Raw genomic sequence first — 144,179 nt, 5'->3', positions numbered from 1 at the left:
TTTACATAGTATCAGCTACAGTACACAGTATCAGCCTATTTCTTTTCCAAACTAACACAGTATCAGCCTAAGGACTAGCCTTCAACATGCCACAATTTCACCTAACGACTTCCTGTCTAAGTGGCTACTACCAGGGCGGAATCACTGCTGCCTTAGTATGATAGGGGTCAGTTTTTATAGAAAGACTGCTACTGCTTACTGACTGCTACTGCTTACCAAAACATAGATGAAAAAACAGTAAAATATTTTTGTGACAGAGTACTAGGCACAAACTGAATTTATTTATTCAAACATAAATACAGATACAGAACCCAGAGCCTCACTCTTGGGCAAACAGCTAGAAGCTGTTTTAGCTACTCATAACTGTTTTACAAACACTTACTTGTAATAGAAAGCACACTGTGTCCACAGACGGACTGCTACTGCTACTGAGATATGCTGATCTTAGAGATTTTCGAATATAGAACTGATGCCTTTCTTTTTTCGAATGCCTTCTAAGAGAAGCTAAAGCTCCTTATATAGGGAGCGGAACTCAAATTACAATTCAAAACAACAAAATATACAGAACGACTCCGTGATTTCCTGCTTTCCTTAGTGCTCCTGCTGGTGGAGGTCGGCCGAGGAAAAAGCAGATTCCTTTAGGTGAAATGTTTTTCACCTGCTTTTTGAAAAGCAAAAGTCACTTTTGGGAAAAATCCAAAAGGACTTTCGGTGTTTTCTACACCTGCTGCTTCACATGTTCTCGTCGGTTTCTGAATTGTGACCAAGGACAAACGAGTCGTTATCTGCCTGGGCCATCCTTACTGTTGTTGCATTGTCTTCGACATCTGTATCAACATACATCTTGTAGTGGTTGTCAGTTTCAAGTTTTTCCACCCATCGTAAGCATGCCAGTGTCGAATCTATCTCCTTTCTGGTAAGAGATAAGAATAAGTCACTGCTGACTACGTCAGGATGATCGTAAGCAGTGATGATAATTTTTCTCCTGCTGCCAGGAAGGTATTGTAGGTATCCTCAGAGATGATCTTTTTGATATATTCTAGAGTCATGGCCTTCATCCATGGAATGCTTGAGTTTGGTTGGCCATTGTACCCTACACAAGCTGGTTGAAGATATTTCCTTTGAATAATTCTTACATAATGATAAGGAGGAATATATTCAACTTCACCGTTTGCCTTCTGGATCCATTCTGGAGGGGTGGATCTGAACTTCAGTCGAAGCATACAGTCATTTTTTCTTACATTTTTGACTGTATTGACAATGATAGGCGGCAAACCTTTTAGATCATCATTTGTTTTAGTCCACAGATTATGGACAAAACCATTTTCAACAAGCCAGAGCTTGTGTTCTTGAGGATGTTCACTCTGAACATTAACCAGGTATCTTCCAACATAAGGACCTGAAACAATAAAGAGAGTTGGAGGAACTAGGTCTTCTGGATTATGTCTTCCTATCAGACTATGGAATTCATGCCAGTCTGATTCATTAAGTGCCATGACAGGAACTCTAGCACTTTCTGGACTTTCAAGGAAGAGAATTTTTTCTTTTCTTACAGCACTCTGCTGTATATGACTTTCTTCAAATTGTGGTCTGGCGTTCTCATATAGTTCTTCGGCTAGTGCAAAGAGTGCCGGGAACATTAGACCACTGCTTCTTTCTTGAAAAGCAAATAAGAGATTATCCAGGATTGCCTTCTGGTGATAAGCTAGTCTCCTGCCAGTTCTGAACACAGGAGTGTCGAAAGTTCTTAATTCATAATTAAAAACATTTATGACTCCAGTTGGAGTTGGTCTGCTTTTTGGCAAAGCAGCAGCCGTCAACGGTCTTGATGAGCCTTTACCGTCTGCCGTTTGAGACGGGCTAGCCAATCCTTTACCCTGGGATTGATCAGTTGAGGCTAGTCCTTTAGGACTTAGCAAAAACCTTTTAAGAATTTTTTCTTTGGTTTCCATAGGATCTTCTTGATGCTCATGTTCTTTCCCAGTCCTTCTGCTTCTGGGATTACGACCTTCGTCGTCTTCTCTTTGGCTAAACATTGCCATTTCCCTGGTCAATGCGTCTGGAAGATAATTCTTGTTTCCTGCAATTAATTCAACATTATAATCATATTGGTTAAGAAATAATTGCCAGTTTGCTAATCTTCCCCTATCAGCAGCTTTATCAAGTTTAAAATTTTTGAAATTCTTTACTCTGGCACAATCGGTGCGGACAGTAAAGGTTTTTCCAAGAAAAGCTGGTGAATTTAAAATCGTTTTCTTGACAGCCAAAATTTCTTTTTCCCCTGTGGGATAATTCAGTTCTGCAGGGCTGAACTTGCCACTACAAAATTTGCAGATCTTTTCCATGTTAGTTCCAGGCGCTCTTGCCAGAACAACACCGGACCAGTAATTATCGCTCGCATCTGTCTGGAGGATAATTTCATCATTCTCTTCTGGTTGTTGGAGAGGAGGGAGATTTTTGCAGAGATTTTTTATCTGCTTCACAATCTTTTCATCATCTTCTGTGAAGTTCCATTTTCTTTTGGAACTCGTCTTAGGAGATAACATTGCTGTTAACCCTGAGATTTTAGGGATGAAGTCTCTCCCATAATTTATGACACCAAGGAATCTCTCTAGACTCTTAGCATCAGGAATTCTATCTGGGAACTTCCAGATTTTCTCAAGGATATGAGGTTGGAGTTTTATGACCCCATTTTTGATGTTTATTCCTAGGAAATCAACTTCATCGAGGATAAAGAAGATTTTCTTTTCTCCTAAGATAATTCCATGCTGAACTATCAGCTTTACTACCTCATGGAGGTGTCTCATGTGTTCTTCTTTGTTTTTGGAGAAGACCAGAATGTCATCTATGTAGACGACACAGAACTCCGCCACATGCTTGAAGATGTTGTCCATCTTTCTTTGGAAGATTGAGGGAGCTTGCTTGAGACCGAAAGGCATCACCAGCCACTCGTAATGACCTTGTGGTGTTCCAAATGCAGTGAGAGGTACACTCTCGGGATGCATCTTGACTTGCCAGAAACCCGACTTTGCATCGAATTTCGAAAAGACTTTGGCTCCTCTGAGCTGGTTGATCAGTACTCTTACTTGAGCAATTTGATAACCATCTTTGACAGTCTTTTTGTTGACATCTCTGTAGTCAATCACCATTCTAGCTTTTCCTCGTAGAGTTTCTGCATGATTTCTCACGTAGAATGCTGGAGCATGATGAGGGCTAGTGGAAGGTTGAATCAATTTCTTGTTCAGGAGATCTTCAATATCTTTTCTGAATTCCTTTTGATCTTCTTCTTTGTAATGAGGAATGGCTTTGACATGGCAGATAGCATTCATGTCATGCAATTTCAATTCACAGACCACTGGGTCTTTTTCCCAAAACTTTTGAGGATTTGTATCCACATTCTGCTCGAGTAGTTTCTTGATTTTTTCAAGAGTGGGAGTTTGCTGAGACTCAAGCTTATTCTGAAAGTGCTTGAGGTTGTGTTCATGGATGAAACTAGCTTCTTCATCTTCACTAGCTTCTTCTTCTTCTTCTTCTGAGGATTCTTCAACAAGCAATTCTTCTTGTTGTTTGATTTGGAGTATGGGCTCGAATTTGGGTTTGTAGGGGGTAAGATCACCACTATTCGGTTGCGATCTCTGATAGTGAGTAGTAAAACCGGGACCTACCACACTGAATGCATGTGTGAGTCGGTCTGCCCAGAACACCCGTTCTCCTTTCCTGAAACCTATCGCTTCTTCATCCTGAATGAATCTCTGTTGGAGAATAAAATCATTTCCTATCAGGAAATCTGATCCTTGGCCTTCGGACTGCCAAACATTCTGGATGATAAATGTTCCTCCACCAATGGTGATATGAACATTTTTTGCTACTTTCTTCATGGTGAGATGGCTTCCATCAAGTGTAACACCAGTAGCAGACTTTTTCTTATCTTCTTTCCAGAGTTCATCTGGAATTGCAAATCTCTTTGCAACAGTAAAACCTGATCCATTATCTACAAAGGCATGTAGATGATATTTCCTGTGATCAGGGAACTTGAGCCCGATCTCTATGTAGTTGCTGTATCTACTTGTAGAGACGACTTTCGATTGGTGAGGCTCATTTTCTTGAGCTTGCTCTTTTGGAATGAATGGTTTACATTCTTCTGAAACATTTTCCTGCATGGGTGATTTATCTTCACTATCATCCCAGTTTGTAGGAATAATTATCTCTTTGATGTCTGGATCACCGAACCAGGACGGAGGATCATATCTGACTTTATAATCATACTTGCCAGAAGGTTGGCCAAGTAGATCCCATGTGTCAGTAGCTTCTTGTCTTTCTAAGAGATGAACAGTTTCTGGTGGTTTCACCAGTTCTACATTTTCTGGTATTTCAACCAGTTCAAGATCTTCATCGACTTTTTCTTCATCGACGATTTCTTCCTTTTTCGAGGAAGATGGTTCCATGGTTTCTTGGAAAAGAGTTTCAATTTCTTTTGCCTTTTGCTCGGCAAAATACTCTTCATATTCTTGCTTAACCAATTGGCTGACAAGACCATTCTTGGTTTTTCTTCTCGCTTCAGCTATGAAGCATTCTTTGTGATAAGTCTTCTTAGACTCTTCACAAAACATTGGGAGACCATTCTTTTCGTGACAAAAGCAGTAGTCACAAACGAATGTACCAGGGTTCACCTGATAAGAAGACATGAAGGATTCTGTCTTGCTTTCTTCCCAGTTTTTTATTCTCAAAACATTCAGTTGTCTAGATTCGAAGTACTCTACTTCAGAATCAATCTCAGACTCTTCTGATGAACTTTCTTCTTCTCCAGACCAGGCAGAGTAGACTGACCTGTCGTCATCTTCATCATCAGAATAGGCTATTTCGTAGCCTTTCATGTTTGCTACCTCTACTATTTGCTCATATTCTTCAAAGAGAGCCTTAGTAGATCTTTTACCTTTTTCCGGGCATTCATTTGCATAGTGTCCTTCAGCTTTACACAACCAACATCTGCAAGCTTTCTTGCTAGGCTGTTTATGCTGCTGATGAGTATTCTTCTTTTTGAAGAATTTCTTTTTAGGATCTTCATCTTGTTGCTTTTTGTAATTGGAACTTCTCTTGAATTTCCAATTCTTTTTCTGATTACTCTTTTTAAATTTTTTAGAGTAATATTTTTCTTTTTTCTTCTTTCTGTGGAATTTGGAGTCATGGCATCCCCAGTTTGTGGGCATATCTAATATTCCATAACAGAAATTTTCAACTCCTCTGAGTTGTTTCTTGGCCATCTTAGCTCTAAGATTGGCTTTGCACTGCTCTTTTAGTAATTGCCGGATTCTGTCGGCAATTCCTCCAACTGAAAATCTTTCAATTGGTTTTTCAGCTATGCTTTCTCTCACAGCTGTTCTCCATGGTTCAGGGAGTTTTCTGTGCAACAGATTAACTAGATCAGTATTCTCTAGTTCACCAATTGTACAGTAGTACTCTTGAAACTCATTCAAGTATTCTTCGAAATATCTCATGTCACAGATTTTGAGAGCATAGATATTCGATTTTGCCGTTTCTTTGGCTTTTTCACTCAGATTTGAAAGATCTCCACAGAACTGATCGTACAGTGGTACTGCAAAATCATACGGAGATTTTGAATTTTTGATTTCTTCCAGCCAGTCTCTTCCTCTGGCAGTTTCTTTGAAAGATAGGTAGTACTTTTTTGCTACTCCAGTGAGAGTAGTTTCATAGTACACCTGCAGATCTGGTGCTTCAAATTTGCCAAGGGTGAGTGCTGAAGCCATCATCAGGCTGTCTACCCATTGGTCAATAGTTTTTCTTTTGTCTAGACTCTTGTCTAGATTTAACCATATGCCATAGTTCGTGATAGGAACTCTAGGCAGATTGTCCTCTGGAACAAATCTTTGGGAATTTCTTTCTCCTTTTTTACCCGTGGGGGCTTTCTGAAATGGGAGTTTTATTTCTTTTTTTTCTCTGCTAATGAAAGTTCTGGAGCTTTCTCCTTCTTCCATCTCAATATCTTGATAAGGAAAGACTTTTCTTGTCTTTCTGAATTTGTATTCTTTCATTTCTTCGATTAGTTTTTCTAATCGTTCAGGATTTTCGCAATTCTCAGCTTCTTCATAAAGATCATAGAGCTTCTTAGTTCTGAACATATGGACTGGTCTGTTCAGATCAGCTTCTAATTCTTCTTCAGAAATTGGCTCTTCAATAGTAGGTTTTATACCACTGACACTAGCTTCTCTAGTGCTGTAGCTTCTTCTCAAAAGATTGGTCTTGTTTATCCTGAGATTCTCAGGACAGACATCACTTTTTCTGTGATTGTCAAAATTAAGACTAATTTCTCCAGTCTTTCTACTCTCGTAGATCTTTGCTTTTGCTCTTTCCGGCTGCTTTTTTGGACCGGATAATTTCCATTCGAGAGGAAAAGTTACTTCATTCCAAGTAACTTTGTGGATCTGTTGTGAATGGTTCTTCTGATTGGTGAGGAATCCAGTAGTAAGACCTGGGATATTTGTTATCCTTGTCTTAGGGGCTACTGTAGTACTCATCAATTTATAGTATATTCTATATACTATAGCAAGTTCTTGCATATCTTCTTTCATAGATATGCCATCTGTCTTGACCCTCAGTCGTAGACAATGAGCTGCATCTTTCAAGCTGGTGGTGAAGTTGGGGAAACAGTTGAAATACGCTACTTGATCACATAAGGATGCTTCGAGTGTTCCCAACAAACTAGCTTGGAAGTCTGTTAACCTATTGTCTTGTAGAACACATAGGACCGAACAGTTTATGCCTTCACGTGCAAGCAGATTTATGCCTACTTGGACTGCTCCAATATGCATAAATTGATATTTTTTTGCTTGAGCTCTAGCAACTTCTGAAGGAGTGATCAATAGAAGATCAGTCTCTCCTCCTGCTGTAGCTGGAGTTGTAATTTCTAGAAGTTTAAAATAATGGCTATCCATTAAATCAAACTTTCCCCTTTTGTAGATTTGTTTAAAATCTAACTTTGGGATTGAGGAATTTTTTACCTCTTGTTCGATTTCGTTGAATTCGAATTCTTCAGCATTTAGGAGCTGTACTCCCTTCTTTTTCCCAAAGATGCTTAACATCTTCATTTCTCTTTTTTCCGGGTTTTCATATCGGATACTAGTCTGACTAGTAGATGGTTCCAGAAAAATCATGTTTGGAACACGATTTGTGTCTGGTTTTTCTAATGGTTTGAATCCATTAGTTTTCTTTTTTACTGTAGGCCCTTTCTTGTCCTTCAGTATATTTTTCATAGATTCCAGCGTTTTTTGCTGTTCATTGATTTTTCTACTGACAACTGTCAGTTTTTCTTCTTCCGTTTTTGGAAGTTCTTTGATATAATCCAGTTTGTTTTCCAATCTTTCCAATTGGTGGATTATAGCAGGTACTTTTTCTAGATGAGTTTGACATCTGGATATTTCTAGTAACAACTTCTGATATTTCTCATCAGAAGATTTCAATAGAGAATTTATTTTCTCTAATAACAATTCTGACATTGTCCCCATTAAGGAGGGGTTCTCCTTTTGAGCTATTTTACAAGCTCTGATACCAGTTGGTTGCGGATCTAACCAATGCTCAAATAATCAAGAGGTTTTTGTTCCTCTTCCAGAACTTCTAAGAGATTATCTATCTCCTCTTCTATTCTATAGATTCTAGTCTGTAGTCTATAGATAATATCCCAGTAATTGGGAGAATCTCTACTAAGATTATCTCTATAGGTTTTTAATTTTCTCAATTTCTCTCTCTCCTTTTGCAATTCCTTAGTAGCAAGTCTATCAACAATCGAAATTATGAATGGTAAAAATAACCGTTTACCTTCGAGTATAGAGGATGGATTTATACCTGCAATATGGTTAAACAAACAAATTCAAAAGCATGGGCCCACTACGCTCCGTCAATTTTCTTTTTACTGAAAGGAAAGATAAAAATTTGAAGAGAAAGTGAAACTTGCTAAAGACAAAATGTCCTTAAGTGTTTAAAAACAAATGTAGTGGAGTTTTTTGTGTTTTAGAGTTTGGTCAAGGAGGTGGGTGTAGTTTCTCCTTTTTATTTTTAGTTTGGTCAAAACAATACCTCCACACCAAAATTTTCCGTCGACGGTCGAGGCAACTCCGGTGAGAGGAAATTTTGGGGCAAGGCAATGATTACATCAGTTTTCATTATCTCACATTGAATTACTATATAAATAAAATCGAAAAAACACTGTTTACACGCACGTGTTACTTTTTCATAATTTGAATTGAGATTTTAAATAGAGAATTTCAGAGAAAGTTTATTAAAAATCATGAAAATATTTCATAACTTTCCAATCAATGTTGGATTTGGTGACTGCTCATGCTCTAACAAACACGAACTGTATCAATTAGCTTTATTATGATTAATTTTGTGTATTTGTTGCCTCTGAAAATCACCTCGGCCTATACAGCCGAGGGATCAAGAAACAAATGTGCTTCTCGATGAATGGATGCGGAGCATGCCAGCACACGGCCAGAAGGCCAGGTGTACAACTGTAGGTGTAGTGGATATAGATCTGACTTATCAAGCAATTGTTAGCCGAGGAAGGAAAATTTATTCTCGGCTGCGATTCGATGCCTCTAGATTAAGGACTTGGTGGCTGAAGGTCGGGTGAGTTAGGTACGGTCGTGCGAGTATGAGTAAATATAAGATTAATAGCTACTATGAGACTATGAACAGTAAATAGCACGATCAAACAAGTAAAGCATAAAGACAATAAGGAGCAAATAAAAGATAATAACAACGAAACTAAAAACTGGAATGGCTGCAAATTATTAACTATTGTTTGAAAGAAAACAAAGAGAACAATTCAAAATCGATACTAGACTACAAGAAAGGTAAAGTAACTGAGATTCTAACTAGCAGAGCAAATAAACTAAGGAAACAGACGGAAATTCTACCTAAGCAAAAGATAAGACGAAATAAGAAAAGCTTGATGGCTTGAGTTTCTGGAGTTGTGTGTGTGTTGTCTTCTGTCGATGCTTCTATTTATATCGGCTGCTTTGTGACTTGAACTGATCTCTTGACTCTTTGAAGTTGAGTGGAATTCGACCTCCTCTTGGCTCAGTGACTCTATCTTGATTCGGCTTCAATACTTATCGTCGGCTGACTTGACGCTGGACTCTATCCGGATTGGCTTTGATGGACGTCATCAACGGCTGCAATTAATCTTGAAGTAGGCTATCTTGGATTGAACTCTCCTCATCGGCTGACATGAACTTCAAGTCGATTGAAATACTACTTGATCAAACTTCATCTTTATCGCTTATCGGCCTCTCTGACAATTGGCCATTATCTTTCTAAGTTGAGTTCGGATTGGAAACCAATTAGAGTATTGGCCAAGGGGCTTTTAGACAACAAACCAATGACTACAGGCCGGCCGATAACCAATGGCCTAACTTTCGAAACCCTCTATCGGCCTAGTTCTTATGTGACTTGTCTTGGACCAAAATGAATTGTCCAATTATTCATTGGCCAATATCTCTTTCTATTGGCCCCCAATTACCTTTTGAGCGGCTCATTGTAACTAGAAATCAATCTAATTATGCACATTCGCTATGTCTGAGTGGACATGCAAATGTGGGTACAAACATTCCCCCCCCCCCTCGGAAGTTTCTTAAGCATCGGCGAATGTCGCCGAGTGGTTGAGAAATTTGAGTCAACTTGGCCCCCTAATCGACTTCCGAAAACTCATGTAAATATGTCCCACATGACCTCCCTGATGCTAGACTGTATTTTCTTGGTCGAATGATATTTCGGAAAATCGACTAAATTGGCCTAAGCAAGTAGCTGAACAAAATGATATTCGAAGTGAGCGGTTTGTGAGTAAGCCAATAAACAAGTTTGAGTAGGACAACAAGTGAATATGCCTCATGGTGGCCAACAACTCAATGGATGCATGTAAGCCGATAAACATTAATCAAATCGGCCAACAGAAGAATGAAGAGGCAAAACGGCTAATGAAGGCCAACAAATAAAACATATCACTGGAAAGCCAATTTGTAGCTCACGTTGGCCAACACATGAAAACCTTAAGTTGGCCATTAAATGAGTGGCTAGTGGGAGCCAACACATGAAAAATTTCAAGGAAGCCAATAAAGCTATTTTAGGTAAGCCAACACATGAAAAAATCAACTTGGCCAACAATTTTCAAGTTGGCCAAAGTAAGGAGGAGTAAGCCATCAAGGGAATCAATTTTCAAGTTAGCCGAAGTGAGGAAGTGTAAGCCAACAAGCAATCTATTTTGAGTAAGCCAACACATGAAAAAGTTCAAGTTGGCCAATGATTTTCAAGTTGGCCAAAGTAAGGAGGAGTAAGCCAACACATGAAAAACCTTAGGTTGGCCAATGAACCCAAGTGAGGAAGAGTAAGCCAACAGGGGAGTTCACATTTTTAAGTTGGCCAAATGCATGAGGAAATTCAAGTCAGCCAACTTAAAAGAAAGGGAGCCAACCCAAAATGAAAGTTGGTAACCAACTCAATTTGAAAGTGGCAGCCAACTCAAAATGAAAGTTGGTAGCCAACACAAGAGAAAGTATGCCAACAAAAGAGAAAGTAGGCTAACAAAAGAGAGAGGGTCAGCCAAGCATGAAACAAAATTTCAAGTTGGCCAACAAAGAAAGAGTCAGACAGCCTAAAAAAAATTTGGACAGCCAACTCAAAAAAAATTGGGACAGCCAACTCAAAAAGTTTAGACAGCCAACTCAAAAAGTAAGCTGGTAGACCAAAAGGTAAAATGAAAGTTAGTCAATTAACATGAGGTCAACCAATTAAAAGAAAAGCTGGTCAATCAACTTGAAGAAAAGTTGGCCAACTCACATTGCAAGAAAACTTGGCCAGTTTACTACCCGTTGCCCTTTTTTTTTTCTTTTTTTTGGAACGGGGTTTGACTGGGCACAAACTTTATTCACCTCACTTTTCTTTTATTTATCCCCTCTCAGCTCCTCACGACCACATACGAAGCTCTTCTTCCCTATTTTTGGAAAACACATGAACAGAGCTTTATTATCGGGGTTCTTCAAGCGCACAACTCCCATCTTCAAATCCATCAAAATCCTTCACCAAATGAGTTGGGCATGGACTGAGTAGGAGGTAAAATGGACTATCATCATCACAAAAGGTACGATTTTGAATTTGGTACTTGACATTCAAACCCAGAAAACCCAGATCTGATGAATCTATTGAGTATCTTCTATGTAGATTTCGAATCGTGTATCGTGTAATCAACTCCTCCATTGTTCTAAAGTTGAAATCATGGCTGGGTATCTCCTAATTTGAGCAAATCCCATTCTATCAGGGCTATATAGTGACTGGGTAATCTTGAATTGCAGGTATAGCTCTTGCTTTTGAAATGAAGTTTCATATTTTGGAGCTAGCTAGTTGCGCAATTATTGCATTCTGCACTTGTGTTCTTAATTTCCCAGAAATCTAAAGTACATGCCATGAATTAATATGACTGCAATTAAGCATAAAGCACTCGATGGCCGATGCCTTTGAGCTACTCATAAAAGCTTGTCATGTGCATTTAATTGCTCTTCATCTCAGGTTTTTTTTTTGTGTGACCATTATCCGATTATATGTGCTGCAACTAGCTAGAGTTGCATGGTAGTCGTAATGATTCTCAAACAAGGTAGAGTTGCATGGGGGAGCTCGAATTAAACTCTGCATTTAATTGCTCTAGCTATTCAGGACTACCGTGCAATTAATGTGTACTGCAGTTCTTTCAAATTCCCAGCTTTAACTGGATGCAATTTAAACAAACATCAATGCTGACCTTGTCCTCCTAAGGGCCCGTAATTATCATTTACAAAAATGTTCACCTGGTCAGTTATTGACCAAGAAAATAATGCTCAACCACCCTTGGATGTAAATCCAATGGCAGAGAGAATTATTATTAAGTTTAGGTGTTTTGTTTTCCACCCTTGGATGTAAATCTAAGGGTTATTGAGTATAAATTCTTTGGTCAGCAGCTGACCAGGTGAACAGCTCATGATAATTATGAAGTTATTGAGTATAAATTCTTTGGTCATGCACAATTATCATGACTAGATGAAGTTGTTAATTCAATGCCAACCAGTGAACTTTTAACCCACTGTCCCAAGACTTAATTTAATGCAAGTATGGGTAGTCCATCAATTGATAATTATATGAATTGCTCTTTCTGTCAAGCTCTCAGATTTTGTTTCATGCCACTCTGCAAACAATCGCAGCTTTGAAGTTAATTATGAACCTATACATCTTGCACTTGTCTCAAGTTCCCAGATTTTTCCATTAATCAAAGATGACTTTTTTGACTGTTTTTAAAGACCCATAGTCAAAGAATGTAGTCAGACACAACTTCATAATTATCATGAGCCTATGAAGTATAATTAATGCCTATTTGTGAACATGGCATCTTTTAACTAACTCTGCTCAGACTTGCTTTAATGCAATTAGTCAAACACAAATTTTCTTTCTTTGATCCTCTTTTTAAAAAGAGAAGAAGAAGAAAAAAAAAACACAAATTTTCTTTATTTTTTAACATTGTATGCCCATGTGCAATTGCATCAGGATAATGTCAATAAGAAACAAACGTGTAGATCTCAAAGTAGGTAAATTGTAAACATGCTTATTTTCTTCATTCAAGTCGGCATCACGTTATGGTTTTTGTGCCGTTCATATTGCTTATAATCGTACATGGTCAGCTTTATTTTCCCCTACCAATTTATTGCTTGCTTCATGCTGCATTTGTACTTCTCGAATAAAATAAAATTTATCAACAATATCTTGGCTCATATGCATGCCTTTGCCCCCCTCCAAGTTTCATGGTTTTCGGCGAATCTCACCGAATAACCAGAAACTTGGTGTACACCAAGAAACATGATGCGCTATCATAATTCTCTCTATCTTGTAGGATTTGAAGGCCCAAGCAATGGCTTCGAAAGGGACCGAAGAAGACAATTATGAAGGCAAACAAAAAAGTATCACCAAACGCTCATTTGCATTTGCGGAAGCACTAAGTCAAGCCACTGAAAACAATGTCTCGGCCTTCATGAATAGAATAACACAACGAGTCCCGAATGAAGGTGGGGTACGTCAACTTGGCCCAAGTTTCCATAGTGATATACCGACTCGTTCTACCCACGGAATCTAGTTGGCCGTTTCACCAGGCCATTTTCCTGGTTTTGTTCCCCATGCTCCCCATGCTTTTCCTTCACTGAACTAGCTAGATCATCTACTTCATGCTAATGTTTGTACCCACATTTGCATGACCACTCGGACGTAGCTAATGTGCATAGTTATTGAATGATTTCTAGTTACAGTTTGCCACTCAACAAGTAATTGGGCCGATTGCCAGAAATGTTGGCCGATGAATGAGTGGACACGTCAGTTGGTCCAAGATGAGTCAGATGAAGCTAGGCCTTTGGTTATCGGCCGGCCCGTAGTCATTGGTTTATTGTCTAAAAGCCCATTGGCCAATACTCTAATTGGTTTCCAACCCGAACTCAACTTAGAAAGATAATGGCCGATTGTCAGAGAGGCTGATAAGCGATAAAGATGAAATTTGATCAAGTAGTATTTCAGTCGACTTGAAGTTCATGTCAGCCGATAAGGAGAGTTCAATCTAAGATAGCCTACTTCAAGATTAATTACAGCGGTTGATGACGACCATCAGAGCCAATCCAGATAGAGTCCAGCGTCAAGTTAGCCGACGATAAGTATTGAAGCCGAATCAAGATAGAGTCACTGAGCCAAGAGGAAGCTGAATTCCACTCAACTTCAAAGAGTCAAGAGATCAGTTCAAGTCACAAAGCAGCCGATATAAATAGAAGCATCGACAGAAGACAACACACACACAACTCCAGAAACTCAAGCCATCAAACTTTACTTATTTCGTCTTACCTTTTGCTTAGGTAGAATTTCCGTCTGTTTCCTTAGTTTATTTGCTCTGCTAGTTACAATCTCAGTTACTTTACCTTTTTTGTAGCCTAGTATCGATTTTGAATTGTTCTCTTTGTTTTCTTTCAAACAATAGTTAATAATTTGCAGCCATTCCAGTTTTTAGTTTCGTTGTTATTATCTTTTATTTGCTCCTTATTGTCTTTATGCATTATTTGTTTGATCGTGCTATTTACTGTTCGTAGTCGCATAGTAGCTATTAATCTTATATTTACTCATACTCTCACGACCGTACCTAACTCACCCGACCTTCAGCCACCAAGTCCTTAATCTAGAGGCATCGAATCGCAGCCGAGAATAAGTTTCTTCCTTGGCTAACAATTGCTTGATAAGTCAGATCTATATTCACTACACCTACAGTTGCACACCTGGCCTTCTGGCCCTGTGCTGGCACGCTCCGCATCCATTCATCGAGAAGGACATTTGTTCCTTGATCCCTCGGCTGTATAGGCCGAGGTGATTTTCAGAGGCAACATCTTTTGGCACGCCCAGTGGGACTCAAGATTACTATTTTCTTAGTAAGGTTGAATGCAAGGGAAGGAGGTTAGTCAACAAAAACAAGGCAACCCATACAGTGTAAACAGGGGAAAGAAGTGTCTTCGGTGTGGGGAGTCAGGACATAATTCAACTTTTTGTCCATCACGGCCGAAGCTCGATCTTACTCCAATCAGAATGTCACTTGAGTCAAGTGGGAATGGGACGTCAGACTCTTCGTCGGAAGAGCAATCAGCCGATGAACGTAGAGCACAAGAAGCAGCAAAGACTGCAGCAGCCGAACTAGCCGCAAGACAGGAGGCTACACAAGCCGCGGCAGCCGACGCCGCTGCAAGGCAAGAAGACATGAGACGAGCGGCCGCTGACGCAGCCTTGGCCAGGCAATCTACTGAAAGTTCGTCTAGAGGCTCGCCACTTAATGCTTTTCAGAGTGCCTCGAATAGTGCAACCACTCCCGGTGCTATCATCTATGCAGCATGAGATGGTAGAGTTAGAGATACTGTGGAAGCTGATTATTTAGGACCGGCCGGAGTGTCAGCCGAGTATATGTACAAAGCATTGAATGAGGTTTTTAAATTGCAGACGAATGAACTCGCTATCCGAGGAGAAATCAACAATAGAACGTTGGTAGATCACTTAGCTACTGCTTTGGGAGAGAATACTAACCGATCAATCGGAGGATTGCAAACGTCTCTTGAGCAACTGAACCAAACAATGGCGGCTATGGTGAATGGTCAGAACACTTTGCAAACCTTGCTGATAATTCATTCGTCAGTCAAAGAGAAAACAAGGTGCCTCCCTGATGGATTTGAAGTTGCCTCTGAATGAAGGTGCCTCACTTTACAATTGTCTCTTGATCCGTGTAGATCTCCAGTCCCTCGGATAATCAAGTTTGGACAACAAACTTCCCAAAGTGTGTTTAAGAGGATAAAGGAATTTGAAAACGCCGAAAGCGGACGACTTGAGGGAAATTTTGCTGATGGTTTCAATGGCCGACGACGATCAGGTTTTGACCAAGATTATTTTGCTAGAAATAGAGGTCGTAGACCTTATAGGACATATCGGCCACCAGTTACTCATGATAATAGGTGGTATGGCCGAGCGGCCAGAGATCAGCCATTTTCCCCTTTAACAAAAACTCAAAAGAGACGTATGCAAAGGGAAGTGGCGGCCGCAAGGCAGCAAGGGTCAGAAGGGCAGGAAGTCAGACGCTCAACTGAAGCAGATAACAAAGAAGCCCCTATAATAAGAGAGGACTTTCATAAGGATTCAGGAGAACCTATGGAACTTGAGACCATCGGTGACCAGTTTGAGAATGTTCTTAGCTTTCCAAAGCTACCTTATCTGCGGTTTACTGAAGGAGGGGTTAAGATCTTCAAACATCTCAACCCTCCATTTAAGTTGGCTGAATTAGAAACAATGAGAAAGTTTCACCAGAAACATTCAGCCCTTGCAATTTATGGGCTTCCAAGGAGTCAAGACTATATTCTCAATACAATAGTAGCAAATTATGATGCCGATCATGCTCTGATTCGGCAGGGTTTCCATAGCCGATTCATTACACCTGGTTTAAAAGCTTTGTATCAAGCACATCGCAAAGGAATCCAAAAGAAGGATATAGTCGCTCAAATTCCAGTTTCAAAAGCCGACTTTCATTTCCTTAGATGTTTTCATAGAAGTCACTCGGCTGAGGAAACCTATGGCATAACGCCAAAAGAGGTCCAGCTCGCAAGGGAACTTGATGATTATTTAGAAAAGAAAGACTTCGCAACTGAAGAGCAAGCGAAGGCCGATGCCAAAGATAAGGATATTGAACAACAGAAGGAAGTACAGAAGGCGGCTATGGATAAGACACCAAATGGAAAAGTCCCTACCATAAGAGTACTGAGAGGACAGGATCCGCCGTTCTCAAATCAAGATCTGGGGATGATGAAAAAAATATCATAGGATGTATTCAACATTGGCCACTTATGGCCTAACTGAGCAGGAAAGCGCGATGATGAAAATGTTGGAAAAGGATCTGTCTTCAGAGTCATACCTCATCACTGAAGATTCTAGCATCGGCTTAAAAATCAGTTATCAGGCAATGATGGAGAATTGTAAGCTGGAAGCCAATACTGATAACTTGCCTATTTCTGATGCTGACTTAACTTACCTCCGCACCTACCATAAACAACATCCAGCTGCTGAGATTTATGGATTCACGTCCGCCAAGAGCAAATTACTAGATAATTTGTCCAAATACCTGCGGACTCGTGCAATCGAGTGGCAAGCAGAGACAGAGAAGGCATCCACCAAGCTGACAACAGGGGCCATTGAAGAATTAAAGAAAGAGCAAGCCAGTCTCAATCAACAGTTGAAAGATGAGGAAATGGTAGAAGGTGCTGCCACGAACAATGGTAAGCAAGACGATTTTGGAGACGATGGTGATGAGGAAGTCGATTATGGGGAAGAAGAGGAACAAGGTGACTATGATAATGAAGCTGGAATCGACTACGACATAGGAGATAACATAGCTTTTGACATGGAAACCTTATCCCCGTTTTACAAGGGCGAGACCGCCTTTGGAAAAGGAAAAGGTAATACAATGGACATCAACATGGTTTATGTCATACCTTCAGAACTCAAAGCTCAACCAGGTCAGTCAAATGAACTGATCGGCGACTTTGTTGCCGATCAACAACCTCGATTTGAGATTGATGAAGCCGTTGCCCAGTTGAAGGATGAAGACGGCCGTGTGGTACTCACAAAACCAACGGCCAAAATGGCTCAACATTTGAAGCCCTAATACATCACGGCTTACATAGAGGGATATCCAATAACGAAAGTTTTGGTGGACAATGGTGCAGCGGTTAATGTATTACCTACAGCCGTTATGAAGAAATTACGCAGAACTGAATCCGATTTGCTACCTTCAGACATTACAGTGAGCAACTTCTCTGGCGGGAAGAGCAGGCCAAGAGGTATCCTCCCACTCGATGTCACAGTGGGGGAAAAGACAAACATGACAGCTTTCTTCGTGGTCGATTCATCTGCTCATTACAATGCGTTGCTTGGCCGTGATTGGATTCACCAGAACTTATGTGTACCTTCTTCCCTGCATCAAGTTTTGATCTTCTGGCATGGAGACAAAATTGAGGTCATTCCAGCAGACAATAATCCATTTCAAGCATCCACCAATGTAGTAGAAGCAAGGTTTTATGAGGACGATATTGGTTATTTCACTTTCAGTGGACGAGATAGCAAGGGCAGACCTTCCCAAGTTATGGCCCAGAAAATTGTCAACCTAGGGAGTGAGGATGTTTTGCAAGATGCAGAGCATCCAACCTTGGTTGACCTCTTCAAGGACAATATCAATGTCTAGAGACCCAAGGTCTCTAGAAAGAAAGGCCGCAGTCCTATCTATTTTAGGACGTTTGCTGGCCTATTGGGCCGACAGGACTACCAAGTCTAACTCGGCCATCAACTTGATGGAATATACTATAGAACAACAGGAAGAAGAACTGCAGTTGGAAGATATCGGCCGATGCAACCAAAAGATGGCCACTAGTTTATAATGTATATATATTTAGGCCATCAATTCTGGCCGATGCAATTAAGCCGAAAAGATTATTATTTTTATTAGATTTTTCCAGTCAGTTTGCGTGGCCATTATGCTCCACTTGTACATACTACTACAAGATATTGTCTATACATGACACAACAATGTTTATGATAATCTACCGGCAAGCAAATAATTAATTAGTTTTTCATCGGCCCATAAGTCTCAATTGTTTACAAAAACCGGCTAATGGCCGACAAAAGAGCCACATACATAAATCATCATTACACGGCTAAAGGGAGTTTTAAGAGAACCCAAGGTACAACTAGTGTCCTGAAGGTCACTCTCAAGTTGCATACACCTAGGCTCGGAATTTTTCAATTCGGCCTCTATTTTTTTTAGTTGTCCTTGGCTTTGGAAACACTACATACTGTTCTGCAGAAAATTCGGGACACTTGAACAAAACCTCAAAACACTCTTCTGCCAAATGCGAAAGTAAACCAAGGGGAGCCAATTGTTGTCCAAGAGTGGTATCTGCGGCCAATGCTAAACCCGGTTCTCTGAAAGCGGGAAAATAAGGTCGGTATCTCACTATGGAAACTTGGCCCAAGTTGATGTACCCCACCTTCATTCAGGACTCGTTGTGTTACTCTATTCATGAAGGCCGAAGCATTCTTTTCAGTGACTTGACTTAGAGCTTCGACGAATGCAAATGAGCGTCTGGTAATACTTTTTTTTGTTTGCCTTCATAATTGTCTTCTCCAGTCCCTTTCGCAGCCATTGCTTGGCCGACCCAATCCTACAAGATATAGAGCATCATTGGTTAACACATCATGTTTCTCGGTGTGCATCAAGTTTCTCGTTATTCGGTGCTATTCGCCGAAAACCAGGAAACTTGGGGGGCCAAAGGCATATTACATGCATATGAGCCAAGATATTGTCAAAAAAAAAAAAGGATCAAAGAAGAAAACTGGTAGTTGGCTGACCAACTTTCACTTTGAGTTGGCTGCCAACTTTCACTTTGTGTTGGTTGCCAACTTTCAGTTTTGTGTTGGCTGCCAACTTTCATTTTTGTGTTGGCTGCCAACTTTCACTTTGTGTTGGCTGCCAACTTTCATTTTTGTGTTGGCTGCCAACTTTCACTTTGAGTTGGCTGCCAACTTTCATTTTGTGTTGGCTGCCAACTTTCACTTTGAGTTGGCTCCCACTTTCACTTTGAGTTGGCTCCCACTTTCACTTTGAGTTGGCTGCCAACTTTCACTTTGTGTTGGCTGCCAACTTTCATTTTTGTGTTGGCTGCCAACTTTCATTTTGAGTTGGCTCCCTTTCTTTTAAGTTGGCTGACTTGAAATTCCTCATGCATTTGGCCAACTTAAAAATTTGAACTCCCTTGTTGGCTTACTCCTCCTTACTTTGGCCAACTTGGAAATTTTTGGCCAACTTGAAACTTTTCATGAGTTGGTTTATCCTAAATAGCTTTGTTGGCTTCCTTGAGATTTTTCATTGTTGGCTCCAACTAGCCACTCATTTAATGGCCAACTTAAGGTATTTCATGTGTTGGCCAACAAGAGCAACAAATTGGCTTTCTTGTGATATTTTTTTCATTTGTTGGCTTACTCTCCCTCAGTTTGGCCAACTTGAAAATTGACTCCCTTGATGGCTTGCTCTCTTTTGTTGGCCAACTTGGATTTTCTCACTTATTGGCTAACTTGAGCTTTAGTTATTTGTTGGCTTACTCAAAATAGATTCCTTGTTGGCTTACTCTCCCTCAAGTTGGCCAACTTGAAAATAGTCTCCCTTGATGGCTTACTCTCTTTTGTTGGCCAACTTGGATTTTCTCACTTATTGGCCAACTTGAACTTTTTCATGTGTTGGCTTACCCGAAATAGCTTTATATATTAGCCAATTTGAAAATTTCCATGTGTTGGCCAACCTGAGCTACAACTTGGCTTTCTTGTAATGTCTTCACTTGAGTTGGCCAATCCTTGGCATTTTTTCACGTGTTGGCTCTCTCATTTAATGGTCAACTCAAGTTTTATTATCGGCTAAACTCAAGTTATTTGTTGGCTTTCGTTAGCCAATTTGCCTATTCATTCTTCTGTTGGCCGATTTTAACATTAATATTCGTTGGCTTCCATGCGTTCGTTGATTCGTTGGCCACTATGAGGTATATTCATGTGTTGTCTTACTCAGCCTTGTTCATTGGCTTACTCATGAACAATTCACTTATTTCCTCGAACGTCGTTCGATCAAGTTGCCCAATTACTTACTAGAGCGTGAATATGGAAGCCAACTTATCAACGTATAAGTTTGGAATTCAACTATTCCATTTGGTTCGCTAATTTAATGAATGAAGGCTTCTCACTGAAGTTGTTTTCCCGAAACCTTGTTCGACCAAGAAAATATATTCTAGCCATCAGGGAGGTAAATGAGGAACACATTTACATGAGTTTTCAGAAGTTAATTAGGCGGGCAAGTTGACTCAAATTTCTCAACCACTCGGCGACATTCGCCGATGCTTAAGAAACTTGGGGGGGGGGCAATATTTGTACTCACATTTGCATGACCACTCGGACGTAGCTAATGTGGATAGTTATTGAATGATTTCTAGTTACAGTTTGCTGCTCAACAAGTAATTGGGCCGATTGCCAGAAATGTTGGCCGATGAATGAGTGGACAAGTCAGTTGGTCCAAGATGAGTCAGACGAAGCTAGGCCTTTGGTTATCGCCCGGCCCGTAGTCATTGGTTTATTGTCTAAAAGCCCATTGGCCAACACTCTAATTGGTTTCCAACCCGAACTCAACTTAGAAAGATAATGGCCGATTGTCAGAAAGGCCGATAAGCGATAAAGATGAAATTTGATCAAGTAGTATTTCAGTCGACTTGAAGTTCATGTCAGCCGATAAGGAGAGTTCAATCTAAGATAGCCTACTTCAAGATTAATTACAGCGGTTGATGACGACCATCAGAGCCAATCCAGATAGAGTCCAGCGTCAAGTTAGCCGACGATAAGTATTGAAGCTGAATCAAGATAGAGTCACTGAGCCAAGAGGAAGCGGAATTCCACTCAACTTCAAAGAGTCAAGAGATCACATCAAGTCGCAAAGCAGCCGATATAAATAGAAGCATCGACAAAAGACAACACACACAACTCCAGAAACTCAAGCCATCAAGCTTTTCTTATTTCGTCTTACCTTTTGCTTAGGTAGAATTTCCGTCTGTTTCCTTAGTTTATTTGCTCTGCTAGTTACAATCTCAGTTACTTTACCTTTCTTGTAGCCTAGTATCGATTTTGAATTGTTCTCTTTGTTTTCTTTCAAACAATAGTTAATAATTTGCAGCCATTCCAGTTTTTAGTTTCGTTGTTATTATCTTTTATTTGCTCCTTATTGTCTTTATGCTTTACTTGTTTGATCGTGCTATTTACTGTTCGTAGTCGCATAGTAGCTATTAATCTTATATTTAATCATACTCTGACGACCGTACCTAACTCACCCGACCTTCAGCCACCAAGTCCTTAATCTAGAGGCATCGAATCGCAGCCGAGAATAAGCTCATTCCTCGGCTAACAATTGCTTGATAAGTCAGATCTATATCCACTACACCTACAGTTGCACACCTGGCCTTCTGGCCGTGTGCTGGCACGCTCCGCATCCATTCAAAGAAGGACATTTGTTCCTTGATCCCTCGGCTGTATAGGCCGAGGTGATTTTCAGAGGCAACATCTTTTGGCACGCCCGATGGCTCTTTCTGTCAAAGTAATTTGAAACTTGATTATCCGAGGCACGTCCACCAACTATAAAAGATGTTTCCTCTGAAAATCACCTCGGCCTATACAGCCGAGGGATCAAGGAACAAATGTCCTTCTCGATGAATAGATGTGGAGCGTGCCAGCACACGGCCAGAAGGCCAGGTGTGCAACTGTAGGTGTAGTGGATATAGATCTGACTTATCAAGCAATTGTTAGCCGAGGAAGGAACTTATTCTCGGCTGCGATTCGATGCCTCTAGATTAAGGACTTGGTGGCTGAAGGTCGGGTGAGTTAGGTACGGTCGTGAGAGTATGAGTAAATATAAGATTAATAGCTACTATGCGACTACGAATAGTAAATAGCACGATCAAACAAGTAAAGCATAAAGACAATAAGGTGCAAATAAAAGATAATAACAACGAAACTAAAACCTGGAATGGCTGCAAATTATTATCTATTGTTTGAAAGAAAAACAAAGAGAACAATTCAAAATCGATATTAGGCTACAAGAAAGGTAAAGTAACTGAGATTGTAACTAGCAGAGCAAATAAACTAAGGAAACAGGCGGAAATTCTACCTAAGCAAAAGGTAAGACGAAATAAGAAAAGCTTGATGGCTTGAGTTTCTGGAGTTGTGTGTGTTGTCTTTTGTCGATGCTTCTATTTATATCGGCTGCTTTGCGACTTGATGTGATCTCTTGACTCTTTGAAGTTGAGTGGAATTCCGCTTCCTCTTGGCTCAGTGACTCTATCTTGATTCAGCTTCAATACTTATCGTCGGCTAACTTGACGCTGGACTCTATCTGGATTGGCTCTGATGGTCGTCATCAACCGCTGTAATTAATCTTGAAGTAGGCTATCTTAGATTGAACTCTCCTTATCGGCTGACATGAACTTCAAGTCGACTGAAATACTACTTGATCAAATTTCATCTTTATCGCTTATCGGCCTTTCTGACAATCGGCCATTATCTTTCTAAGTTGAGTTCGGGTTGGAAACCAATTAGAGTGTTGGCCAATGGGCTTTTAGACAATAAACCAATGACTACGGGCCGGGCGATAACCAAAGGCCTAGCTTCGTCTGACTCATCTTGGACCAACTGACTTGTCCACTCATTCATCGGCCAACATTTCTGGCAATCGGCCCAATTACTTGTTGAGCAGCAAACTGTAACTAGAAATCATTCAATAACTATCCACATTAGCTACGTCCGAGTGGTCATGCAAATGTGAGTACAAATATTGCCCCCCCCCCAAGTTTCTTAAGCATCGGCGAATGTCGCCGAGTGGTTGAGAAATTTGAGTCAACTTGCCCGCCTAATTAACTTCTGAAAACTCATGTAAATGTGTTCCTCATTTACCTCCCTGATGGCTAGAATATATTTTCTTGGTCGAACAAGGTTTCGGGAAAACAACTTCAGTGAGAAGCCTTCATTCATTAAATTAGCGAACCAAATGGAATAGTTGAATTCCAAACTTATACGTTGATAAGTTGGCTTCCATATTCACGCTCTAGTAAGTAATTGGGCAACTTGATCGAACGACGTTCGAGGAAATAAGTGAATTGTTCATGAGTAAGCCAATGAACAAGGCTGAGTAAGACAACACATGAATATACCTCATAGTGGCCAACGAATCAACGAACGCATGGAAGCCAACGAATATTAATGTTAAAATCGGCCAACAGAAGAATGAATAGGCAAATTGGCTAACGAAAGCCAACAAATAACTTGAGTTTAGCCGATAATAAAACTTGAGTTGACCATTAAATGAGAGAGCCAACACGTGAAAAAATGCCAAGGATTGGCCAACTCAAGTGAAGACATTACAAGAAAGCCAAGTTGTAGCTCAGGTTGGCCAACACATGGAAATTTTCAAATTGGCTAATATATAAAGCTATTTCGGGTAAGCCAACACATGAAAAAGTTCAAGTTGGCCAATAAGTGAGAAAATCCAAGTTGGCCAACAAAAGAGAGTAAGCCATCAAGGGAGACTATTTTCAAGTTGGCCAACTTGAGGGAGAGTAAGCCAACAAGGAATCTATTTTGAGTAAGCCAACAAATAACTAAAGCTCAAGTTAGCCAATAAGTGAGAAAATCCAAGTTGGCCAACAAAAGAGAGCAAGCCATCAAGGGAGTCAATTTTCAAGTTGGCCAAACTGAGGGAGAGTAAGCCAACAAATGAAAAAAATATCACAAGAAAGCCAATTTGTTGCTCTTGTTGGCCAACACATGAAATACCTTAAGTTGGCCATTAAATGAGTGGCTAGTTGGAGCCAACAATGAAAAATCTCAAGGAAGCCAACAAAGCTATTTAGGATAAACCAACTCATGAAAAGTTTCAAGTTGGCCAAAAATTTCCAAGTTGGCCAAAGTAAGGAGGAGTAAGCCAACAAGGGAGTTCAAATTTTTAAGTTGGCCAAATGCATGAGGAATTTCAAGTCAGCCAACTTAAAAGAAAGGGAGCCAACTCAAAATGAAAGTTGGCAGCCAACACAAAAATGAAAGTTGGCAGCCAACACAAAGTGAAAGTTGGCAGCCAACTCAAAGTGAAAGTGGGAGCCAACTCAAAGTGAAAGTGGGAGCCAACTCAAAGTGAAAGTTGGTAGCCAACTCAAAGTGAAAGTTGGCAGCCAACACAAAATGAAAGTTGGCAGCCAACTCAAAGTGAAAGTTGGTCAGCCAACTACCAGTTTTCCTCTTTGATCCTTTTTTTTTTTTGTTGACAATTGAAAGTTGGCAGCCAACTGTGAAAGTTGACAGCCAACACAAAGTGAAAGTTGGCAGCCAACACAAAGTGAAAGTTGGCAGCCAACACAAAGTGAAAGTTGGCAGCCAACTCAAAGTGAAAGTTGGCAGCCAACTCAAAGTGAAAGTTGGCAGCCAACTCAAAGTGAAAGTTGGCAGCCAACTCAAAGTGAAAGTTGGCAGCCAACTCAAAGTGAAAGTTGGTCAGCCAACTACTAGTTTTCCTCTTTGATCCTTTTTTTTTTTTGACAATATCTTGGCTCATATGCATGTAATATGCCTTTGCCCCCCCCCTCCCCCCCCAAGTTTCCTGGTTTTTGGCGAATAGCACCGAATAACGAGAAACTTGATGCACACCGAGAAACATGATGTGTTAACCAATGATGCTCTATATCTTGTAGGATTGGGTCGGCCAAGCAATGGCTGCGAAAGGGACTGGAGAAGACAATTATGAAGGCAAACAAAAAAAAGTATTACCAGACGCTCATTTGCATTCGTCGAAGCTCTAAGTCAAGTCACTGAAAAGAATGCTTCGGCCTTCATGAATAGAGTAACACAACGAGTCCGGAATGAAGGTGGGGTACGTCAACTTGGGCCAAGTTTCCATAGTGAGATACCGACCTTATTTTCCCGCTTTTAGACAACCAGGTTTAGCATTGGCCGCAGACACCACTCTTGGACAACAATTGGCTCCCCTTGGTTTACTTTCGCATTTGGCAGAAGAGTGTTTTGAGGTTTTGTTCAAGTGTCCAGAATTTTCTACAGAACAGTATGCAATGTTTCCAAAGCCAAGGACAACTAAAAAAAATAGAGGCCGAATTGAAAAATTCCGAGCCTAGGTGTATGCAACTTGAGAGTGACCTTCAGGACACTAGTTGTACCTTGGGTTCTCTTAAAACTCCCTTTAGCCGTGTAATGATGATTTATGTATGTGGCTCTTTTGTCGGCCATTGGCCGGTTTTTGTAAACAATTGAGACTTATGGGCCGATGAAAAACTAATTAATTATTTGCTTGCCGGTAGATTATCATAAACATTGTTGTGTCATGTATAGACAATATCTTGTAGTAGTATGTACAAGTGGAGCATAATGGCCACGCAAACCGACTGGAAAAATCTAATAAAAATAATAATCTTTTCGGCTTAATTGCATCGGCCAGAATCAAGATGGCCTAAATATATATACATTATAAACTAGTGGCCATCTTTTGGTTGCATCGGCCGATATCTTCCAACTGCAGTTCTTCTTCCTGTTGTTCTATAATATATTCCATCAAGTTGATGGCCGAGTTAGACTTGGTAGTCCTGTCGGCCCAATAGGCCAGCAAACGTCCTAAAATAGATAGGACTGCGGCCTTTCTTTCTAGAGACCTTGGGTCTCTAGACATTGATATTGTCCTTGAAGAGGTCAACCAGGGTTGGATGCTCTGCATCTTGCAAAACATCCTCACTCCCTAGGTTGACAATTTTCTGGGCCATAACTTGGGTAGGTCTGCCCTTGCTATCTCGTCCACTGAAAGTGAAATAACCAATATCGTCCTCATAAAACCTTGCTTCTACTACATTGGTGGATGCTTGAAATGGATTATTGTCTGCTGGAATGACCTCAATTTTGTCTCCATGCCAGAAGATCAAAACTTGATGCAGGGAAGAAGGTACACATAAGTTCTGGTGAATCCAATCGCGGCCAAGCAACGCATTGTAATGAGCAGATGAATCGACCACGAAGAAAGCTGTCATGTTTGTCTTTTCCCCCACTGTGACATCGAGTGGGAGGATACCTCTTGGCCTGCTCTTCCCGCCAGAGAAGTTGCTCACTATAATGTCTGAAGGTAGCAAATCGGATTCAGTTCTGCGTAATTTCTTCATAACGGCTGTAGGTAATACATTAACCGCTGCACCAGTGTCCACCAAAACTTTCGTTATTGGATATCCCTCTATGTAAGCCGTGATGTATTAGGGCTTCAAATGTTGAGCCATTTTGGCCGTTGGTTTTGTGAGTACCACACGGCCGTCTTCATCCTTCAGCTGGGCAACGGCTTCATCAATCTCAAATCGAGGTTGTTGATTGGCAACAAAGTCGCCAATCAGTTCATTTGACTGACCTGGTTGAGCTTTGAGTTCTGAAGGTATGACATAAACCATGTTGATGTCCATTGTATTACCTTCTCCTTTTCCAAAGGCGGCCTCGCCCTTGTAAAACGGGGATAAGGTTTCCATGTCAAAAGCTGTGTCATCTCCTATGTCGTAGTCGATTCCAGCTTCATTATCATAGTCACCTTGTTCCTCTTCTTCCCCATAATCGACTTCCTCATCACCATCGTCTCCAAAATCGTCTTGCTTACCATTGTTCGTGGCAGCACCTTCTACCATTTCCTCATCTTTCAACTGTTGATTGAGACTGGCTTGCTCTTTCTTTAATTCTTCAATGGCCCCTGTTGTCAGCTTGGTGGATGCCTTCTCTGTCTCTGCTTGCCACTCGATTGCACGAGTCCGCAGGTATTTGGACAAATTATCTAGTAATTTGCTCTTGGCGGACGTGAATCCATAAATCTCAGCAGCTGGATGTTGTTTATGGTAGGTGCGGAGGTAAGTTAAGTCAGCATCAGAAATAGGCAAGTTATCAGTATTGGCTTCCAGCTTACAATTCTCCATCATTGCCTGATAACTGATTTTTAAGCCGATGCTAGAATCTTCAGTGATGAGGTATGACTCTGAAGACAGATCCTTTTCCAACATTTTCATCATCGCGCTTTCCTGCTCAGTTAGGCCATAAGTGGCCAATGTTGAATACATCCTATGATATTTTTTTCATCATCCCCAGATCTTGATTTGAGAACGGCGGATCCTGTCCTCTCAGTACTCTTATGGTAGGGACTTTTCCATTTGGTGTCTTATCCATAGCCGCCTTCTGTACTTCCTTCTGTTGTTCAATATCCTTATCTTTGGCATCGGCCTTCGCTTGCTCTTCAGTTGCGAAGTCTTTCTTTTCTAAATAATCATCAAGTTCCCTTGCGAGCTGGACCTCTTCTGGCGTTATGCCATAGGTTTCCTCAGCCGAGTGACTTCTATGAAAATATCTAAGGAAATGAAAGTCGGCTTTTGAAACTGGAATTTGAGCGACTATATCCTTCTTTTAGATTCCTTTGCGATGTGCTTGATACAAATCTTTTAAACCAGGTGTAATGAATCGGCTATGGAAACCCTGCCGAATCAGAGCATGATCGGCATCATAATTTGCTACTATTGTATTGAGAATATAGTCTTGACTCCTTGGAAGCCCATAAATTGCAAGGGCTGAATGTTTCTGGTGAAACTTTCTCATTGTTTCTAATTCTGCCAACTTAAATGGAGGGTTGAGATGTTTGAAGATCTTAACCCCTCCTTCAGTAAACAGCAGATAAGGTAGCTTTGGAAAGCTAAGAACATTCTCAAACTGGTCACCGATGGTCTCAAGTTCCATAGGTTCTCCTGAATCCTTATGAAAGTCCTCTCTTATTATAGGGGCTTCTTTGTTATCTGCTTCAGTTGAGCGTCTGACTTCCTGCCCTTCTGACCCTTGCTGCCTTGCGGCCGCCACTTCCCTTTGCATACGTCTCTTTTGAGTTTTTGTTAAAGGGGAAAATGGCTGATCTCTGGCCGCTCGGCCATACCACCTATTATCATGAGTAACTGGTGGCCGATATGTCCTATAAGGTCTACGACCTCTATTTCTAGCAAAATAATCTTGGTCAAAACCTGATCGTCGTCGGCCATTGAAACCATCAGCAAAATTTCCCTCAAGTCGTCCGCTTTCGGCGTTTTCAGATTCCTTTATCCTCTTAAACACACTTTGGGAAGTTTGTTGTCCAAACTTGATTATCCAAGGGACTGGAGATCTACACGGATCAAGAGACAATTGTAAAGTGAGGCACCTTCATTCAGAGGCAACTTCAAATCCATCAGGGAGGCACCTTGTTTTCTCTTTGACTGACGAATGAATTATCAGCAAGGTTTGCAAAGTGTTCTGACCATTCACCATAGCCGCCATTGTTTGGTTCAGTTGCTCAAGAGACGTTTGCAATCCTCTGATTGATCGGTTAGTATTCTCTCCCAAAGCAGTAGCTAAGTGATCTACCAACGTTCTATTGTTGATTTCTCCTCGGATAGCGAGTTCATTCGTCTGCAATTTAAAAACCTCATTCAATGCTTTGTACATATACTCGGCTGACACTCCGGCCGGTCCTAAATAATCAGCTTCCACAGTATCTCTAACTCTACCATCTCGTGCTGCATAGATGATAGCACCGGGAGTGGTTGCACTATTCGAGGCACTCTGAAAAGCATTAAGTGGCGAGCCTCTAGACGAACTTTCAGTAGATTGCCTGGCCAAGGCTGCGTTAGCGGCCGCTCATCTCATGTCTTCTTGCCTTGCAGCGGCGTCGGCTGCCGCGGCTTGTGTAGCCTCCTGTCTTGCGGCTAGTTCGGCTGCTGCAGTCTTTGCTGCTTCTTGTGCTCTACGTTCATCGGCTGTTTGCTCTGCCGACGAAGAGTCTGACGTCCCATTCCCACTTGACTCAAGTGACATTCTGATTGGAGTAAGATCGAGCTTCGGCCGTGATGGACAAAAAGTTGAATTATGTCCTGACTCCCCACACCGAAGACACTTCTTTCCCCTGTTTACACTGTATGGGTTGCCTTGTTTTTGTTGACTAACCTCCTTCCCTTGCATTCAACCTTACTAAGAAAATAGTAATCTTGAGTCCCACTGGGCGTGCCAAAAGATGTTGCCTCTGAAAATCACCTCGGCCTATACAGCCGAGGGATCAAGGAACAAATGTCCTTCTCGATGAATGGATGCGGAGCGTGCCAGCACAGGGCCAGAAGGCCAGGTGTGCAACTGTAGGTGTAGTGAATATAGATCTGACTTATCAAGCAATTGTTAGCCAAGGAAGAAACTTATTCTCGGCTGCGATTCGATGCCTCTAGATTAAGGACTTGGTGGCTGAAGGTCGGGTGAGTTAGGTACGGTCGTGAGAGTATGAGTAAATATAAGATTAATAGCTACTATGCGACTACGAACAGTAAATAGCACGATCAAACAAGTAATGCATAAAGACAATAAGGAGCAAATAAAAGATAACAACGAAACTAAAAACTGGAATGGCTGCAAATTATTAACTATTGTTTGAAAGAAAACAAAGAGAACAATTCAAAATCGATACTAGGCTACAAAAAAGGTAAAGTAACTGAGATTGTAACTAGCAGAGCAAATAAACTAAGGAAACAGACGGAAATTCTACCTAAGCAAAAGGTAAGACGAAATAAGTAAAGTTTGATGGCTTGAGTTTCTGGAGTTGTGTGTGTGTTGTCTTCTGTCGATGCTTCTATTTATATCGGCTGCTTTGTGACTTGAACTGATCTCTTGACTCTTTGAAGTTGAGTGGAATTCGGCCTCCTCTTGGCTCAGTGACTCTATCTTGATTCGGCTTCAATACTTATCGTCGGCTGACTTGATGCTGGACTCTATCCGGATTGGTTTTGATGGACGTCATCAACGGCTGCAATTATTCTTGAAGTAGGCTATCTTGGATTGAACTCTCCTCATTGGCTGACATGAACTTCAAGTCGATTGAAATACTACTTGATCAAACTTCATCTTTATCGCTTATCGACCTCTCTGACAATTGGCCATTATCTTTCTAAGTTGAGTTCGGATTGGAAACCAATTAGAGTATTGGCCAAGGGGCTTTTAGACAACAAACCAATGACTACGGGCCGGCCGATAACCAATGGCCTAACTTTCGAAACCCTCTATCGGCCTAGTTCTTATGTGACTTGTCTAGGACCAAAATGAATTGTCCAATTATTCATTGGCCAATATCTCTATCTATTGGCCCCCAATTACCTTTTGAGCGGCTTATTGTAACTAGAAATCAATCTAATTATGCACATTAGCTATGTCTGAGTGGACATGCAAATGTGGGTACAAACAGTATCAATTAACATTAAGTACTATAGTTGACTTAGATTAGAATTGATTACTTTTCATTAATACCATATAAACCTCCTTGAGAGATGAATATAATCAACACATTATTCCCATATGCTTTCTGATAAGTTGAATTTTTGCAAATGATACAAAGCATCATTATGGTACTTTTATGTGCATATCATCACTTCAAGCATAAGTCACACAAGACAATGATCTCATAAATAATAAAACAACAGAGGTAGACATACACATACTATCAATCTTTAACTGCTTCCTGACTTGTGAATGAGTTCCACAATTAGAAGAAGTTCTTGTTCTTCAAACTTTCAACAGTATCCTTCAGAGACACTTCAAGCGGAGTATACTTTACACCCAAAGTTTGGGTTCTTTTCTTGGATACCTGGTTGGTTGGTGTGAAAGGCTTGTCATCTGCACATCTGTCAAAAATAGAGACTAGATTGTGAGTTCCAATATTCTGTATTGGGCAATTATGAAAATGTTTACATTATCCGACTGTACTAAGCATAACATTTACTTTTAGAAAGTACTGAAGACACAACAAGGTGAAAAGGAAGGATATAGAAAAGATCTATTTACAGATATTAACTTGACCAAATAAACTCCCTCCTCCTCTGTAAAAAAAATAATGTAGGTTTAAAACAGATATTGTCCAAATTTACGTTTATTAGGTACTCAATCATGCCAGAAGTAACATGCATTATGTATCCTCGTAAGCACATACTGACTATGCAAAAGGGAAAGTAATGAAATCTAGATGTACCGTTAATGACCAAGTAAACCTGCACTGTTCTTACAGCTACCTCTAAAACACATAGAGGTATGGCATGTGACAATTTGATTATATTAGCAACTTACTTATCTGGAAGATTGAGAGCAGGGGAGATCTCGTACAACATTTTCACAACCTCTGAACAGTGTTTTGCGCTTCCAACTAAACAATAACGTCCACTAGCTGATGGGTTTTCAAAGGCTAGAATATGTGCAATAGCAACATCTCTAACATCAACAAGTCTGTAAGTTCTGTTGGGAAACTTTTCGGTCCCTGCATCGTATCAATTAAACTATTATCAAGAAAAATAATTTTCTTGGCAGATTGTTTAAGACATCCATCAAGCTGAAGGGCAAACTAACTTTCACTTTTAAGTTTATAACACAAAGCTACCAGGCTACATAGGAATGACAATTTGGCAATATGACATATTGTGCGGAAGTAATTTTCAAACATTACATCCCTCAACCTGACTCCCCACCCCCTTTTCAGCAGAAATATCCGTATATAATCATGCAAATGATTATATTGTGAATGTGGAAGCAGCATTTCAATATAATAGTGAGATACCGACCTTATTTTCCCGCTTTTAGACAACCAGGTTTAGCATTGGCCGCAGACACCACTCTTGGACAACAATTGGCTCCCCTTGGTTTACTTTCGCATTTGGCAGAAGAGTGTTTTGAGGTTTTGTTCAAGTGTCCAGAATTTTCTACAGAACAGTATGCAATGTTTCCAAAGCCAAGGACAACTAAAAAAATAGAGGCCGAATTGAAAAATTCCGAGCCTAGGTGTATGCAACTTGAGAGTGACCTTCAGGACACTAGTTGTACCTTGGGTTCTCTTAAAACTCCCTTTAGCCGTGTAATGATGATTTATGTATGTGGCTCTTTTGTCGGCCATTGGCCGGTTTTTGTAAACAATTGAGACTTATGGGCCGATGAAAAACTAATTAATTATTTGCTTGCCGGTAGATTATCATAAACATTGTTGTGTCATGTATAGACAATATCTTGTAGTAGTATGTACAAGTGGAGCATAATGGCCACGCAAACCGACTGGAAAAATCTAATAAAAATAATAATCTTTTCGGCTTAATTGCATCGGCCAGAATCAAGATGGCCTAAATATATATACATTATAAACTAGTGGCCATCTTTTGGTTGCATCGGCCGATATCTTCCAACTGCAGTTCTTCTTCCTGTTGTTCTATAATATATTCCATCAAGTTGATGGCCGAGTTAGACTTGGTAGTCCTGTCGGCCCAATAGGCCAGCAAACGTCCTAAAATAGATAGGACTGCGGCCTTTCTTTCTAGAGACCTTGGGTCTCTAGACATTGATATTGTCCTTGAAGAGGTCAACCAGGGTTGGATGCTCTGCATCTTGCAAAACATCCTCACTCCCTAGGTTGACAATTTTCTGGGCCATAACTTGGGTAGGTCTGCCCTTGCTATCTCGTCCACTGAAAGTGAAATAACCAATATCGTCCTCATAAAACCTTGCTTCTACTACATTGGTGGATGCTTGAAATGGATTATTGTCTGCTGGAATGACCTCAATTTTGTCTCCATGCCAGAAGATCAAAACTTGATGCAGGGAAGAAGGTACACATAAGTTCTGGTGAATCCAATCGCGGCCAAGCAACGCATTGTAATGAGCAGATGAATCGACCACGAAGAAAGCTGTCATGTTTGTCTTTTCCCCCACTGTGACATCGAGTGGGAGGATACCTCTTGGCCTGCTCTTCCCGCCAGAGAAGTTGCTCACTATAATGTCTGAAGGTAGCAAATCGGATTCAGTTCTGCGTAATTTCTTCATAACGGCTGTAGGTAATACATTAACCGCTGCACCAGTGTCCACCAAAACTTTCGTTATTGGATATCCCTCTATGTAAGCCGTGATGTATTAGGGCTTCAAATGTTGAGCCATTTTGGCCGTTGGTTTTGTGAGTACCACACGGCCGTCTTCATCCTTCAGCTGGGCAACGGCTTCATCAATCTCAAATCGAGGTTGTTGATTGGCAACAAAGTCGCCAATCAGTTCATTTGACTGACCTGGTTGAGCTTTGAGTTCTGAAGGTATGACATAAACCATGTTGATGTCCATTGTATTACCTTCTCCTTTTCCAAAGGCGGCCTCGCCCTTGTAAAACGGGGATAAGGTTTCCATGTCAAAAGCTGTGTCATCTCCTATGTCGTAGTCGATTCCAGCTTCATTATCATAGTCACCTTGTTCCTCTTCTTCCCCATAATCGACTTCCTCATCACCATCGTCTCCAAAATCGTCTTGCTTACCATTGTTCGTGGCAGCACCTTCTACCATGTCCTCATCTTTCATCTGTTGATTGAGACTGGCTTGCTCTTTCTTTAATTCTTCAATGGCCCCTGTTGTCAGCTTGGTGGATGCCTTCTCTGTCTCTGCTTGCCACTCGATTGCACGAGTCCGCAGGTATTTGGACAAATTATCTAGTAATTTGCTCTTGGCGGACGTGAATCCATAAATCTCAGCAGCTGGATGTTGTTTATGGTAGGTGCGGAGGTAAGTTAAGTCAGCATCAGAAATAGGCAAGTTATCAGTATTGGCTTCCAGCTTACAATTCTCCATCATTGCCTGATAACTGATTTTTAAGCCGATGCTAGAATCTTCAGTGATGAGGTATGACTCTGAAGACAGATCCTTTTCCAACATTTTCATCATCGCGCTTTCCTGCTCAGTTAGGCCATAAGTGGCCAATGTTGAATACATCCTATGATATTTTTTTCATCATCCCCAGATCTTGATTTGAGAACGGCGGATCCTGTCCTCTCAGTACTCTTATGGTAGGGACTTTTCCATTTGGTGTCTTATCCATAGCCGCCTTCTGTACTTCCTTCTGTTGTTCAATATCCTTATCTTTGGCATCGGCCTTCGCTTGCTCTTCAGTTGCGAAGTCTTTCTTTTCTAAATAATCATCAAGTTCCCTTGCGAGCTGGACCTCTTCTGGCGTTATGCCATAGGTTTCCTCAGCCGAGTGACTTCTATGAAAATATCTAAGGAAATGAAAGTCGGCTTTTGAAACTGGAATTTGAGCGACTATATCCTTCTTTTGGATTCCTTTGCGATGTGCTTGATACAAATCTTTTAAACCAGGTGTAATGAATCGGCTATGGAAACCCTGCCGAATCAGAGCATGATCGGCATCATAATTTGCTACTATTGTATTGAGAATATAGTCTTGACTCCTTGGAAGCCCATAAATTGCAAGGGCTGAATGTTTCTGGTGAAACTTTCTCATTGTTTCTAATTCTGCCAACTTAAATGGAGGGTTGAGATGTTTGAAGATCTTAACCCCTCCTTCAGTAAACAGCAGATAAGGTAGCTTTGGAAAGCTAAGAACATTCTCAAACTGGTCACCGATGGTCTCAAGTTCCATAGGTTCTCCTGAATCCTTATGAAAGTCCTCTCTTATTATAGGGGCTTCTTTGTTATCTGCTTCAGTTGAGCGTCTGACTTCCTGCCCTTCTGACCCTTGCTGCCTTGCGGCCGCCACTTCCCTTTGCATACGTCTCTTTTGAGTTTTTGTTAAAGGGGAAAATGGCTGATCTCTGGCCGCTCGGCCATACCACCTATTATCATGAGTAACTGGTGGCCGATATGTCCTATAAGGTCTACGACCTCTATTTCTAGCAAAATAATCTTGGTCAAAACCTGATCGTCGTCGGCCATTGAAACCATCAGCAAAATTTCCCTCAAGTCGTCCGCTTTCGGCGTTTTCAGATTCCTTTATCCTCTTAAACACACTTTGGGAAGTTTGTTGTCCAAACTTGATTATCCAAGGGACTGGAGATCTACACGGATCAAGAGACAATTGTAAAGTGAGGCACCTTCATTCAGAGGCAACTTCAAATCCATCAGGGAGGCACCTTGTTTTCTCTTTGACTGACGAATGAATTATCAGCAAGGTTTGCAAAGTGTTCTGACCATTCACCATAGCCGCCATTGTTTGGTTCAGTTGCTCAAGAGACGTTTGCAATCCTCTGATTGATCGGTTAGTATTCTCTCCCAAAGCAGTAGCTAAGTGATCTACCAACGTTCTATTGTTGATTTCTCCTCGGATAGCGAGTTCATTCGTCTGCAATTTAAAAACCTCATTCAATGCTTTGTACATATACTCGGCTGACACTCCGGCCGGTCCTAAATAATCAGCTTCCACAGTATCTCTAACTCTACCATCTCGTGCTGCATAGATGATAGCACCGGGAGTGGTTGCACTATTCGAGGCACTCTGAAAAGCATTAAGTGGCGAGCCTCTAGACGAACTTTCAGTAGATTGCCTGGCCAAGGCTGCGTTAGCGGCCGCTCATCTCATGTCTTCTTGCCTTGCAGCGGCGTCGGCTGCCGCGGCTTGTGTAGCCTCCTGTCTTGCGGCTAGTTCGGCTGCTGCAGTCTTTGCTGCTTCTTGTGCTCTACGTTCATCGGCTGTTTGCTCTGCCGACGAAGAGTCTGACGTCCCATTCCCACTTGACTCAAGTGACATTCTGATTGGAGTAAGATCGAGCTTCGGCCGTGATGGACAAAAAGTTGAATTATGTCCTGACTCCCCACACCGAAGACACTTCTTTCCCCTGTTTACACTGTATGGGTTGCCTTGTTTTTGTTGACTAACCTCCTTCCCTTGCATTCAACCTTACTAAGAAAATAGTAATCTTGAGTCCCACTGGGCGTGCCAAAAGATGTTGCCTCTGAAAATCACCTCGGCCTATACAGCCGAGGGATCAAGGAACAAATGTCCTTCTCGATGAATGGATGCGGAGCGTGCCAGCACAGGGCCAGAAGGCCAGGTGTGCAACTGTAGGTGTAGTGAATATAGATCTGACTTATCAAGCAATTGTTAGCCAAGGAAGAAACTTATTCTCGGCTGCGATTCGATGCCTCTAGATTAAGGACTTGGTGGCTGAAGGTCGGGTGAGTTAGGTACGGTCGTGAGAGTATGAGTAAATATAAGATTAATAGCTACTATGCGACTACGAACAGTAAATAGCACGATCAAACAAGTAATGCATAAAGACAATAAGGAGCAAATAAAAGATAACAACGAAACTAAAAACTGGAATGGCTGCAAATTATTAACTATTGTTTGAAAGAAAACAAAGAGAACAATTCAAAATCGATACTAGGCTACAAAAAAGGTAAAGTAACTGAGATTGTAACTAGCAGAGCAAATAAACTAAGGAAACAGACGGAAATTCTACCTAAGCAAAAGGTAAGACGAAATAAGTAAAGTTTGATGGCTTGAGTTTCTGGAGTTGTGTGTGTGTTGTCTTCTGTCGATGCTTCTATTTATATCGGCTGCTTTGTGACTTGAACTGATCTCTTGACTCTTTGAAGTTGAGTGGAATTCGGCCTCCTCTTGGCTCAGTGACTCTATCTTGATTCGGCTTCAATACTTATCGTCGGCTGACTTGATGCTGGACTCTATCCGGATTGGTTTTGATGGACGTCATCAACGGCTGCAATTATTCTTGAAGTAGGCTATCTTGGATTGAACTCTCCTCATTGGCTGACATGAACTTCAAGTCGATTGAAATACTACTTGATCAAACTTCATCTTTATCGCTTATCGACCTCTCTGACAATTGGCCATTATCTTTCTAAGTTGAGTTCGGATTGGAAACCAATTAGAGTATTGGCCAAGGGGCTTTTAGACAACAAACCAATGACTACGGGCCGGCCGATAACCAATGGCCTAACTTTCGAAACCCTCTATCGGCCTAGTTCTTATGTGACTTGTCTAGGACCAAAATGAATTGTCCAATTATTCATTGGCCAATATCTCTATCTATTGGCCCCCAATTACCTTTTGAGCGGCTTATTGTAACTAGAAATCAATCTAATTATGCACATTAGCTATGTCTGAGTGGACATGCAAATGTGGGTACAAACAGTATCAATTAACATTAAGTACTATAGTTGACTTAGATTAGAATTGATTACTTTTCATTAATACCATATAAACCTCCTTGAGAGATGAATATAATCAACACATTATTCCCATATGCTTTCTGATAAGTTGAATTTTTGCAAATGATACAAAGCATCATTATGGTACTTTTATGTGCATATCATCACTTCAAGCATAAGTCACACAAGACAATGATCTCATAAATAATAAAACAACAGAGGTAGACATACACATACTATCAATCTTTAACTGCTTCCTGACTTGTGAATGAGTTCCACAATTAGAAGAAGTTCTTGTTCTTCAAACTTTCAACAGTATCCTTCAGAGACACTTCAAGCGGAGTATACTTTACACCCAAAGTTTGGGTTCTTTTCTTGGATACCTGGTTGGTTGGTGTGAAAGGCTTGTCATCTGCACATCTGTCAAAAATAGAGACTAGATTGTGAGTTCCAATATTCTGTATTGGGCAATTATGAAAATGTTTACATTATCCGACTGTACTAAGCATAACATTTACTTTTAGAAAGTACTGAAGACACAACAAGGTGAAAAGGAAGGATATAGAAAAGATCTATTTACAGATATTAACTTGACCAAATAAACTCCCTCCTCCTCTGTAAAAAAAATAATGTAGGTTTAAAACAGATATTGTCCAAATTTACGTTTATTAGGTACTCAATCATGCCAGAAGTAACATGCATTATGTATCCTCGTAAGCACATACTGACTATGCAAAAGGGAAAGTAATGAAATCTAGATGTACCGTTAATGACCAAGTAAACCTGCACTGTTCTTACAGCTACCTCTAAAACACATAGAGGTATGGCATGTGACAATTTGATTATATTAGCAACTTACTTATCTGGAAGATTGAGAGCAGGGGAGATCTCGTACAACATTTTCACAACCTCTGAACAGTGTTTTGCGCTTCCAACTAAACAATAACGTCCACTAGCTGATGGGTTTTCAAAGGCTAGAATATGTGCAATAGCAACATCTCTAACATCAACAAGTCTGTAAGTTCTGTTGGGAAACTTTTCGGTCCCTGCATCGTATCAATTAAACTATTATCAAGAAAAATAATTTTCTTGGCAGATTGTTTAAGACATCCATCAAGCTGAAGGGCAAACTAACTTTCACTTTTAAGTTTATAACACAAAGCTACCAGGCTACATAGGAATGACAATTTGGCAATATGACATATTGTGCGGAAGTAATTTTCAAACATTACATCCCTCAACCTGACTCCCCACCCCCTTTTCAGCAGAAATATCCGTATATAATCATGCAAATGATTATATTGTGAATGTGGAAGCAGCATTTCAATATAATAGTGAGATACCGACCTTATTTTCCCGCTTTTAGACAACCAGGTTTAGCATTGGCCGCAGACACCACTCTTGGACAACAATTGGCTCCCCTTGGTTTACTTTCGCATTTGGCAGAAGAGTGTTTTGAGGTTTTGTTCAAGTGTCCAGAATTTTCTACAGAACAGTATGCAATGTTTCCAAAGCCAAGGACAACTAAAAAAAATAGAGGCCGAATTGAAAAATTCCGAGCCTAGGTGTATGCAACTTGAGAGTGACCTTCAGGACACTAGTTGTACCTTGGGTTCTCTTAAAACTCCCTTTAGCCGTGTAATGATGATTTATGTATGTGGCTCTTTTGTCGGCCATTGGCCGGTTTTTGTAAACAATTGAGACTTATGGGCCGATGAAAAACTAATTAATTATTTGCTTGCCGGTAGATTATCATAAACATTGTTGTGTCATGTATAGACAATATCTTGTAGTAGTATGTACAAGTGGAGCATAATGGCCACGCAAACCGACTGGAAAAATCTAATAAAAATAATAATCTTTTCGGCTTAATTGCATCGGCCAGAATCAAGATGGCCTAAATATATATACATTATAAACTAGTGGCCATCTTTTGGTTGCATCGGCCGATATCTTCCAACTGCAGTTCTTCTTCCTGTTGTTCTATAATATATTCCATCAAGTTGATGGCCGAGTTAGACTTGGTAGTCCTGTCGGCCCAATAGGCCAGCAAACGTCCTAAAATAGATAGGACTGCGGCCTTTCTTTCTAGAGACCTTGGGTCTCTAGACATTGATATTGTCCTTGAAGAGGTCAACCAGGGTTGGATGCTCTGCATCTTGCAAAACATCCTCACTCCCTAGGTTGACAATTTTCTGGGCCATAACTTGGGTAGGTCTGCCCTTGCTATCTCGTCCACTGAAAGTGAAATAACCAATATCGTCCTCATAAAACCTTGCTTCTACTACATTGGTGGATGCTTGAAATGGATTATTGTCTGCTGGAATGACCTCAATTTTGTCTCCATGCCAGAAGATCAAAACTTGATGCAGGGAAGAAGGTACACATAAGTTCTGGTGAATCCAATCGCGGCCAAGCAACGCATTGTAATGAGCAGATGAATCGACCACGAAGAAAGCTGTCATGTTTGTCTTTTCCCCCACTGTGACATCGAGTGGGAGGATACCTCTTGGCCTGCTCTTCCCGCCAGAGAAGTTGCTCACTATAATGTCTGAAGGTAGCAAATCGGATTCAGTTCTGCGTAATTTCTTCATAACGGCTGTAGGTAATACATTAACCGCTGCACCAGTGTCCACCAAAACTTTCGTTATTGGATATCCCTCTATGTAAGCCGTGATGTATTAGGGCTTCAAATGTTGAGCCATTTTGGCCGTTGGTTTTGTGAGTACCACACGGCCGTCTTCATCCTTCAACTGGGCAACGGCTTCATCAATCTCAAATCGAGGTTGTTGATTGGCAACAAAGTCGCCAATCAGTTCATTTGACTGACCTGGTTGAGCTTTGAGTTCTGAAGGTATGACATAAACCATGTTGATGTCCATTGTATTACCTTCTCCTTTTCCAAAGGCGGCCTCGCCCTTGTAAAACGGGGATAAGGTTTCCATGTCAAAAGCTGTGTCATCTCCTATGTCGTAGTCGATTCCAGCTTCATTATCATAGTCACCTTGTTCCTCTTCTTCCCCATAATCGACTTCCTCATCACCATCGTCTCCAAAATCGTCTTGCTTACCATTGTTCGTGGCAGCACCTTCTACCATGTCCTCATCTTTCAACTGTTGATTGAGACTGGCTTGCTCTTTCTTTAATTCTTCAATGGCCCCTGTTGTCAGCTTGGTGGATGCCTTCTCTGTCTCTGCTTGCCACTCGATTGCACGAGTCCGCAGGTATTTGGACAAATTATCTAGTAATTTGCTCTTGGCGGACGTGAATCCATAAATCTCAGCAGCTGGATGTTGTTTATGGTAGGTGCGGAGGTAAGTTAAGTCAGCATCAGAAATAGGCAAGTTATCAGTATTGGCTTCCAGCTTACAATTCTCCATCATTGCCTGATAACTGATTTTTAAGCCGATGCTAGAATCTTCAGTGATGAGGTATGACTCTGAAGACAGATCCTTTTCCAACATTTTCATCATCGCGCTTTCCTGCTCAGTTAGGCCATAAGTGGCCAATGTTGAATACATCCTATGATATTTTTTTCATCATCCCCAGATCTTGATTTGAGAACGGCGGATCCTGTCCTCTCAGTACTCTTATGGTAGGGACTTTTCCATTTGGTGTCTTATCCATAGCCGCCTTCTGTACTTCCTTCTGTTGTTCAATATCCTTATCTTTGGCATCGGCCTTCGCTTGCTCTTCAGTTGCGAAGTCTTTCTTTTCTAAATAATCATCAAGTTCCCTTGCGAGCTGGACCTCTTCTGGCGTTATGCCATAGGTTTCCTCAGCCGAGTGACTTCTATGAAAATATCTAAGGAAATGAAAGTCGGCTTTTGAAACTGGAATTTGAGCGACTATATCCTTCTTTTGGATTCCTTTGCGATGTGCTTGATACAAATCTTTTAAACCAGGTGTAATGAATCGGCTATGGAAACCCTGCCGAATCAGAGCATGATCGGCATCATAATTTGCTACTATTGTATTGAGAATATAGTCTTGACTCCTTGGAAGCCCATAAATTGCAAGGGCTGAATGTTTCTGGTGAAACTTTCTCATTGTTTCTAATTCTGCCAACTTAAATGGAGGGTTGAGATGTTTGAAGATCTTAACCCCTCCTTCAGTAAACAGCAGATAAGGTAGCTTTGGAAAGCTAAGAACATTCTCAAACTGGTCACCGATGGTCTCAAGTTCCATAGGTTCTCCTGAATCCTTATGAAAGTCCTCTCTTATTATAGGGGCTTCTTTGTTATCTGCTTCAGTTGAGCGTCTGACTTCCTGCCCTTCTGACCCTTGCTGCCTTGCGGCCGCCACTTCCCTTTGCATACGTCTCTTTTGAGTTTTTGTTAAAGGGGAAAATGGCTGATCTCTGGCCGCTCGGCCATACCACCTATTATCATGAGTAACTGGTGGCCGATATGTCCTATAAGGTCTACGACCTCTATTTCTAGCAAAATAATCTTGGTCAAAACCTGATCGTCGTCGGCCATTGAAACCATCAGCAAAATTTCCCTCAAGTCGTCCGCTTTCGGCGTTTTCAGATTCCTTTATCCTCTTAAACACACTTTGGGAAGTTTGTTGTCCAAACTTGATTATCCAAGGGACTGGAGATCTACACGGATCAAGAGACAATTGTAAAGTGAGGCACCTTCATTCAGAGGCAACTTCAAATCCATCAGGGAGGCACCTTGTTTTCTCTTTGACTGACGAATGAATTATCAGCAAGGTTTGCAAAGTGTTCTGACCATTCACCATAGCCGCCATTGTTTGGTTCAGTTGCTCAAGAGACGTTTGCAATCCTCTGATTGATCGGTTAGTATTCTCTCCCAAAGCAGTAGCTAAGTGATCTACCAACGTTCTATTGTTGATTTCTCCTCGGATAGCGAGTTCATTCGTCTGCAATTTAAAAACCTCATTCAATGCTTTGTACATATACTCGGCTGACACTCCGGCCGGTCCTAAATAATCAGCTTCCACAGTATCTCTAACTCTACCATCTCGTGCTGTATAGATGATAGCACCGGGAGTGGTTGCACTATTCGAGGCACTCTGAAAAGCATTAAGTGGCGAGCCTCTAGACGAACTTTCAGTAGATTGCCTGGCCAAGGCTGCGTTAGCGGCCGCTCATCTCATGTCTTCTTGCCTTGCAGCGGCGTCGGCTGCCGCGGCTTGTGTAGCCTCCTGTCTTGCGGCTAGTTCGGCTGCTGCAGTCTTTGCTGCTTCTTGTGCTCTACGTTCATCGGCTGTTTGCTCTGCCGACGAAGAGTCTGACGTCCCATTCCCACTTGACTCAAGTGACATTCTGATTGGAGTAAGATCGAGCTTCGGCCGTGATGGACAAAAAGTTGAATTATGTCCTGACTCCCCACACCGAAGACACTTCTTTCCCCTGTTTACACTGTATGGGTTGCCTTGTTTTTGTTGACTAACCTCCTTCCCTTGCATTCAACCTTACTAAGAAAATAGTAATCTTGAGTCCCACTGGGCGTGCCAAAAGATGTTGCCTCTGAAAATCACCTCGGCCTATACAGCCGAGGGATCAAGGAACAAATGTCCTTCTCGATGAATGGATGCGGAGCGTGCCAGCACAGGGCCAGAAGGCCAGGTGTGCAACTGTAGGTGTAGTGAATATAGATCTGACTTATCAAGCAATTGTTAGCCAAGGAAGAAACTTATTCTCGGCTGCGATTCGATGCCTCTAGATTAAGGACTTGGTGGCTGAAGGTCGGGTGAGTTAGGTACGGTCGTGAGAGTATGAGTAAATATAAGATTAATAGCTACTATGCGACTACGAACAGTAAATAGCACGATCAAACAAGTAATGCATAAAGACAATAAGGAGCAAATAAAAGATAACAACGAAACTAAAAACTGGAATGGCTGCAAATTATTAACTATTGTTTGAAAGAAAACAAAGAGAACAATTCAAAATCGATACTAGGCTACAAAAAAGGTAAAGTAACTGAGATTGTAACTAGCAGAGCAAATAAACTAAGGAAACAGACGGAAATTCTACCTAAGCAAAAGGTAAGACGAAATAAGTAAAGTTTGATGGCTTGAGTTTCTGGAGTTGTGTGTGTGTTGTCTTCTGTCGATGCTTCTATTTATATCGGCTGCTTTGTGACTTGAACTGATCTCTTGACTCTTTGAAGTTGAGTGGAATTCGGCCTCCTCTTGGCTCAGTGACTCTATCTTGATTCGGCTTCAATACTTATCGTCGGCTGACTTGATGCTGGACTCTATCCGGATTGGTTTTGATGGACGTCATCAACGGCTGCAATTATTCTTGAAGTAGGCTATCTTGGATTGAACTCTCCTCATTGGCTGACATGAACTTCAAGTCGATTGAAATACTACTTGATCAAACTTCATCTTTATCGCTTATCGACCTCTCTGACAATTGGCCATTATCTTTCTAAGTTGAGTTCGGATTGGAAACCAATTAGAGTATTGGCCAAGGGGCTTTTAGACAACAAACCAATGACTACGGGCCGGCCGATAACCAATGGCCTAACTTTCGAAACCCTCTATCGGCCTAGTTCTTATGTGACTTGTCTAGGACCAAAATGAATTGTCCAATTATTCATTGGCCAATATCTCTATCTATTGGCCCCCAATTACCTTTTGAGCGGCTTATTGTAACTAGAAATCAATCTAATTATGCACATTAGCTATGTCTGAGTGGACATGCAAATGTGGGTACAAACAGTATCAATTAACATTAAGTACTATAGTTGACTTAGATTAGAATTGATTACTTTTCATTAATACCATATAAACCTCCTTGAGAGATGAATATAATCAACACATTATTCCCATATGCTTTCTGATAAGTTGAATTTTTGCAAATGATACAAAGCATCATTATGGTACTTTTATGTGCATATCATCACTTCAAGCATAAGTCACACAAGACAATGATCTCATAAATAATAAAACAACAGAGGTAGACATACACATACTATCAATCTTTAACTGCTTCCTGACTTGTGAATGAGTTCCACAATTAGAAGAAGTTCTTGTTCTTCAAACTTTCAACAGTATCCTTCAGAGACACTTCAAGCGGAGTATACTTTACACCCAAAGTTTGGGTTCTTTTCTTGGATACCTGGTTGGTTGGTGTGAAAGGCTTGTCATCTGCACATCTGTCAAAAATAGAGACTAGATTGTGAGTTCCAATATTCTGTATTGGGCAATTATGAAAATGTTTACATTATCCGACTGTACTAAGCATAACATTTACTTTTAGAAAGTACTGAAGACACAACAAGGTGAAAAGGAAGGATATAGAAAAGATCTATTTACAGATATTAACTTGACCAAATAAACTCCCTCCTCCTCTGTAAAAAAAATAATGTAGGTTTAAAACAGATATTGTCCAAATTTACGTTTATTAGGTACTCAATCATGCCAGAAGTAACATGCATTATGTATCCTCGTAAGCACATACTGACTATGCAAAAGGGAAAGTAATGAAATCTAGATGTACCGTTAATGACCAAGTAAACCTGCACTGTTCTTACAGCTACCTCTAAAACACATAGAGGTATGGCATGTGACAATTTGATTATATTAGCAACTTACTTATCTGGAAGATTGAGAGCAGGGGAGATCTCGTACAACATTTTCACAACCTCTGAACAGTGTTTTGCGCTTCCAACTAAACAATAACGTCCACTAGCTGATGGGTTTTCAAAGGCTAGAATATGTGCAATAGCAACATCTCTAACATCAACAAGTCTGTAAGTTCTGTTGGGAAACTTTTCGGTCCCTGCATCGTATCAATTAAACTATTATCAAGAAAAATAATTTTCTTGGCAGATTGTTTAAGACATCCATCAAGCTGAAGGGCAAACTAACTTTCACTTTTAAGTTTATAACACAAAGCTACCAGGCTACATAGGAATGACAATTTGGCAATATGACATATTGTGCGGAAGTAATTTTCAAACATTACATCCCTCAACCTGACTCCCCACCCCCTTTTCAGCAGAAATATCCGTATATAATCATGCAAATGATTATATTGTGAATGTGGAAGCAGCATTTCAATATAATAGTTATAAGCGCATAAGAATCGCAAATTGATGATAAAAAGATCATGTAAATGACACTAATGAAAACACTATTCAAGGATGTGCTCAAGAATAATCACTATTCAAGATGTATGCTCGGTCACTATAAAATGACTAGTAGTACTCAGATCAATTTTATGTGTATAGCGCCATGGAGGCAAGGGTTCAAATGCAAGGTCTGTTATACAAACTGCAGAAGTTCTAGCAGATCAACAGTTAATTAATTGTCGCCATGATAGATAAAATGATAAAAAAGAACATGTTTTCAGATCTAAGTAATGCAATATTTTCAATGAAGTACCATTTACGAGTTTCAGAACTAGTTCCTCACTCAAGTTCAGAGTTGTCTGTAAGAGAGGGCCGATCACCCATCCCGGATTTATTGTAATAATATCAATTCCTTTTTCTTTTGCAAACTTCCAAGCAGCTTCCTCAGCTAATGTCTTTGAAAGCATATACCAAAGCTGATGAAAACCAATCCCTTAGTAAATACAATGCACATAGTTTTTCTGGCTTGAAAGCAATGAGATGAGATCAAACTCGTATTAAGTTATAGCATGGTATGCTAGGCAACCACAAAAACCATTTACACACAAACCTTTGATTTTTCACAAAAAGCAGGATCTGAAAACCAAGATTCATCGACTATTACATCAGCAGCAAGAGGTTTTCCATTAAATCCAACTGCTGCCATAGAGGATGTTATAACCACCCTTCTGATAGACTGAACCTTCACACACGATCCGAGGACATTAAGCGTACCTTTCAAAGCGGGCTCAATTAATTCTGCCTGACAAAGATTAAGAGCTAGCAACATCATAGTGCATACTGATATAGATTTTGCAGGTAAAATCAAACCGCATCATTAAATGTTGGCAGAGTATCAAATAGAACTGAATTCCATGAACTGTTGGCTTAAGATGCGACAAAGAAAAATTGGTAAACGTTTTGAAGAATGTAAAGTAAGAGATGAACCTGCGGATTAGTTGATGAGACTGAGCGTAGGACAGGGGACGCCGTATGGAAAACACATTCACATCCATCAATTGCCGTATAAAAAGACCCTTCTTCTAACAAGTCTGCTTTGAACAAATGAAGCCTTTCCTTTGCTCCATCAAGTGTGAGTAGGTGTTCTGTTTTCTTTTGATCGTCTGGAGCATGCAAAAACAGAACTTACTTAATTAAGAGTGAAAACTAAAGCTCAGATATTTAATCTGAAGATTAGTGAAAGAACTGGCTAAATTGAGCAAGTTAAATGGATGAAAAGTTGAAAAACAAAACGGGAAGGAAGACAGAAAAGAGAAGTGATGGAACAAACCTGGGTCCCGAACCGTGGCTTTGACAGTATAACCTCGTTGCAATAAGAACTTCACCAGCCATGATGCTATGAAACCAGATGCTCCCGTCACACACACAACCTTGCTTTCTCCGCAGCTCATCCTTTTTTCTCTTGTTAGCTCTGCTAGGATGCAAGTAGGAGCTGAGTTTCTTTCTATTTTTGGTGAATGAAGAATACATAGAGGAAACAGGCTTCAAACAAAGCGAGGCAAACAACTTGGGGTTTTTTTTAATAAGGACAATGGAGACCACTCAACAACTCATGCAAATATAATTAAATGGTGCATTTCTTTTTGCATTGGCGGCTACCCTTTTGTGCAATCGGACAACTACGATGACAGTGCATACGACTGTTGCATTGTTTTGGGGACGTTAATGTTGAAAATGTCCACATGTCTTGATCTCTATTGAAGCAACAACATGTTTCATAAGAATTGAAGTCATGTAACATCTTCGATAACTGTAGGGTGTCCAACGAAATGGAATTCCATCAACAGAATCTCATTCTCTCTCACTATAAAGTGAAACACTGTAATGAACACATTATATTGTTATACACATCTTCGGAGTTTGGAGATTTTATGAGAACTTTATCCCCACCTTAGTATGGAAAATTTTGTTCCTGACGCAAGACTTGCTTGCTTTTTTTTTTTTTTAGTTTCTGTTTCTGAAACTATAAAATCTACACCAACCCTTGTAACACAATGCCACGACCGGTTTTAATTGTTAATTGATCTGTTCAGTGCTCCAGTGTACAACAGACATCTAATGCTAAGCACCGTTTAAATGACAATAAATCAGAAAGTTCACAAAAGTCGAATCTACAAATACCAACTTAATTCATCAAGGGAAACAAAAAAAAAAAACATAACAACTAAACTGGTAAATCGCTGCCTTGCTCTTCCTCTCAGAATGCCAGCTTGCAGAATGCTTAACCCCAATAGATATAAACTTCAACGATAAAGCTTCCCTGTCAACCGAGCCTGTGACTGATTCTTAAGTTCCCAAGTCTTGTTTATCTATTTAGGTGTCTTCCTGTCGATGCTTACTTGTATTCATATTGCAGCATCAAGAAGTTCAATGCTAAATTCACCGCATGACAATTTAAAGCCTTGTTGCCTGTACTTTTGTATATTGTCATTAGCCCATCCATAACTTCAAAACTCTATCCTTACCACCAGAAGCAACCTTTTCACCATCTGGACTCCAATCAACAGCATAAACCTGTCAAAAATAAAATCAGAATGTGCAAATAATTTAACAGATGCCAACTAAAGAGGTATTTTATGTTAAATGTATAGAGCTTCTCAAGTATGCAACAGCTAGTTTTACAAATGGGAGAATTGGTCAATTGGTTTAGTTTTACTGTACTTACAGATATGGCTATCAATTTTGTTTTTTGGAGTCTTCCTATTTTTGTAGCATCAGACACACCTAGAGGACTTGGAAACCTTTGAATTTACATAACTAGTCTAGTTCTCTGCATTTCTTATTGAAGTGTTGTAGAAGACTTGATGGATGACAACAACAAAAAACACTCATACCAAACTACAAGATGACAAACTAAATCAATAGGCATATCACCACATAAAGCAAACTATTCGACTGAGATGCAAGAATATCAACTGCTTGTAGGGTCAAAGGAAAACATACCTCATCTGCATGACCTGGAAGGTCTTGTTTTAATTTCATAGTCTTGATATCCCAAACCTGATCATTGAGTTGAGCAACAGGTCATGGATATATCCCCGTAAAATTTAACCACTAGCAAACAACAACATAGTATACCAACCAAGGTCCAAATTAAAAAAAGACAACAATGGTAAAGAACCTAAAATTTAGATGCTGAAAAGTTGGCATCACAAATGCTGAATAGATTCATTCTTGCAGAAGGCACTACTTTGTCATAGCTCAGAAATTACTATGCACGAGGTATTAAAGATTAAAAAAAAAAAATACCTTATCTCTCATATGAGACAACAATATTAACTGAATGCCATAAGAATGAGGTGCAAAGACCTAGCTTCACATATGAACTAAATATTACCCCAGTAGCAAGTTGAGATGATTTTTGACCATGGCATTATATGATTATTGAAATGTGAAGAAATCACATTCCAATTATAAAAAAAATTTAATGGATAATGATTGTTTTTATCCATTTATACCACGTTACTTGTCATGATGTTCTTCAAATGCAATGTGAAATTTTAAAAAATCTCTCTAATTTGTCAGTAACTAAGTCCTCAAAAAAAAAAAAAATGATTATCCGTAAATGTCATACCTTCAGAGTTGAATCTTTGCTAGCACTTAAAAGTAGCCTGCTGTCTGCGGCCCAGCTGTGGGGCAATTTACAATGTCATCATTAGCCATAAACATAAGCACATCCAGAAAACAAAAACAATGAAATAAAGTCAGACCTGATCTGGTAAACAGCACCAACATGGCCCCGGAGAACTCCAAAAAACTTCCCAGTAGTACCATTCCATATCCTGACAGACCTATCAAATGAGGCACTTGCTATCCATTGCCCATCAGGTGAAAAGTAGACATGGTTTACAAGCTGTTGGCAAGAAACAGGGGAGTTATAAAACCTTTAAATGTAAAAATTTGCAACTTTATCTACCAGTTTCAAGTATCATCTAATCGTAACTGTGAGTGCCCTAAGACAAAAACATAAGCAACCGCAGAGAACAAATTACATCAGCTTATGTATTCTTATCATGAATGAGTAGTCATAACGAGCAAGCTACCAATCAGGGCTCTAGATTAAAATTGACACTACAATGAAGATGCATAATGCATTGAAATATGCTGGGAATGACAGTCTTTAAATGTCAGCAACAGCGATGAGAAATGAAAGAAGAAATCTAATTTGTTCCTTGTTTTGAAAACATTCCTGTATTCTTAAAATCAACAAAAACAGGCAATAGTGTGAAAGCATATTACCTAACAAACTCTCGCAATTGTCATCAGAGCTTGAACTCCAAGAACATTATATTAGATGTTTGCATTTGTTAAAAAAATATTTAAAAAATAAAATAAAACTCTGAAATTGCTATCTTCAAAAGACCCATTTTTTTTCATATGCAATATTTTTCCGGTGAGCAGTTGTCTGTTGGTTATTACTTATTAGGGATAACCAACACCGTGGAGGTCACAAGTTCAACTCATTACTCATAAGCATGCGCATGCTGATACAGAAGAACATAAATAGGAAAACTAAAGCAATATTACACTCCAAATAAACAGTTCAACAACTAGGATCCTCAATTAAAAGCCAAATAGTGTTGCAAATATTTTTACCTGTTGATGACCTGTCATGCGAGCTTTGGGTTGTTTGCTGACAAAAGGCTCCCATAGAAACATAGTAAAGTCATCAGATCCAGAAACCAATCGTTCAGGAGCTTTACCTTTCATTTTGTTATACCTTTCCAAAGCTACCTATATGTCAGTAAATGAAAATATAATTAATTCCACGAATGGGGACATGAAGAAAAATATTCAAAAGCAATAACATCATACAATGAATAACAGGGGGAGGCAAAAAAATTACAAAAAAGAAAGTGATTTTATTTTTGATAGGAAACATGATATCCTTTGAACTAACGAAAATTGTATCTAAAGTATGGATTAAGTGATAAGACAAGAAAAGACTGAAGATCAAGTTCCAACCAAATCAAACACCAGCCAAGATAATCAGGTGATACATTAAATTAACAAGCCTAAACAAAATGTTATGCTCATGAATGTCAAGATAATCAGGAGATGACATCTGATGTTTGACTAGATTGAAAAGTGATTCTATTAGCTACGAGGAATAAAACTACAGGGGCTAACAGAAGTACCAAACCACGCTATAGATAGTTACCTTTTTCATTTCCTCAGGAGATGAATATTGCTTGCCAGTGTGATCATAAGCTCCAGTGCGAAGAACATATTCAGTACTCAATGCAAGAGAGTTAACCCAGTGCCCATGACCCTAAAACCATATAGCATAACAGATGCAAAGATGTAAATGAAGAATATAGAAAAAGAAGATACAAGGGCATCAAGAATTAAATGAATCCCCATTCCATCTATGTTTGAATAAGAAATAAGCATACAGATGACCATAACTGATGTGAAAAAACAAGAACAATTACAGTGTTATCCAGCATTAGGAAATCCCAGTATTAAAATGAAAGAATATAACCTGAAAACAATTGTTTACAAGAAATCCATTGAACAATTAACCAACCTAACTTTCCAGAAAAATTATATGAAATCTCTTAATAAAACCTATCAAATTGATTTATTATGAAAGCACAAAAAACAAAAAAACAAAAAACAAAGATGGGAGGAGGAGGAGGGGGGGAAGGGTTTTTAATGGAAACCCAGCCTCATTTGTTCCATAAGAAATGGAGTGACGCAACAGTGAAGTATTATTTGATGAGGCAGTAATTCCAATATCATTAAAGACAAGAAAACAAGGTGTGAAAGAAGAGGAAGACATTTTATTGATGAAAGAGCCACTATAATTCAGCTAAGCGGCACTTATCTATATCTAATACAACAAAAGAATTACAGCATGGAAAAACAATAATAAAAAGAGCAATATCTCATAAAACAACATAATTACTTGTCAAGAATTCATGTCCATAAGAAAAGGAACCGGTATGGAGAAAAACATCCAAAAGCCCAATCATCAGTCTGAGCTATCAAATGGGTATTGGAACAAAATACAGCAAGGCCCATTCACCAGCCCCAAGAACTCTTTGAGCAATAAATTATGAGGCAACTTAAATGTTCTATTATGAATAGTGATGACACATAAGATGCCAAGATCAAAAGAAGGAAAAAAAAATGATAATAAAGAAACACCCTCGTGATACACTGTTATGATTTGTCAAAATCAATTCATGGTTGAATGCTGAAGCCTTGAAGGTGTGGAGAGCCTAAATGAAGTGAATGTTAATTCCTACAATAAATTTGAAGGTAACAACTTTTCTACTAACCACAGAAAAAAAAAATACTAAGAATTTTGTTAACATGAGAATACACAAAACAACAACTCCAGAAGAAAACAAATGAGGTCCTCACAAGGCAAAATGATGTACTTAGTATCTGCAATTACAACTAGCAACAATGCGAAAAACAAGGAAGAATTGAACTCATCATGGCTTGCAGGATGTACTACTACCTTTAGCTCACGAATCAGCTTCCCCTGTGTAGTCTCCCAGACCTTAATTGTACAATCTTGGGAACTGCAACAGGCAAAGTGGAGAAATTAGTTACATGTCTACAGAAAATTTCAGCTTAATAATGTAACTTAAAATAGAGACACTACAGAATTCTAGGCCCAAGACACTTTTTGAGTGAGAAAACTCAGTCATCTTTAAAATGGACTCCTCCAATAATTTTTCTATTTTCTGGGCAGCAAGGCATAACTAGAAGGCTATTAACAAGATTTAAAACTATTCACACTTGGATGTCATTAGGCATCCAATTGATTAGCCTTGTAATTACCCATAGAGTTTCATTTTTGTATAGTTTACAGAACCATCTGAACAGACCACTGGTTTCATTAAAATGGCATGAAATAAGAAAAGAGTATACCCTGTATATATAAAACCATCTCCACCCCATTTTACACAAGTTATTGCAAGTGTGTGGCCACTAAGACATATAACACATTTCTTCAACGTGATGTCCCATATGCGTGCATCACCATCTTTCCCAGCACTTACAAAGCGTCTACATGGAGCACTAAGGTGGACTGGTTCCCAAGAGATTCCAGTAATCCATTTCTTGTGGCCCTAACACACATGAACAAACCAAGATTTCATCAAAAAGCTTGTCCAAGAACACATATACCCTGAATAAGACATCTAAGATTCTCACAGAAAAGGTTATTTTCAGGACCTTCTGCTTTCAAGCAGTTGTTTCTCACAAAGGCAATCGTTCACAACACTTGGACTAGAAGTTTTTATTCACAGTAACATCTATTTGTTCCGATCTTCAAACAATAAATTTCACTTATACAGACTTATAGATGTTTATTACTCAACCAAGAACCAAAAATTTAAAATATGTAGATGATCACTCGGTAAAGGATAGAGATTTTACAGTAAGTGGATTGCCTGCTGGTTTTCCTGTCTGTGGATCCCAACATTGAAGTTCTCCAGACTTGCTCCCACTAACAAGATACTTGCCATCAGCAGACCATGCAATACAAAGAACCCAATTCTTATGTCCTGAACAAAAGAAGGTATTCTGTTATGCAAATAACAATAAGGCAAGAAGTAAACGACATACGAAAATTGGATAAACAGAACAAGATGAAATCGATTTGTTCTCACACCATAACAAGCATAATGGAATAATGTGCAGTTACCATAAGAACCCACAAGCCTATGCGACGAACTCTTAGCATTTTAAAACAAGAAAAAAATAAAAATGACTGAAAATTCTAACTGTAAGTGAATTTTCTCTTCTGTTGTTCAAGCTACAACTGAATGTAATTTTCAAATGTTATACAAACAAGAAAAGTCACCAGGATCTCAGATTCCATACCTGAACACGTGTGCAAAGGTGTCTGAGTATTAAGGTCCCATAGTCGGACAGTGGTATCACCAGAACCACTCGCCAACTGTCGACCATCAGGACTAAAAGCAACTGAAAGTACAGCTTCTGAGTGACCTGCAGTAACAACAATAACATGAATTCAATGATCACGATACAAGTCCAAGCTGCATATCAGTAACAAAAATTGCCCAAATAAAATGATTGATTGGGTCCCTCATGAAGCTCTAAAACAATTGGTTCGTACTTCAGAAGACTTTATAAATAAATATATTGGATTATGAATTGCCCAATTTATCTTCCACACTAAAACTATTTGACCATGATCAATAAATAAGGCGCTATTTGGCAATAAATATGGCCTTCGTGGAACATGCATATGAGAGAGACACTCATACCAGCAATTGTGGCCGAGCAACGATTGACTGGACGAATTCGGAAAACAGCTTGTGGTTGATAAACGATTTTGAGTACCTTCTCCACAGAAACTGCCAAGGTTTATCACCAGAAAAGAGTAATAACTAAAATTAGCAGCCACTAAAATCTTTTGACAAATATTTTCAAACTATACAGAATCATGTCATCTGAAATGTTAACAAGTATTTCCATCGTTGATTTAACTAACTTTTATTCTTCTCCGCATATTCGCCAAGCGATTGATTAAGTTCCTTATCTGCTATATAGAAAGTATAAGGCACCTTATCCTCCTGAAGCAAAACAAAACACAGACATATTACTTATAAGAGCATGAAAAAAACATAACATAAATCATTGCTTTGCTACTATATTCATCGAAGTATTGAACTATCAGCAACACAGTTTAAGTTCACATTACATTGAGCTATACATGAACCATATATCAAATTGGGTAATTGAGTTTGAAAATTCTACAAATTAAAAACATGAACTTGAACTGGCATCATCAACAAAAATGTAAACTTTAAACTATGAAACTGTAAAGCTTGAAACTTTGATGAGAAAAACTTGTGGGATTACATTGTTGAGAAGCTGATTGACGATTTGTTGAAGTTGCTGGGTGCCAGTGTGTTGAGGAAGATACAAAGACTTTCCTAATGGGGCATCTTCTGGGTCCGTCAGAAGACACATCACGTTCTTCTCCGCTGCTTCGTCTTCCATGGCCATTGCTCTTAGTTTCAACAATTGGGAATCAATATCAAATTGGGGAAGAGGAGGAGGGTAGGGTTTATGGGGTCATCAAATTTTAGGGTTTATATATGTTACTGGGTTTTTTGGTGAATGGGTTTTTACAGGGTTTTACGTCTGGGTCGGAGCAGGACCCGTTCACCCGATGGAAAAACACGAGGTAACCCGATTTATGTAAACCCAATTACCGTTCTTTTCCTCTCTTTTTCCATTTATTTAAGAAAATTAAAAAATTATAATAATAACAATCTCTTTTGTAAATATCACCATATGAGGAATTGGACTTGTTTGTTCATGTCAGGAATTGATTCAGTAAATATATATTTAATTTTTCAACTCATATCATGTAGATACGGTTAAAATATCAAACTATCCACATACAGACTTTTCAACACATTTAAATAGTTACAATCTTTATCTCAGAGAGAAAATGAATCCTTACATAGCATCAACCATGATTAGAAAGATTTTTGGCATTAGCACTCTAAGTCATTAGTCTAGGACCTCCACCTCTTGGGTCTCAAATGGTTACAGTGTGATTGACTCGCCGTCTTAAATTAGGCCATAGCATATCATGACCTAACTATGAGAAAATATAGTAAAAAAGAATCAATAGGTTAGCTCCTAAGACCAAGAGTTCATCCCCTAAAGGCATATGCAGCAATAGGTCATTTCACAGGCAATCGAGCATAGGCTGTTTATTGGTCATCAAAGACAATAAGAGGAATGTAGTGGTAGTAGGGTTGTCACTCAGTCGGTTCGAATCGGTTATAGCTATTACCAACTTCAAAACCAAAGCTTTCGGTTTCAAAATTGAGCTACCAATTACCAACCAAAATTTTCGATTTTAATCATAACTACCAAATTCGGTATTTCGGATTTCGGTATTATCAACTTTAGAACAACTAATTCTTTGTAATTAAAATTAGAACAAACAAAACTAGATTCTTCAATTTTATAGTCGTAAACTATGTACTCATCTCCTAATTATAGCTTTCTTTTGTATATATGACATCAGGTTTGAGTCATTTTCAATAAAACTAGGTTATGTAGCCATCTTTGACTAGGTTACTTAAAATATATGTACTATTAATGTAGTATATGTAGTAATGTTCATACTATTATGAAATTTTTTATGTTTATTTCTTAATATACATGTATGTGTATTAAAAACCATAGTATATAAAGGTAATATTTAGATAATCGGTAGATTCGGTATTTACCAAAACTAAACCAACTTTTTCGGTAATTTTCGATTTCAATTTTATCGGTTTTGATTACCAAAAAGTAGGTTTGCCAAACTTAAAACATCGGTTGGTATTCGGTCAGTTTGGTAATCACCAAACCAAGTGGCAGCCCTAAGAGCAAGTTCACCCGTTAGGTCACCAGGTCACCCACTATTCACTACTTTTTAGTGTTAATTTCACCATCTAGGTCACGAGCACAGTGTATTTCGTGCCCTGGGTCACCCTGTACAGTGTTCTGGGTTACCATGGTGACCTGCACAGTGTATTTCGTGACCCAGAGAATGAAAATATATACTAAAAAGTAGTGAATAGTAGGTGACCCGGTGATCCAACAAGTGAATTTGCTCTATGTGGTACCCATAGGCTGGGCATAGGCCATGGACCCCATGTTGCCAGAGCAATTCTATAAGCGATTTTTCAAGCAATGTCGAGCAATTCTATTCAAGATAAAAACACACTAATCAAACTTAGGCATGAAAGTGTGTTTTGACTGGTCACTCCAATAACCTTCAATTATTCAATTTTGCACGTCCTTGCTATAGAGAGCTCCTCCAACTTAAAGCCGTAGATGTCAAATGTCAAGAGGAGGAAGCATAAAGCCCGATTTTATAATCTTACTTGAGGAGATAGCAGAGAGAAGATCACCAATATCACGCCTTCGGTCAAAAAGAGAACAGACGATGAAGACTAGACGCAAGATCACCAAAGTCAGTTAAAAAGAGTATGACAACAATGGTCACACATAAAACCACCAAAATCATACCTTTGATCACAACAATGGCCACACAGTTAATCAAACTAATCAAAGGGGGGTTTAGGCTTAATATCTCCCCTTTGTATTCAACAGTTTCATTAATAAGGCTTGAGGGCAGCCGTACCAGCCTATTCAAAAAGAACTCACTACTCCTTCGCTTTGTACCTTAAATTTAAGGGGCCGTGACCAGTTACCCAATTTTTATCTAAAAATTGCCCACTTGCTCCACTAAGAGTTTTTTAACCCCATTTACCCAATCTAACATCTATTGACTGTCTTGCCCTCATATTCTCTCTCTCTCTCTTGACCGAGACTCCCCTCAACCTCTCTCTCTCTCTCTCTCTCTCTCTCTCTCTCTCTCTCTCTCTCTCTCTCTCTCTCTCTCTCTCTCTCTCTCTCTCTCAGAAGCCTCGATGGACAGAGTGAATCACACCCAAGCCCTCGCCGGAATCCGAATCAGACTCCCATGGCTTCTTCTTCAATCCACTACGATATTTGCTGCGCCCTTCTTCTTCACTTGGCCACGTCATCTTCATCGACATCATCATCACCTTCACCGTCGTCGTCGTCGTCCACGATTAGGACTCTCAGTCCCCACCGCATAACCTCGCGTGCCTCCTCGGCACATTGGGTGCTGTCGTCGTTCTCCTCCTCGTTGTGGACGACGTCGATCCGCGTCAAAGCTTTCTCCAATGACTAGTCGAAAGAGGCCGTCAAGCTTCTGGAGAAGCAGTCGACATGCACCACCGATGAGCTCCACCATCAAGCTCGTCCCAAATCCAATCGATTCTGGAGCTTCAAGGTCCGGCCATTTGCACCTGCAATTTCATAGTTCCGGCTGATCAGACAACAAATCATCGAAGCCTCCGTCCCTGGTCCATCAGATCCGGTGCCCAAAGCAATTTCTGGGTGCCCAGAGCACTTTTTTTTTTTTTCATACTATGAAATCCGAGAATGGGGAAGGAAAAAAAAGAAAAAACAAAAAAAAGTGAACATGTACAATTGAACATATAAATTGATCAATTGTGTATGTAGTGTATTCATTTTGGTTTTGAGAGTTTATGCAATTCACTTGAGGGCAAATAATATGATTATCGGGGGCAACAATATGATTATTAGGAGGCAATAATATAATTATTGGGAGGCAGTAAAAAGAGTTCTGAGAGACAATAATATGATTATTAGGAGGCAATAATATGAGTATTGGGGGGCAATAATATGGTTACTGGTGACCGGATTCCGGTCATCGGTTGCCGGATTCCGGTGACCGGTCACCGGAGTCCTGTCACCGGTCGTCGGAGTCGGCGCCCGGCCATTGGTCACCTGAGCACAGCAAGGTGGAAGATGACTTCTCTCTCTAAGTGAGAAAGAAGGAGAGGGCAAAAAAGTCTCAAAAATAAATAAAAAGAATAAAAAAAGAATTAATTAGGTATTAGAGAAATAATCCCTTAGAGTGTTTTGGGTAAATAAGGTTAAAAAACTGTTAGTGGAGCAAGTGGACAATTTTTAAACTAAAATTGGGTAAATGATCATTTCCCTTAAATTTAAACCAATTCGCATTGACTAGCTGATGATGTTGCGTTGGTCCAAGTCCTAACAATGGTCATCCAATAAAATCCAAAATCCAAGCACAATAATTTGCCTAATCATTGTAAACAACGGCACACCCAAAAGAAAATACTTTTATCCATGTGGCACCAAAAAGCCGGCAAACAAACAATGACACTCAATCCTTCTTCAAACTTGAGCAGTTGATCACTGACACAGTCAACTGACTCGATAACCATGTCGAATTCCATAACCCAGTTGATGTTTCTGATTCTTGTCTTTGTACCAATAGCTTTATCATCAGAACCACAACAACCAGTTGAGGCTTTGCTGCGTCGTCTGGACTCCAAACGCTCCTCTGCTTCAGTTCAAGAAGCTGCAGCTAAAGCTGTTCTCAAACGATTGCTTCCTACCCATGTCGACAGTTTCGACTTCAAGATTGTTGACAAGGTACCCATCAATTTCTTTGTCACAACGAATTCTGGGTTTGACTTTAATTACTGCCATTTTCAACTGACTACGGTAAAATTCTATGTTATTACCAGCTTTACATTCAATGCAAGGTTCTATAATCCATGTACTATGTTTATGCTTGAAATATTATTACTGAATTTTGTGTTATTTGATTGTTAATGAGTATGCTGACTGTTTCAAATTCGAATATCAGGATGTTTGTGGTGGACATAGTTGCTTTGTGATAAACAATCATAACCTGTCAAGTCGAAATGGCCCCGAGATACAGTATGTTAACTTGTGATCTTGTCAAATGTAGTTACTTTTCTTGTTTTCCAATTTGAAAACAAACTTTTCGGACACATTACCTGCATGCATCTCGTCTGCACTATTTGTTCCAATTCTCCATTATAGGCCATTAGCCTAATATGTCAGTTTACGTCTTTAGAAAAGTTCCGGATTATCTAGATGTCCTGTAATGTTGTGCAGTTTCAGCTTATAAAGCCTTCAGTTTCTTGTAAGACTTATAAGTTATAACCAACAAAACTTTCGAAGTTGAAAATTTTAATTTCTTGCTCTTTTCATTCCTTTCTTGAGTTCATTGCAATTTTTGAGGAGAGGATATACTTTGTTCTCAACGTTTGTGTGCACTTGTACATTATTGATTCAGTACTCCTTGACATATGATTGGATCTTATGTATTTTAGGTCGCATGTCAGATTAGAAATTCATCAAGAATAGCACCCATTGACAATGTGGGTGTTTTAAGTATAGGATGATATGCTAATGTGAAGAGAAGCTTAAAGCTCAGTGAAGCCTCACTCATAACTCAATGTGGCTGGCTGTATTATCTGTATTGGCATTTAGAATAAAAGGCACGTTACCTCTTAATGGTCTTAATCATCACATATCTACTTGATTGCAATTGTGCCATTTCATTATCGGTCTGTCTTTATCCTTTGGCTCTTCTTCAACTATTGCACTTTTTAACTGATTGTTTCATTGCTTTTGGATATGAAACACTTCAAGTGGCTCCCCTATATTGTCCTGAATTGGTTTCCCCTCAACCTTAGAAGGAGCATTTCCAATTCTATTCTATTTTCCCTTGTTTCTCCATGCATCTGTGTTGACATTTTCAACATCATAGAACTGCTAAAGAAAGATTGTTGGGTAGTTAATTCCTGTCCTTGTTTGATATTAAAAGGTTCCTGGTAATCTAAAAACTTAGTGAGAGGCTATGCACAGTATAGGTGACTAATATCCTTCTTTCTTTCTATGGAATAAACAGGTTTAGGGTTTAAAAATTTCGTCATATTTTTCTCAGAAACTTTCCTCTGTACCTGATAGTAGAAAAGAGAGTGAGAGAGTAACAAAAAAGAAAAAAAGAGAAAAGAAGGAATGATCAACTGCAATTATAAGTTTTATGAATATAATGCGATTCTCTGCAGGATTAAAGGTACCACAGCAGTTGAAATTGCTTCTGGCCTCCATTGGTATTTGAAGTATTGGTGTGGTGCTCATGTTTCTTGGGACAAGACTGGTGGCATGCAATTAGCTTCCATTCCCAATCCAGGATCACTACCTCGTGTAAAAGACAAGGGGTTGAAAATTCAACGGCCGGTCCCATGGAACTATTACCAAAATGTTGTTACATCCAGTTGTGAGTAGTTATTCTTCGTATCCTATTTCATATCAATCAAATTGACTATATATTGTTGTAATTTGGTCATGTGTCATTGAGAGTCAAAAAGGGAGGCAGAATGCATGAGACTTCCTCCTTTATGAGGTATAGGAGGGCAAGACTTATGCAGCCACATGCCCATACCCTTGTTTCCAGATAGTTTCTTTTCAGGACTCTCAGTGAGTAATAAACACACGAAACAGATGAAAAGCTAATTATGAAATAAAGCCTACTTAGTTTGCATTTCAAAACAATGACATGACATGTAGTTCTACTGTCAATATTAGTTGTATATGTATCTAGACATTCGCAAATCAATAAACTTATAAGGATATAATACATCTTTGCAGATTCATTTGTTTGGTGGGATTGGGAAAGATGGCAGAAAGAAATAGACTGGATGGCTCTTCAGGGGATCAACCTGCCTTTAGCATTCACAGGGCAAGAATCAATTTGGCAGAAAGTTTTCATGGTAAATAATAACTGATCTTGCATGTAGGTGGTTATCCAATTGTAGGCTTCTAGTATATGTATTCCATCAAGCTCTCTACTATATGTTGCTTATAGGAACATAATTTCTTCATTTGCACATGTCTAATCATGTATAAACAAAGGGCACAGGAGACCTCAAGTGTCAACCGCACGAGACATGCAGAGCTTAAATTTTGTGCGTTAAACAACAATCGAGCTAATATATGCTTGTCTGATTCTGTGTTCATACTGTTTACATGTCAGAGCTAGAATGCAATCTAAAACATAAGATTCCCAAATACTAGTCAACATTACTGTTTCTATGTTTCTGGACATAGCGTTTTATTAAATGATTGGGATTGTCAATATCTTTCTAAGAATCAGAACTTGTTAGGCAAGCCTGGTACGTTCTAATTGAATATCATATCTGACACTTCTGTAACTGAAACCAAGTTTTCTTCTTTTAAATGGCATGGCAGATGATATATAATTTGTTTTTAGGGCTTACAGTTAGGTTAATTTTAGAAGAAAAGTTTGTCAGCTCACTTCTGATTAAGTACAAAATCACACTACTGAGAAAATTGACGAAGTGAAAAATGACACTACTAAGAAAATTGTGGTATGCATCATATGTTTCAATGCTTCAGTGAAATTTCCAACGAACAGGACTGTCGTGAACCTTTTTTAATTTTTTACGAATAGCTACATGGTTCATCCTTGTTTTATTCTAAAAATGACTGATCTACCAAGTGTTGGGAATAATTTGTGTAAGATCCTGCATAGTGTATTGTGAGGCATGGAGCCCATTGCCAATCAATGTTGGTTGAAAGGCCTGATGCCTTGTAAGGTTTTTTGTAGGGTCCTACATTTCTAACATGTGATGTTACTCTCAACATTAAGTACTGGCAGATGAAGACTACCGATTTCCCAGAATTAGATTATTATTATCTTTCTAAACCTTGTCTGAACAATGCATGTATGCACTCTAAGTAAATAAACACAGTATTGTTGTTGGCATTTATCCTGTGACTAAAAGCTTTGATGTATGCACTCTAAGTAAATAAACACAGTATTGCTGTTGGCATTTATCCTGTGACTAAAAGCTTTGTATTATAGGATTTCAATATTAGTAAGGGAGACTTGAATGATTTCTTTGGTGGACCTGCCTTCCTTGCATGGGCTCGCATGGGGAATTTACATGCGTAAGTGGAGGTGATATTAGAATCTCTCAAGTACGAGATTTCTATCATTCTGAGGATAGTCTTTCTGAAAAACAATTTTTAAATTTAAAAGGCTCTACTTGATGTTGCCAGTAAACTAGATCGTTGATTCTGTGGTTTTGGTTGAAAGAGTCTGCATTAATCTTATTGCAGGTGGGGTGGACCATTATCACAGAATTGGTTGGATCAACAATTGGTTTTGCAGAAACAGATATTATCCCGGATGTTAGAGCTAGGCATGACTCCAGGTGATATTATGTCCTGTCCTGGAAACTACCTTTTATCATTTTGGTGCCGTTTGATGCTCCAATAACAACAGAGACAATAGTAAATTACATGAATCTTTCAAACAAGTCTAATGTGTAAAGAGTTGTATATAGTGACAGAACATAATGTCATTGTGATAATATGACTGCTTATGTGTAACCTCTTTTGTGCTCCAGTGCTGCCGTCATTCTCTGGAAATGTCCCAGCGACACTGAAGAAATTTTATCCTTCAGCTAATATAACCAGGCTTGGAGACTGGTATACATCATTCTTTTTCTTGTTCTTCTTGTTTTTTTTTTTTTATATTTTATTTAGTGGTATTATCAAGTCGCATATAAACCCATATTAGTGTAATGGGACCCAAATGGTATGTCAATGTCTATGGCTTACTTGTACACCTGACATATGTGGAACAAATAATATTTTGATCCACATTTCAATTGCCTCCCCCATCTTGACCTCCATTTATGAAGCTAGAGAAGTTCCCCTGTATCATGTACTATATGTTGGAAAAAGATCTGCTATATATGTCTTTGCCGAGATTTTACTTTCTTTTTTTTTTTTGCTTTTATAATTAGGAACACTGTCAATGGTGATCGCCGCTGGTGCTGTACTTACCTTCTTGATCCTTCTGATCCTTTATTTGTTGAAATTGGGACTGCTTTTATTAGGCGACAAGTTGAAGGTGTGTGATTCATGTTGCTTAAAACTGTTCACGTCTTTCCTGCTAGATTAAGGACCAACAATTGTGTCATTTCTTTTTCATTCTTTTATAATTTATCTTCTTATGCAGGACCACTAAAGAAACACATTTACTAAAATTGGCAACTATACACTGTGTGTGATCCTGGCAAAACCTTGTGCATGCGTGTTCAGTTTCCAGTTTAAATCATCTGGAATATAACACTTTTGACTAAGAAATGTTGAAATTCAGCAGTGCAAGGGTTTTGCTGATGGATATATGCAAAGATCCTTGTGCACTGACACTGTCTGCATACTCATATCTGATCATTCTACTCTAAAATAGGCAGCTGTCGGACTGTACAATCTACTATTGTTACATGTACTGTTTGGTAACTTGGTATATCACCCATGAAAGGCAATGAATTCCACTTCCTCTTGCCATTTTTAACTTTAGCACCCTATTGACATCCTCCTCTTAGAATTTTAGAGTTTTAAATACGTACAATTCCAATTAACTTTCTGAGTAAGACACATACTACTGTTTCAGACTTGCCTAAGTTATCCCAGTACTGAAGTAAAGTACTTTTTTCTGAACATGTCAATTTACGCTTGCCTCTAGTGTCAAGTTTATTTGTACGCACACAATATTGCCTCAGAGGATTTGACTGTCAGAGCTTATGCGTGATTTTTTTCAGTATCATGTTTCATATATTGATTTACCATTTACTGTCGCTCCAACTATAACGTTAGGCTTCTTCTGTAGATATATGACTGCCAATTGAGGATTTTGATGTGGCTTATGTTTCTCCAGTTTTGTTGTTTTATGTTTGACTAATTTTAGTGGTTTTTCCTCATTCAGAATACGGGGATGTGACGGACATCTATAACTGGTAATTTATCTCATTTATTCTCTGTTTTTTTTTTTTTTTGGATCACTTTCACTTATTCCTAATATATAAATGGTGACATCTTTTAGTATAATATTTTATGTGATATTCAATTCAACCTACTTTACCTTTTTGCACAAGTAACTATTATTGTAAAAAACTAGTGATGTTGGTAGTTTCTTAGCAAATTAAATATATAGGTATTAGTATTGCCCCCTTTGGCACAGTTTGGTGGTAAAATTTCTTCCTTGCATATTACGAGATTGTTTGAATCTTGCATGCCAAGGTTATATAAGTATAAAATACTATATCCAATGCAGTGATACATTCAATGAAAATTCTCCACCTACAAATGATCCGGCTTATATTTCTTCACTTGGAGCTGCTGTATACAAAGCAATGTCCAAAGGTGATACGGATGCAGTGTGGTTGATGCAAGTACGCTCCTAACTTCTTCAAACCTCCCTTCCTCTCTGAGTCTATGATGTAATTCTAGTATATAATATTCTGTTCTGCCTCTCTACCTTTTTATTTAATTAACCAATCTTTATGGAAGGACCTCAGTGATTTTAATGATGTAGGAATTTTCGCTACCTGTGGGTATTGAGTTGTTTCCGTATGGGCAATTTTACTCAATTTTACTCGGTTATGCACGAATATTCCAAGTTGACAGCTATTTTATTTTGCAGGGTTGGCTTTTCTACTCAGACTCTGCTTTTTGGAAACCACCTCAAATGAAGGTATATGCATGTAGATTGTAAACCTTAATACGTATCTTCGCATGAGTAGAACTGTTTTTCATTGCCAGCAAAAGATAATCGTGCTTATCTAGATCATGCAAGTTTAAAACAAAAACTTAATGTCTGTTGTAGATATGAAAGTAATTTCTTCATGATTAACCATGGAATGAAACACACTATAATTTTGGAAATTCTGTAATGGAATATAATTGAATCCAGAAAACCTGGGGGATGTCCACTATAAGGAATCATCAGCTAAGATGATCTGTGCCATCCAACCATGTGCATAGAAATCATATGGCAGTGCTAGAGTAGGCAGGGGCTTTGGTGTTGGTGGGAGATCATAGAAGAACAAGCTTCCTCCTTTAAGATCAAGTACTGTAAAGTGGAAATGGCTGTGAGATCCATGACAGTTTCTCTATGAAATATTCAAAGTGATTTTAAATTTCACATCTTGTCTTGCAGAATTTGTGGAGTCAACAATCCTTTCTAGATTTCTGTTTGAACGAGTTGATTTACAAATCCTATTGCAAGACACGCTTAAGTTATTTTGGTTATTTGAATAACTTTAACAAATTATCAATATATGCAGGCTCTTCTACATTCTGTTCCATTCGGGAAAATGATTGTACTTGATCTATTTGCTGATGTGAAACCAATATGGAACACGTCATCTCAATTTTACGACACTCCCTATATCTGGTAATTGGGTCTTCAGTTGTCAACTGCTTTTAACATCTAATCTGCAAGGCCTCTCTCTGTACTCATTTGTTTATTTCAGTTTTCATTTTAAGTTCCTGTAGTTGCAATGTATTGTGCTTGGTTACAATTAATGTATTTCAGGTGTCTCCTGCACAATTTTGGTGGGAACCTTGAAATGTATGGGATATTGGATGCAATTTCTTCAGGTCCAGTTGATGCCCGAACTAGTGAAAATTCTACTATGGTATGTCCGATTACCCTGAATTCCATGTATTTTAGCCTATAAACCACGGAAGGACTTCTCTTTTCATGTTACTCTATACTTTCTAATACTGATATAGTTTAAAACTTCTAGCATCTTTCTGTCCTTGCCCACATACACTTCATGAACAACTGTGCATGAAAATCATTAGTTGTTTATGTTGTAGAAATTAATTGTTGGCACTCTATGTAATTTGTCATTTTAATAGGTTGGGGTTGGCATGTGCATGGAAGGAATCGAGCACAATCCAGTTATCTATGAATTGACGTCTGAAATGGCATTTCGCAGTGAAAGGGTTCCAGTTCAGGTAATTATGATTTATGACTGTCGTTCGATAAAAATTGTAGTTTTGGATGCATTTAGTTCTATTGTAATTTTTGTAAAATATACTCTGCTATTCTATTTAGAATAAAGTAGGTGCAATATGCAACTATGATGTGGAAAAAAACGAAGTACATGATGTGATTAAGGTGCACACATGAACATGAAGTGGAAACACAAAAGATGGACAAAATAGGATGAGTCCACCTGTCAAAAGCTTTCACCTGCACACACATGAAGTGCATGGTTTTATTAAAACTAGTACAGAAATAGCTTTATGCTGGTCATTATTTATGACATTATTTTCTGTATGCCTGCAATCCTTATTGCCATGCAGGATTGGCTGAGGACCTACTCCCGTAGACGTTATGGTAATGCAGTTCATCAAGTTGAGGAGGCTTGGGAAATTCTTCATCGCACAATTTATAACTGCACAGATGGAATTGCTGTACGTTTTTCAGTAAACCCAATTGATGCATTGCTAGTGACTATTTATTTCCATCAAAACATAATCTTGAACAAAATTCAAAGTATGAATGAGATGATTGTGCTGTGTGTGGAATTAGAATCTGCAGTCTTTTAATGGTTCTATGGTATTATAAGCACTGAAAGGGAACCATGGATAGATTATCGAGTCCGTTATTGTTATTGGATAAACACTGTTACAGTCTTCTTTAGCAAATGAAAGTCCTTCATTCCCTGTTCTTAAAGGAGTCATTCCTTTTTAGAATATTCCTTTGTTCACTTCGATTTTCTTCATAGATTGTAGTAGGAAAATTTAAGATAACAAATACGCCCTACTGCTGGAAAAGAAATGGAGAGTTTTCCTGTTATCTTTCAAATTGAACTAAGCAAACACTTGTTTCCATCTCTTTATGACATGATTCATACATACCTTTGTCAGTTAACCAATATAAGGTTGACACCTTTGGCTCAGTCTAGATCTTTTCTCCTAGACCAAAAGGTCACTGAAGCTGAATTTTCTCTAGGAGTCTGTTTCACATGCAGTTAAGCATTCTTGTGATGTTCATTTCTGAAGAACTCAAACGGAAAATTTACTTGGCGAAACTTTCACTGATTTTGTGTTAATTCAGACTTCAAGGCCTTGGCCATCCCTTGATGTGTTTCACCAGAAGTACTTTTGATGAGTTGAAACTTAACTTTTAAGTTTTAAATGAGAAATATTTGACTGGAAGTAATTACTTTTTTTAGGCATGATGGGTAGTTTTATACTCTGGACACTGGACCCTGTGGTCAATTGACCTATGATTTGCCATACTAATGAGATGAGGATATAACTTGCTGCAGGACCATAACACAGATTTCATAGTCAAATTACCTGACTGGGATCCATCACTAGAGAGTGTATCGAACACGACAGAACCTAAGAAGATGCAAATGCTTTTCACACTAGATATAAAGAGGAGATTTTTACTCCAAAAAAACAGCTCTCAATTTCCCAAGGCACATTTGTGGTATTCAACTCAGGATGTGATTAATGCCTTACGGTTATTTCTTGATGCTGGAAATGATCTTTCCGGAAGCCTTACATACAGGTAAAGGACTAGAGCACAAACCTAATTCTCTGCTTCTACCTCTCTTATATTCCTTTTTGAAGCACATGCTATCTCTATTGTTTCTGAATTAATCCCTTGTTTGGTTGAAATATTTGTTCACTTTTGTAATTTCCTTAACTTCATAGAAAGCATGAATGCATGATCACCAATTGTTAAGTTCAATTTTCTTCCAGATTTTCTTGGATACAATAGGATTTTTCCAGTTGCCTCCATTTATCTAATTATCTTCACTAAGGCACTCAAAGGAATTAAAGCATTGGATCATTAATTGTCGTTAGCATTGTGACAGATATGATTTGGTTGATTTAACACGCCAAGTGCTATCAAAGCTAGCAAACCAAGTATATGTGGATGCAGTGACTGCTTTTCAGAGGAAGGATGTAAAAGCTTTTGATCTCAATAGTAAAAAGTTTGTTCAACTCATAAGGGATATTGATGCACTTCTTGCTTCTGATGATAATTTTTTACTTGGAACTTGGCTTGAAAGCGCAAAAAAGCTGGCAACCAGTCCTACGGAAATGAGGCAGGTGAGAACAATTTCCCTCTTTGCCAATTGTTTTAGCTCATGAATTTTATTGGGGGCAATATAGCTATTTTTGCAATTAATTTAGACACATATTATTGTGATGCAACAAACCCTTACTCCGCATATTGAAGTCAGGTAAACCACACATTTCCTTTTTCCACTTTGAATGTATTCAGTTTATACATGTTCCACTTTATACATGTTCCAACACTCTTCCAGTACGACTAGGGTTTTGGCAACACTTTGAATGTATTCAGTTTAGGCTTGTATCTTCTGCTTAAACAAGGGGCACGGTCATCTTGTCGTCACTCCTGATTTTTGTCCACGTTGTTACTCTGCTCAACATCATGAATTTGGCGATAGCTACCCATTGAATTTGTAACGCATACAACACTTACAAATTGAATCTTTCTCTAGGATACTTAGAGCAAGTTCCCCAATCATATATGTGGCAGATAAAGTAATTTTGAAATGGTTGATTAAAAGTTCTTATTGTCTTTTTCAGTATGAGTGGAATGCAAGAACGCAGGTGACAATGTGGTATGATACCACAAAAACCAACCAGAGCCAGCTTCATGATTATGGTAATCTTAATTTCTTGATCATATAATATAGTTTCAAGCTTTGTCATTTTCCCCCCTTAACTTAGCGATCATTATCATCAGCAAATAAGTTCTGGAGTGGCCTATTGGAAAGTTACTATCTACCACGAGCTTCAACCTACTTTCATTATTTGTCAAAAAGCTTAAGAGAAAATAAAGACTTTGAAGTGGAAAAATGGAGAATAGAATGGATATCCTTTTCAAACAATTGGCAAGCAGGTACAGAGCTTTACCCAGTGAAGGCAAAAGGAGATGCACTTGCTATTTCTAAAGCATTGTATGAAAAATATTTCGTGTGAGAAAAATTGGTTTGATAGGATGAGAGGAAAAATGTATCATCTATTATGTTGTAAGTTGTAACATATGCTCCAGTTTTGCTCCTTTACCATAAAGAGACCTGGTGCATCAATAATGAAATACTTCAAGTCATTGATTCTTGAAAATTGATTTATGGAATAGTCAGTACAGCAATCATTCATTTTCAATTCTGAAATAACATGATATTAGCAGCCAAGTGTGTCTTTAAGAGTGCTTTTAATTTGTATACTTTTTCTTTTTTCTGTGGAAACTTTCTATTTGAGTTGATCACTACTGATGGCAAAGTTAAAGGAACCTCCAAATAATGAACTAGAAGGCTTCCTTGTCTTTCATTAGTCATCAGAATTTTCACCACTAGTAACTACAAATGCTCTATGCCTCTGGGAAGAGGACGAAATCGTGAAATGAGCCATCCTTAACAGTAAATGCCCTGAGGCTAATCATAAATAGCAAACACACTGCTGTTATTCAAGGTTTGGATGTACAACGTTCTATTATCCATTACAAAGACATACTCGATCAAGGTTCAAATATACAACATTCCTAAAGAAACCAGAACGTTTGTAGCTTTTACCAAGTAGCACAGACAATTTTGGGAGATATACGCATAAACAGCAAATGATAAGCTCACCAACATCAAGTCCTTCTAGTCACCCTTTTGTTTTGGGATTAAAATCTGCTTCAATTCTTTCCCAACTTGTCAAAATCAACCAAAAAACCACCAGATTTATGAGAAGAAGAAATGTGTTGTGTTGTAAAATTTTCCCCTCACCAAAGGAGCCCTTTGCATGTTGAATCACTAGGAAACTTTGGTTATTGTATTATCTTGAACATGGATTTAGTCAAGCTATTCAACTGCTTGCAGATATTTGTATGGAATGTCAGTACAACAATCAGCGTTGGAGTCAATCAGTTCTTCTAATCACATTGAAATCAGCAAATAAGTGTGTTTACGGTTATGAGAAGTTAGAAACGAACCTCCAAATAATGAATAAAACGGCTTCAACAGCCCAAACTAATCTATGGGGAAAGACAGAGGTAATCCGAAGTTAACACCAGTAATGAGTTATGAGGCATTTTAAAAATGCTACCCATTTGTTATTTTATTCTTTGTTAAATCCATAAATCAAATACATGGATGAGTTTACATCAAGAATGAATCATACAGTTGAATAGGCTACAAAGCGACCAAATTAAAGATTTACAATTCCAAAAGAAAGAAGAAAAGAAAAGCAAAAAGTAAACATCAAAGTTGACTAATCAGTATTGCTATCTTCCTACACTGCCAGCACCAATCTCTACAACTGCGACGTACCTTAAAATAGCTCCATAAGAAGTGGATCACCGATTGCCATGGATCTTATGAGTTCGATGAAATCTGACTCACTGGAAACAGTCCATGGGTAGACGGCTGGGACTTGAGCAGAATAAATGTTTGAAGAGTTGCTCAGTGATGCCTCTGGCTTATGAATCATTGTATTGAGCACAGAGTCATAGTTATAAGGCAAATCCATTGCCATGAAAAACATGGGCATTGCTACCTTATTATGGATGCCAAACTTGCCAACAAGACCTACAAGATCCACAAAGTCCCCGACAAATTGTCGAGGGATATAGAACACCTCAGAGTTGCAGATCATGAGACTCTGCTTACTTGTGCTACTCTCCTTGTAGTTGACCTGTAAATGAACTGGCATGGTGCTGACGACTTTCTTTACCATGTCTGCTTGTTTAGAAAACCATTCTGAGCCTACTCCTTCAATTGAGAATGTAGTCCAAGACTGAGGCACCTATGAGTGAGAATGAGATAGAGAAGAGAGAGTAAGAGTTATTGCTTGTTTAAAAGCCCAGGTGTTGTACTTGGGGGTTGCATTACCTTGTCAGTGATCCACAGCTTAGTTTTATCTGCTTGTAGTAAGTTCCAGTAGTTGAGAATGGTATTGTCCCGGAGGAACAAGAATCCTTCTGCACCGGCAAACCTATCAAATATTTTGGGGAGGTACCTGAAAGCCATTTGGGAATATTAAAGGAAGGACAGCAGAAAATACATTAAGAAAACCCTGAGAAGCAGAGCCGAGCAAGTGATTCAAATTTTGCCAACAATTACCATATAAGAAGAGCACATATATTTACAACCTGAATTGGTAGTTCATCCAATTACAACAAATTTCAAAAGAAACATTATTCGACACCAGTTGATAAACAAAATGAATAAAAACAAAAAACAACCGATAAGAAATACTGAAAATAATATGGGAACAAATCTAACTCGGTGCTCAAACCTCTCCAACAAAATTTTCTACACAAGATATTTTTCTTAAAAATCTTGCTTATTGTAAATTGTATCGGAATGTTATGGCAAAGGAGCTGTTAGTGAATGCAATATCAAAAAGCTTTTATATATAGCTCTCTTCAGTATCATACAAAATTTCCTTCAGTATCCAAGCACTTCTTACCAAGTAACCTGGCAGCACTTCCTGAAGAACAACCTGAACTAGTTCACCACCAAAGCAGTTTTGTTTAAATTTATACTCTGATTTTATCTCAATTTCATATTCAAATGCATATTAAATTGATGGACCAAAAGAAACAAGATAGAAGAACAGTCAAATAACCAAATGACAGCAGAAGATGACCCAAAATGCAGCCGTTCATCCTCAGATCAAGATAAACACACAATTGCACAGACCAAGAAAAAAACCAAGACAAACTATTCTAACCTAAAATATGTGTGGAAGTTAGTGGGAGACAACAAAGAACCATGACATAACACTAATAACTTACTTGTATACTTGGTCCAGTGTGGCTTGCTCCACAGCTAAATCTGCTTTAGCACTGTTGGACAATATCACCACAGTTTTGAACACCCTACCATAAAGTAATTTCCACTCTAATGCAGTTCGCTCCACAGGCCCGCTGACAAACATGATCACAACAACATTGCCAAAAAACTTTCTCCAGCGAATTAGATTCCCAATCTCATAATTCACTGTTTCTGATTCCCTAACTGCAAGATGCACGGAAGGTAGTTTTTGAGGAACAAATTCCTTCCTATCTGCATGACCAATGGTGGTTGGTCTCAGCTGATCCAGTTTTATGGCCTTCAGCCTTGGCTGAACGTAGCCAACAGCAAGCAGATCTTCAAGCCAAGCAGCAGTGAACCTCACATCCTTCTCGGTCCAAAACCCTTCTTTCGCCATCAAAAAACTCAATTCCAAGATTCTGTCAAACAACTTGACCTTACCAGATCTCCAACTAACTAAAAACTTGATCAATCGACCCACATTTACATGAAAATCCTTCTCTTCTGTAAATGGATATGCTTCAACATTATCATATCTATGTACAGTAGGAGGATAAACAACAACATGACCACCAATTTCCCACAACAGTCTTTGTGCCCAATAACCCCTCAATACATCAGAAGCCATTGTACTAACCGAAACAGGAAGCATCAAAGCCCAAAATGCATTCAAATGAAACAATGTATTAAAAGAATTCAATGGCACCATCATACCTTGTGGTAAGGCAACTTTTGGAGCATGCTCATCAAACTTTATATCCAATGCTTCCGACCCTGACCTCCTAGTGAGGTAAAAAACCGAATCCACATCCGGTAAGCCATTGGATATCCCCTGCTGAATGTACTGCATTCCTCCAAACACTTCACCATAGAACTCTTCATGCCCAATTTCACCTACATTCTCCAAAGGCAATCCTCTAGGCCAAACTGACCGCTGCCCGAAATGAATGTATGGATTCACAACTGTTCTATTGCGGTTTTCATCACTGTACTGCAAAATCCTCTCCTGCATTACACTTACCTTTGACAGTTTCAAATCAAAGTGCTTCCCAAGGTCACCATCAACCACTTCGCCACGATCATCAGCATCGAATATCATTTTCGCCCCGTGTTGAATGGCGAAAAGGTACCCAACACTCTTCCTCAGATGAGACTCATAAGGAAGATACTCCAAAACACGAAACTCCAGCTTAGCTTGGTCCTCCATTGACAAGTATATAGCTCCCTTGAGGCTCCAATCCAATGGGGTCTTCGAATTCCCTATTGCAAGGACTTGCCAGCCCTTGATCCTGACCAGTTTCCGGAGCGAGTCCGATGGAGGATCCGAAACAGAGACCACAATCCATCTGTCTGAGGTGAAAGAAGCGAAGTTGGAGGACTTATCTGAAATGGGTGGGATGGAGTTGAAGTTGATTCTGGGGAGTTCAATGGGTGTGGGGATCTTGGAGTGGGATTTGGAGTTGAAACAGAGGAAGGTGGTGGGGGAGTCATTGTTGGTGTAGAGGAAGAAGAGGGCGGCAATGGTGAAGGCTAGGACTGAAATGGTGGCGATCTTGAAGAGGTTGAAGGAGAGCCATTTGGGGAAGACAAAGGTTTTGGGTTGAAGGAAGTGATTGTTGAGAAAGAGTTGGTGGGGTTTGGAGGTGGGTTTTGAGATTGAGCGGTCTTGGACCAACATTTGATTTGGATCCAAAACTGCTCTGAATATGTGTGTGTAAAGCTCTAACCTACCTGGGACTCTCTTCACTCTTCACTCTTCACTCTTAACACTCTTACGCTACCAAAGAACGAATCTTTGTTGAGTTTCATTTCTTTGTTGAGTTTCATTTTTCAGTTAGCCACCGACAGTGAGAGTACGAGTGTACCGAGTGTGTTGGGACTCTCCGCCAAGAAATAGAAGATTCCACAATTACTGACACTCCTACAAGTACAGGCAGCCCTACCTTGCATGAAGTTGTGTGGTAAAAGTATTTTATCACAGTTTAGAGTTCACACTCGCATGAAGGTTTATTGGTTTGTGTCCATATCGGATCAACAAAACGATAAAAATCGGTTAAGAATTTCTTTTTGTGAAGGATAAAGTATACTTTTTGCTTTCTGTATCAGTGAGCTGTGAACTGTTGGTTAGCTAACTTAATTAACATCGTGAAAGTTATAGGTTCAAATCTCACTGACATCCTATGGGATAAGGAAGAAAAATTATTATCTACAAAAAATAAAATAAAATGAATAAAATAAACTTTTTGTTTTTTGTAAGCTTTTCTAATATTTTTTTCATGACATGGTTATGAAGTTTTCTCATCAATGGGGAGAAGTTGAACTAGTACTGTTCTCTACTATCACTTTGGTGAAGAGAGATGTCTTATTACTAAACTGAATGACATTTAATTTATTGGCCTAAATGTTGAAACAATATTGTCCCCTAGTCATTTTTTTAATAATCAACACAAAGAATTAAATATTTTTCATATTTTAATTTGGGTTATTATCACAAATGGTACCTGAACTTATCATTTATTTTATCGATGGTACCTGAACTTCAATTTTGATCACAACCAGTACCTGAACTTTTCGATTTCATTTTAAATGGTACCTAAGGCCACCTTCGGTCACTATTCCGGCCAAAAAAACCAAATCTAAGAAAACAAAAAACAAAAAAACAAGTTCAAGGCAAGTCTATTACCAAAAAGTCATCACTATATATGATCGCAACCCTCGAAATCATAAAAAATCATCACTATGATCGCCTCCCATGCCGTTTTAGTCGGAATAGTGACCGGAGGTGGCTCTAGGTACCATTTAAAATGAAATCGAAAAGTTCGGGTACTAGTTGTGATCAAAATTGAAGTTCAGGTACCATCGATAAGATTGAGGTATAGTTCAGGTACCATTTGTGATAATAACCCTTTTAATTTTAACAGTTGGTTATCATGTTCCACTTTATACATGTTCCAACACTCTTCCTTATATGAGACTTATTCGTAGCACTTAGGGAGAGTATAAGGAGTATGACAAAGCCAGCTTTTCGATCTAGGATTTTGCGTATTAGAATTGAGATCGACTATGCCAAGCCTCTGCTGTTCAAGAGGCGTTTCTAGGTGAAAGATGATGTTCAGTTCCTTGCTAAATTCAAGTACAACAAAATGTTTGGACATTGTTGTAGATATGATTTTGTGACCAATGTTGGCTTGCCTTATTCTCAACTGGAGTTGGAGGAGGACAACGAAGAGATGGTGGGCGCATTGGTGTAGTCGTCTACACTGATAGCTTTGCGTGAAGGGCAGGGGATGAGTACCAGTACGACTAGGGTTTTGGCAACACTTTTTCTGTCTCATGTCATAACGTAATATTACCTTAAGAAAATCCATGGACCACAAAGTGGTGGGTTCTCTAGCTATAATTTTACCACTATAAAAATGATGCATCGTTCTAATTGAGTGATTAAATCCGGTACAAAAACAATATTGGTCTCGAGGTCTATGATGATTGAGTCACTAGACATAGGAAATGGCCAAGGCTTTTCTAGTTTTCTTAGTGGAGCTGCCAACAATATAATTGAAGGTATAGGCCATATAACTATAGAAACCGGAGCAGTAATGTTAAAGGGATTAGTAGGGCCGGCCTTGACATTTTGAAGGCCTGGGCGAAACAATTGGAAAGTGACATAGGACATTAGCAACTAATTTTTACATGAATTTTATCTTCAAATAACTACATATAAATTTTATTGTAAGATAGAAAATAATAATTAGAAAATAAAAAAAACGCATGAAATAAAAATATTATTTGGGTCACTTATTTTTTGTTGTGTTTATAGATTTAAAAAAGTATGTGTCTCAGAAAACAAAAATGGAATAATAATGTATTAAAGGAGCCAAAAATACCAAATAGAAACCAAAAAAGGGCCTAAAAATACAAAATCAGGGCCAAGGTGAATCGAACCTGGGTCGTCCAGACCAAGGCAAAAAAGCTTGCCAATACTGCACGCTTAGTATGGTCAGCGCTAAGAATGTCAATCTATATATATAACATATAAGTTTTTAGATATTTTTAAATCGGACGATCGGAGGCCCCGCCGGAGCTTGGTGGCCTGAAGAACTGTCCTTTTTTTTTCTTTTTCTTTTTGGAATAACAATTGAAGAACAGTGATTGTTGAACAACTGTCCTAAATTAGTGGATGAATTAGTATTTGAGGAAACCTAACCCAGAATAATCTAAATTTGCACAAAAACGATCGAATGCCCAAAAAAATTGAGGTTAAAGCCACCACCAAAAGGTATTACGAATTGCGCATTGATAATTCTGGGTCCAAAATAATCCCACGAACAGAGCAAGCAAAAGCCATGGCCGCACTGCAGTCTTGAGATATTCCGACGACCCAAGAATGCTTTTCAATTTGTGGCCATGGAGAGCGGCCAAAATAAGTATCACGGCTACCGGCGGCCAACCCACACACGTCAATAATCGCCATTTCCGGCTTGATCTCGGAGGCATCGACTGGGGCGACATTGATGAAGACGAGATCATACCCAGAATGATGATTAATGCCAACAGTAGAAGAACAGGCAAAGACGACGGCGGAGACATTGATTTATTAATGCTTCTTGTTTTGATTCCGGCCATATTTGTGAGAGAGAGAGAGAGAGAGAGAGAGTGGAAATCAAGAAACGATCTCTGAATGTTAACCGGGGCTTTCTGATTTGGAATGGTGGAGAAGAAATGCCCCTACTATTGGATCATATATATCTATATATATATATATATATATATATATATATATATACGGCGACGTTTTGTGTTTCCTACTTCTCCAAGGGGTTGCAGTTTCCGACCGTTGGGGAACCTTTGGGCTTCAAATCCAAACCCAATTAGGAAAGACGAAAAAAATCCTTAATTGATAAGGAAAGTACTGTTTCTATTTTTTCTTTGGTCTTTTGTTATTTATTTATTTATTATGGATATCAAATTATTTGATTTGGATTCTAGGCTCTTGTTAATTTGATTGAGTGGAAATTAAGTCGGGAATGAAATTTCATTTCCACTTTTCTTAGAGTCTAGGTTTTTTTTTTTTGAAATATAGAATTTAGGCTTAATTGCTTAAAGAGTGTGATAATGGTCCCTTCCAAACTTAATTTACTCTGTATATTAAGTTGGTAATTTTCTTTTTATGGGAGAAATTCTTATATTTTTTCTGAAATAATGGTTCTATATTTCTGTTCAAAAATTTAGTAGGGGGAGTGAAATTCACACTCCTTATTTTAGTGATTTGAACAACTCCAACAGCTTCCTTATATTTTGATTTTTCTCTATTTTAGGGAAAAATGAGTTTCTTTTGCTCCAACAGATTCCCTATAACTATCTTCATTTTAGGGATAGTGAAGAAAGATAAAACCAAATTCCCTAAATTTTACAACAATATCTAAAATTTTAAGAAAGAATTATGGAGGTTTTAGAGATTGCTGTAAAATAGGGAATCTGTTGGAACTTGAGAAGAAAAAGAGACTAAAGTTTTGACTTTTGCTTTCCTATAATACGCCGCACCCTGTTGCGTCGCCTCTAAGGCCGTCACGTCCTCGTCCGGCCACCATGCTGCAAGGAAAGATCCTTGTATGGAACTGCAGGGGTATTGTTAACCTCGAAAGCCAACGTGCGTTGATGGATTTAGTCCATGCTAAGAGGACTTACCTTATCTTCTTAGCTGAAACCCTAGCCACTCCACAATTGATCAATTCTCTCACATCTCGTCTGGGTTTTGCAGACAACATTTGCTTCCCAAAGGAACAGGGATCTCAAGGCCTGGCTCTGATTTGGAGTTCTGAACTCTATGTCGATCCTCAAACTCGGTCTTCGCACCATATTGATGCTGAAGTACAAGAGGTAGGCACAAATGAAGTTTGGCGCTTTACCGGCCTTTATGGGTTTGCTGCAAGGGAAGAGCGTCATAAGACTTGGGTTTTGATTGAATCCTTGGTAGCAGAAGCTTGTTTTCTTCCATGGTTGATGGCAGGGGACTTCAATGAGTTAATGACAAAGCCTGACAAATCTGGTGGACCTCCTAGGGCTTTTGCGCCAATGGCACTGTTCAAGTCTACAATGGATGCTGCAGGTTTAAGGGACATGAGATTCTATGGTGGTCGTTTTACTTGGTTCAACAAATACACAAAGGAACGGTTGGACCGCTGCTTCCAGTCGCTATCTTGGCAGCAAACTTTTCCTTCAAGCAGAACAATCACCTTGCCTCCATCTGATTCGGGTCATAATCCTCTACTCATTGAAGTTAGGGTTGAACGTACACTATTACGTAAAACTCACAAGAGGTTTCGGTTTGAAGAGATTTGGCATGGTAATGAGCAGTGTAATGAAATTATCAAGAAGCAATGGGCTACTCCTTTAACTGGAAATATGTTGCAACAACTTGGATCCAAAATACACCTGACCGGCCAACATCTTATGCAATGGCATGGCCCAGAATTTCAGAAGCAGAAAACTGAGCTCATACAAGTCCAAGAAAAATTGCATGATCTTATGCGCCAACCCTACTTTCCTTGGCAGTATGAAGAACAACGTGTGCTACATGTTGTTAGAGTCAATTGTTAGCACAACAAGAAAAATACTGGAGGCAAAGATCTTGAGATATTTGGTTAAAGGATGGTGATCTAAACTCTACTTACTTTCACTGTAAGGCATCCAATAGAAAGAGTAGAAACTCCATTCGGGGGCTAAAAAATGAGTTGGGTGAGTGGACTGATGATCCTGCAGAAGTAAAGAAGCTTCTGTTGGATTTTTACAACATGACATTCACTTCTGAGGGAGTTGATGATGATGCCATTTCTAAAATATTCATAGCAACTCCAATGAAAGTCACTGCCATGATGAATGATGATCTAAATTTACCCTACTCAGATGACGAGATCAGGGCTGCTTTGTTTCAAATGCATCCATCCAAGAGTCTCGGGCCAGATGGTATGTCTCCTTTCTTCTATCAAAAATATTGGCATATTGTTGGTTTTGATGTTTGTACTGCTATTCGTAATTTCATGGAAAATGGGAAAATTTGGAAAAAGTCGAACTACACTTATATCTGCCTCATTCCTAAGATCAAATCTCCTACTCTTGCCTCACATTTTCGACCTATAGCACTATGTAATGTTATATACAGAATCAGTTCAAAAGTTGTTGCGAATAGATTGAAAAAATGGCTTCCAGATATCATCTCTCCCCTGCAAAGTGCTTATGTCCCAGGGAGACTGATTTCTGATAACACTTTGGTTGCTACAGAGGCTGCGCATTTTATGCACAAGCTGAGATCACAAGAGGAGGGTTTCTTTTCCCTCAAGCTGGATATTAGTAAAGCTTATGATCGGCTAGAATGGCCTTTTTTACATTCCATGTTAGTAAAGCTTGGTTTCTCCTCCAAGTGGATTAAAATGGTTATGAGTTGTGTTACTTCTGTCAGTTACAGCATTCTTGTACAGGGAGAACCATCTGAACATATCTACCCTACTAGAGGCATCAGACAGGGGGATCCATTATCACCTTATTTATTCATATTATGTGTTGAGGGTTTGTCAGCCTTAATCTCACAGGCTGTGGACTCTGGGGCCATTCATGGTTTAAAGATATGTCCACAGGCTCCAATTCTGCATCATTTATTTTTTGCAGATGATAGTCTATTATTTGGAGCGACTACTGTTGCTGAATGTATCACTTACAGACAAATATTGAACACTTATGAGAATGCCTCTGGTCAGAAGGTTAATTTTCAGAAGAGTAGTGTGGTCTTTAGTCGCAATATTCATATAAACGTTCAGAATGAATTAGCTACAATTTTAGAGGTTGAATGTGTAGCAGATCATGATCGATATTTGGGACTTCCTATGAGGGTTGGAAAATCAAAAACTCAGATTTTCCAATACATCAAGGAGAAGCACTCTAACAAGTTGGACAATTGGAAGGCAAAAATATTAAGTTGTGCAGGAAAAGAAATTTTGATCAAGGCTGTTGCTCAAACGATGCCATTATATGCAATGAATTGTTACTTGCTTCCAAAGACTTTATGTGATGATGTGCACAAGCTATGTGCCTCGTTCTTCTGGGGTGACACGAATGATAAAAGGAAGATTCATTGGAGAAGTTGGGAGAGGCTCTGTCTAACAAAGCATGAAGGGGGTATGGGTTTTAAGAATATATATGCTTATAATCTGGCTATGTTGGCTAAGCAAGGATGGAGGCTTGTTACCAATCCTAATTCCCTTATTGCTAGACTTTATAAAGCTAGATATTTTCCGCATTGTGAGTTCTGGCAGGCTGAACTTGGTGAGGCACCCTCCTTTTCTTGGCGTAGTATTCTAGCCGGTAGACCTGTTTTGAAGGTTGGAACCAAATGGAGAATTGGAGATGGTATGCAAGTAAATGTTTGGAATGATAGTTGGATACCAACCTACCCACAGTACCTTGTTTAGAGGCCGGCAGAGTCCCCCATTGAAATTGTTGCAGATCTCATCGACTCACATACAAGATAATGGATCTCGGATGTCATTCATACTAAGTTTCACCCAAATGTGGCAGTAAAAGTGCTTTGTATCCCCTTAGTATCCAACCTGCCTCAGATATGATGTACTGGCACTTAGAAAGAAGGGGTAGCTTCACAGTCAAGAGTGCTTATTGGATTACACGCAGTCAAGTTCTACAGAATGTTCTGGTGTCCACTTCCAATGGTGATCCCTACAAGGAACTGTGGAGGAAATTATGGAAAGCTCAAGTCCCTGGAAAAGTCTGAATTTTTGCTTGGAGGGCTTGCTGCAACTTATTACCTACAAGAGAGAGACTTTCAACTAAAGGGTATGAAGGGGAGCTTCGATGCCTTTTATGCAGCTACTTGATTGAGGATACAGCTCATCTCTTCTGTAAGTGTCCTCTTGCACAGTCTCTACTATCCCAACCTCCCTTGCAACTCCAAATCTCTCTCCTCCCTCAAATTCATTTTAAGGAGTGGATGTTAGAGCAAGCATTGAAGCTTAAAATGGAGAATTTTGAGAAGTTACTCATGTTGATTTGGGGTCTATGGACTAATCGGAACACAAAGTTGTGGGACGACACTTCTGGTAGTGCTACTGACATCATGTTCAAGTGTTTCTCATGGCTTGATGAATTCCAAAAGTCTAGAATCACTACATCTGCATCGAGATTGCCTACTATACAGACTTGGAAGCCTGCCAGCTCTACAAAGTTTAAACTCAATATTGATGGGGTTTTTGTACCCCAAATGACTAAAGGGGGTCTTGGAGGACTTCTCCGAACATCCAGTGGACAGGTTGCTGCAGCTTTTCAATCTGTCTCTCTCCATGTTAGTTCTGCATTTCATGTCGAACTATTGGCAATAAAAGCTAGGCTAGAGTTTCTTAAACAGCATCATTTTCGATCTGTGGTAATTGAAACTGACTGTCAGGTCGCTGTTAATGATATTCATAGCTGCTCTTCATTACGTATGGGGTATGGTTCCCTTATTGATGATATTCAGAGGACATTGAAGAGTTTGCAGCAAGTGCAAATTTGCTATGCTCCCCGTACGTGTAACAGGATAGCTCATAGATTAGCTAGCTTAGCCTTTGAGTCTGAGCAATGTCGGGTTTGGTACAACTCAACCCCATATTGTATTCGGGATTTAATTCAAAAGGAGACTCCCACTCCTACTTAATCTAATAAAGCTCAGTTCTTTTGCCTTCAAAAAAGAAAAATATTAAATTTTGTCTTTTTATAGTGTGAATTATAACATATATGATGTTAAGATATTAAAAAGGGAAACATAGAATGTGAATTGTAAAATGAGGAGTGTGAATTTCATTTCCCTTTAGTATTTGGTCATTCTTCAGTTTTCGTTTTAAATCTGATTTTACCCATGCAAAAAAAAAAAAAAAAAACAAGAAATAACCATTAAGCCAAAGAACCCATTATATATATATATACACACACACTATTATTAAGAGAAAAGAGCTTGCTCTCTAAAACTAAATTTTTTTACCAATTTAACCTTTATATATTAAAAAACTATAAAATATAATTAATCAATAAGGATAATATGGTAAATTGTAAAATAGAAAAAAAAAATTAAAAAAGCAGAAAATGTGGTGGTTGTACATGAAGTTTTTCCATTACCTTTAACTTCTCTCCACACACATAGTGAGTGGGTCATGCTAGTATATATAGGCTCGTTCTAGAGAGGACGTTTTTACTTTAAGAATTTGAGGATTTTTACTATTTTACACTGGTATATGGCATAATTCAATGATTCTAACCATTGATCCTTTAGATTCCTATGCAAGAAGTGTGCCTACAAAAAATCAACCAAATCCATAACCATTTAGTCATTCAAAATTGTGTAAACAAATGTAGTCCGTTCGATAAAATTAAAACGAACATTGTGCTCATCAAATGGTTAAATGTTTTTCGATTTGGCAAATTTTTTGTAGGATTCATATGTGTGTAGGTAACTAAAGAATGAGTGGTTATGATTATTAAAATACACCCTAAAAATAAAAACATCCTCACTTTAAGAGTTTAAGGACGTCCTCTCTCTCTCTCTCTATATATATATATATATATATATATTATATATATATATATATATATATATATATATATCCAAAACCCAGACCATGCAAACCCAATAAAAGGATTGAAATCTAAACAGTGGAGATGTAAATCCAATCATGAGATATGAGCAATTGGTTATCTAACCCATCGCCCTTAGTTGCTGAGTTGTTTATTAACCCAGAGCTGAACACTAAGGAGGAGCTGAGGGCATGAGGCAGCATCATCCAGCAGAAGTACATCACCTTAGACAAAATGGTGAATTTATACTTATAAGTGAATAGAACTTGCATTGTTTTGGCTAAACAAAGATTTTTAATTTTATCTTCTGCTTTTTTTCTTTCTTTTGCTGGAAGATAAGCATTAATCTCATGTCATGTATCTTGGAATAAGCAAGTAAATGTATACTAGAAGAAAATGAAAATGGTTGTTTCTTGTGTAACATTACCAATATTTCTTGTGTAACATTATCGATACAATTGGAATCTGAACTACCTGCTCCACTTTTCTTTCCCCTTAGTCTCAATGTGGACTGTAACATCTGTTCCCAATACTAGTTCCTTTTGAAGTCCAAAACCTTGCATCTCCCTTGATTATCCCTAGTCTACCGTTATCCGTAGGAATGGCGCCAAGGATTAAACAGAAAATTGACCCAAACCCATCTTTTAATCTTTCATAAGGGCCATATTTTCGCCATCATAAAAAACTAACCAAGTCTAGTAGTCATAATATAGTTTGGGGTGTTTGGCACCAAGATATAACTGTGTAGGGACATTGCATTTTAGACTCGATACAGCATCTTTCTGTGTCAAAATTAGTGAACTCGATACCCCATAGCAACTAATTTTTACATGAATTTTTTCTTCAAATAACTACATATAAATTTTATTGTAAGATTGAAAACAATAATTAGAAAATAAAAAAACGCATGAAATAAAAAATATTATTTGGCTCTCTTATTTTTTGTTGTGTTTATAGATTAAAAAAAGTATGTGTCTCAGAAAACAAAAAAGGAATTATTGAGCCAAAAATACCAAATAGAAACCAAAAAAGGGCCTAAAAATACAAAAACAGGGCCAAGGTGAATCGAACCTGGGTCGTCCAGACCAAGGGAAAAACGCTTGCCACTAGACTACACGCTTACTTTGTTGAGCGCTTAGAATGTTAATATATATATATAACATATAAGTTTTTAGATATTTTAAAATCGGACGATCGGAGGCCCCGCCGGAGCTTGGTGACCTGAAGATCTGTCCCTTTTTTCTTTTTTTTTTATAGATATTTTAAAATCGGTCGATCGGAGGCCCCGCCGGAGCTCTGTGGCCTGAAGAACTGTCCCTTTTTTTTTTTGAAATAACAATTGAAGAACTGTCCTTAATTAGCGGATGAATTAGTATTTGAGGAAACCTAACCCAGAATAATCTAAATTTGCACAAAAACGATCGAATGCCCAAAAAAATTGAGGTTAAAGCCACCACCAAAAGGTATTACGAATTGCGCATTGATAATTCTGGGTCCAAAATAATCCCACGAACAGAGCAAGCAAAAGCCATGGCCGCACTGCAGTCTTGAGATATTCCGACGACCCAAGAATGCTTTTCAATCTGTGGCCGTGGAGAGCGGCCAAAATAAGCATCACGGCTACCGGCGGCCAACCCACACACGTCAATAATCGCCATTTCCGGCTTGCTCTCGGAGGCATCGACTGGGGCGACATTGATGAAGATGAGATCATACCCAGAATGATGATTAATGCCAACAGTAGAAGAACAGGCAAAGACGACGGCGGAGACGTTGATTTATTAATGCTTCTTGTTTTGATTCCGGCCATATTTTTTAGAGAGAGAGAGAGAGAGAGTGAGTGGAAATCAAGAAACGATCTCTGAATGTTAACCGGGGCTTTCTGATTTGGAATGGTGGAGTCGTGGAGAAGAAATGCCCCTACTATTGGATCATATATATATATACACGGCGACGTTTTGTGTTTCCTTGTTCTCCAAGGGGTTGAAGTTTCTGACCGTTGGGAAACCTTTGGGCTTCAAATCCAAACCCAATTAGGAAAGATGAAAAAAATCCTTAATTGATAAGGAAAGTAGTGTTTCTATTTTTTTTTTTTTTTTTTTCTTTCTTTTTTTCTTTGGTCTTTGTTTTTTTTTTTTTTTCCCTACCTTATTAGTATGGATTCATATAATTTGATTTGGATTCTAGGCTCTTGTTAATTTGTTTGAGTGGAAATTAAGTCGGGAATGAAATTTTATTTCCACTTTTATTAGAGGCTAGGTCTTTTTTTTTTTTTTTTTTTTTTTGAAATATAGAGTTTAGGCTTAATTGCTTAAAGAGTGTGATAATGGTCCCTTCCAAACTTAATTTACTATGTATATTAAGTTGGTAATTTTCTTTTTATGGGAGAAATTCTTATATTTTTTCTGAACTGATGGTTCTGTACTTCTGTTCAAACCTCTTAATTTTATCTTCTGCTTTTTTTCTTTCTTTTGCTGGAAGATCAGCATTAATCTCAAGTAGGCCTGGCAATAGTGAAGTCACGGGCGGACTTAATGGGTTGGCGGTCTTAACGGGTTGAGCCCGATGGGTTTGCGGGTTACCAGTTGGAACCCGTTAAGACCGCTAAGGTTTTTTTTTTTTTTTTTTTAATTTTAATTTTAAAATTCTTTTCTAATCAATTACCCACTAAAACCCGTCAATACCTGTTAACAATAAATTGGCCATTGAAACCCGTTAAGACCCGCTAACATAAAAATTAATTTTTTTTTTTTTTTTTTACATTTTTAAAAACTTTTTTCACACCCATTATCTATTAAAACCCTTCTCAAAATAATAAAAAAATATTTTTATTTTTATTTTTTTTAAACCCTCTTCCAACCCATTACCCATTAAAACTATTTTTCATTGTTGATTTTCATTAAATCGAACTATCAAAAGTTAATACATATTGGGCTCACAATTCTATAAAAAAAAAACTTTTTTTTTTCTCTTCTAACCTGGCTCGATGGGTTCCGTCGTGCAGCCCGTTTCCGCCCGTTTACTAACGGGTTGTTAACGGGTTGGCAGCCCATTAACACGTTAAGTTATCGGGTGGAAATAAATGGGTTTTTAGCGGGTGATTAATGGGCGGTTAACGGGTCATGGGCTGAATTGTCAGGCCTACTCAAATCATGTATCTTGGAATAAGCAAGTAAATGTATACTAGAAGAAAATGATAATGGTTTTTTCTTGTGTAACATTACCAATATTTCTTGTGTAACATTACCAATACAATTGAAATCTGAACTACCTGCTCCACTTTTCTTTCCCCTTAATCTCAATGTGGACTGTATAACATCTTTTCCCAATACCAGTTTCTTTTGAAGTCCAAAACCTTGCATCTCCCTTGATTATCCCTAGTCTACCGTTATCCGTAGGAATAGAGCCAAGGATTAAACAGAAAATTTACCCAAACCCATCTTTTAATCTTTCATAAGGGCCATATTTTCACCATCATAACAAACTAACCAATAGTCTAGTAGTCATAATATAGTTTGGGGTGTTTGGCACCAAGATATAAGTGTGTAGGGACATCGCATTTTAGACTCGATACAGCATCTTTCTGTGTCAAAATTAGTGAACTAGTCAATGCTAGCAAGGGTTCTGACAACGACGTTTTATTCTCGCTACTCCTTTCCTCCTGCCTACCCATTTCTTCAAGCAGCGCATTTGCAGTGTCAATCCCTATTGATCATAAAAGAGTATGCTACAGATTAGCCATTGGAGGTTATATTTATAATTGGGAGACAGAGAGACATAACCTGCAACATAAATTTGACATATTTCCTTACCAGTAAGGTATGCACCATGAACATAGCCACTATATTTTTCGCTCGTGTGTTCTCCAGTGAAGAAGATGCAACCTACTGGGGCCTGATATAACAAAAAGACGAAAAGTCTGATGTCAATTCATAAAGATTTCACTAGAACGATACAAAAGTACCATTTGACATTTCCTCACTCAGGTTTATGACTCATGCCGGTTGCAACGTGCTAACGAAGCCAAAAGTTAATTTCTTAACCCTGTGAGCTCTAGAAGGTAAATATCTCATGTAAGACAGCTTTTGGAGAAATCATTTACAGTAAAACCTAAACCAGCTGGTTATACTATCTAATGCATCCTACGTAATGCCTCTATAGATGAAGGGAGCTAGCATCAAATATGGTGTTTGAAATGTCATGTAAGGATTTAAGCCATCATTCTTAAAGCGGCCAGAATCAGTGAAATGATTCTTGATATACACATGATGAACAGAAGTTCAGATAGGAGATGGCAAACCTTGATATCACGAACAACTTGATGATTAGAGATTATTGGGTAGTTGCTATAGCTGCCACGCTGGAACCTATTGTTCCACCAGCGGGGTACGAGTATATCAGTAGCTTCAGGAATGTTGGGTCCAAACATGTCCCTAAGAACCCCCATGGCTTCTTTCACCGTCTCCTCGTCAGTCTGAGCTTCCACACGCTTTGATTCCCCATTTGTCAATGTCACGACCAGGATATTGGACCCAGGATATGCATTTTCCATGTGCTGATGACAAAAAATGGAAAAAGGAAAAATTAGCAGCCAGCTTGAGGTTGGAGACAACAATACTCATCAAACAAAGATTAGAATATGCTGAATTTCTTCAATCACAGTATCTTATTTGTCGTAAAATAGTATAACATTAGAATCCATCTATATATTGGTGAAGTAAAGATTATTGTATGTGAAAGAGACACTGACATTACACAATGCCTCCAAAAAAATAAGCCATGTGCGATACTTTAAATATATGGATTATTTCCTAATAAAACAAAAATAATGATGTTTGAGATCTGATTATATTACAGATATTAAACAATTTAACAATAGAGAGATAGCGACTGAATTCAAAATGTAGCCATTATTGCCTGCTTTAACAAGTTGCCAGAACTATTTCTGAAATAGATAGAGATAGGGAAACTGAAATAGATAGAGATAGGGAAACGAAGATGCATGCATGAAAAAAAAATAATAATAATAATAATAATTTCAGAGACTCTAGATTGGTACACAAGTTTTATAACTCAACTATAAAATGACATAACCTGACTCTTAAAAAAATGCTTGACAAGTTTAAATGTTTCCTGTTTCAAAACAACTATAAAGGTCATCTAAAGAAAGAAAAAATAAAATAAAAAGGGAAATGGGCAAAATTCATATCTAACATGGGCAGGAAATGAGAAGATCCCTACATCACTATGAGGTAACGGAGAGACACCATGACTTGAATGTAGACCTGAAATTATTTATACTAAAACCAGGATAGGAAGCAGCCAGATTCCTCCCAACCAAAAGTAAACTGACAGTCTGGTCAGCTCAGCTAAGCCAAAAACAAGATTTTACATGTTGAAAGGTCGTGTCCAAGATTCTGTAGTTCAGCATTCCTAAACTTCTATTAATTTTTTAAGGTGAATGAATCACAACACTTCAAATGAACATTAGTTTAGTTAAACAAAATAATATTTGACAGGCTAGTAGCAAAATCTTTGCAGAAGGCAAAATACTGAATCTGTAAATCTTGCTGGCAGCAGCATGGAAAATTCACATATAAGTTAACTAGCAACAACAACGACAAGCATTTAATCCAACCTGCCAAAATGTGTAGTAGCCTCTCCGCTCATGGGCATAGATGAAGAACTCTTTCCCAGGACCACATGGCCAGAACTTATGAGGGAACTTGAGAAAGATCTTCGTATATACCATCACATCCAATTTCTCTATGGCCTCAGTTTTCCACCTCTGTTATTAATTAAATCATGATGTCAGCATTAAACGGAGGCAAAGTCCAACAAAATATTTAGAAGAGAGATTGAAAGAGATGCGATTTCAGTCACAGGCTCACAGCTACCCATCAAAATCAATCATGAGAACTATTTACCAGTTCTGTTAACTCAAAAGTTGATTCAAAAATCAAAAATCAAAAATCATATCCTTGTCACAGATGTATGTCTGCCTAAGCAGACCATACTACACATAACCGTAGGTCTTATGCTAGCAAGGAAGTATATACATTATGGTAGAATTAATGTCAAGTAATGCCAACACTAGCATACAGTCAAATTAATGATGAGTTAGATGCAATCTCAGGCAACCAAACTAAACAAAAGTTCCATACATACGTCTGAGAGTTTTGTATCAATAAACCATCGTCACTTTACTGTTTTCAAGTCAAAATGTCAACCAACTATGAAGGCACTAACTAATATAGTAAGGCAAACTCGGAAAGAGAGCAATCGAGCATTAACAATTTAGTTATCACACTGTTTTCAGTAGTCACTATATTCATATACTGATCTGCATCCAAGCATTCAATACCTACACCTACTGAACCACAAACCAGCAAGGTAACCTTATGGAGCCACTGGGTTAGAATTCTGTGGATCATGTACGATCCGTGGTATTGGCATATAAAAAACAAAAGATCAAATTCCCAAAATCAATCTTTCTCCTGCATTATCAAGTAGTGAACCTTATTTAATGAGCCCAGCTATCCATCAACTCTGACTTCTTCTAATAATATGCATTTAACATTATGGACCACACCTATATAAGTAAACAAGTAGCAAATAGCAACCTCCCATCTACAGGGACCCATATCCTAGGACCTAGCCTCCTCCTAGGTCCTAGCTAGACCTTCAGATTCCACTATATGCAGTTATGCACTATATATATGCACTGTATGAGCAAGATTCTCTCCCATTAGTAAAGGAAACATGTTTTAATCAAGGCTTAGGCCCGCACCGGTTCTGACTTTAAAAAAAAAGAGAAGAATAAGGAAAGAAAAATATGAGCTAGGGAATTTGCAGGTGACAGACCAAAATGGAGAACAGCAAAAACTTGCAAAAGATATGAAGACAAATAAGAGGAGAGTGACGTACAGGCAAGGGTGGACTGAAGGAAATGAGATTGCTTTGGAGGACTCCGATGCTAGCTGACAAAATCACGTAATTTGCTTGATAGACGCAACCATCCTCCGTCATTACGGTAACGCCGTCCCTCGAGTGCTTCAATTCCCGAACAACCTGCCCCAAATCAAGGATGCCAATGGACTCAGAAATCTTCATAAATGCTATGAACAGAAAAATATTTTACCATAAGATGTGAAGAGCCCAAGGCAACAACCCCATTACATCATCTACAGTCAAACTAAGAAATACTGTGCAATCTGAGCTTCAGATATGAAAAAGGACCAAAACTTCTATAATGCTCCAAAGCTATTCAAACTCTAAAGTCTAAACAGTAAACACCATAAACATTCGACTAGTCACTACTTGTGGAGTGTCTTGCATTGAAGGGCTTATATCTCTAGTCTCCAGAGTTGCAATATTATGTAGAACTATAAAACTCCCAGAAGAGAGATTTATTGAAGCAGGGTTTAGAATTAAACCCATTGAGGAGGTGACGACAACACCAATCCATTTATTGGAGAAAAGTAACAAGACTCGATTTGACATTTCAGCTCATCGATCGTTTTATTGTTCTTGGGTCATAAACTCATAATGGGCACTGTGTAGTGTAATGGAAACTGGGAATTTTGGGGCCTACTAATTTGTGAGTGCTAAAAGAGGCTACTAAAGGTCTCAAGGATCATGTGTCTTAATGGGTGTACGATTATTGTTACAGGGTCAGAATGTGTGGCACTGAATCAGGTTCAGCTACTCAAAGAAAGAAAGAATGAAAAAAAAAAAAAATTCGAATCTCAACTCAAAATGTGCTATGGAGATCAAAACAAACATGGAACGAATGCTGTTCAATCTTAATATAAGTAACAAGAAATGGATTGAATGCATTTAAGACGTTACTACCACTTTCCATTTTGCATTTTCTAAGCATTTATCCACCCAAACAAGTTTTCCAATACTTTCTCTCAATTTGCTACTGATATTGATGATGATATCCAATAATGCTGTAATTTTTTTTTATTATTATTTTTTTGTCATTCTTTGAGATAGAAAAAATACAAAAAGAAACAACAAATTTTTTAATTTTTGTGCTTGCGCAGATGAAGATAAATTTCTAGTATAAACAAAGGAGCAGTAAAAATACAAAAAAACGAGTTGACCCTCGAAGAAAGAAGCGGTTTGCAATTTAAATTATATAATCATGAAAGTTAAGGAGTTAATTATAAAAGAGCTATCAGAAACGTCATTATCTAACGGAAAATCAGATTTTGTCCTCAGAAAACTCCAAATCTGTCTCTGTTTTCATTCCCGATGATTGGGTAACCAAACAAGGGAAGAATCAAAGCTATAAAAAAAAATACTGGCCATGTAAAAAATAAAAAGTTTGATTGTTGTACGGTTGGTGGTACCGTGTACCTTATTGAGACTGAGACGACTGTCCAAGATTTTACCCTCAGAGGTAAAAAGAAAATCATCAGCCATTTTATATAGCAAATGCTCGTACCCTCTTTCATCTGCAACTAAAAATTCCTGTTCTCCGAAATCGTTATACGTTGCTATGGGTTCAACTTCTGCACCCAAATTACAAACGAATAAAACATTAACATAACAACAAAACAAAACTTCTACTATATATACGTTTAATACACACGCATGGTAGAAGTTTCGGAACAAAAAAAAATTCAAAATATAATAGCAAAGCATTGACGCAACTGAGCTAATCAAGATATTAAATGCATTTTGGATCATTAATCAAAAACTGACCTGCCATCTCGAAATCGTGTAGAGTGAAATCAATCGCCAGCTCTATCGGCGTTTTCTGCGTGCTGGAAAATCCGCACCTAAAATCCAAAAAAAGTAAAATTAAATAAGACCATAATTCATAAACATACAAATCAAACTCCAATCAGTTAAATTTCGCAGAAAAACCAGTGAAAGCGAGTACAGTTATACAAAATGAAAGCGATATCTAAGGAGACATACGAAGGCGGTTCGGGAACTTTGGAGACGTCGCCGCCGTAGCAAGCGTCAGCTTCCAGCTCCCTCAGCTTCTCCATGGCTGACTCCACCGCCTTCTTATAAGAGTCTGCTGCGAGTCCACTCGGGATTAGATTCCCGCTGCAGTACACAAACAAAACTCCGTCAGTTACAAAATCTTCACGCGCCGCGCATTTCAGAAACCAAATCCAAGTGAACGCTAATATACGCCGCCGGAGCCAAAAGTACGGAGAGAAATTGCTCAGCAAGTTTCAAATTTGGATATTAAAGTTCACCACCAGCGCACAGTAGCAAAAGCACTCTAAAGTGCGCCGGTATAACTGAAAGAGTGTTCATGCTGGAGTTAGTTTTGCGCCGGTAGAGCATTGAAGTTAGTGCACTGCGCACGCGGCGTACGTTAAGCTAAAACAGACACAAAATCACTAAAATGCTCCGGGATATGGCCGGACCTGCGATCGTAGATGTTGAAGCGAGCATTACTGTAATCGGAGAAGCAAGTCCGGAGGTTCGTTTTCTCGGCCAGCTCCCAAACCGGATTAAGCTGTTCTCCGCCGACTCCGACGATCCAACCGGCGCCGAGCTCCACCGACAAGCCTCCGAACTCTTGTTTCCTGATCCTACCGCCGATGCGGTCCGAAGCTTCGAGAATCACCACGTCCTCTACGCCTTTCTCGATCAACAGCTTCGCCGCCGATAGGCCTTAGTTAAACAAAAACAAAATTAATTAATCAGCCAGAAATTAAAGAATAATGAAATTGAACTCGATCAAATTAACGGCGCCGATTGACGTGATCGAACAGAGGTTTCGGCTCTCACCGGAGACTCCTGCGCCGATTATGATCACGGAGGAGCGACGAGAAGAGTCCATGAGAAAGAGAGAGATAGAGAGGGGGGGTGTGCTTATTGTGTGAGGAGAAATAGCGGGAGTCGGTTTATATAGTTGTTATACAGAGAAGAAAAGGGAAGAAAGATTTTGAGTTGTACACAATTTTTTTTTTTTTTTTTTTGCTTTTATGTGTGTCTCTAATTGACCGGAGTTGACGCGTCGACGTGGTAAAATCTGGAGTGCTGATCCGACCGCCCTTTTACGGTCGATCTCTAATGAGATAATCACAGGAGTTGTGTGTGGGGAAAATGGCGAAAGAGTTGAATGCTTAGTTGCTTCTCTTTACAAATTAAAAGTTTGTTTCCATTCTCTTCCTAATTACGTCAACAATCTTTCTTACAAAAGTTATGTTCTTTTTATTAACAGTGAGATGCGGAGCATGTGTCAAGTAGTAATACAAATAATTTTTTGTCAATGCCTAATCTATGTTATTACTAAGGGGAGTTTGTTAGTTAAAATTAAAATTATTTATGTTAAAAATCCTAAAAGTTTAAACAAATTTTGAGAATTAATTAATCATATACAAATTATATTTTTATTAAAAAAATTAACAAAAAAAAAATCTCACTCACTTTTCTCTTCCACTAACTTCCCTTTGCAATAACTGTTTATTTTTTCATTATCTTTTTTTTTAAAAATTTTTGAAGAAAAAAAAAATTACTTACACTTGAAGACTAGTGATATTAAGTCTATTCCTCATAGAGCATCATGGTATCTTCTTATAATCACATGAGTTGAATAAATATTTAACGAAGATCCAACCCCTTATTTGCATTGAAAATACTTTTTTTTTTTTTAGCATAGGATGTCAATTAATTTATTTATGGAGTTTTTATCACCAATGGTGTTTAAACTTTTTTGTACCGAACAGAATGATACCCAACTTTCAAAAATGATCAAAATAATACCTAAACTTTTAAAAACAAATCAACTTGATACCTCGGCTTATTTTCCGTCACTTTTCTGTTAATTGATCACGTGCGGTGCATGTGAAGTGTTTTTTGGGGTTATAATAGTATTTTCACACAAAAACTAACTTTTAATTATTTTTTATTTTATTCTTTTGATTCTCTTCTTCTTCTTCTTCTATCATCTACCTCTCTCTCTCTCTCTCTCTCTCTCCCTTCCCATTTTTCTTTATTTTTTCAGAAGGTGGGAAACATCCCAACCTTATTTGTTTCTAAGATGGTGGAATTGAAATTGAATGGAAGATTTTAATTCTATAGAAGAAGAAGATTGGGTTATAGATGTTTGATGACCCTTCTGACCACAAATCACTTCAATTTATGGGTTTGATTTTGCATCTGTGCATCTCTATATTTAGTTTCAGATTCCAATTTTACAAAAATTTTAAATTCAAGTTACAATTTTGTGGTGTCATCGGCAACGGTGAGACCATTGTATTCTCACACAGTTCTATTGCTTAATAACCATTGATCCAATTACTTTTACATAAATAAGAAAAAAAAACTTGGGTTATAGATGCAATATGCAGAAGGAAGATGATTGAACTAAAGTAGCGCAATCACAAATAAAGAAGATTTAAGCTTGGATAGTATATAGATTCAAAATTAGCTAAAATAAAGAGCACTAATGTAGACGTATTTTTAAGGTGGCTACTGGCTAGTCAAAATAACTTTGTAGCTACTTTGACAAAAATTTGATTAAAAAATGGTTAGCATTGTTAAAAATGCTCTTTGTGTATTTCTCATCTTCAATAAAAAAAATTCTATAGAAAAGTTTATATATAAAAACTTCCTAGTTTTGCCAATTAATAATAGTACCTTGCACCAAAAATAGAAATAATAATAGGTACTAAACTTATTACCATTTATATAGTTAAATTTACTTTTACTTCTCAGCCCACCTGGCCAGCTTGTAAATTCTACTTTTACCCTGCATACCGATCATATATTGTCTTTAACAAAAGGAAATTAAGGGTCGGAAGGGATATCATTTTGATTCAGCGGTGGCATCACTCTGTTTTGTCACCTACGAGAGGGGAATGAGAAGTGGCCACATGCCCACGACAAAGCTAATACATTCTCAATCTTATCTCCACTTATTTAGAATTTTCCATTACCATTTGAAATCTGATTAATCTCAGTCATGTTGTTCTATATCAAGGACAATCTAGCAGGTAAGCACAAAGGTCACAAGTCTCATGATCCTTCAAAACAAACCGTGTAGGTAATCGATCTCTTACCAACAATCCATGAAAACTTGTCCAGGTTCAAGACAAAAGGTTTCACGTTCAGGTTCAAGATAAAAGATCACTGACATTATTATAAGAGTTTTTATCACCAACGGTGTCTAAACGTTTTTGCATCCGACGGAATGATACCAAACTTTCAAAAGTGATCAAAATAATATTTAAATTTTTAAAAACAAATCAACTTGATACCTCTGTTTATTTTTCATCACTTTTCTATTAAAATTGATCACGTGCGGTGCATGTGAGGTGTTTTTTGGGGTTATAATAGTATTTTCACACAAAAATAATTTTTAATTTATTTTATTTTATTTTGTTGATTCTCTTATTCTTCTTGTATCGTCTATACCCCCTCCCCCCAAACACCCCCTCTTCTTTATCTTTTCAAAAGGTGGGAAATATCCCAATCTTATTAGTTTCTAAGATGGTGGAATTGAAATTGAATGGAATATTTTAATTCTATAGAAGAAGAAGATTGGGTTATAGATGTTTGATGACCCTTCTGACCACAAATCACTTCAATTTATGGGTTTTATTTTGCATATGTGCATCTCTGTATTCAATTTCAGATTCCAATTCTGCAAAAAATTTCTATTCGAATTACAATTTTGTGGTGTCATCGGCAGTGGCGAGACCATTATGTTTTCACACAGTTCTATTGCTTAATAACTATTGATCCAACTACTTTTACATAAACAAGAAAAAAGCTTGGGTTATAGATGCAATATGCAGAAGGAAGATGATTGAACTAAAGTCGCGCAATCACAAGTAAAGAAGAATTAAGCTTGCATAGTTTGGTTATAGATGACTCGATGCAATATGCAGATTGCAGAAGAATGAGGAAGAACGAGAATAGAAAAAGAGAAAGAAAGAAAAATTAGAGGATATAATATGACATTCCAACTAAATATTTAGTGAAAGGTTGTATATACCCTTAATTTTGACGGAGACGTGACAGAAAATGGACAGATGTATGAAATTGATCAATTTTTTTTTATAAGTCTAAGTACCTTTTTGATCACTTTTGAAAGTAGGGTATGAAATTGATCAATTTTTATAGGTCTAGGTACTTTTTTTTTTATCACTTTTGAAAGTTGAGTATCATTCTGTTTGGTGCAAGAAAGTTTTCACCTTAGTGGTGATAAAAATCCTTTATTTATCAGGATCAAAATAAGACCTACTCACTCACATATTTGAAGCACGATAAAATGACTCTCCCTAATGAGTCTTACATTCGACTACGGCTCATAACAATATTGTTTTAAAACATAATACCTAGATCTTGGGATATATGACCTATGTCGGCTTAAAATCTTATCAAGGTTTTAAGTTAGGACTACGATGCCCTATTTATCATTCTTCTTAATTGTAGGAATATGAGTGCATGACTGAATGACACAACTCAAAAAATTTCCTTTGATACCACAAAATAAAACACTGTCAACCCATGCCAAACCTACAAAAATAAATATAAATAAAAGTGGGAAGAAAAATTTGTTGTTGAACATTAATGGAAGCAACCGGTGTTTTTTTTCTTTCTCATTTCTCTTTTGAAGTCATCAACACAATAAACGTTTTCTCTTTTTCTTCCTTTCAAATGCAGCATTTGGAATTATTTTTAGGAACTTCATGTTTCCTAAGCAAGCCAAGAGAGCATAACGCCATAGCAGCAAATGTAAGACGCATGTGACCTTGCGTATATGGCGTTGGCCAAAGACCCTTGAAAGGCATTGCTTCATCTAAACGGTGGTGGCGTGGTGTTTTGATCTATGAAGAACAGTCACCAATATGGAAATGGCGGCACTACACTGCAATAAGGTAAATTTCACAATATTAGAATAGAACATTAAATAAGCTTTTTTTTTTGAATGAGTGTGCATGCGATTTGTATTGAAGAAGAGTCTTATTGATAACTAACATTATCAATCTTTTCTATCTCATTCAGTCTAAAAATAAGTAATGAAATCGTGAAGCATAATATACGCCAGGCTGGCCGTAATCCAACGTGAAGAGGTACACACTTTTACTAACAAAATTGTCACCACTAAAAGCGGTTCATAAAAAAATAAAACAAAAAGAGACAAACATATATGGACGATAGAACCATTCCATAACCAAAAAAATAGAAAAAGAGACACACTTATGTCGAGTTGTCAACTTGTTCGTTGCTGAAAGCCTACCATAAAGAAAATAAAATGATTAAAAGCGACACACATATCCAGACGAATGTTTGTCTCATAAAAAATAAAACAAAATCGGACACACCTTTACAAACATATTGTACGTTGGTAAAAATCTAGTATAAGAAAAAAAAATGATGCACGTAGCTTTACCAACAAATCATTCGTTATAAAGACACTCCCATAAATAAAAGGGACAGACTCTCGCTATATAGAGTACAATACTTCGCCACTTTGCCCAGCAGCACGGCACTTACATTGCTTTTGAAAACCACGCTTTCACGGTTTCTGCTGCTCTCATTTCACTCACTGCTAAAAGCAAAAATTGATATATGAAAGACATGAAGAGAAATATAAGAAGCTCTAGTTTTAATTCCAAATTCTTCAATCCTCTTCTCTTCTTTATTAGTTAATACTAAAGTTTGAAGTTTCTTCATGGATAATCTATTTTATATGTATCTTATGAATTTGATTTTTATTATTAGGTTTTACATAATTTAGTGATGTATGGTTCTCAATTGCAGAAAAATGCTTTTGATAGAATTACATTTATCCACTGTGCTATCACTGCTAAGAATCTTTGTTTTAGTTTCATTTAATAAGTATTTTTTTTATATCAATTAATTAAAACAAATAGTTCAATGTCGTAAAGGTTTCGACGGTCGTGGATTTACTTCATTTTAAGTCCTCACATTCTTATTAGATACGAAATTTGTTGGAGTGAAATTTACTATACTAGAGTTTTTATTATTATTACAAAAATTTCACTCTAACAAATAATAAAAACTCTGGTATGGTAAATACTCTAATACTTTTTTTAAATGGTTATGCTGATTTGATTTATGAGTCTCCTATCAGAAACTATGAGGAGCACGTGAGCAACACTAATATAATCTTCTCTCATTGCAAATTGGAAAGGTGTTCCTCTTGTTCAAATTAACTTTTTCAAGGAACAAGTTCCTTTGGACTCTGACCGGAATTTGGAATTTGGAATTTGATGCTATATATGGGTACCTGTGGTCCTAAAGGTAAACAAATACCAAAGAGAAAAGAACAATATTGTCATATTTATTACACAATATGGGGATATTTCAGTATTGGTGCATACCAAATATGCTCGAATACGACACATAAATAGATCAGTTTGGTTGGGGAGGGTTTTCAAAAAAAAAAAAAAAGTTTGGTTGGGGAGGGAGAGAGGTTAGGTCACAAGGTTTAACGGAGGAGGAAGAAAAATTGCTGCATACAGTTAATTAATGGTTCAAAGCAACATTCCAACTTGGCCATCTAGAAACTTTCGAGTGCGATTGGAACAAATTTTTCTTTGGTTGGAATTACCAGTTTTAGAGAAGAAAATGTAGTTGTTCCACATTGAAGGAATGAATTAACTTTTGGTTTACAACCGGCACTGAAAATCTGAGTCTTTGCCAGTTGAGGTTCTGGAAATGGAAAATATATATGGATGATGTTTGGTTCAAAAAGTAAAGATTACGATGTAAAGTATTTTGTTTTAGTGTTGATCGAACTCCGATGGTAACGTAATAACGACCCATGTATGAAGGTGTCAACTAAGGATGACAAAAATCCCCATCGGGTATTCAACCCTAACGGGGAGAAATTCAGGGGAAATCGGGTAACAGGGATGAGGATCCTCAGTATTCGAATTATGAAATCGAGTACGGGGCGGGGATGATATTTTGATCCTCATACCCATACCCACCTAATAAGAATTATCTGAAATATATATATATATATATATTATTTATCATACATATATTTTTGATATTATTATGTAAAAGATCTTTATCAACATGTCAATTTCCTTGATTGAAATAAGAAATTTATTTTATTTTGATGTTTGATTTTAACTTCATATTTTACAATATATCCATAATTATTTGTATAAATTTTTATATAATAAATTAGTAATATTGTTAACCAGGGATTGGGGCGGGTATGGGAACGTAATCCCCAATGGAGACGGGGACATGGAATCTCTATTATCTTATTACGGGGATTGGGGCGGGTAAGGGGATGGAGAATGAAGTTAGGTATGAGGATGGTGATTTAATCCCCTTACCCTACCCTCCCCATTACCATCCCTAGTGTCAACAGGTGGGAGGTTTTATTCCAAAATGCTTGGTGCTATTAAGAATAATTGAACAACTTATATTTCTCAAGCTTTTGTGTCTTCTTTCAAATACCGGTCTTTATCTTTTCTGCATTTTTAGTTATATCGAGACACACAACTCCAACAAGGTAGCTCGAGAGCAGAGAAATTGAAATTCATCGTAATTCCTTTTAATAATAAAAAAATGAATGAATTGAAACCACACATCAAGCTCATCAATGTGCATGATTGTAACGAAAACAATAAGAACATAATACTTTTGTCCCTTTTGTCCCAACCTTGGGAACCCAAACACCACAGGAAAACGATCTTCCTAGCCCAGATGGGATCATGGGAAGGAGCCGGTGTCCACAAAAGGACAATCAGATCTCGTCAATCTAGCTACTGTTGAACAACAATGGGGTGGCTGCTACGGCAAACTCTTCCATAGACTTTCCAGATAATAGATTCAGGCTGGTTTTAGTCCCAGAACCTGTAGTTGGTGGTGCCCCGAGGAGGATCTTCACTCCTCTGTCGACCCATAAAGGAACTGCGTCGACATAGCTGAGACCTTGATCAGGTGGTACGTGGAGCCCCGAGTAGGATCTTCACTCCTCTGCGGACCCATAAAGGAACTGCGTCGACATAGCTGAGACCTTGCGCTATTCGGTACGAAAGAGGTCAGGACCTTCATGGCGATGATCAGTGCTGAGATTGTGTTGCATGGAACTGCATGTGAAGCACCAACCATGGGTGGAACTGTAATATTTCTTTACGTGGATCATGATATGCTCGAATATACATCATGTAATTGGATATGTTTGATTTTAATTTTACCCTCGTTGTATAAATTTATAAGTAGTTAAATAAAAGAAATGATGAATTACATTCATAAAACTTTCATTTGGAATACATGCATAGCTAAAGTTAAACCAGACTCCGATCCTGACCCTAACAAACGTTCACATCATATCTCAAAATTCCCAATGATTAGCTCACATGCACTTGATTTTGTACCATATTAAGTGACTGCATGCTTTTTCTTTCTCAGTCTTTGGCCAAGATTGATTTTCCATATGAACATGCATAGCTAAAGTTAAACCAAACTCCGATCCTGACCCTAATGAACGTTCACATCATATCTCAATATTTCCAATGATGAGCTCACATGCACTTGATTTTGTACCATATTATTAAGTGACTGCCTGCATTTTCTTTCTCTGTCTTTGGCTAAGATTGACTTTCCATATGAATAGATAGATATTCCCTGCTCCATCTTTCCGTGTTGAGTTAGGAACAAAGATATATAATGAGAAGCGCATTGATCCTTATATCCTGATAATGCTTGACAATATGAACTTATTATTGTTTCCCACTAATTAATATAAAGTCCCTTTGATGGGTCATCAAATTTCAAAATTATGGAATTTCTATTGATGTATGCACCTCGATCCCCTCTTAAGAATGTGCATGGTGGATATGCTGTGTCTTAAGATATCACTATTATACGCAATCGCTTTAATAATACAATATATATCATTCTTCGTCATCAATTCTAAGTATTTTACTATTTTTAGAGCATACGAGCATTTTTAGTTGGATTACATTTTCCGGCTCAATATTTACGTTATGTTGTAGTAATTATTTGATTGTCTAGTAACAATAGGGTATGATATTATTTGATAAGAGAATGTGATACCTTTAGCGTTACGTACACTTTCAAAAATGCCACTACTGAAGAAGCATCTCCTAGAGGCGGTCCTATATGAGACTAGAGGCGGTCCTATATGAGACTAGAGGCGGCAAAAGAGTTCACATCTCTTCCTAATAGCAAGTTGTTTTCATCATTGCCCACAAAGAATTGTGATTTTCGCTTCACATGTATTCAGATGAGTTTCATTCAGCTCCGAAAGTGCAGCTTCCCATATGCCACTTTACCAAACAATTACTTCAACTGAAACCGACCACCTAGTTCTAGTCACTTGAATTTTGAACAAACAGTTGGGGTCGTAAACCCATTGGTCAGAACTTCAAGGGGTTGCTTTCCTATGTGCAATGATGTTACTCATTGGTCCTTTTGAAAAAAACTCTCAAATTATATGATTATACTGTCACAACCTCCACTAGAAGCTTCTTGCTAAAGGCTTGGGGGTCAATTTTGATCTCAGTTTGTTGCAATCTCTTTGGAAATTCTGAGTTCCGACTTGAGTAAGTCTTTTCGTGGATTGCTCAATGATGCCCTATAAGACCCTTTGCTCCAAACCATTGATACACATGCTTTCAATAATTCCATTCACACGTGTTTGAATCTCAATTTGGCCCAAGTGTAGCCCGGCCTTCTGATTAACAAGGCGGGTGAAGACTAAAGAAAGTACTCGGGCGGGCAAAACCCGAAAGACATAAACGAAGGATTTTCGATTGTGTCTTGACTAATGTATGTTGGGATCATATCTTATGGATTCTTTGCCGGTCATACTTAGGGCATCTCCAACAGAGTAGTTAAATTCAAATTGTAGCTATATTTATATATTTTTGAAGTAAAATTCAACTCCAACAGACTAGTTATAGCTAAGTTAAATTTAGTTTTAACTAAATTGACTAGCTATATTTAGCTAGAGAATCATGCATAATTAAAGCAAAAATTATATTTATCTCTCCTCTTGTGGACAATTTATGATTCGATAAAATATAGTATATTATTTATAAATAGCTACTACTCCTAGAGCAACATTGTTAAATCAATAGCTATATTTCACAATTTTAGCTAAATTTAACTAAAAAATAATTCCTACCGTTGGAGATTCTCTTAGCTACATTTGAGTTTTGTCGCCAAGTAAAGAAACCCTAAAACTATCCATGTCCCAAAGTTCTTGCATCTAAGACACCTTGAACATGCGCCCATGAATAACGTTTCTTTCCCACCACAACACTTGTTAACGTGGGTCATATTCAAGGCGCAATACCTCATCAACACAACAAACATTGCCAAGTCCTCAACCACAAATTGACATGCCCATGCATACAACAGAAAAACTCGTATAGGCCCCTTGTGAAGTTTATATGCGTCAAGTCATCCTACCACAACACTTGTTATGGGATGACTTAACGCATAAACTTAGAAGCGTACGAATCTTGTCAAGTGAGAGAAGTATTTTAAACTTTACGTAGTACCCAAATAATTAACGGTGGACCAACCCTAGATAATTGATGCTAGAGAAACTAAAAGCATGCAAGAGAAATGCAGAAATAAATATGCACAAACTAGGGACCAACACTAGAACGAACACGGCCTAGGTCCTGAATCAAGATTTATCTATTTTCTAGTCATTTGGATAGTAATAGATAAAAAATTTAACACATTTAAGGGTTCTATTGTCCGTTCCTCGACCATACGCTAAAAAGATGATATATAGTTAGCCTCTTCACTGTCTTCGCCTTCGTCCTCAGCGTATGTGATGCTTTCATCTAGCTAATAATATGGATCAAAAGGAACTGAGGACTGTCGTATGTCTATCCCTACCCTTGGGAGGTACCTAGGTCCCATTTTCAATGCGTTTTGTTTGTGTTCAATCTCTCTTAGCAAAGTCTCATAGCTGGCAACCTCCTTGATCAAATTGCCAATAGATGAGAGTTCCTTTCCATGGAGTTTTTCTTGAAACTTTAAATTCGACCCCTTAGGGCCAACTTGACTGCCTGCTTTTTTGTGATTGAATCACTGCACTTTCCATACTAGAGCTTGAACGTTTGATATAAAGGCTAAACCACCTTCGAAGGCTGTTAGTACAATTTTTCCAGCACTCCTAAGTCTACCTCAGGTTCCATCTTGTTGTTGTGCTCCCTTAAGACCTGCTCCATCTTCATCCAAGTCTTGATTGACCTAGGCCTCAGCAATGAATACTAAGTGAAGGCACATCCTGTTAGTGAAGTGCTAAAAAACGTGAATTTCATATTTAGATCTGACTCATGATCCCCACAATGTTTAGTAAACCTAGTAATATGTGTGGTGGCATTTTCCTTAATGTCTTTGCTTGAAAACAAGTGGAAGTTGATGGTTTTATAGTTCTTCAGATAAGGTTTAGTTGCAATGTCTTCAGGGAGAGCAATGCGTAAGCCTCTTGTTTCTTGTCGCTTTTCTTTAATAACTTTTTCAAAACTCTACCCATCTCCTTTGAGTTCATTAGGATGGATTTCTTTTTCTTGCCTTTCTTCGATAAGACACTAGAGTCATCGTCACTATCACTGTCCTAGATACTATTGCTGTCGGAGTCGCTGTTGGAAGATGAAGAGCTTTCGCTCTCTTCTTTCTTGGCTTTCTTTTCATTTTCTTATTTTCTTCTTTTCATCATTTTATGTTTGATCTTTTTCTCCTTCAGCTTACATCAAGCCTATCAGCGTCAGCTAAGATCTCGTCTAGTTTCTTCGGTGAAATGTCATCTTTAAGGGCTTGCTCCCTTAAATAAAGATTATTTTTCTTGGCCTTCACCATTAGCGATTTCTAGAACTAGTAAGGACCCTCATCTACCTTGTTAAGCAGCACCTTGTGGACCAACTCTAAGATGAATTGCTGGCTCTTTCGCAGTTCTTGGAGGCTCTCACATCCTTTGCTCATTAGCTTATTCTGACCTCTTCATCTACTTAGCGTTAGCTAGCTCCAATCTCTTTAGCTACTCCATGCTGTCTCCTTTCGACTACTTTAGAGAATTGAGAAAAGTCTTTATGACCTTTGTGTTCTGGGGTTCGCTGTCGTTATTATTATCTACCATCTTTTCCTTCAGCTCAGGAAAATGGGTTTGATGATGGTGATGTCACCGACTTCTTTCTTTTCCCATGTTAACTAGGAGAGGCCTTCCACACGTGTCCCACTGGGCATGCCAAATTATTTGACGTGCCTTTGACAGGTAGTAAATTGTCTATTTTGTCAGTATCGGGATACCTCCACCTAAAGAATCACGGATTGAGTACCTTCCATCCTGAGACCTGTCAAGATAAAGAGATAGGTTAGGGGTAGACCGGGGGTTGCCAACCTATAAACCTCTGATGCCTAAGTCAGTATCAATGTAAGATAAAGGCGGAGTAACAGTATGGAGAAGGTATATTTTTGACATACATTGATTTAGAAGTATCTGCTACTATGTATAGAAAATATTGAGGGTCACACCCATGAGGCTTCGATGTGGAAGGATGTACCGTCCTCATTCATGATCTAGAGTTCTTGTAGCCTACTTGAGAGTTGTTCTGCATCCATGTCTTGCCGGCTACTGGAGCTGGCTCCGATCGACATGGATGTCGGCGACTTGTCTAGCTCCTTTGTGAGGGGGGCTTTGGCGTGTCTCCAACAGCTTAGAAGGGCGATCTCTGATGGCTTTTTACCATGTACTTCTGGTGTTTGCGCTCAGTATGTGTGTGGTATCAACATTTTCCTTTTTGCCGTGATGTTGACTGTTTTGACTGCTTCTACAAGCGTGCCAACATCTTTTGGTGTAATTTTGTAGGAATTTGTTGCTACCTTGCACTTTCTTCTTTGTGTGACTGGTAGCCTAAATTCGGATAAACTTCAGGTGAAGTTCTTTTGGTTACCTTGAGGAAGGACTTTTTACTCCTTCAACAAGCCTGAAACTCATCAAAGGCCACATGAGCTCTAACTAACTATTGACACCAAGTAGTTAATAACAAATCAATACTAAACTAGGGTTGAGTTATCAATAGGATGAGGTTGATGAACTTTGACCCAAGTTTATGGGAGATTAATTCTAAATCTAGCTGGGAACTATACCTAAGCTCAAGGGAAGCTGATGTCCAAGCTTATGGAAGAACTATGCCAAAGTCCTAGGTTTCAAACTTTATCTCAAGTTTATAGGTAGGATTAGATTCCGAGAGAGATTTGATAGCATTACGCTGACATATGTTAATTGTATACATGTTTTTTTAGATTTCACCCTAGCCTCTATACATATAAGCTATTTTCTTAACTTCCAAGCAAATTCAGCTAAACATACACATGCTCTTTTTTGGGCCACATGTATTGGCCTTCTAATACCCAAAATACTCTCAGTCATGGATTTGTACAATTCAGCTCAAATGAGTATAAATATCATGAGAGGTATGGAAGAATGTATGATAATCTAAACCCTGACATACTTGATAGACTCCTTGAGAAAACACTCACTTGACCATCAGAGTACCTTGTTAGGTAACCCCACACTTTGGATCCAATCGTTTTGTATCACTCTTTGACTCTAATTAAAGGTATTGTCGATAGGATCTCCATCGCAGATATTTCCTTCACCAACATCGTAGTGTACATTCACTACTTCATCAACACAAAACTCCACTGCCAAGCGTCGTTGTGAGCCACTAAATAAAGATTCTATTAGAGTGAGGATTCAGTTACAACTGTTTCTCAACCTAGAAATTAATGCTACAACACGTGTCTCCTAACTTTTATGACTATATAAATACGAATTGCAGTAGAACTCATTTCACATTTTTGCTTACAACTTTCTCATCAAGAATCAATTGCTTAGTTACATTTAGATTCTCTCATTCTTCTTCTTCTTCTATTCTCTCATTCTTTTTCTTCTTCTTCTTCTTCTTCTTATTATGCTTAGATTCTCTCATTATTATTCTTTTCTTCTTCTACTTGATCAACAAATGATAGAAATGAAACTTCCACCTAATGAGACAGAGGTGGATATAACGAGCATTTATAATAGTTCTGATCGATGAATGAAGATATTGAGGCATAACGCTCGTCGATACAATTCACTCGGTGCACATTGATTCATGTATTATTATGTGTATTCTGACTATTCTCCGACGGATGTATTGAAGATTCCGGAAAAGGGAGAGCAACACGTAGTATTGATCGCCTTGCTCACTATGCCCGTAAGCCTACATAACACAATAAGAGATCATGCCACCGAATTTGGCAATTTTAATTGTTTTTCTAGGATAGAGGCGCTTCACTTCTTGGATGGAGAGGGTTTACCAAGTGACTCCGTTTACTTGGTGTTATTGGAATTCTAGTATGGCGGCAATAAAAACTGGGCCAAGATTAGGAACGCTAAGCGTTGAAACTATCTCCGCCAAGAATTTCCACCTAAATGGGTTCCACTGGTGGCTGATTACTTAAGAGCTTGCTCAATGATATATCAACAGTGGTAATGATATTGGCTTCAAAACCATTCGTCGGTGGAGACAGTTTTCCAAGATTGAGAATGCTCCCTTTAATGACATTTGCAATGACGGCACTGTACTCTTTAAGAAAGTAATTAAGTTTTTTGTTGTTGTTCCTCAAAACGAATTCAACAAGATTGCCCTTATCGCTGTTATCTTTCTCTTCTCTGGGAAGCCCAAAGAAGACTGATTATAACTCTGTTGAAGATCTTGAGAGCCTCTTTATGTAAAACTTACTTTTGTATTCCATCGATGTTCTTGAAAGCTTGAAGTGCGATTTTCTTCCTTTGGCGTTCAATTTCTTAGAAAATCCCTTTAATTCTTTGGCCTAAAAGGCTGGTTGTCATATGTAGCTACATTTTGTCGATCTTGTTCGACTTATGAGTCTATATGTGCAAAATAGTGGTGGATAGATCAGCGAGTTATATTGTAAAAATGTAGCTACATGCTTGTTTACCCTAATTTTAACTTGTTAACAATTAATTATAATACGAAAATGAGGAATTTTCTATAGATCGATTAATTGAGAGGCTTGCTTAATAATGTTTTATTATTGCGTTTGATTTTAAATGATTGTATAAGGTAGTTGCATTGACTCAAGGGTCTTTTATGTTGATGTAATTGAGTCACGTTTTAGTATAGTAAAACCATTTCAATAGATCTTTCATAAATATAATCTGCTACCACTTGTTCTCCACAACTTACTTCCTGCTTCTCTTATTGTCTCTTAACTTAGTATCTTTTTTTTTTCCCATCTTAAATATTGCAAACATTGCTGCAAGAAAATATGGGAGGGAACTGGAGGAGAGGTGATTCTCAGAGTAAGAAGAAGGATGACTTTCATGACCACAGGAAAACAAGGGGTCACACAATTATACTTAAGAAGTTAGATGAATATGCAAAAAGAAATTCTCATTTGCAACCACAGGAACCTCCCAATCATCTGTTGAAGGCGGAGCTTACTCAACATCAAAAGGAATCCTTGGGATGGCTAGTTCGAAGGGATAATTCTGACGAGTTGCCTCCATTTTGGGAAGAAAAAGATGGTCTGTTCGTAAGAGATTTGGACCGTTAGAAGACAGATCAGCGTCCAAAACTGATACGGGTTGGCATCTATGCTGCAAGTGGCGTGGGTAAAGTTGTTACCCTGATTTGAGCACGATAAACAGGACTGTAGTTTGAGGAGGAGACTCAATGAGAAGACGACACTCATTCGGTGTCATGTTCATTCATTTCAAGATTGGGTAGAAAAGCTAGACGAAAACATTGTACTAAGATCATTAACTGTTTTCGAGTACAAAGAACTAAATATGATCTTACAACTGACAACCTACAAAGAGTTTTTCTAGCGAAGCCATCCCAAGGATGATTCTCAAAAAACGATAAAATTAAGATCATGCACAAACCACATGAAACCTATCTGAGAGCATTGAACGGGGTAAAAAAAAAAAAAATTTATTTTCGTTCGTATGAAATTATCTAGGCTAATAAGAAAGTCAATAAATATTTTCTTGTGCAATTTGAGCTAAGATCATGTACTTTAGGTTTCAAATCATGAAATTTATAAGGTGGATCATATTAAATTAGTCTTTGAGCTAATCAATCATGCTCTATTACAATGATTGTCCAATTAATAGGAAATATCTGAAGAGAAGCAAAGTCAGAAATTAAGTATGCAGTGGCCTAATGGTTCTTGCCTAGTTGGCATGGGTGTGCTCCCCAACCTAAGTTCGAATTCCGAAGCTGTCAAGTGGCCAGACACTGTGTTGTAATGCACAGTTGGAGCATTTCACATGCGCTGAAGGGGTTTATCTTGGGCCTAGGAAGGTTTTGGGTTCTCCTTGACAAAGTCAAAAAAAAAAAAAATACTGAGGAAGAAAAGAAAAACGAAATTTTCTCTTAGCTTTCAAGATGGTTTTAGTAAGGCTTGCGATTGGGATCTCATTTTCGATTTTTGAAACGTTTGAAGTACAGGGTTAACACGGAGGGAAATGATCAGAAATTGGTGTTGCGGCTCTATGGTACTTTCCTTTTGTAATACCACATGAGCTTTGGTCCTAAACCTAATTCCCTTTCTTTTCAGCTATAGTTTGCTAGTTCAAGGCCTGTTGTCCTGTCTTCTGAACAGATTTCTCCTGCACTTGTGGTGCTTCAGCTTTTTTCTTGGCCCTCCGGACTAAGGACTCTTTCTCAACTTTTTAACCCCCTGTAGCTCGCTCTTCCATTGTCTACTGGTCTCTGTAGGAGGGCAAACTTCTTATGCATCCTATTCTGTATTCTGTGCTGATGACATTGTTGGTTTTGTTGGGGCTGGCTCAATGAATGGTTTCGCCCTTAAGTGTTGAGCTTGAGCCTCCAATTGTCGTTTGAACTTCGTTAGTTGGCTAGGTTTGATTAGGCCTAGACTTATGGCCTGTACCACCCGCTTGGCTTCCTCAAACCGCTTCTGCAACCTTCTTCTCTTGGAGGAGTTCAAAGGCATTATTTTCCCATGCTTTTTTGTATACCATTATTCTTCTTCTAAGAAGGGTTTCTGCATGCAGAGGCGAAATGTATGGGGCACTGGATGGATCCACTTTCTTCGTCCATTCCTTAGACGTTTTTTCTTCTACCTTTGCTACCCTGTCAAACACACTTAGTTAGCACCGTCTCTTAGTGGATAGCTACGAGTGGGGTGGCTCCCTAGGGCTATTTGGCTGATGACACTCAATAGGGGACTGGTGGTTGAATCCAAACTGCAAGACCCTCTCCTGCTTCGCCACCTTTGGCCGGTGACTTTTCTTTTTACACAGAAAAAATTTGTTGTGAGAGTTTTAAGGGAGACCCACCCAACATCTCATTTGCTGTATATCCATCAAATCAGAATATTACACAAACCGTGTGAACTAATACAATAATACAGTTTTCACATTTACTAAATTTTAGAAGTAATTGATAAAGTTTAGGTCTTTTTTGTGAGAGAACGTGCCTGGACGCCCTTAGGGTTTCAGCGAAAAAGCATCCCCTTTCCGTCCTGCGATGCGCCCTCCAGGCGGTGTCGTCGGACGAGTTGTCTTCGTCTGTGTTGTCCGAGGAAGTGGTCTCCTCAATCGTGTGCAATCTGGTCTGCTACGATTTGAGGGAGGTGGTGAAAGGAAACACAATCACTGTTGGGTGGTGGCTCGGTACTTGTTGGCGGGGTTTGAGGCTGAGAGCGCGGTTACCGGTTGCAGAGGACCTTCCCGATCCGATCTGGGTTGCTGGTTGCCCTCTGGATCCGATTTGGGTTGCAAGAGACCTTATGGATCTGATTTGGGTTCGTTGGGATCTTCTGGATCCGATTTGGGTTCTCGGTTACCTTGATGGGGGAACGTCGGCGGTGATGGTGGCAACCTGTTGAAAGTGGTAGCGCGGCAGGGATCACGGGAAGATGGTGGAAGCCATGCAAGAGTTAGGCTGGGCCCTGCATGTGGGCTGTGTCTCCCTAGCTAACTGGGCTTGGGCTCAGTTCTTGGGCCATGCCCTAGTTGTTTTTTTATTTAAAGTTATTTATTTCTGTTATTTAGTTTGGTTGCGCTTTTTGCGAGTAATAAGTCCATACACTTATCGTGTGGGTCTAGTCGGGCTGTGTGCCTGTGTGTGCACTCCTAGTGCCTTGTCTGCTCTAGGTAGGTGGCGAATTCCTTGCTTTGTCAAATGGTCGATACCTCTTAGTGGCAGGTGAATCTTGGTGTCACTGGATGTATTTTCCAGTGGCAAAATGATGGGAAAGCATTGAGAATGGATATTATGCTATGCTGTATTCGAGTTGCAGATCGAGTTATCTTTCCGTTATGTACCGCTGGGAAGCAAATAGAACCGTCTAGTTGGTGCGTATTTGAATACAATTGTTTAGTAGAGACTCATGATATTATTTCAGGATGTACTTTAGGTGCCTATTGTAATCAAGAGTTTAGGCTCAATGCCCGCCCCCCCCCCCCCCCCCTCCCCCCCCGCGTATTCGACAGTTTCATTAATCAAGACTTGAAAGCAGCCACACCAACCCTTTATTAAAAAAAGAAGTAATAATAATACGCACTTTCTAACAAAAAATTTCTAATTAAAATATCTTTATTATCTATCCAAAAATCCAAAAATCTCAATTCATTGGAAAAAAAAAAAAGTGATACATGGAGGGAGGGGGCGAAAGTCAACACCTCTCCGTGGCAAAAACATAGATCATAGGTAAGCGAAGATCCAATACACGTACGCAAGAATAGATAGATCAAACAAAAGAACAAAATACAGTGTAAAGATCAAGTAGTCACTCAATCTGCAAAAAGTAGAAGAACTTATTGACAACAATATGGAAATTAAAACACAAAAAACATAATCGATAACGTACAAGAGAGAAATGTGGCCCAGATCCAACGTCAAAACGCTGTGAAACATCCCCTTATCCAGCCTTAATACAGGCGGGATCTGAAATAAAACAACGATCAGAGAAGTGAATCAACCAGAAAGAAGTGAACCATCATGTTAGTGCATTTGACACACATTACGCAACCCAAAACCGAAAGAATAAGGGACTACAATTCTCAGAGCGCCCAGGAACCTATCTAGGAAATCGACCAGTACGTGTGTATATATATTCACAGCAATACAAGGGTCCCTAACTAAATTAGTACGATTCATGAGAATACCATATGGGACACGATGAAAATGTTTCTGCTTTATCATTATCAGCAATACAACAGATGAAGACCTCAATGCAACTTCTACGTACGTACAAACAACTCAACTGTATTAGTTACAAGCCCCTATGCCAAATGAATATTGAAGAAAAGTACTTGGTTCATTTGTAAGTTCCTAGCTATTCGATCCACAACTCGATAGTAGTTTAGACTAAAGCTAGGCTCTCCACATAATTGACTAGTTGACCATAACCATAATAGTTCTTTTCTTCAGGTTTCTGAAGCAACTTTCCCCTTTCCTTGGTTATAGGGTCATACAAATAAAGCCTGTCATATCTTGAGATATGTCTCCGAATTAGTACTTGATCCTTCCAAATTCCAAAGATCTCTTCACATCGTGATATTGAAAAATCAATGCTAAATTGTTTGGTCCAAACGATTTTGTTATTGTCACCACTCTCATCAGAGTCATCGGTCTTCGCCATCCAAACCTGATTCTTGCTCACGATTGCTAGTGAGTTTTTCCACAGAAGCAGTCGAGAGTACCAATCATTCCCGAATGGTAATTGTATGACATGAAATACCTCATCACGCAGATTGAAAGACAAAACAAAACCGCCCTTGGATCTATCGGTCCTTGCCGACCAATACAGCACTCCCTTCAACGAAACCCAAAAATCTCCATAACAATATTTACATGATGGATACCCTTTGCCTTCGACTTCTCTCCAAGAATTTGTACTTCGGGTGAAGACTTGTACTTGCTTATGGAAAATATTAACTAATTTGTAATCATCGGTGTTATCATCACTAAATCCAAAACCAAGAGTAGGACGATCAAAACGATGGAAATTTTCCTCAAGTACAGGTTTAGGAAGACTTCGAAACTGTTTTGTTGCTGGGTTCCATATTATTATTTCTGCACTATCCATAAACTTTCGTGTTTTCTTTTTCACCCTAGCTACAAGACATACTAAGCCATTACTAGATCCTAAAATGTTTGTAAACTTGAAAGAGTTCGACAAGATAGGTAAATCTATACTCACAAGGTCTGCTGCTTCATCTCCAAGCATTGAGATTCCAAACTTTGGATCAGTATTGAACCGCTTATCACGATCATATTCATGAGTGAGAAGAGAGAGATTCGAATTGGCGCGACGAAGGTGAATATTGATCAAGTAAGAGTTTCTGGTGAGAGAATACCACTCTTTTGACACGCAGCTAAACCTCATCAGAGACTTCAAAGGTAATCTGGACAGAATTTCTACTATGAGATCTTCACCCAAAGAGGGGCAGCTTCTTTTGGTTCCCATGCTTCCACGAAAGAGATATGATCAATGAATATGTGTTGGGATTTACTGCTAGCTAGGGTTTGTGGTTTGTTTGAGAAATTTGGGTTTAGGGTTTGTGGTTTGTTTTGGATCAAGAAAACCAAACCCTAATCGAGAATGTGGCTGGTTTCAAAAGCTTGTATATTTCCTAAGAGAACGTGGTTAATGGGGTTATTACTTATTACTTATCCTATAAGGACCCGAACTCCTTATACAGATTCATTCTGACACAGGGTTCGAAGTTGTTACACAATACGCCACCTTATTTTATGAGATTGTCCTGGACTACCGTAGGGTCTTGGGCTAGAATGACAGAATCATGTTTGCTCAGTATTATTTGATCTAACAACATTAGTCTCTCTTTTGTAAATAAAAGATCATAAGTTCGACTCGTGAAATTAGTCCATTAATATTTATGATGGCTACTTTTTATTTTTATTTTACCTTTTGGCCTGATTATGGTGGCTACTCTACAAACCCGTTTTTATCAATAGTAAACAAATAGGAATGAACAGCAACATCACAACAGCACGTACTGGAGTAAAAGAATCATAGATATTTATCTGAGATGTAGTTCAAGCATGCTTGGAGAACACACAAGAACGTCGATCCAGAGTAGCTTATAAAGTAAAACCACACTCCTATAACTGCAAAACAAGAGAAAATCCAAAGACACTACCACCTTCGAATCCAAATGAAATAAGAAAAATTTTACATTCTGATTTTTAGCTGAAACTGAAGCCATCAAAGGCGAACTCTGCCACATAAACTGTCGGCTTCAAAAAATAAAAATCCTCCTGTTTCATTCCATCCACATTCACCACAGCATTGCTATTTTTGCTCTCCTCTTCTTCAAAATGCTTCCCTACAATAATAAAAGTCAAATTTTTGCTTTTCTCCCCTTCCAAACTCAAAATGCTTCTCCACAGATTCTGATCGCTTGTATCAATGAGCTTCCAAAGCTTGTCCCAAAGCTTTAGAGGGCAATGGTGTAATGCATACATTAACCACAAAATGGCCATCATACAACCACATATATTTGCTCTTCTCCCTTGCAAACGAAAAATGCTTCTCAATAGACATGGAAATTTATAATTCTGGGATCACCCATATCAGATTCACTTTCGAAAACAGACTGTGCCAAAGTTTTAGAGTAATAAGGTGACGGAAAAACATATGGTCTATAGTCTATACTGCTTGTTTCTTTAGTCTAAAGATGGTCTATGCTTCAAGGTCCCATTCTGCATGATATACCGATGTGGTTATCAACTAAGGCCTCCTTTTTTTTACTACGTCTATTGGCTTGGCCATGGGCGATAAAACATCCCCAAATTAGTTTCTTGCACAGTACTTCTCTTTCCAAATCATCTGAAAACCTATGAAAAGTAGTAGGATGATCATCAATTAGACTGCAAAGGATACATTTATGCAAGAACATCAAAGATCTCGAGTTCTCAAATATCTTCTATCCAACTTGAGTTCTCAAATATCTTCTATCCAACTCAATTGTACGCATATAATATCAATCAAAAATAAAACGAATAGATAAGAAAATAATCTTAACTATCTTTAAATCATCAAGGGTATGCTATTTTCTTTTTCTTTTTATAGCAAGAAATCATCACCCGCTTTGTGGATCAGGGCTTGAAACTTGGTCCCTGCTAGAATTCCCTAGTATCTTAAGGAGACGGGAAACTTGCCAAATTGCTAGGAGGGGGTCCAGAGCCCAGACCACATGAAAGTATGAATAACCATTCACTGATTCCTCTTTTCACTATGAGGGCTGAAGAGTCTAAAATATTTATTAAGAAAATGCACACAATAAAGACTTCCCTATCCACAGTTCCTCCCAAAACCTATATATTACTCCCAGTGACCATTCCCCACAGCTAAACAAAGATAAAGAACGAACAAAGCTATAACTTGTGATATTTCCATGAAAAGGGCATCGACTGGAGTCTCGGATCATACAATTGGATTGGGGAATACCCATAATATTTAGCCCTAATATGCTTTCAACATACCTAAGGGATTCTTTGAAGAACCTCCAGATTTTAATAAAGAGTCACACTTCTCATCAAAAAAATTTATTCTAAACTCCCCTTTTCTTAGGAACTAGAAACAACTTCAACCAGCACCAATCAATATCTTTTATCTCCAACTCACTCCCACAAAATATATCCTTTCAGACTCTTTTCTTGGACCTAGCATAGGACGAGTAGACCATATCATCTCTAATCTAGATTACAAAATACGGAACAGGCGTTAAAGTTGCTCATGATGCAGAAAAATTATAGTTTCAGCTATGCATAGGCTCTTTAATCATTAAAGGTAATAATTCATGATGTTCCAATCACATCACCAGCAGAAACTAATAGCCAAATAAGCAAGAGAACAGGATGAGATCTTATGATTACCTGCTATAAAAGTGGACAATGGACAAGCTATCACAATTTTGTCCAAGTTTTGACCATTCTGGAAGTTTGCATTTGCTTATTTGAAGATAGTTCTTCAACACTATGAAGATACTAGAATCCAATCAACCTTGTGCCTGAGAACACAAACACAACTGTTCATGAAGGAGTATTTAATACGGGAAAGCATCTATTTAAAAATAAGCCATATTAATAGTATTGATAAAATGAACTTTCAGAAGACACAAATTAGATAGTCTTGGCGTCATACCAAGAATTAGAATAGATCCGACCTTTACCGAGGTTAAGGTTATGGGATGTGAGAGTTTCTCATTATCCAGCCCATGCTCAATAGGCAGCCTCCACATGACCAAACAGAAAATAGTTCTTTCATATATGAATCGTCTAGCTCAAGTGTTACTAAATAATAAAGAACAGCTGCTAGTTGAGGATATCCCCTAACCATTCATATTTACAAATATAAATGCTAGATCAGCTGGCACCAATCAAATTAGTGTTAACAACTTATTCACTGAACTCCCTGATTTTAGTAAGTAGAATTGTTGACTCCCACCTTATCTGATGATTGACTAGAGAAATATAGTAACTTCATCAGTACAAATATAACTAGTTGCAGGAGAATTCCAAAGACCAAAGCAATTGACAGAAGTCAGAACAAGGAAAAGGCATTTTTAGATACCTGAACTGTCATTGGTGGTAATCATCCTGTTTTTTAAATCTTCGACAGCTGCAGTCATGCCTAGTGCATTGCAGGCTTGGATCATGGTAGCAAAGGTGATATGATCAGGAACACATTTTTTCTCTTCCATGGTCAAAAATAATTCACCCATCTTATTTATATCACCAGCCCGACCATAAGCACTAATAATGCAGTTGAAAAAAGCTGTATCAAGTATAACATCTGAATTCTCTACTTGCCTCAAAATGGAATCAACTTTATTTATATTCCCAGCTTTGCTGTACGCACTAACGAGGGAACAATAAGTAATAGAGCTAGGCTTCATTCCTTGGTGCTTCATTTTTCTGAAGTATTCCTCCATCTTCACAATATTTCCAGCTTTCCCAAATACCTCAATTACTATGTTATAAGTAACAACAGTTGGGGTGAAATACCTTTTCTCCATAAACTCCATAACAGATCCCATCTTTTCATACATTCTTGCTGTCCCATATGATTTAATCAGGACATTAAATGTCTTAAGGTCTGGCTTTATTCCCATTAGCTGAAATTCATCATACCACTTCTCCATCTTGTCTATCTGCCCACTTTTCCCATAAGCGCCAAGAAAAGAATTGAATGTGAAAACATCAGGAAGGCAGCTGCCACTTTCAATCATATCTGTCAATGAGTCCTCCATCAGTTCAAACATCTCAGCTTTACCATATCCATCGATAAGAGTATTGTATATGACTGTGTTACATCCAATTCCCAGATATGACATTTCAGCCAGAACTTGCTCAATCAGATCATAGCGACTGAATTTGGTGCAGCAATTTATAAGAATTGAATATGTATATACATCTGGTTTGCAGTCAGAAATTGACTTCATATCATCAACAGTAGAGAATGCCTTGTCAAAGAGGCCACTTTTGCCATAAACACTAACAAGAGCTGTGTAGACGTCAACAGTTGGTTTGAGCCCATCAGTTAACATGAGCTCGAAAAGTAAGCCAGCCTGCTCAGGTTGCTTACACTTTCCAAGCATCATGAACAATTTAGCGTAAGTTTGGCATCTTGGCTCATACCAATGTTGCTTACGCAGTAGTCCAAATATCTATGGAGAGGAACCATTGACTATATCAGAAACATTTCAAATCCTGAACAAAATCCACAAGGGAAAACAACAGAAGAAATTCAACAGTAATGCGGGCAGGATAGGAAACCAAACTGCTATAATAGCAATGACAACGGTACATGGGCAACTTTATATTTGGACTCCTAATTACATTTAGCATGAAAGCACTGAATCATCAAGAATTTGGGATACAGACAAAATTACAGCTATTAACTGATATTCCCTGAGATGCACCAATTAACAAACAAAACCTTTAACAAAGATGAACTAGCCTTTCATTAATCTCAGCAACCAAACCAAGAAAATTGAACATCTAACAGACCCAGAAGCCTCTTTCTTTCTTTCTTTCTTTTTTTTTAACAAACAATGTACTCCACAAGGCTAAAGATCATTACTTTTCACCACAAAGCCTCCTGATCCTACTCCCCTGAATCAAAGTTATCAACTTTCCATTTCCAAAAGGTTATCATCCTCAATATAACAAACACATAAACCAAGAACTTAAACAAGGAAAATGCAAACAACCCACAAGCCAAAATCCACAGAAAGTAGCAAATCCACAAAGAAGATGAAACAAACAGAAGACAACCTTAAGAGCAGTCTCCCAGAGATTGTTGGCAACAGCCTCATCCAAGGCCTCCAAGACAGCCTTTGGCCAAAGGTTATTGTACTTGTTGGAGTTTGCTTTCCTCTCAATGTTTTTAACAGCAGCCTCGGTTCTCAGAATCCGAGAGAGTTCCTTCGGGCCGGAGCTCCGTTTTGATGAACTGAGACACCGGATTGGTGGGTTTGGCTTGTGGGTGCGGTCAGGGTACAGAGTTGGGGTGGAAACAGTGGAGCGGAGGAGGTGGAGCTCCATTAACTAAGTGGGTAGTGAAAATGAGGGTGGAGGAAGACGGCGAGTGTAGCTCACTCTATCGGCAGCTACCCCGTGTGTTTGATTGTATGGATTGGAAATACACCCCGAGAATATCTTAAGAATTTTTTTCCAATTTTATTGCGATATGTTACCCTTTTTTTTCAAAAAAGAAAAATGAAGTTATAAACTAAATCATCTAATACAATCACGTCTTAAATTATCAAAGAATAAGGCATAAGTTGCTGATAAAGGGAGATAGTGACGCCAACATAAGTAGTGGAACCATGAACAATATTTGCAATTGCATGTATCAGCTAATAAGAGTAACTCCAACAATTTCCTTATAATTTTTAGCAAATTAATAAAATCTACAAAACCATCTCTATTTTTTCCATGCGCAGAGCCCAAGGTGCCTATTTCCCATGCGATAGGACGGAAGACTCATGCGGACAATTAGAGCCCATGCGGGTATTATTTTTATTTTTATATTAGAGGAGAATTGACGAAAATATCCTAACTAGCTAATATCTAATATGAAGATTGACATACCAGGGAGTGAGTTGACGCGAGATAGAGAGATAGAGGCCAAGATCCATATCCAGATCCAAATAAAGAGAGAGATTGAAATCTAGATAAATCAAGACCAACGAACTTAAAATTCATTAGTCAAACATGGAGTTTGGTCTGAAATTTCAATTGGTGGAGGTATGTGGTTTTGTATTTCAATTTCTTAGTTCCATTTGTATCAAATTCTCCATGGATTGTACTGCATGTAAATACTTTTTGAATTTTTGTACATGTATTATTCAAATTTTTTTTTGGAAATTTGAAGATCTTAATTCCCTTCATCGATTAGACCTTAATAGCTATTACTAGTATAGCTGATTAGAAGTAAATGTATTTAAAATCCTTTAAATCATATTCGGAGGTAGAAGCAGCAGTGGTTACATGCTTTTGATTTGATTATGTTTGTTTTCACACTTTCATTAGAGTTGATTTATAGAATCTGTAAATAAGATGATACCAAGAAAGTGTTTCTTGCTCTCTGTTAGTAAATATAGATGTTATAGATATTTTAGCGAATTTACTTTTGTTTGTTTGATGGTTTGAACATGATTTGTCGAGGCTTTATTCTAATAACGTTGTTTGCTACTAAATATGAAATTTGTTATTGACTGTTATTGACATTTTATAGCATTATTTGTTATGGATTGTAAGTCTTTATGTTATTGACTTTCAATAGTATTATTTGGTACTGACTATCAATAACATCACTTGTTATTTGACTGACCATAAGTTGTATATTTGTTATGATTATCAACAATAATTGCACAAATCTTATCTTGTTAACAAAATAAATACAACACACAACTATTGTTTTGCTTTTTTTTTTTGGTTTTTTTTTAAATGATTGTTTTGCTTGTTTTGAGAAAGCAATTCATGTATTGACTCTTACATACGCAATATCATTATTTGCCACTGAACCTCAGTAGCATTATTTACCATTGAACCTCAGTATGATTATTACTGAACCTCAGTAGCATTTCTACTAAACCTCAGTAGTATTATTTTCTATTGAATCTCAGTAGTATTTGCTATTAAGTGTTAAGAGTTATTTTGCAGTGTTGTTTGCATATCTTTTATCACTAACAATTTTCTTGTTATGTTTTTTAACAGGCTTTCCCAGTTTAGATTGAGATGAAAATAACATCTATTATTTGGTATGTCTTCAATGACTATTTATCATTGAGGATCAATAACATCAAGATACTTATTGCGAACGAAGTATGGCTGCAGAGATGTTTTGGGTTGCTATATATGGATGACTTGTAATTATTTTGAGTCAGATTTGTAATACTTTACTTGCCTTGTTATAAACCATAAAAGACCAAGCTGTGAATAGTTAATGGTTTTTGTAAGATTGGAAAATGATTTGGCGAACAATGACATATAAAGTACTGGAAATCTTTTAAGGGTTAATTTGGTAATTATGGGCTCTCAAAGCCCGTTTGAAGACACAATGGCAGTTACGTAATTATTAGAAACATTGATGTTTATTCTAGCGTGTCTTATATATGCATTGGCCGCATGATACATATTTAAATTCTTCTTCCACATGGAACTTTGACCGCGAGACTTTAATTTGGGAAGTAAAAGTCAAAACTTTAGCCTCTTTTTCTTTTCCAACTCCAACCGATTCATTATTTTACAGCAATCTCTAAAATCTCCATAATTCTTCCTCAAAATTGTAGAGATTGTTGTAAGTTTAGGGAATTTAGTTTTCTTTTTCTTCATTATCCCTATAATGGAGATAGTTATAGGGAATCTGTTGGAGCAAAAGAGGTTTATTTTTCCCTCAAATAGAGAAAAATCAAAATATAGGGAAATTGTTGGAGTTGCTCTAAGTTTGCTTCACACTTGACATGTTTGAATATGATCCAGATGAGAAGCTAAAGTCTTTATGTCATTCACAATAAATTTGATCTTCCGGGAAGTGATAATGGCATTAGTACAAAAAGTTAATCACACAACACTAATCACACAACGGAACACAAATCATCTGTTATGTGTTGAAGTCAGTTTTATTATACAACGGTGCTGGTTGTATTCTGTTGTGTGAATGCCAACAAAGTGATAACTTTTTTATTGGAACTACATTGCACAACGGAGTTAAGCATGGTCCGTCGTCTGAGCCTTAAAAATTTAGCAGCAGATTTCCCTCCATTTCGTAGTTTTGGTTGGATCTTGAAAAGCTGAAATTTGGGCTACTAGGACAACGGGTTTTATTATTGCCGTTGTGTGATTGAAAAACTAAGCACCAAAGTTGAAGGATGCTTGCTTGAATGTCTTCACCAAGATAGGGCTAGTGCAAGCTACTATAATCGTACAACAGATTTAAGATTTTCTGTTGTGTGAACATGCAACTGGCGGTAACATTTTAACCAAAAATGCTGAAGGCGCCATGTTTCCCTCCATGATTTTATATTTTAATTTTTAGTGATGCATTCAGACGACAGTGAGAGATATTTCTGTTGTGTGAATAACTTAAGAGAATTTTTAGCTAGGTTTTGATTCCCACATTGTGTCCAAAAGAAAGAAAGAACAAAAAAAAAACATAAGCCGCTCTCTCGACACTTAGCTCTCTCTCGACTGCACATTGACACTTAGCTCTCTCTCTCTCTCTCTCTCTACTGCACATCCCTCTGCCATCTCTGGACTGCATATCCCTTACGGGGGCCAAAATCTGCCAAGTAGGGATCTGGCTTGTTGCTATCGTGCTATAGATACCTCTACTAGCAAGGCTAGTTTGCTACCTCACCAAGCATAAACAACACCCTCATGGGATCCAACCGCCACTTGCATCTTGTAGCCCTATGTTCAAGCTACGCTACGGTATCCGGAAGTCGCAAATCTGTCGCCGGGAAGCCACCTTTCTGGCCTTGCCAAGTTGCCCTCACAAATAGACTTTCTACACTAGAATAGTTATCTTTGCTTGTCCCACATCGAAAACCATGTAAAGGAGATGGCTTTCTTCACCTATAAAAGGAATGCCTCCTCCCACTTAAACAGGAATCCCATTACATCTTTTGTAATCCCCTTGGGCCGCAAGGCTCAACACACTAGTATAAGCTTTCAAGTGGACGTAGTCTCCCGCTAAGGCGGGAGGTGAACCACTATACTTCGCTTGTGTCGCTCTCTCTCTCTCTCTCTCTTTACATTAAATAGATCCCCAACGGATCCAAGCATTAACATTGGCGCCGTCTGTGGGAAGCCAACACAAGGGCTTCGTCACTTACCACTGAGTTGAGTCATCTTAACATATCCTTCGTGGCAACTTGTGCCATCGGGCAAGTCAACGCCCAACTCAATGGTCAACGACCATCTCAAAAAAAAAAAAAAAAAAATTGGTCCAAATCTTCTCTGGACACCCAGAAAATTGCTCTGGACACCCGGAGGCATTTCAGTCATCATCAGCGTCCCCGCTGAACTGTGTACCGCTGAGTTGTTCACCGCTCCTCCGCTAGCTGTTGTCATCAGCAACCTCCGCCAGGCTACCACCGCCAAACGGCAACCAACAGCAACAAAAACCAAGCTTTACCGTTAGGGCAACCGCTTCCTCCGTTAAACATAATCAGCGGCAGAAGCTCCGCCAGCCTTCCGCCTGCAAAAAGCTTGGCTGAGCCACCGCTAGCCACTCCAGCTCACCCTTCGAACCTATATACCACCAAACAACGCTTCTGCCAGCAACTCTCTCAAGCAACAAGTGTTTCAATGGTCCATACAGAGCTAATCTGTCAGGTGATCCGCTAAGTGAAGCTCCGCCGAGCATCACCGCTGGCCAAGGTTGCTGACCATCACTGCCCCGAGCATCCTCCGCTAGGCATGGCACCGCCAGCCTCAAAGTTCTTGAAGAAGCTCCGCTCCGCCAACCGGCAACGGCCTTCGCTAAGCTTTCTCCTCCGTCGAGTTTTCTTCACCGCTGAGTTTCTCCTCAGCTGGGCATCAGTGCCGAACTTCCGCTGAGCCCAGAGCTCTGCTAAACTCCAAGTATCTGCTGAGATTAAGGCCCCCGCTGAACTCTAGCTCTGCCAGCGAGTCTTCCGCCAGCAAGTCTTCCGCCAGAGAGTCCTTCCGCTAGCGAGTCTTCCGCCAGCGATCCTTCCGCCAGAGAGTCCTTCCGCTAGCGAGTCTTCCGCCAGTAAGTCCTCCGCCGGCGAGTCATTCCGCTAGCGAGTCTTCCGCCAGCGATTCTTCTGCCAGCGAGTCTTCTGCCAGCGAGCCTTCCGCCAGCAAGTCTTCCGCCAGAGAGTCCTTCCGCTAGCGAGTCTTCCGCCAGCGATCCTTCCACAGTAAGTCCTTCGCCGGCGAGTCATTCCGCTAGCGAGTCTTCCGCCAGCGATTCTTCTGCCAGCGAGTCTTCTGCCAGCGAGCCTTCCGCCAGCAAGTCTTCCGCCAGAGAGTCCTTCCGCTAGCGAGTCTTCCGCCAGCGATCCTTCCGCCAGTAAGTCCTCCGCCGGCGAGTCATTCCGCTAGCGAGTCTTCCGCCAGCGATTCTTCTGCCAGCGAGGCTTCTGCCAGTGAGCCTTCCGCCAGCAAGTCTTCCGCCAGAGAGTCCTTCCGCTAGCGAGTCTTCCGCCAGCGATCCTTCCGCCAGTAAGTCCTCCGCCGACGAGTCATTCCGCTAGCGAATCTTCCGCCAGCGAGCCTTCCGCCGGCGAGTCTTCCGCCAGCTAGGTAGTCCGCTAGCTAGTCCATCCGCCAACAGTGTCAGAGGCCACCGTCGGCGGCCTCCTGCTTCTTTGCTCCTCCAGCAACAGTCGTAACCAGCCCCGCTAGCCTTAGCTACTCCAGCAGCAACCCAGCGCGCCTAACGCATATCATCACACTCACTTGAAGCCCAGCAGGCGGCACATCCCGAGCGCGTCATTGCAAATCATAGGCGCATCATTGCAAATCATAGGCGTTCAGTCTTCTCCACCTTGAGCTTGGTACTTTAACGCAGCTCTTCATCCAAAACCAGAAGACAAGATAAGCTTTCAAACCACGTTTAAACATGCCTTATTTCTTCTTATTATAATGGTTTGGAGCATGGTTACAGTACAATGACCGCATGGCTTCTAACGCGTGATCTGATATGCTCTAATTCATGACACGAAACCATGTACTTGTTCAAGAGCTATACCACACGTGTAATTGATTTGACTTGCTATACCACTTGCATGGTCTCTCTGCCATGTTACTTAATTAGGCATATTCATCGGTCAACTCACACATGAAGCTACTTCACACTTCACTTATTTGCCTATGCCAACTACTCTATTATGATTACAATTAAGCATCAGTGCAGAGCTTGTCTTGATTAGTGACTATCTCAAAAGCCCAAAATATCACATTTAATGCTTGCACTACATTGTCTCATACATAGGCTCTAGGGCCTATCGAAAATATTTCTTTAGACATTTCACTGCCATATTGGATTTCACATTCACGGCACACAGACATCTATGCATATTTGTCATCAAGCACTATATTTGCTTGTACACTTTGCTTATAATTCTATCAAAGTACATATGCAAATTATTTATGTTGATTTTACAAATCTACATATTAATCATCTATTTTGTTTCAAGGAAATTCAACTATTTCTATTGAGCATTCAACCGCAACTACGAGTTGACGTACATTATCGAAGTACTTTATCCACCACAAGCAAATGAACCTCAAATCGGCCCTCAAGTTGGTGCATAGATGTCGATCATGCCCAACTTGTCAATTGAGTTATCAAACACTTTCCTTGACACTCCTTTCGTAAGAACATCTGCTAATTGATCTTCTGTATACACAAAAGGGAAGCAGATAATCTTCCTGTCCAGGTTTTCCTTAATGAAATGCCAATCTACTTCCACATTCTTAGCCCGATCATGCTGAATAGGATTACAAGCAATTTCAATAGCAAACGTGCTATCACAATGCAAGTCCATAGGTTTCTGGAGTTTAAAACCCAAATCTTTCAACACATTTCGAATCCACAGCATCTCACAAACTCCATGTGCCATACCTCGAAACTCAACTTCAGCACTTGATCTAGCGACAACCTTCTGTTTCTTGCTACGCCAAGTCACAAGGTTTCCTCCAACAAATGTAAAATACCCAGATGTGGATCATCCGTCTGTCTGTCTTCACTGGGACAATGCATAAATTGACTAACCACACTCACATCATAGGCAATATCAGGCCTAGTATGAGAAAGATAGATAAGCCTTCCTACTAGAAGTTGGTACCTTCCTTTATCAGTTGGAACCTGATCTGGATAGATGGCAGGGTTGTGGTTCATCTCGATCGGTGTCTCAATGGGGTTGCAGTCAAGCATCCCGGTCTCAGGGTTAAAAAGCCGCTCGCTGGTCTACGATATTTGTGATATATCTCCGATACAGCGAAAATTTTTAGGATATATCTATAAAATATACTAGGTTTATAAAGTGAAGAATAATAGGATATATCCCCAATAAAGTGAAGAAATATCTGTATTTATTTTTTTTTACAGTTATTTCTTCACTTTATTGGGGATATATCCTAAAATTTTTCGCTCGTTGGTCTACGATATTTGTGGTATATCTCCGATAAAGCGAAGAATTTTACGATATATCTACAATAAAGTGAAGAAATATCTATTTTTTTTTTTAATCATATTTTACAGATATTTCTTCACTTTATTGGGGATATATCCTAAAATTCTTCACTTTATAAACCTATTATATTTTATAGATATATCCTAAAATTCTTCGCTTTATTTGAGATATATCATAAATATCGTAGACCAGCGAGCGACTTTTTAACCACCTAGAGTATTTTTTTGTTTTTATAAACCTATTATAACTTGTGGTGTATAGGTTGAAGACAAAATTATAAAAAAAAAAATAATAATAAGCGAAGAAACAGAAAAAAAAAAAAAAAAAAAAAGAAAGAAAGAAAAGGAAATAGAATTCTTTTATATATATAATTTGGAGCTCAAAATTACCATTTTGCCCCCTAAAAGGGGCCCACATAACAGATTTAACGTCCAATTGTCCAATTTGGACGGAAGTCCAAAAATTGAACACGACTGATGAATTTGGAGAGTACAAGGGTGTTACTGATTAAATTGAAACTAGATAGACTAATATAATGACGACCCCTAACCTTAAGGAGGTAAAGTGAAATTAATCCTTGAAAAATTGGTGGTTACGGATTAAGTTTAAACCAGAGAACAGAGGGATGATGGATGCTATTGTTCATAATTGATTAGAAGGTAAGGAGCACCAAAAATTTTTTTGCCTAGGGCCCCGGAAATATGAGGGTCGGCCCTAACTCATAGAATACCCAAGAACACAATATTTTACCAAAGAGAATTTTCCTCTTAGCACTTTTTTCTCTCACTCTCAAGCACAACCTACAAGCTATTTTAATGCTTGCTTGATACTTGCTTGCATGCTTCAAATGATTTACCATGCTGCCAATTTATAAGCAACTATCATACATGTGAAAAAGGCTTTGCCTTTTTCTTCCTTCCTATTCAAATTGCAACAGCCCCAAATTGAAGACCACGTTTTTATCTTCAATTTCCACAAACATCATTTAAAGCCTTGTAGCTATGTTATAGCTACCTATTCACCCAAGTCAATACTTGCTGCATCATACTATTACATGTGTCCTAGTTGCATGAGAATGAACACCAATCTCAACATATATATATATATATATATATATATATATATATATATATATTCTTGTCTTAATCAATGCAGGACTATGCAAACTTTATCGTTTATGTATGCAAGGCTTACAAAGGTAGCAATGTGCCCCAGGCCTGTCAATCTGTGCACACAAGCATATTCACATCTCGACCGTTCAGTTTTTAGGTACTAGTGTATAGATCATCTCTACAAATTTTCAGCCAAAATGATGATCGTTAAGGCATTGATAACTACCTTAAAGCTAGTACGGTTCAGGTTGACAGATTCAGTCCGTCCATTGGTTTAAGTCAGTTAGACACCTTAACGATCATCAATTTGGCTGAAAATTTGCAGAGATGATCTATACACTAGTATCTAAAAACTGAACGGTCAAGATGTAGATATGCGACCGAAAAGTGACCCAAAACTCGAACTTCACACATTAATTTCAAAGCGGAGCTCCGCTCTGGATATGATCTGTATATATATATATATATATATATATATATATTTATTTATTTATTTATTTATATATCAAGGCTCTTCTAATGAGAGATCCATTTTTTGGCAATTTTAAAAGATCGCTTATTAGACCCACTTTTCGATCACATATACAGATTTTAACCGTTCAGTTTTTAGCTCTATGTAAGTAGATCACTTCTACAAATTTTCAGCTAAATTGTTAATTGTTAAGGCATTCATAAATGCAATTTACAATTATAAACATGAACAGTTCAAGTTGGATATATTAGATTCGTCCATTGATTTAATCTAGTTTGATACTTTAAAACGATTATTAATTAGGACCTAAAAACTGAACAGTCGAGATGTAGAAATACGATAAAAAATGGGTCATACAAGAGATTCCTTAAAATGACCAAAAAAATGAATCTCTTAGTAGGAGGGCCCTATATATATATAGACACACACATACACATATAACATCAATCCTTTTAGGTAACATGTGAATGAACAAGTTCTAAGTCTGTTGATCAGGGAGATTAAAGTGACAAGAAAGGCAGTGGCGGTTAGGTTTGGGTGGTCGAAGCCTAAGCATGTGAAACAGGTTCATGGCGAACTAGGGGGCTGATTGTGCTATTGTTGGTGGTAGTGCCATTGTGAAGGTATTAGGTGAAGCTAGATCTCCATTGCAAGGGTGGCCTAGAGAACTTGAAACTTTCACCAAGTCTTTCAACTCCCTGCCTTGATGACTTGTAGTTTAGGAGATCAAATTAGTTACCAATCTAGATCAACTCCCATGTAACATATGCAGTTACTGAAAGCAAACCGTAGCTCTAACTTCCCATTTTCAGTACGATGTTAGGTTAGTAGTTGGGTACGTAGTATGTTGTGTTCAGGACCGGCACCTATGAACCTATCTACATAGGGGTCATATGTCTCATATCAAGCACTTCATATCTAGTACATAATGCAATCATTACATTTATTCCACGTTTATATTGTGAAGAAAAATAGTGGTTCGGTCAATAGAGTGAATAATTCATGTTTTACTTTTCAAATTGTTAAGAATATATATATATCATATCATATCACCTCACCAGCTAAACAAATTAATTTTTTCAATGGCTATTCCTAGTCATCTTACTGCTCCCGGCTTCATGTATACAAAGAAACCCCAAAACCCAATTCAACAACAGCTTCATTCTCCATCCCAAACATCATTAACCTTACCAATCAAAAGAGTTCTTAGGCCAAATCTAATGGCTGCTTTCACTCACCCTCGTGCCCCTAGCATAAGCATCTCACAAACTTTCACAAAATTGAAGTCCCAAGGGAAAGTGGCATTCATTCCCTACATCAACGCCGGCGATCCAGATCTCTCAACAACCGGGGCGGCATTGAAGGTGCTCGATTCTTGTGGATCAGACGTAATCGAACTAGGCCTTCCCTACTCCGATCCGTTACTAGACGGTCCTGTCATATGTGCTTCAGCCACCCGTTCCTTGGCTAGAGGGACAAACTTCAACAAAGTCATCTCAATGTTGAAGGAAGTTGTTCCACAACTGTCTTGCCCCATTGTTCTTTTTTCATACTATAACCCTATCATCAAGCGTGGCATCAAAAACTATATGTTCACCATTAGTCAAGCAGGTGTACGTACGTGGGCTTGTGGTTCCGGATGTTCCTTTTGAAGAGACACAAATTTTAAGGAAGGAAGCTGTGAAAAATAACATCGAGTTGGTGCTACTGACCACTCCAGCTACTACAACAGACCGAATGAAAGACATCGTCAAAGCTTCGGAGGGATTTGTGTACCTAGTGAGCACGGTGGGGGTCACTGGAGCTCGTGCTCATGTGAACGAACAAGTTCCGAGTCTTTTGAGGGAGATTAAGGATGCCACCAGCAAGGCAGTGGCGGTTGGGTTTGGGCTGTCTAAGCCTGAACATGTGAAACAGGTGGTTGTGTGGGGGGCTGATGGCGTTATTGTTGGTAGTGCCATTGTGAAGGTTCTAGGTGAAGCTAGATCTCCTCTTGAAGGGTTGAGAGAACTTGAAACTCTCACCAAGTCTTTCAAGTCTGCTCTCCATTGATGATGCATGTATATGTAGTTTAATTAATTACGAGATAAAGTTTTCTACTAAGATTACTACATGCAGCTACAGTCATGATGTACTTGAATAGAATGATGAAAATTATATATATATATATATATATATATATAATAATAATAATATTTTAATTTAATGTGAGTGATTATATAATTAGTCATTGTTTTTTAAAAATTGAAAGGGTAATGGTATGAGTCATATTTCTAATAAGTTGCTTTCAAAATAGTTATGTCTGGATAGATATATTATGTCACTTCGATTTCTCTATAAACTCATGATTGTATATTGGGTGGGTTTATTCAGACCTTCAAATTTGCTATTTAGACTTCCTCTCAAAAATTTTGTCATTAAATTTCCATCTTTACCCCCTTTCTCTCTTTCTAACTCTCATCATCCTTTTCCGTAAGGCATGAGTTCCAATCTCGTCAAGACCTCACATTACCACTGCAACGTTGCAAGTAGAGATATTCTTGTTCATTTGCCCTTCTATTTCAATTGATATTAATAAACTTTCTTTCTTTTGTGCACATACTGTAGGTAGGATAATTAAAATTCATGATATGATTATGAACTATTCCCAATTAATTACTGGTGTTTATACATGATTTTGGCAGACTAGTCGTTGTTTGCCTCATGTTTTAAAGTCTGAGCACGTTGCTCTTGTTTCAATGGATTTTTGGTTTGTTAACAAGCTTTTTTTTTTCTTTTCTCTGGGTACAGATGAGAGTAATTAAATTGATAAAGTTGGGAAGAGCAGGCTAGGATATATAGTAGGATTCTAATGTGGAGAAATATTTTTCATTAGTGTAGTTGACACCAATGCCAAGGCCGGGAGAGTTGCAGTTGTGGAAGGTAAGGTAGATTCATTGGGTAGTTGAGCACATAGGATTGTATGTATTTGGAAATTTTTTGATTAAGGGGTAAAAGAGGATTTTTAAATTTTCAAATAGAAATTTTTTATTAAGAGATTCAAATAGAAATTTGGAAGTATGACTAGAATCACCTTTATATATTTTCAATAATACAAAAAATAGAGACACATGTGATGAAATTAAAAATTTAAGGTCATACATGATTTAGAGTGTAAAAGTTAAAAAAAAAAATATATATATATATATATATAAAATCATGTCAATGTAATGAGTTTTCTCAATTTTCAGTTGTAAGTCTTCTTATCTAGGGATACAAAATACATTATGGTTGGCTAGAATCCCAAACAAAGTCCCAGACTATTTAATGCGTAATATATATTCATAATGTGACGTATGTTTCAACTTGTGCATTACTACAAAGCCATGCCACTCTGATACAGGCCCCCTGCATGTCCTTAATTATCCTAGCACACGCTTTACTGAAAGCAAGCAGGAGGAGGATTCAGTGCACCGACGTGTACTTGCACCGACATAAATGGATGATTAGATTATATTAAATACACTCTTAGGTTATTAATAAAAATATTAATTATAAATATTAAGAGTTGAGATCATCTTATAAGTGCTGGGTCATTTGCACCGTTGGTGCATAGAATAATTTCCAAAGCAACCCTAGGTCTCATGTTGTTTGTTATATTTTGTATTCTTGTACGGTGCTAGTTTAAAAATTAAAATCCAATCCTCAAGTCCTGTTATGAGCACATGCATCATGCATGCACAGTTTGTATAAGAATGATAGAGTTGTGCATGAACGCAAGTGTGGACAAATTGAAGTTATGAGATCGAAATATCGCCTAATTCCAGTAAAAAAAAACATTAACCTATCTCAGCAGGTACAAAATTTTGACAATAAGTAATTTGAATTTGAAATTTAAAAAAAATTCACATGCTCTACAACATAAAAAATTTCGTACGCGTATTAACTTTATGATATCACAATTCACAAGAAGTATTCAGTTGTCTTAAAACCTTAAAAAAGATGCTTTGTTGGAGCTGCAATGATAATCCACATGTCATATCTAGTTCGTATTTTCATAATATAATGCAGTCCCTGGCAGAAGCCTATTGGAGATTTGGAGTAACGTTTTCTTCACGTTTTTGTTAAGAAAAAAATGTTTTTGACGTGTAGATTTCGTGCCTGAGGTTTCATTTTGACCATTGTGGTCCACTTATCAAGAACATGAATGTACGTATGGTTCATATTGCACCATTAACTACACAACTAGCTAGTAACATATATACCACAGAAGCATCCCAGCTAAACATACATTTTTGCTCAATGGCCATTCCTACTTCTCTTAAACTTGCTACTACTTCAGGCTTTCTTCAACTGAATATAAAGAAACCTCAAAACCTTCCTTCTCCATCCCAAACAACATTAACCTTTCCAATCAAGAAACTACTTGAAGGGTTGAGAGAACTTGAAACTTTCACCAAGTCTTTCAAGTCTGCTCTCCATTGATGATGTATATGTAGTTTAAGTAAGAGATAAAGTTTTCTACCAAGATTACTACATGCAGCTACTGTTATGTAATTGAATAAAGTGAATCATAATATTTTAAAATAATTAGTCATCATTTCGCTATAATTAAAAGGGTATGATTCATATTTCTAATAAGCAGTGGCGGATTCAGAAATCTTTCTCAAGTAAAGCAAGATTATGAATAGAATTCTTTACAATTGGTTTTCAAAGAAAATTTTCTTATATTTTAATTGGAGTCATAAACTCTTAAATATGTAGCAATTACATACATGAAAATTGGAGCATAAATAAATATCACTTAATAAAGCAAAATTATGAAAAAGAAAAAGAAAAATTATCAAGGGACGAAGAGAGAAGTATAGTTTGTTGTTTATAAAAGTATAAATATTATGTTATCTTAAAAAGAAAAATATTTATACAAAAAATATTTAAAGCAGTACACAATTCTCTAAACCTGGTGTAGAATAGTGATGTTGATGCCAGCACTCGTATGTTATATCTTTGACAAATATTATCTATACTATATTTAAGAGAAGAGTGCTTGTTCATCATAACTGAATTTTTTTACTTTTATACTCCTGAAATATTAAATAATTGTATGGAGAATTTACTGGTCACTCCCTGTACTTTTAGGGCGTCAACAGTTCAGTCCCTATTATCCTAATTTAAACAAATTACTCCTCAGACATTCAAATTTCACACAATGTGGTCGAAAATGACTATTTTACCCCTCACTTCCTTCTCTCTCTCTCTCTCTCTCTCTCTCTCTCTCTCTCTCTCTCTCTCTCTCTCTCTCTCGCTGGAGTCAAACTTTCACAGTCCCTCACTTAGGGATTGATCCGAAATCCGAATTCAACGACGATGATCTTGCATGTCGAATCACTTGCTAAATGGGATTGAGGACTCAAAGCTGGCCTGGTCTAGCCTTCCGAACTCGAATGAAGTCGAGAACGACGTAGTTAGGTTGAGGAAGAAGGATGACGAGGGCGCTGGTTTAATTTACTTAGAGCTTTGGGTTTAATTTGGGTTTTGTTTTCGCTTCCCGAACTTGGATGAATCACTTACAATTCTAAGTTCAATTGCTAGTTTAAATGTTGGAGCTTCGGGTTTAATTTGGGGTTTAATCTGAGGTAGGCGGGCTGAGAGCGGAGCTCGGTGGTGGTGAGTTGGAAATGGGAGCGGAGCTGCTACCTTAGATCATAGAGCATAGTGGTAGCAATAGTAGCGACCTCTCCAAGCATGGTGGTGGATCAAGCGATAAGGTTGACGCTAGGGTCATTGATGATTACATTCATTGGTTGAGCCTGATTGTAGCCGGAAATTCGACTGCGGCGGTGGGGAAGAAGCAGGTTGTTGACGGCATGGTAGATCCATTGGCAGTGATGGATTAGATGGATGGGGTGGAGTCGTGGGTGATAGTGGAGTGCGTGCGAGACACATGCATGCCGGCTCCGAGTTCTTCTCAAGGGTTTAGGTTTGGTCTTTCTGGGGTTAGTTCGGATGAGGGGAGAGAGAGAGAGAGAGAGAGAGAGAGAGAGAGAGAGAGAGAGAGAGAGAGAGAGAGAGAGAGAGAGAGAGAGAGAGAGAGAGAGAGAGAGGAGGAAAAGAAAAAAAAGGCAGTGAGGGGTAAAATAGTCATTTTGGACCACATTGTGTAAAATTTGAATGTCTGAGGAGTAATTTGTTAAAATTAGGATAGTAGGGACTGAACTGTTGACTCCCTAAAAGTACAGGGAGTGACCAGTAATTTCCCCTAATTTTATATATCTTTCTAATTGTTGGAGATAAAAAAGTCAAAACTTAAAAAAATAATTAATAAGAAAGTTTATTATTTTCAGAAACTAACTACCCACTTCTAAACAAGTGATCACCACCCACTTCTCCAGTGGCGGAACTAGGAATAATAAATAATTATTTATAAAAAATACATAAAATATATCTATTCTTTTCATTAAGAGCATAGATATTAAAGCATGTATTAATGTTTTCCATTTAAATTTGATTCCTTAACATGCATTTTTCTTTCTCGAAAGCACTAACTAATAGGTTGAAATCCCATACATCAAGGAATTTATTAGTATTTTCCTTTAACAAAACATATAAAATAGAATAATTTGGAATGTGGAGGGACCACAACATAATTATTTTTCAATTTTTCAATAAACTCCAGCCAATTATACATGGCCACATCAGATTATAATATGTCTTAGGGGGCCCGGGCCATCTCTGGCCCCAATGACGTTCCGCCTCTGCACTTCTCTACACCCATAGGGTGGGAACACTTTCTAGTGTTATTTATATTTAATTGTATTTAGACCTAGTTATGACTCTTAGCCCTAATTAAAGATTTCAAACTACCAGGCGACGTCTTTATTGGAGAGAAGAAACAGAAAGACATGCAGGGTATTGTCCCCAACCCTCTTGCTCTCTCATTCAGAAAAGAATTCTACCGAACCCTAAGACCAAAGAGACTTCCATAATTTATCTTAAATTTTGAGGTTAGGCAGTCGCCTAGACTCGACCCCCCCTGAATCCACCCCTATTAATAAGTCTCTTTAAAAATAGGTATATCTTTTTAGGAGATAAGATAAAGTGATGATTTTTGTATAAACCTATGATTATATCTCTTCAATACACAAAATTTAAGAACACATGTAATTTACGCATGATTTAGAGTGTAAAAATCAAGAAAATAAACTACAATTTAGAGCTAAATACTGTTTAGTACCCTGTAGTTTGTGCCCTACATCAATTCAGTCTCTCGACTTTCAATTTCATCAAAAACACCCATGCATTATCAAATCTCGTCAAATAGATCATTCCGTCATTCCTCCGTCAACTGCAGCCGTTAACTCGCTGACCTGGCATTCCACTTCAGCTCTTGTGGGCCCCATCTATACGTGTAGATTTCCCAAATTGTCCATGCCTCCATTATAACCCATAAATCCTACCAGTGCAGAGCATTGACTGTCTCTGCAACAAGGCCCTGTTTCCGATTCTAGAATAGTATAAGACTAGAGCAACCATTCAACAATCTCGAGATCGGAAGTATACCTTCGAAGACTATGATCTGTAAGTTGTCAACACACTGCTTGGCTCTTATTTATGCACAAACAGCTTCCCGAATTCAACTGATGATGGAGTTCAATCTTTGGAAATTGATTTAAGCCAAACTCAGTTTCCCAAACTCACTGCCGAACTGGTTTGATGATGAAACGATGATTTATGATGTCAACAACTAGCAACCTTCCCAATATCTCGCCTACAGTAGCAGTCGAGACCGAAGCCAAGCCTATAAATACTGGAAAAGTCGCCGGCGTTGAGGAACAGCACCGAAACCGAGAGCAACCCAGAAAGAGACTAAGGCTCAAAGCTTTCTCTAGCTTTGCTTTGCTTCGCTTCAATGGCCGGGCCTGGGCTCTTCTTCTAATTGGGGTTTCTTTCTCCTTCATCACTATGCCAGAAAAGTAATCAGACAACAGAAGAGATCTGTAGTCTGATAAAAAAAAATTATGTTGTCTAGTACGGTGCCACCTCTTGGGGGTATCAGACGACAGAAAGTTTTTTGGTCTTCTGTTGTCTGATGAAAATTCAGACGACAGATAAATATGTTGTGATCTGAAAACAAATAACAATTCCTTGTAATTTCTATGATCTAATGCTTATTTCGAAGACAAAAAAATGTGGTTTGAATGCACCAAAGTAGAATATATGAAATCATATCTGTTGTTTGAATGGACTTATAATAACAGTTTAGTGTTGTTTTATTCAAATTCCAATAACAGTTAACTGTCATTAGCATTCAGTTCAGATTACATTTATCTATCGTCTTTAGTAGCCTACAATAACATTTATCTATTGTTTGAGTGAACAAGTAACAACATATTTTTTCTTGTTTCTATTGTTCTTAGATATGTCCAACAACATATTTGGATTTCATTTTGTTGTTACTTTTTATTTCAAATGACAATTTTATGTTGTTTGTGTGCACAAGTAACATATTTTTTCTTGTTTCTGTTGTTCTTAGATATGTCCAACAACATATTTGGATTTTATTTTTCAACATGCTTTCTAATTCAAATGACATATTTGTATTCTCATTGCGCTACAATTATGTAAATTTGAAAACTACCCAATGCATTCATCAAATATGGAATCCATTCATAAAAATACCAATATTTGATTAATCTGTTACTGCAGCTATACATACATCCATAATGGAGCTAATCCTAGTAAACATCAATTCAATAACCTATAGCAGTTGGCATGATCAACAAATGGAACCCAAAAAACACTGATATCTCATACTATTGATCATGTTTGGTGAAGGCAGATTTAGGTGGTGCATTTCAACACTGTTTTTTCACCTCTTTTCATTTGCAGTGCCTTCATCCTTCGTGCTATTGCTTTAGCTTTGGCTGTGTTGTTAGACCGGGGCATCATGGCTTGAAAGAAACAGATCTGATCAATAGTCAGCAATATGTATATCACACAATTACCAAATGTCAAAAACTTAACAGCCACATCAACTCACCAAGTAAACAAATATTAGAACAATTCTAGCATTAACGCAAGGTACAGTTAACTTCTTAACAAAAGAGTATGATCTGTATCTTCAGAACAAGATACTACAACCCTCTAACTACTTGACTATAACATTAGAACAATCTATTCAAGTACTTACAATTTGTATATAATTGATAACTAGCAAAAAGTGCCGCGCAATGCTGCAGGTTTCTTTGTTTCCTAAATTTTATACATACTAAATTGATTGAGAAGAAAGACATGCTAGACTCCGAACAATTTGTGAAGAGTCGATTGGTTTACATTTTGGCACCCTAGATATGCAGTTCTATTGAAGAGAGTAGATATGAACTATTAAGAATCCTAACAGTAAATAAGCATTCAGCAAAGCCACATCATTTTTTCCGAAACAAAGAAGAAAAGACAACAACAACTAATTAAATGAGATCCAAACTCTGAAAACCCCCAATCACTTGCACAACATATGGCACCTAAAGAAAAAAGGACACAGAATCATATTTAAACAAATGATGGATCTCACCAGCTTCAATGTAAAAATTCTACCTCTCTTCTTTGCCTCTTGTTTCCTTCCATGTCTCTCTTCTTCTTCTTCTTTTCTTCAGTTTCTTCATTTCTCCACTTTTGTTTCTTCTTCTTCCCCTTCTTCCCCTGTTCTCCTCTTGTTTTTTTGTTTTTTTGGTTTTGTTTTGGGGTCTTTCAGACCAACCTGCAAGAAGAGTAAATCCTTAAAATAAGAACAACTTTGAAGATACAGCTGCAATGGGATATCAAAATCAAAGGGATATTCACATAAAGACAATGAATGAACACTTACATATGGAAAACAACAGCAACAACAAAAAATGAAGAAGAAGAAGAACAATTAACCCCTTTGATTATCTCGAAAACAGAGTTTGTTTGAGACTTATTCTTCACTTTGACATCACTAATGAGGTTAGAATCAAGAGGAAGACAAATACAATTACTTATGCTCAAAACCACAACCCAGCTACCAAAAGCAATGCAACAAGCTTGCAAGCTAGAAATAACTAGAGATTGTGCCCGCGCTTTGCCTCGGAAATTAACTTACGAACCAAATCAACACACAGGCAGCAATTAGCAAAGGATAGCTGGAGGTATAAATTTTGAAATGATGCATCCATACAATTCGATGAGTGCAGAACAAATTTTCATCAAGAAATGCACTGTCTAAAAGTATGTTTGCGCACCTGTTTAATGAAATTATAAATAGAATACAACATTGATTTCATATGGTTAATGAAAATCTAAATAGAATACAACATTGATTTCATGCTGCTGTTGAAAATCTAAATTCTCTGCAGGAACTCTTCAAAACCTTTCTCTAACTGCTTGTTCAATGGATAAAGATAACTGAGAGAAAATAAAGACGATCAGTATTCTGAGTAATCATGACTAAAATTGTGAATTTTTGAAGAGTCGGAACAGCTGTTAATTATTGAACATTGTCTTTTTCTTCCAATGCATAAGCACAGTGACAGGACCCGCCCCGGTTTTCACCCTGAAATCCGAAGAGGCCCTGCGGGGTCCACTTTAGAAGAAATTTTACCAAAAATTTGACAGAACTTCCCCTAAAAATGGACAACCCAAAACCTGTAGAAAAACATCCACACTTCTAAATCATCCATCCTTATCCTCCTGGAGCCACCCTGCTCCCTATATCACAACATCTCTCATTTCATAAACAATTCTGAATTTAAGAATATTAATCTCATAGGTTATCAGAGCAATCTAATGTACAGGCGTACAAGAGAATATAAAACAAGATAAATGACCGATGCTTTTATAATGCGGAAGCTATGACAGCTATGCCTCAACCCCAAGTACGCTCGACCTCAAGCTAAACTGGCCTGCAAACTGGGCATTTAAAACCGAAGGGCCCAGGGAAAAACATTTAAAATCCGTTAGAGTGAGTGGACGAAAAAATAAGTACTTTCAAATGTATAAGTAAAACTTAATGCTTTCCCAAGTTATTCTCTAAAATCTCGCATGCAGTAACAATCTTGAAAACACTCTTAATCATCCTCTTTACTGAAATCTCAATCACGTAACAAGAACATCTTGAAATCTCATCCTCAATCCTTATAAAACATCCTTTTCATGAGGCTCGTTTGATGACTAGAAAGGACTGCTGTCTAGTCATCTCATGCATCTAGGAGGGACTGCCACCCAGATGACGCATCGGAAGGGACTGCCAACCGGAATAGGAGGCGGTGGATAGATGAGACTGCCAACTAGCCACATGTAGTAGACGGGACTGCCGACTAACCACAGGTAGTAAACGGGACTGCCGACTAACTACCACATGTCATCTGGAAGGGACTGCCAACCAGGTGACGCATCGGATGGGACTGCCAACCGAGCTGTAGTCTGGAAGGGACTGCCAACCAAACTATTACCTAGAAGGGACTGCCAACTAGGTAAGATACGCATGCGCCAAAACTGGCCTCCTTAATAAACTGAATAGCCTCCTCAAGAAACTGAAAATAACCTCTTTCAATCACTTGCTTTCAGAAAGAAACTCGATATTACGTCAATAAATCAATAATAATTCACCGAAAGCATAACTCAGTAATAACTCGCTAACTCAATTCTCGATATCTCAATAAATCCTCGAAAGCATAATCACATACTCTATAATTCAATAATTGCTTTCGGAAAGAAAGTTCCATCTAACCCAAGTCTGATAAGTGCGGAATTCAAAACCCAATAAATCTCGATAAATCAATCATGCTCAAATTATTGCTAAATCCCTCGCACTCGTATATCTTCATAAAAACTGATATTCAAAAACAATAATTCTCATAATATTTTTCCGAATCAGTCACTTCCCGAAAATCATTTCCCAACTCAATAACTCATGAATGACTATCTCAAAAATCTACTAAAAGCCCTCGGGAAGGAATTTCAATACTAATCTCGTAATCCATAAATAAATCTCGATAAACTAAATCTCAAATATTCAAAACATAATTAAATCTCAATTGGAAGAAAATAATAATAATACTGCATGCGGAATTAATTTAAAAACAAATGTCCACTCACAGTACTATTTAGGCGACCATGCAAACGGTTTCCTTCGTCGAGCAATAGCTCGGTACATCGCCCTGTACACAATTATATTCCGTGAATAGTTATTCAACAATTAAATACGATTCTCAAAATTAAATCCTCATAAATCATCTCGCCACTTCTCCTCTGATTCAACCCAAATTTTACATCTAATACCAATTCGTTATCTTAAAGGTTCCAAGTCAGAACCAAGAGATATCCGACGGTCGGATTCTCGTAAATCGATAATCGAAATCCTAAATTCCCAGAAATTCATAATCAATTAAAAACTTCTCCAATTCCAACCAAATTCACATATTCAACCCCTACCAAAATTATAGGATTTAACTAGCTAATAAAAAAAAACATAATATAAATCACTGTTCATACACCGCACTATTCCGGAGACACTGTTCATGCGGCGGCCAACTCCTCATCCGGCCACCAAATTTCATCCACAGCATCAACTCAACATTTCCAATAACTTTCTCAACTGTGACAAAGTCAGAAAATACCTTGAAGTGGCCGAACAATTAAGCACTCCGAAGTACAGTGAAATTTTCCAATTATGCTTTCTTCCTCCATGCTTCGATCTGGGTTCTGAAATTTGGTGAGCATGAAGAGTGGCTCAAGGCGCTTCTAATGGACCTGACTTTATGACCGGAGGTGGCCGGAAATCGGCGTTGACCAATTTGCTACGGTAAAAATGTTGGCTTCGATCTCCACATTTCCGCCCAAATCGTCGCAAACAACTCCCACATGCGTGATAAGGAGGAGGAGACGAGTCCATCGATGCTCGCAGCTCGCCATTTGGTGGCCTAGAGGTGGTGAAAGAGGAGGTTGCAGAAGAGAGAAAGAGAGAGTTGCAGAAGAGAGACTGAGAGAGCACGGGGGAAAGGAGAGAGAAAAGAAAGAAAAGTTACCCGGCCACAGTAACTTTTCAAATTTATACCAATCTACCATAAACAGTAACTTCCTTATTTCGCTTATAACTTTCGCATACAAACTCCGATTTTTACGTACCACATATGCACGTGCTCGGTTTAACGTCCTCTACAACTTTCATGAAGGAAATTTTCTCAAATTTTGACCCGAACAAAAAGTCAACTTTTAGGGCCCCCTAAAAGCATTGAAACGACAGTAAAAGTAAAAGTAAAAGTCGTTTACCGTCCAAATGACTAGTAAACCGGTGAATTCGGGTTCGGGACGTCACAATCTCCCCACCTTATAAAAATTTCGTCCTCGAAATTCCATACTATTGAAGTAGAGATGGGTGCACACGCCAATCCATAGTAAACAGTCACGAAGATGAATAACACATCAATCGTACGGCCGTGGCGATGATAAGGCACAGAAAAACGTGCAAGTCTGCTCAAATCATGTAGACATTACCTTCAAAACTGATCCAAAACTTGACCAATTAGAACATGGAGATCAACCCTTAGAAGAAACAATCCTCTAGCTGAAATCTAGCCAATTATTGCGATCTGAATAATTCCCACAGCGTTCTTACTAAATCCAGTGTCTTAGTAGGTCGATTTACTTCCACTCATTACTGACAGTCCTTAACAACTGAGGGAGAACATCGTCAAAGCATTATGTTTGAAGCAACCTGTAAACTGTTCAACTATGTGAGCAGAAACACCTACTAAAATTTCCAGAATAAAGACTCAGGCTAAATCAAGGTCGGTTACTTGAACGAACTACACCTTGAAACTGCATAACGAAAATCAAATCTTCTTGGATTAAGTTTTCCCTTTGCAATCTTAAGTCAACGACTGGAGTAGCTGATAATCTCGACAATCTCGATTACACAAGCAACCAAAAACATATACTTAGAACCCCAAATGTATCAATGTTCCAAGTTGGATACCCTTGTCTTACCTAACTATATAGTACACAACTTCGACGTCAAGAAATTTAGGTCAAATACTAGTCCAAATAACTCATGGTATCAATATCACAAACTATTCAGTTTGAATAGTAGCATTCATACTCTTTTTCATATAACTCGTACAGTGAAGATCCACTTGTTCACCAACAACATGATAATACATTTACTCACACTTAAAACAATTTCAATTCGTACACGGGTTATGGAAAGTCCAACAGTTAATAAAACACCACAAGATGCTCACTGATAACCCACATGTCTGAAACAACCAATTTCCTTAGCAACCACAAAAACCACACTTTCTCTTTGTCTATTTGTGCTTGGATTTCTGGTCAAATGTCATCCACATAAATATCCCCCAATTACCAATTGTATCATAGAATAGCCTCGAACCAACCTATAAGTTCTTAATCATGAAGGTTATAGGGTCGCTACACTTCCTTTGCGCTACTTTGATACCCAACTAAAACATTGATCAAAGCCTTGAGATGACATCTAAGTCAACCAGAGAAACTTCTTTGATACATACCCTGCTGGCCATTAGGCGACACATTTCGTATACCTGTTCGTGTTCAAAATTTTTGTACCAGACTGCTAGCAAAGTAGTCCATTTTTTCTTCTCCGCGTTTCCAAACCATAATATTCCAATAATCAACGTCAAACTTGCAAGTATTTGAGTATAGCCAACTCTCCTTGCATGGCTCAAAGCCGATATCCCCAAACGATACTGTCATCGCTAAACTGAGGATGAAGTAGCTGGAGATCCGCCCTCTAACAACACTTATTCAATAATATTCCAGCTATAACAACAATTCCAAAAACTAATCTGCGCTAACTAAGATTGCACCAAAATTTCCCAAACCTCATCTCGCTAAGCATAAATCCAACAACACAACTCAATCATAGTCGCTCAACAATCTAGTACTTCAAGTGTCAGTTGAAACCCTTGATAAAACTCAAGTCCAAACAAACAATTTCCAAACTCAACTCCAACATTTTGCCAAGTTATCGTACCTATAAACCCGTGATGGTGACCGAATATCAATCGTACCAACATTTTTCTATACTTCTCCAATCAAGGGCCACCATACGGTAGAAAGATCAATCAAAGTGAAACTAAATTTCAAATTGTTTAACCCATTACCACCAGTAATGGTACCAAGGTAGTAAAATTCACTTAATTCCTTCAAAGCAATCTGTTAGTATATGTATGCAACTCAAGCAACCACCAATTTTCCTAGATGACAAACACCGTTCACAGAGTCTTTCCTCGAACATCAACCTTGATGCAAAACAGATACCTGTCTAACCTCTCTTATCATACAAAGCGGTACTAGAATATGAAATTAATCCAACCACATGGCGATCCAATTCCTCCATTTAATTACCATTGAAATACGCCACTACACAGACATACCGTATTACGTTTGACCCACATATAACAAGAATTCTGGTCAAACCTTAATTAGAAGTATTTCCGGAGCCAACTAAGAAACTTATTTCCTCAAAGTTATTCCACTAACCACTCTTACAATATCACAATCCAACTGTCTAGCAAAAACTTCACCAAGAATCTATCACAATTAATCTTCAAGGCTTCTCAATTTATAACTCGAATCATACTCTGTATCACAAGTAATTCCACTTGCATCATTATGAATACCCAACGAAATCACTACCTCTATTCACCAAACTTTAGGTACAACCATTTCAGCCAAAACGGATAACCAATTAAGTACACGCATAGGCACAATCTCATATACAAAAGTTGTTTCTAATCTTCTCAATTAAATACTAGCAAAGATTGTAACTCGACTGTAAAGCTCTATGCGTCCAACTAAATACTTAAGTTTCAAACATAACACTATTTCAAAAATTTAAATTAAGTCCATCTCCTTACTCAATACAATCCAAAACTTCAAAATGATAAATTATAAGTCAATGTATCTAGAATCAATTTCTTCCCGTCTGAACAAAACTAAATCCAAATATCATGGTTAGGTCAAAGAGCCAAGATAACCAGTCATGATTTCCAAGTAATCTCTAACAACTATCAATGATATCATAAATGTCACTTACATGCCATATCATATCACGTAACACATCTCCTGAAACTTGGTTCAACGTCAGAACCACTAATATTACTAGTTCCATTTCCATCAACAATTCTGATTCTAAAGCAATTTATAGCAAACTGAGACGACCCAAATCTATGCCCACTCAACTCTAACAATCAAACACGAAATCGAACTTCAGTCTTGCACCTTAAACCTTGCCCCAACAAACTTGTTGGCATCGAGGGAGAGATAACCACCACATTCCCTCGAATCACATTTCGTAGCATAACTCAAACCTGTAGAGTAATCTAACATCACCATCACCAGGAAAAGGTGCAAGACACTTAAACAATCTGAAATGCAGATAAATCTCTATGAGGTCGGCGTATAAGAGGCATAGCACCTGAAGGAAAATCAACTAACCACATACCTTACATACTTGATGAATACTTCAGCACCGAAGAGTAAACGATGGGGAACCGCTGCAGTCGGGCCATCACTCGGGAGGTACTGAGTAACATCAAGCATATAAGGTAACTAGATCGAAACAAGTCTACAGAATCTTACAACCTAGTGCTTTGATACCAACTGACAGGACCCGCCCCGGTTTTCACCCTGAAATCCGAAGAGGCCCTGCGGGGTCCACTTTAGAAGAAATTTTACCAAAAATTTGACAGAACTTCCCCTAAAAATGGACAACCCAAAACCTGTAGAAAAACATCCACACTTCTAAATCATCCATCCTTATCCTCCTGGAGCCACCCTGCTCCCTATATCACAACATCTCTCATTTCATAAACAATTCTGAATTTAAGAATATTAATCTCATAGGTTATCAGAGCAATCTAATGTACAGGCGTACAAGAGAATATAAAACAAGATAAATGACCGATGCTTTTATAATGCGGAAGCTATGACAGCTATGCCTCAACCCCAAGTACGCTCGACCTCAAGCTAAACTGGCCTGCAAACTGGGCATTTAAAACCGAAGGGCCCAGGGAAAAACATTTAAAATCCGTTAGAGTGAGTGGACGAAAAAATAAGTACTTTCAAATGTATAAGTAAAACTTAATGCTTTCCCAAGTTATTCTCTAAAATCTCGCATGCAGTAACAATCTTGAAAACACTCTTAATCATCCTCTTTACTGAAATCTCAATCACGTAACAAGAACATCTTGAAATCTCATCCTCAATCCTTATAAAAACATCCTTTTCATGAGGCTCGTTTGATGACTAGAAAGGACTGCTGTCTAGTCATCTCATGCATCTAGGAGGGACTGCCACCCAGATGACGCATCGGAAGGGACTGCCAACCGGAATAGGAGGCGGTGGATAGATGAGACTGCCAACTAGCCACATGTAGTAGACGGGACTGCCGACTAACCACAGGTAGTAAACGGGACTGCCGACTAACTACCACATGTCATCTGGAAGGGACTGCCAACCAGGTGACGCATCGGATGGGACTGCCAACCGAGCTGTAGTCTGGAAGGGACTGCCAACCAAACTATTACCTAGAAGGGACTGCCAACTAGGTAAGATACGCATGCGCCAAAACTGGCCTCCTTAATAAACTGAATAGCCTCCTCAAGAAACTGAAAATAACCTCTTTCAATCACTTGCTTTCAGAAAGAAACTCGATATTACGTCAATAAATCAATAATAATTCACCGAAAGCATAACTCAGTAATAACTCGCTAACTCAATTCTCGATATCTCAATAAATCCTCGAAAGCATAATCACATACTCTATAATTCAATAATTGCTTTCGGAAAGAAAGTTCCATCTAACCCAAGTCTGATAAGTGCGGAATTCAAAACCCAATAAATCTCGATAAATCAATCATGCTCAAATTATTGCTAAATCCCTCGCACTCGTATATCTTCATAAAAACTGATATTCAAAAACAATAATTCTCATAATATTTTTCCGAATCAGTCACTTCCCGAAAATCATTTCCCAACTCAATAACTCATGAATGACTATCTCAAAAATCTACTAAAAGCCCTCGGGAAGGAATTTCAATACTAATCTCGTAATCCATAAATAAATCTCGATAAACTAAATCTCAAATATTCAAAACATAATTAAATCTCAATTGGAAGAAAATAATAATAATACTGCATGCGGAATTAATTTAAAAACAAATGTCCACTCACAGTACTATTTAGGCGACCATGCAAACGGTTTCCTTCGTCGAGCAATAGCTCGGTACATCGCCCTGTACACAATTATATTCCGTGAATAGTTATTCAACAATTAAATACGATTCTCAAAATTAAATCCTCATAAATCATCTCGCCACTTCTCCTCTGATTCAACCCAAATTTTACATCTAATACCAATTCGTTATCTTAAAGGTTCCAAGTCAGAACCAAGAGATATCCGACGGTCGGATTCTCGTAAATCGATAATCGAAATCCTAAATTCCCAGAAATTCATAATCAATTAAAAACTTCTCCAATTCCAACCAAATTCACATATTCAACCCCTACCAAAATTATAGGATTTAACTAGCTAATAAAAAAAACATAATATAAATCACTGTTCATACACCGCACTATTCCGGAGACACTGTTCATGCGGCGGCCAACTCCTCATCCGGCCACCAAATTTCATCCACAGCATCAACTCAACATTTCCAATAACTTTCTCAACTGTGACAAAGTCAGAAAATACCTTGAAGTGGCCGAACAATTAAGCACTCCGAAGTACAGTGAAATTTTCCAATTATGCTTTCTTCCTCCATGCTTCGATCTGGGTTCTGAAACTTGGTGAGCATGAAGAGTGGCTCAAGGCGCTTCTAATGGACCTGA

The 144,179-nt window shown here is 38.4% G+C and overlaps 7 protein-coding genes, 3 long non-coding RNA genes and 1 pseudogene across 15 annotated transcripts; 3 read left to right on the top strand and 8 right to left on the bottom strand.

The window, feature by feature from the left end:
* The first annotated feature begins 10,967 nt into the window (after positions 1 to 10,967).
* On the top strand, positions 10,968 to 13,879 carry LOC121052337. Its single transcript, XR_005808745.1, has 3 exons — positions 10,968 to 11,149; positions 11,230 to 11,360; positions 12,923 to 13,879. It is a non-coding gene; the product is annotated as an uncharacterized LOC121052337 (long non-coding RNA).
* Positions 13,880 to 30,564: 16,685 nt separating this feature from the next.
* Positions 30,565 to 31,748, bottom strand: LOC112182863. The gene is made up of 2 exons (XR_002929590.2): positions 31,351 to 31,748; positions 30,565 to 30,911 (listed from the first exon to the last, which is right to left on the bottom strand). It is a non-coding gene; the product is annotated as an uncharacterized LOC112182863 (long non-coding RNA).
* A 5,531-nt stretch (positions 31,749 to 37,279) lies between these two features.
* LOC112182862 lies at positions 37,280 to 38,466 on the bottom strand. Its single transcript, XR_002929589.2, has 2 exons — positions 38,066 to 38,466; positions 37,280 to 37,626 (listed from the first exon to the last, which is right to left on the bottom strand). It is a non-coding gene; the product is annotated as an uncharacterized LOC112182862 (long non-coding RNA).
* Positions 38,467 to 43,995: 5,529 nt separating this feature from the next.
* LOC112182861 (phenylacetaldehyde reductase) lies at positions 43,996 to 46,817 on the bottom strand. Of its 2 annotated transcripts, none has more exons than XM_040517079.1 (6): positions 46,591 to 46,817; positions 46,248 to 46,423; positions 45,871 to 46,062; positions 45,604 to 45,736; positions 44,782 to 44,968; positions 43,996 to 44,342 (listed from the first exon to the last, which is right to left on the bottom strand). In XM_040517079.1, the coding sequence occupies exons 1-6, from the start codon at positions 46,709 to 46,711 to the stop codon at positions 44,204 to 44,206; spliced, it is 948 nt and encodes a 315-aa protein (XP_040373013.1). In that variant the 5' UTR covers positions 46,712 to 46,817; the 3' UTR covers positions 43,996 to 44,203. The 2 variants fall into 2 exon arrangements, with proteins under 2 accessions (XP_040373013.1, XP_024177188.1); XM_024321420.2 differs by having other exon boundaries at positions 45,574 to 45,736; positions 46,591 to 46,815.
* Positions 46,818 to 47,299: 482 nt separating this feature from the next.
* On the bottom strand, positions 47,300 to 54,415 carry LOC112165516 (notchless protein homolog). Its single transcript, XM_024302096.2, has 13 exons — positions 54,171 to 54,415; positions 53,800 to 53,881; positions 53,573 to 53,662; positions 53,166 to 53,291; positions 52,719 to 52,846; positions 52,209 to 52,408; positions 51,793 to 51,856; positions 50,482 to 50,592; positions 49,917 to 50,054; positions 49,031 to 49,173; positions 48,895 to 48,949; positions 48,264 to 48,320; positions 47,300 to 47,834 (listed from the first exon to the last, which is right to left on the bottom strand). Exons 1-13 carry the CDS (start codon positions 54,315 to 54,317, stop codon positions 47,751 to 47,753), a joined length of 1,425 nt encoding a protein of 474 aa, XP_024157864.1. The 5' UTR covers positions 54,318 to 54,415; the 3' UTR covers positions 47,300 to 47,750.
* Positions 54,416 to 58,012: 3,597 nt separating this feature from the next.
* LOC112177536 (alpha-N-acetylglucosaminidase) lies at positions 58,013 to 68,742 on the top strand. 2 transcript variants are annotated; one of them, XM_024315823.2, is made up of 19 exons: positions 58,013 to 58,337; positions 58,555 to 58,628; positions 59,789 to 60,000; positions 60,372 to 60,493; positions 61,609 to 61,694; positions 61,866 to 61,960; positions 62,156 to 62,237; positions 62,558 to 62,664; positions 63,523 to 63,553; positions 63,871 to 63,988; positions 64,240 to 64,290; positions 64,883 to 64,992; positions 65,134 to 65,236; positions 65,463 to 65,561; positions 65,913 to 66,023; positions 66,884 to 67,131; positions 67,442 to 67,679; positions 68,184 to 68,262; positions 68,344 to 68,742. In XM_024315823.2, exons 1-19 carry the CDS (start codon positions 58,125 to 58,127, stop codon positions 68,577 to 68,579), a joined length of 2,415 nt encoding a protein of 804 aa, XP_024171591.1. In that variant the 5' UTR covers positions 58,013 to 58,124; the 3' UTR covers positions 68,580 to 68,742. The 2 variants fall into 2 exon arrangements, with proteins under 2 accessions (XP_024171591.1, XP_024171596.1); XM_024315828.2 differs by lacking the exon at positions 58,013 to 58,337 and adding an exon at positions 59,048 to 59,215 and having other exon boundaries at positions 58,571 to 58,628.
* A 920-nt stretch (positions 68,743 to 69,662) lies between these two features.
* On the bottom strand, positions 69,663 to 73,257 carry LOC112177663 (probable glycosyltransferase STELLO2). The gene is made up of 3 exons (XM_024315931.2): positions 71,383 to 73,257; positions 70,475 to 70,601; positions 69,663 to 70,388 (listed from the first exon to the last, which is right to left on the bottom strand). The coding sequence occupies exons 1-3, from the start codon at positions 73,077 to 73,079 to the stop codon at positions 69,915 to 69,917; spliced, it is 2,298 nt and encodes a 765-aa protein (XP_024171699.1). The 5' UTR covers positions 73,080 to 73,257; the 3' UTR covers positions 69,663 to 69,914.
* Positions 73,258 to 85,489: 12,232 nt separating this feature from the next.
* On the bottom strand, positions 85,490 to 91,877 carry LOC112177639 (polyamine oxidase 1). 3 transcript variants are annotated; one of them, XM_024315914.2, is made up of 10 exons: positions 91,778 to 91,877; positions 91,411 to 91,660; positions 90,947 to 91,081; positions 90,728 to 90,804; positions 90,380 to 90,534; positions 88,940 to 89,083; positions 87,651 to 87,800; positions 86,313 to 86,567; positions 85,825 to 85,906; positions 85,490 to 85,717 (listed from the first exon to the last, which is right to left on the bottom strand). In XM_024315914.2, the coding sequence occupies exons 1-10, from the start codon at positions 91,827 to 91,829 to the stop codon at positions 85,509 to 85,511; spliced, it is 1,509 nt and encodes a 502-aa protein (XP_024171682.1). In that variant the 5' UTR covers positions 91,830 to 91,877; the 3' UTR covers positions 85,490 to 85,508. The 3 variants fall into 3 exon arrangements, with proteins under 3 accessions (XP_024171682.1, XP_024171691.1, XP_040370593.1); XM_040514659.1 differs by having other exon boundaries at positions 85,630 to 85,739; XM_024315923.2 differs by lacking the exon at positions 87,651 to 87,800.
* A 17,856-nt stretch (positions 91,878 to 109,733) lies between these two features.
* Positions 109,734 to 111,911, bottom strand: LOC112198857 (putative F-box protein At1g47790). Its single transcript, XM_024339959.2, has one exon. The coding sequence runs from the start codon at positions 111,488 to 111,490 to the stop codon at positions 110,384 to 110,386; it is 1,107 nt and encodes a 368-aa protein (XP_024195727.2). The 5' UTR covers positions 111,491 to 111,911; the 3' UTR covers positions 109,734 to 110,383.
* A 133-nt stretch (positions 111,912 to 112,044) lies between these two features.
* Positions 112,045 to 116,698, bottom strand: LOC112175081 (pentatricopeptide repeat-containing protein At3g53170). Of its 2 annotated transcripts, none has more exons than XM_024312768.1 (4): positions 116,329 to 116,698; positions 114,623 to 115,718; positions 113,926 to 114,059; positions 112,045 to 112,884 (listed from the first exon to the last, which is right to left on the bottom strand). In XM_024312768.1, exons 1-3 carry the CDS (start codon positions 116,596 to 116,598, stop codon positions 114,037 to 114,039), a joined length of 1,389 nt encoding a protein of 462 aa, XP_024168536.1. In that variant the 5' UTR covers positions 116,599 to 116,698; the 3' UTR covers positions 112,045 to 112,884; positions 113,926 to 114,036. The 2 variants fall into 2 exon arrangements, with proteins under 2 accessions (XP_024168536.1, XP_024168523.1); XM_024312755.2 differs by lacking the exon at positions 112,045 to 112,884 and adding an exon at positions 114,194 to 114,512 and having other exon boundaries at positions 113,923 to 114,059.
* A 9,704-nt stretch (positions 116,699 to 126,402) lies between these two features.
* Positions 126,403 to 127,464, top strand: LOC112198849 (annotated as a pseudogene).
* The last annotated feature ends 16,715 nt before the right edge of the window (positions 127,465 to 144,179 follow it).

Source organism: Rosa chinensis, chromosome 1 (genome assembly GCF_002994745.2).
Source record: "Rosa chinensis cultivar Old Blush chromosome 1, RchiOBHm-V2, whole genome shotgun sequence".
Classification (NCBI taxonomy): Eukaryota; Viridiplantae; Streptophyta; class Magnoliopsida; order Rosales; family Rosaceae; genus Rosa; species Rosa chinensis.
The sequence above is the reverse complement of the archived record's forward strand: the minus strand, read 5'-3'. Positions and strand labels throughout refer to the sequence as shown.

Coding starts and splice junctions, on each gene's coding strand:
- LOC112177663 (XM_024315931.2), bottom strand. CDS start 73,079: ATGTTGGTCCAAGACCGCTCAATCTCAAAACCCACCTCCAAACCCCAC. Junction 70,602..71,382: donor ACACTGGACCAAGTATACAA/GTAAGTTATTAG, acceptor AATGGCTTTCAG/GTACCTCCCCAAAATATTTG. Junction 70,389..70,474: donor AGCTGTGGATCACTGACAAG/GTAATGCAACCC, acceptor TCTCACTCATAG/GTGCCTCAGTCTTGGACTAC.
- LOC112177639 (XM_024315914.2), bottom strand. CDS start 91,829: ATGGACTCTTCTCGTCGCTCCTCCGTGATCATAATCGGCGCAGGAGTC. Junction 91,082..91,410: donor TTCAACATCTACGATCGCAG/GTCCGGCCATAT, acceptor TGTGTACTGCAG/CGGGAATCTAATCCCGAGTG. Junction 85,718..85,824: donor TCATGGTGCATACCTTACTG/GTAAGGAAATAT, acceptor TATGATCAATAG/GGATTGACACTGCAAATGCG.
- LOC112175081 (XM_024312755.2), bottom strand. CDS start 116,598: ATGGAGCTCCACCTCCTCCGCTCCACTGTTTCCACCCCAACTCTGTAC. Junction 115,719..116,328: donor TCTGGGAGACTGCTCTTAAG/GTTGTCTTCTGT, acceptor TCCTCTCCATAG/ATATTTGGACTACTGCGTAA. Junction 114,513..114,622: donor TACCACCAATGACAGTTCAG/GTATCTAAAAAT, acceptor ATATTTCTCTAG/TCAATCATCAGATAAGGTGG.
- LOC112198857 (XM_024339959.2), bottom strand. CDS start 111,490: ATGGGAACCAAAAGAAGCTGCCCCTCTTTGGGTGAAGATCTCATAGTA.
- LOC112182861 (XM_024321420.2), bottom strand. CDS start 46,711: ATGAGCTGCGGAGAAAGCAAGGTTGTGTGTGTGACGGGAGCATCTGGT. Junction 46,424..46,590: donor AGCCACGGTTCGGGACCCAG/GTTTGTTCCATC, acceptor TGCATGCTCCAG/ACGATCAAAAGAAAACAGAA. Junction 44,969..45,573: donor AGTTCTGAAACTCGTAAATG/GTACTTCATTGA, acceptor GATACGATGCAG/GGACCGAAAAGTTTCCCAAC.
- LOC112177536 (XM_024315823.2), top strand. CDS start 58,125: ATGTCGAATTCCATAACCCAGTTGATGTTTCTGATTCTTGTCTTTGTA. Junction 64,993..65,133: donor TACGACACTCCCTATATCTG/GTAATTGGGTCT, acceptor AATGTATTTCAG/GTGTCTCCTGCACAATTTTG. Junction 65,237..65,462: donor CTAGTGAAAATTCTACTATG/GTATGTCCGATT, acceptor TCATTTTAATAG/GTTGGGGTTGGCATGTGCAT.
- LOC112165516 (XM_024302096.2), bottom strand. CDS start 54,317: ATGGCCATGGAAGACGAAGCAGCGGAGAAGAACGTGATGTGTCTTCTG. Junction 53,663..53,799: donor ATATGCGGAGAAGAATAAAA/GTTAGTTAAATC, acceptor AAACCTTGGCAG/TTTCTGTGGAGAAGGTACTC. Junction 47,835..48,263: donor TTCCAGGTCATGCAGATGAG/GTATGTTTTCCT, acceptor TATTTTTGACAG/GTTTATGCTGTTGATTGGAG.